The sequence below is a fragment of the Microtus oregoni genome, unplaced genomic scaffold (genome assembly GCF_018167655.1).
Source record: "Microtus oregoni isolate MIOR12 unplaced genomic scaffold, Mior012 000136F_ref0000326, whole genome shotgun sequence".
Taxonomy (NCBI): Eukaryota; Metazoa; Chordata; class Mammalia; order Rodentia; family Cricetidae; genus Microtus; species Microtus oregoni.
Window position 1 is genome coordinate 543715 of NW_024544786.1, and position 144179 is coordinate 687893.

Sequence of the window (144179 nt, forward strand, 5' to 3'; positions counted from 1 at the left end):
TGTATCATGTCAAGTGCATGTGTATCATGTCAGGTGCATGTGTATAATGTCAAGTGCATGTGTATCTTGCTGGTACATGTGTATCATGCTGGTGCGTGTATATCATGTCGGGTGCGTGTGTATCATGTCAGGTGCGTGTGTATCATGTCAGGTGCGTGTGTATCATGCTGGTGCATACGTATCATGTCAAGTGCATGTGTATGATGTGAGGTGCATGTCTATCATGTCAAGTGCATGTGTATCATGTCAGGTGCATGTGTATCATGCTGCTGCATGTGTATCATGTCAAGTGCATGTGTATCATGTCAGGTGCATGTGTATCATGTCAAGTGCATGTGTATCATGTCAGGGGCAGGTGTATCATGCTGGTGCGTGTATATCATGTCAGGTGCGTGTGTATCATGTCAGGTGCGTGTGTATCATGTCAGGTGCTTGTGTATCATGTCAGGTGCATGTGTATCATGCTGGTGCGTGTATATCATGTCAGGTGCGTGTGTATCATGTCAGGTGCGTGTGTATCATGCTGGTGCATGTGTATCATGTCAGGTGCGTGTGTATCATGTCAGGTGCGTGTGTATCATGCTGGTGCATGTGTATCATGTCAAGTGCATGTGTATCATGTCAGGTGCATGTGTATCATGTCAAGTGCATGTGTATCATGTCAGGTGCATGTGTATCATGCTGGTGCGTGTATATCATGTCAGGTGCGTGTGTATCATGTCAGGTGCGTGTGTATCATGCTGGTGCGTGTGTATCATGTCAGGTGCGTGTGTTCCATGTCAGGTGCATGTGTATCATGCTGCTGCATGTGTATAATGTCAAGTGCATGTGTATCATATCAGGTGCATGTGTATCATGTCAAGTGCATGTGTATCATGTCAGGTGCATGTGTATCATGCTGGTGCGTGTATATCATGTCAGGTGCGTGTGTATCATGTCAGGTGCGTGTGTATCATGCTGGTGCGTGTGTATCATGTCAGGTGCATGTGTATCATGTCAGGTGCATGTGTATCATGTCAGGTGCGTGTGTATCATGTCAGGTGCGTGTGTATCATGTCAGGTGCATGTGTATCATGTCAGGTTCATGTGTATCATGTCAGGTGCATGTGTATCATGCTGCTGCATGTGTATCATGCTGCTGCATGTGTATCATGTCAAGTGCATGTGTATCATGTCAGGTGCATGTGTATCATGTCAGGTGCATGTGTACCATGCTGTTGCATGTGTATCATGTCAAATGCATGTGTATCGTGCCAGGTGCATGTGTATCATGTCAAGTGCATGTGTATCATGTCAGGTGCATGGGTATCATGCTGGTGCGTGTATATCATGTCAGGTGCGTGTGTATCATGTCAAGTGCATGTGTATCATGTCAGGTGCATGTGTATCATGCTGCTGCATGTGTATCATGCTGCTGCATGTGTATCATGTCAAGTGCATGTGTATCATGTCAGGTGCATGTGTATCATGCTGGTGCGTGTATATCATGTCAGGTGCGTGTGTATCATGTCAGGTGCGTGTGTATCATGCTGGTGCGTGTGTATCATGTCAGGTGCGTGTGTATCATGTCAAGTGCATGTGTATCTTGCTGTTACATGTGTATCATGCTGGTGCGTGTATATCATGTCAGGTGCGTGTGTATCATGTCATTTGCGTGTGTATCATGTCAGGTGCGTGTGTATCATGTCAGGTGCATGTGTATCATGCTGCTGCATGTGTATAATGTCAAGTGCATGTGTATCATGTCAGGTGCATGTGTATCATGTCAAGTGCATGTGTATCATGTCAGTTGCATGTGTATCATGCTGCTGCATGTGTATCATGTCAAGTGCATGTGTATCATGTCAGGTGCATGTGTATCATGTCAAGTTCATGTGTATCATGTCAGGTGCATGTGTATCATGCTGCTGCATGTGTATCATGCTGCTGCATGTGTATCATGTCAAGTGCATGTGTATCATGTCAGGTGCATGTGTATCATGCTGCTGCATGTGTATCATGTCAAGTGCATGTGTATCATGTCAGGTGCATGTGTATCATGTCAGGTGCATGTGTATCATGTCAGGGGCAGGTGTATCATGCTGGTGCGTGTATATCATGTCAGGTGCGTGTGTATCATGTCAGGTGCGTGTGTATCATGCTGGTGCGTGTGTATCATGTCAGGTGCGTGTGTTCCATGTCAGGTGCATGTGTATCATGCTGCTGCATGTGTATAATGTCAAGTGCATGTGTATCATGTCAGGTGCATGTGTATCATGTCAAGTGCATGTGTATCATGTCAGGTGCATGTGTATCATGCTGGTGCGTGTATATCATGTCAGGTGCGTGTGTATCATGTCAGGTGCGTGTGTATCATGCTGGTGCGTGTGTATCATGTCAGGTGCGTGTGTATCATGTCAGGTGCGTGTGTATCATGCTGGTGCGTGTGTATCATGTCAGGTGCGTGTGTATCATGTCAAGTGCATGTGTATCTTGCTGTTACATGTGTATCATGCTGGTGCGTGTATATCATGTCAGGTGCGTGTGTATCATGTCAGGTGCGTGTGTATCATGTCATTTGCGTGTGTATCATGTCAGGTGCGTGTGTATCATGTCAGGTGCATGTGTATCATGCTGCTGCATGTGTATAATGTCAAGTGCATGTGTATCATGTCAGGTGCATGTGTATCATGTCAAGTGCATGTGTATCATGTCAGGTGCATGTGTATCATGCTGGTGCGTGTATATCATGTCAGGTGCGTGTGTATCATGTCAGGTGCGTGTGTATCATGCTGGTGCGTGTGTATCATGTCAGGTGTGTGTGTATCATGTCAGGTGCATGTGTATCATGCTGGTGCATATGTATCATGTCAAGTGCATGTGTATCATGTCAAGTGCATGTGTATCATGTCAGGTGCATGTGTATCATGTCAAGTTCATGTGTGTCATGTCAGGTGCATGTGTATCATGCTGCTGCATGTGTATCATGCTGCTGCATGTGTATCATGCTGCTGCATGTGTATCATGTCAAGTGCATGTGTATCATGTCAGGTGCATGTGTATCATGTCAAGTGCATGTGTATCTTGCTGGTACATGTGTATCATGCTGGTGCGTGTATATCATGTCAGGTGCGTGTGTATCATGTCAGGTGTGTGTGTATCATGTCAGGTGCGTGTGTATCATGTCAAGTGCATGTGTATCATGTCAGGTGCATGTGTACCATGCTGTTGCATGTGTATCATGTCAAATGCATGTGTATCATGCCAGGTGCATCTGTATCATGTCAAGTGCATGTGTATCATGTCAGGTGCATGGGTATCATGCTGGTGCGTGTATATCATGTCAGGTGCGTGTGTATCATGTCAGGTGCGTGTGTATCATGCTGGTGCGCGTGTATCATTTCAGGTCCGTGTGTATCATGTCAGGTGCGTGTGTATCATGCTGGTGCGTGTATATCATGTCAGGTGCGTGTGTATCATGTCAGGTGCATTTGTATCATGCTGGTGCGTGTGTATCATGTCAGGTGCGTGTGTATCATGTCAGGTGCGTGTGTATCATGCTGGTGGGTGTGTATCATGTCAAGTGCATGTGTATCATGTCAGGTGCATGTGTATAATGTCAAGTGCATGTGTATCTTGCTGGTACATGTGTATCATGCTGGTGCGTGTATATCATGTCGGGTGCGTGTGTATCATGTCAGGTGCGTGTGTATCATGTCAGGTGCGTGTGTATCATGCTGGTGCATACGTATCATGTCAAGTGCATGTGTATGATGTGAGGTGCATGTCTATCATGTCAAGTGCATGTGTATCATGTCAGGTGCATGTGTATCATGCTGCTGCATGTGTATCATGTCAAGTGCATGTGTATCATGTCAGGTGCATGTGTATCATGTCAAGTGCATGTGTATCATGTCAGGGGCAGGTGTATCATGCTGGTGCGTGTATATCATGTCAGGTGCGTGTGTATCATGTCAGGTGCGTGTGTATCATGTCAGGTGCTTGTGTATCATGTCAGGTGCATGTGTATCATGCTGGTGCGTGTATATCATGTCAGGTGCGTGTGTATCATGTCAGGTGCGTGTGTATCATGCTGGTGCATGTGTATCATGTCAGGTGCGTGTGTATCATGTCAGGTGCGTGTGTATCATGCTGGTGCATGTGTATCATGTCAAGTGCATGTGTATCATGTCAGGTGCATGTGTATCATGTCAAGTGCATGTGTATCATGTCAGGTGCATGTGTATCATGCTGGTGCGTGTATATCATGTCAGGTGCGTGTGTATCATGTCAGGTGCGTGTGTATCATGCTGGTGCGTGTGTATCATGTCAGGTGCGTGTGTTCCATGTCAGGTGCATGTGTATCATGCTGCTGCATGTGTATAATGTCAAGTGCATGTGTATCATATCAGGTGCATGTGTATCATGTCAAGTGCATGTGTATCATGTCAGGTGCATGTGTATCATGCTGGTGCGTGTATATCATGTCAGGTGCGTGTGTATCATGTCAGGTGCGTGTGTATCATGCTGGTGCGTGTGTATCATGTCAGGTGCATGTGTATCATGTCAGGTGCATGTGTATCATGTCAGGTGCGTGTGTATCATGTCAGGTGCGTGTGTATCATGTCAGGTGCATGTGTATCATGTCAGGTTCATGTGTATCATGTCAGGTGCATGTGTATCATGCTGCTGCATGTGTATCATGCTGCTGCATGTGTATCATGTCAAGTGCATGTGTATCATGTCAGGTGCATGTGTATCATGTCAGGTGCATGTGTACCATGCTGTTGCATGTGTATCATGTCAAATGCATGTGTATCGTGCCAGGTGCATGTGTATCATGTCAAGTGCATGTGTATCATGTCAGGTGCATGGGTATCATGCTGGTGCGTGTATATCATGTCAGGTGCGTGTGTATCATGTCAAGTGCATGTGTATCATGTCAGGTGCATGTGTATCATGCTGCTGCATGTGTATCATGCTGCTGCATGTGTATCATGTCAAGTGCATGTGTATCATGTCAGGTGCATGTGTATCATGCTGGTGCGTGTATATCATGTCAGGTGCGTGTGTATCATGTCAGGTGCGTGTGTATCATGCTGGTGCATGTGTATCATGTCAGGTGCGTGTGTATCATGTCAGGTGCGTGTGTATCATGCTGGTGCATGTGTATCATGTCAGGTGCGTGTGTATCATGTCAGGTGCGTGTGTATCATGCTGGTGCATGTGTATCATGTCAAGTGCATGTGTATGATGTGAGGTGCATGTGTATCATGTCAAGTGCATGTGTATCATGTCAGGTGCATGTGTATCATGCTGCTGCATGTGTATCATGTCAAGTGCATGTGTATCATGTCAGGTGCATGTGTATCATGCTGCTGCATGTGTATCATGTCAAGTGCATGTGTATCATGTCAGGTGCATGTGTATCATGTCAAGTGCATGTGTATCATGTCAGGGGCAGGTGTATCATGCTGGTGCGTGTATATCATGTCAGGTGCGTGTGTATCATGTCAGGTGCGTGTGTATCATGCTGGTGCGTGTGTATCATGTCAGGTGCGTGTGTTCCATGTCAGGTGCATGTGTATCATGCTGGTGCGTGTGTATCATGTCAGGTGCGTGTGTATCATGTCAGGTGCGTGTGTATCATGCTGGTGCGTGTGTATCATGTCAGGTGCGTGTGTATCATGTCAAGTGCATGTGTATCTTGCTGTTACATGTGTATCATGCTGGTGCGTGTATATCATGTCAGGTGCGTGTGTATCATGTCAGGTGCGTGTGTATCATGTCATTTGCGTGTGTATCATGTCAGGTGCATGTGTATCATGTCAGGTGCATGTGTATCATGCTGCTGCATGTGTATAATGTCAAGTGCATGTGTATCATGTCAGGTGCATGTGTATCATGTCAAGTGCATGTGTATCATGTCAGGTGCATGTGTATCATGCTGGTGCGTGTATATCATGTCAGGTGCGTGTGTATCATGTCAGGTGCGTGTGTATCATGCTGGTGCGTGTGTATCATGTCAGGTGCGTGTGTATCATGTCAGGTGCATGTGTATCATGCTGGTGCATATGTATCATGTCAAGTGCATGTGTATCATGTCAAGTGCATGTGTATCATGTCAGGTGCATGTGTATCATGTCAAGTTCATGTGTGTCATGTCAGGTGCATGTGTATCATGCTGCTGCATGTGTATCATGCTGCTGCATGTGTATCATGCTGCTGCATGTGTATCATGTCAAGTGCATGTGTATCATGTCAGGTGCATGTGTATCATGTCAAGTGCATGTGTATCTTGCTGGTACATGTGTATCATGCTGGTGCGTGTATATCATGTCAGGTGCGTGTGTATCATGTCAGGTGTGTGTGTATCATGTCAGGTGCGTGTGTATCATGTCAAGTGCATGTGTATCATGTCAGGTGCATGTGTACCATGCTGTTGCATGTGTATCATGTCAAATGCATGTGTATCATGCCAGGTGCATCTGTATCATGTCAAGTGCATGTGTATCATGTCAGGTGCATGGGTATCATGCTGGTGCGTGTATATCATGTCAGGTGCGTGTGTATCATGTCAGGTGCGTGTGTATCATGCTGGTGCGCGTGTATCATTTCAGGTCCGTGTGTATCATGTCAGGTGCGTGTATATCATGTCAGGTGCGTGTGTATCATGTCAGGTGCATTTGTATCATGCTGGTGCGTGTGTATCATGTCAGGTGCGTGTGTATCATGTCAGGTGCGTGTGTATCATGCTGGTGGGTGTGTATCATGTCAAGTGCATGTGTATCATGTCAGGTGCATGTGTATAATGTCAAGTGCATGTGTATCTTGCTGGTACATGTGTATCATGCTGGTGCGTGTATATCATGTCGGGTGCGTGTGTATCATGTCAGGTGCGTGTGTATCATGTCAGGTGCGTGTGTATCATGCTGGTGCATACGTATCATGTCAAGTGCATGTGTATGATGTGAGGTGCATGTCTATCATGTCAAGTGCATGTGTATCATGTCAGGTGCATGTGTATCATGCTGCTGCATGTGTATCATGTCAAGTGCATGTGTATCATGTCAGGTGCATGTGTATCATGTCAAGTGCATGTGTATCATGTCAGGGGCAGGTGTATCATGCTGGTGCGTGTATATCATGTCAGGTGCGTGTGTATCATGTCAGGTGCGTGTGTATCATGTCAGGTGCTTGTGTATCATGTCAGGTGCATGTGTATCATGCTGGTGCGTGTATATCATGTCAGGTGCGTGTGTATCATGTCAGGTGCGTGTGTATCATGCTGGTGCATGTGTATCATGTCAGGTGCGTGTGTATCATGTCAGGTGCGTGTGTATCATGCTGGTGCATGTGTATCATGTCAAGTGCATGTGTATCATGTCAGGTGCATGTGTATCATGTCAAGTGCATGTGTATCATGTCAGGTGCATGTGTATCATGCTGGTGCGTGTATATCATGTCAGGTGCGTGTGTATCATGTCAGGTGCGTGTGTATCATGCTGGTGCGTGTGTATCATGTCAGGTGCGTGTGTTCCATGTCAGGTGCATGTGTATCATGCTGCTGCATGTGTATAATGTCAAGTGCATGTGTATCATATCAGGTGCATGTGTATCATGTCAAGTGCATGTGTATCATGTCAGGTGCATGTGTATCATGCTGGTGCGTGTATATCATGTCAGGTGCGTGTGTATCATGTCAGGTGCGTGTGTATCATGCTGGTGCGTGTGTATCATGTCAGGTGCATGTGTATCATGTCAGGTGCATGTGTATCATGTCAGGTGCGTGTGTATCATGTCAGGTGCGTGTGTATCATGTCAGGTGCATGTGTATCATGTCAGGTTCATGTGTATCATGTCAGGTGCATGTGTATCATGCTGCTGCATGTGTATCATGCTGCTGCATGTGTATCATGTCAAGTGCATGTGTATCATGTCAGGTGCATGTGTATCATGTCAGGTGCATGTGTACCATGCTGTTGCATGTGTATCATGTCAAATGCATGTGTATCGTGCCAGGTGCATGTGTATCATGTCAAGTGCATGTGTATCATGTCAGGTGCATGGGTATCATGCTGGTGCGTGTATATCATGTCAGGTGCGTGTGTATCATGTCAAGTGCATGTGTATCATGTCAGGTGCATGTGTATCATGCTGCTGCATGTGTATCATGCTGCTGCATGTGTATCATGTCAAGTGCATGTGTATCATGTCAGGTGCATGTGTATCATGCTGGTGCGTGTATATCATGTCAGGTGCGTGTGTATCATGTCAGGTGCGTGTGTATCATGCTGGTGCGTGTGTATCATGTCAGGTGCGTGTGTATCATGTCAAGTGCATGTGTATCTTGCTGTTACATGTGTATCATGCTGGTGCGTGTATATCATGTCAGGTGCGTGTGTATCATGTCATTTGCGTGTGTATCATGTCAGGTGCGTGTGTATCATGTCAGGTGCATGTGTATCATGCTGCTGCATGTGTATAATGTCAAGTGCATGTGTATCATGTCAGGTGCATGTGTATCATGTCAAGTGCATGTGTATCATGTCAGTTGCATGTGTATCATGCTGCTGCATGTGTATCATGTCAAGTGCATGTGTATCATGTCAGGTGCATGTGTATCATGTCAAGTTCATGTGTATCATGTCAGGTGCATGTGTATCATGCTGCTGCATGTGTATCATGCTGCTGCATGTGTATCATGTCAAGTGCATGTGTATCATGTCAAGTGCATGTGTATCATGTCAGGTGCATGTGTATCATGTCAAGTGCATGTGTATCTTGCTGGTACATGTGTATCATGCTGGTGCGTGTATATCATGTCAGGTGCGTGTGTATCATGTCAGTTGGGTGTGTATCATGTCAGGTGCGTGTGTATCATGTCAGGTGCGTGTGTATCATGTCAAGTGCATGTGTATCATGTCAGGTGCATGTGTACCATGCTGTTGCATGTGTATCATGTCAAATGCATGTGTATCATGCCAGGTGCATGTGTATCATGTCAAGTGCATGTGTATCATGTCAGGTGCATGGGTATCATGCTGGTGCGCGTGTATCATTTCAGGTCCGTGTGTATCATGTCAGGTGCGTGTGTATCATGCTGGTGCGTGTATATCATGTCAGGTGCGTGTGTATCATGTCAGGTGCATTTGTATCATGCTGGTGCGTGTGTATCATGTCAGGTGCATGTGTATCATGTCAGGTGCGTGTGTATCATGCTGGTGGGTGTGTATCATGTCAAGTGCATGTGTATCATGTCAGGTGCATGTATATCATGTCAAGTGCATGTGTATCATGTCAGGTGCATGTGTATCATGCTGCTGCATGTGTATCATGCTGCTGCGTGTGTATCATGCTGCTGCATGTGTATCATGTCAACTGCATGTGTATCATGTCAGGTGCATGTGTATAATGTCAAGTGCATGTGTATCTTGCTGGTACATGTGTATCATGCTGGTGCGTGTATATCATGTCGGGTGCGTGTGTATCATGTCAGGTGCGTGTGAATCATGTCAGGTGCATGTGTATCATGTCAGGTGCGTGTGTATCATGTCAGGTGCGTGTGTATCATGCTGGTGCATACGTATCATGTCAAGTGCATGTGTATGATGTGAGGTGCATGTGTATCATGTCAAGTGCATGTGTATCATGTCAGGTGCATGTGTATCATGCTGCTGCATGTGTATCATGTCAAGTGCATGTGTATCATGTCAGGTGCATGTTTATCATGTCAAGTGCATGTGTATCATGTCAGGGGCAGGTGTATCATGCTGGTGCGTGTATATCATGTCAGGTGCGTGTGTATCATGTCAGGTGCGTGTGTATCATGTCAGGTGCGTGTGTATCATGTCAGGTGCATGTGTATCATGCTGGTGCATGTGTATCATGTCAGGTGCGTGTGTATCATGTCAGGTGCGTGTGTATCATGCTGGTGCATGTGTATCATGTCAGGTGCGTGTGTATGATGTGAGGTGCATGTGTATCATGTCAAGTGCATGTGTATCATGTCAGGTGCATGTGTATCATGCTGCTGCATGTGTATCATGTCAAGTGCATGTGTATCATGTCAGGTGCATGTGTATCATGCTGCTGCATGTGTATCATGTCAAGTGCATGTGTATCATGTCAGGTGCATGTGTATCATGTCAAGTGCATGTGTATCATGTCAGGGGCAGGTGTATCATGCTGGTGCGTGTATATCATGTCAGGTGCGTGTGTATCATGTCAGGTGCGTGTGTATCATGCTGGTGCGTGTGTATCATGTCAGGTGCGTGTGTTCCATGTCAGGTGCATGTGTATCATGCTGCTGCATGTGTATAATGTCAAGTGCATGTGTATCATGTCAGGTGCATGTGTATCATGTCAAGTGCATGTGTATCATGTCAGGTGCATGTGTATCATGCTGGTGCGTGTATATCATGTCAGGTGCGTGTGTATCATGTCAGGTGTGTGTGTATCATGCTGATGCGTGTGTATCATGTCAGGTGCATGTGTATCATGTCAGGTGCATGTGTATCATGCTGGTGCATATGTATCATGTCAAGTGCATGTGTATCATGTCAGGTGCATGTGTATCATGTCAAGTTCATGTGTATCATGTCAGGTGCATGTGTATCATGCTGCTGCATGTGTATCATGCTGCTGCATGTGTATCATGTCAAGTGCATGTGTATCATGTCAGGTGCATGTGTATCATGTCAGGTGCATGTGTATCAAGTCAAGTGCACGTGTATCATGTCAGGTGCATGTGTACCATGCTGCTGCATGTGTATCATGTCAAATGCATGTGTATCATGCCAGGTGCATGTGTATCATGTCAAGTGCATGTGTATCATGTCAGGTGCATGTGTATCATGTCAAGTGCATGTGTATCTTGCTGTAACATGTGTATCATGCTGGTGCGTGTATATCATGTCAGGTGCGTGTGTATCATGTCAGGTGCGTGTGTATCATGTCAGGTGCGTGTGTATCATGTAAGGTGCGTGTGTATCATGCCGGGTGCATGTGTATCATGCTGCTGCATGTGTATAATGTCAAGTGCATGTGTATCATGTCAGGTGCATGTGTATCATGTCAAGTGCATGTGTATCATGTCAGGTGCATGTGTATCATGCTGGTGCGTGTATATCATGACAGGTGCGTGTGTATCATGTCAGGTGCGTGTGTATCATGTCAGGTGCTTGTGTATCATGTCAGGTGCATGTGTATCATGCTGGTGCGTGTATATCATGTCAGGTGCGTGTGTATCATGTCAGGTGCGTGTGTATCATGCTGGTGCATGTGTATCATGTCAGGTGCGTGTGTATCATGTCAGGTGCGTGTGTATCATGCTGGTGCATGTGTATCATGTCAAGTGCATGTGTATCATGTCAGGTGCATGTGTATCATGTCAAGTGCATGTGTATCATGTCAGGTGCATGTGTATCATGCTGGTGCGTGTATATCATGTCAGGTGCGTGTGTATCATGTCAGGTGCGTGTGTATCATGCTGGTGCGTGTGTATCATGTCAGGTGCGTGTGTTCCATGTCAGGTGCATGTGTATCATGCTGCTGCATGTGTATAATGTCAAGTGCATGTGTATCATATCAGGTGCATGTGTATCATGTCAAGTGCATGTGTATCATATCAGGTGCATGTGTATCATGCTGGTGCGTGTATATCATGTCAGGTGCGTGTGTATCATGTCAGGTGCGTGTGTATCATGCTGGTGCGTGTGTATCATGTCAGGTGCATGTGTATCATGTCAGGTGCATGTGTATCATGTCAGGTGCGTGTGTATCATGTCAGGTGCGTGTGTATCATGTCAGGTGCATGTGTATCATGTCAGGTTCATGTGTATCATGTCAGGTGCATGTGTATCATGCTGCTGCATGTGTATCATGCTGCTGCATGTGTATCATGTCAAGTGCATGTGTATCATGTCAGGTGCATGTGTATCATGTCAGGTGCATGTGTACCATGCTGTTGCATGTGTATCATGTCAAATGCATGTGTATCGTGCCAGGTGCATGTGTATCATGTCAAGTGCATGTGTATCATGTCAGGTGCATGGGTATCATGCTGGTGCGTGTATATCATGTCAGGTGCGTGTGTATCATGTCAAGTGCATGTGTATCATGTCAGGTGCATGTGTATCATGCTGCTGCATGTGTATCATGCTGCTGCATGTGTATCATGTCTAGTGCATGTGTATCATGTCAGGTGCATGTGTATCATGCTGGTGCGTGTATATCATGTCAGGTGCGTGTGTATCATGTCAGGTGCGTGTGTATCATGCTGGTGCGTGTGTATCATGTCAGGTGCGTGTGTATCATGTCAAGTGCATGTGTATCTTGCTGTTACATGTGTATCATGCTGGTGCGTGTATATCATGTCAGGTGCGTGTGTATCATGTCATTTGCGTGTGTATCATGTCAGGTGCGTGTGTATCATGTCAGGTGCATGTGTATCATGCTGCTGCATGTGTATAATGTCAAGTGCATGTGTATCATGTCAGGTGCATGTGTATCATGTCAAGTGCATGTGTATCATGTCAGTTGCATGTGTATCATGCTGCTGCATGTGTATCATGTCAAGTGCATGTGTATCATGTCAGGTGCATGTGTATCATGTCAAGTTCATGTGTATCATGTCAGGTGCATGTGTATCATGCTGCTGCATGTGTATCATGCTGCTGCATGTGTATCATGTCAAGTGCATGTGTATCATGTCAGGTGCATGTGTATCATGTCAAGTGCATGTGTATCTTGCTGGTACATGTGTATCATGCTGGTGCGTGTATATCATGTCAGGTGCGTGTGTATCATGTCAGTTGTGTGTGTATCATGTCAGGTGCGTGTGTATCATGTCAGGTGCGTGTGTATCATGTCAAGTGCATGTGTATCATGTCAGGTGCATGTGTACCATGCTGTTGCATGTGTATCATGTCAAATGCATGTGTATCATGCCAGGTGCATGTGTATCATGTCAAGTGCATGTGTATCATGTCAGGTGCATGGGTATCATGCTGGTGCGCGTGTATCATTTCAGGTCCGTGTGTATCATGTCAGGTGCGTGTGTATCATGCTGGTGCGTGTATATCATGTCAGGTGCGTGTGTATCATGTCAGGTGCATTTGTATCATGCTGGTGCGTGTGTATCATGTCAGGTGCATGTGTATCATGTCAGGTGCGTGTGTATCATGCTGGTGGGTGTGTATCATGTCAAGTGCATGTGTATCATGTCAGGTGCATGTATATCATGTCAAGTGCATGTGTATCATGTCAGATGCATGTGTATCATGCTGCTGCATGTGTATCATGCTGCTGCGTGTGTATCATGCTGCTGCATGTGTATCATGTCAACTGCATGTGTATCATGTCAGGTGCATGTGTATAATGTCAAGTGCATGTGTATCTTGCTGGTACATGTGTATCAAGCTGGTGCGTGTATATCATGTCGGGTGCGTGTGTATCATGTCAGGTGCGTGTGAATCATGTCAGGTGCATGTGTATCATGTCAGGTGCGTGTGTATCATGTCAGGTGCGTGTGTATCATGCTGGTGCATACGTATCATGTCAAGTGCATGTGTATGATGTGAGGTGCATGTGTATCATGTCAAGTGCATGTGTATCATGTCAGGTGCATGTGTATCATGCTGCTGCATGTGTATCATGTCAAGTGCATGTGTATCATGTCAGGTGCATGTTTATCATGTCAAGTGCATGTGTATCATGTCAGGGGCAGGTGTATCATGCTGGTGCGTGTATATCATGTCAGGTGCGTGTGTATCATGTCAGGTGCGTGTGTATCATGTCAGGTGCGTGTGTATCATGTCAGGTGCATGTGTATCATGCTGGTGCATGTGTATCATGTCAGGTGCGTGTGTATCATGTCAGGTGCGTGTGTATCATGCTGGTGCATGTGTATCATGTCAAGTGCATGTGTATGATGTGAGGTGCATGTGTATCATGTCAAGTGCATGTGTATCATGTCAGGTGCATGTGTATCATGCTGCTGCATGTGTATCATGTCAAGTGCATGTGTATCATGTCAGGTGCATGTGTATCATGCTGCTGCATGTGTATCATGTCAAGTGCATGTGTATCATGTCAGGTGCATGTGTATCATGTCAAGTGCATGTGTATCATGTCAGGGGCAGGTGTATCATGCTGGTGCGTGTATATCATGTCAGGTGCGTGTGTATCATGTCAGGTGCGTGTGTATCATGCTGGTGCGTGTGTATCATGTCAGGTGCGTGTGTTCCATGTCAGGTGCATGTGTATCATGCTGCTGCATGTGTATAATGTCAAGTGCATGTGTATCATGTCAGGTGCATGTGTATCATGTCAAGTGCATGTGTATCATGTCAGGTGCATGTGTATCATGCTGGTGCGTGTATATCATGTCAGGTGCGTGTGTATCATGTCAGGTGTGTGTGTATCATGCTGGTGCGTGTGTATCATGTCAGGTGCATGTGTATCATGTCAGGTGCATGTGTATCATGCTGGTGCATATGTATCATGTCAAGTGCATGTGTATCATGTCAGGTGCATGTGTATCATGTCAAGTTCATGTGTATCATGTCAGGTGCATGTGTATCATGCTGCTGCATGTGTATCATGCTGCTGCATGTGTATCATGTCAAGTGCATGTGTATCATGTCAGGTGCATGTGTATCATGTCAGGTGCATGTGTATCAAGTCAAGTGCACGTGTATCATGTCAGGTGCATGTGTACCATGCTGCTGCATGTGTATCATGTCAAATGCATGTGTATCATGCCAGGTGCATGTGTATCATGTCAAGTGCATGTGTATCATGTCAGGTGCATGTGTATCATGTCAAGTGCATGTGTATCTTGCTGTAACATGTGTATCATGCTGGTGCGTGTATATCATGTCAGGTGCGTGTGTATCATGTCAGGTGCGTGTGTATCATGTCAGGTGCGTGTGTATCATGTAAGGTGCGTGTGTATCATGCCGGGTGCATGTGTATCATGCTGCTGCATGTGTATAATGTCAAGTGCATGTGTATCATGTCAGGTGCATGTGTATCATGTCAAGTGCATGTGTATCATGTCAGGTGCATGTGTATCATGCTGGTGCGTGTATATCATGTCAGGTGCGTGTGTATCATGTCAGGTGCGTGTGTATCATGCTGGTGCGTGTGTATCATGTCAGGTGCGTGTGTATCATGTCAGGTGCATGTGTATCATGCTGGTGCATATGTATCATGTCAAGTGCATGTGTATCATGTCAGGTGCATGTGTATCATGTCAAGTTCATGTGTATCATGTCAGGTGCATGTGTATCATGCTGCTGCATGTGTATCATGCTGCTGCATGTGTATCATGCTGCTGCATGTGTATCATGTCAAGTGCATGTGTATCATGTCAGGTGCATGTGTATCATGTCAGGTGCATGTGTATCAAGTCAAGTGCACGTGTATCATGTCAGGTGCATGTGTACCATGCTGCTGCATGTGTATCATGTCAAATGCATGTGTATCATGCCAGGTGCATGTGTATCATGTCAAGTGCATGTGTATCATGTCAGGTGCATGTGTATCATGTCAAGTGCATGTGTATCTTGCTGTAACATGTGTATCATGCTGTGGCCTCCTTTGCTGGCCTCTGTGCATGCACGGGCTTGCAAAAACCCCTGCATTTGTGCCCATACAGCCCCCCATAAATAAACACTTTTTACATTTGACTTCTCATTTTTTTTGAGACACTCTTATAGAGCCCAGTCTGGTGTAGAACTTGTTGTGTAGCCTAGGCTAGCCTCACACTCATGATTCTCCTGCCTCTCAAGTGCTATGATTACAGACATTTGCCACCATATCTAACATATTACCTTTTTCTGCAGCGTTTGGCACCAACCGTAGGGCCTTGCCCATGACAGGCAGATGTTGTATAACTGCTCTGCATCCCCCGTCCAGTTTCCCACCTTTTTACTCTAATATTAATGCTAGTTGTCCATGAAGTTTTGTATATGTTATTTCATCTCCACATAAGTCCACTAAACTGACCCATTTTACAGATGAGAAAGCTGAGGTATAGAACAGTCAACTCACCTGAAGTTAACAGAACTAGTAAGTACGGAGTTAGGAAAGGAATTCAGTTCTCTGGCTTCAAATTCTGCTTGATAACCCAGCTGCCTATTCAAATAGTCACAGAGGGATGCGGGGTGGGGGAGAGGGGACAAGGCTCAGCACCAAAACTAAAGCAAGAGACTACACTGAAAGAATTGCCTGGTCCAAGCAGAAACTGATTCAAACGTGACTAGCTTTCCTGCTTTCTCATGAGATGTAACTTACGGAGTAAAGCTTATATTTCAGCCTTCTAGACATATAGTTTTATGATTACTTATTTTATGTGTATGAGTGCTTGGCGTGTGTGTGTGTGTGTGTGTGTGTGTGTGTGTGTGTGTGTGTGCGCGCGCGCCTGGTACCTATGGAGGTCAGATCTCGAACTGGAGTTCCACGTGGTTGTAAGTCACCATGTGGGAGATGGAAACTGAACCCCAGTCCTCTGCAAAAGCAACAAATTCTTTTAACCCCTGAGCCATCTCTCCAGCTCCAGAGCTCTTTTAATTTTTTTAAAAATGATACGTATTTCTTTAGGGGGATGTGTGTACCAGAGAGCACACATGGAGGTCAGAGGGCAACTTGCCAGGGCAGTTGGTTCTCTCCTCCACAATGTGGGTCCCAGGGATTAAACTCAGGTTGGCAGGCTTAATGGCAGATGCCTTTACCCCCTGAGCCATCCTTCTGGCCCCGGGTTAATGCGTTCTATGTGGCTAAACCAGGGACCTTGACCCAAGATTATCTGTTTGAGTTAAATATGGTTTTTCAGTTATCGTTTCCTACCTAAAAACCCAAAAGAAAAAAATCTGTCTTCTTGTCTCTTATTAGTGGGGTCAGTATCATAGATGGAGGAAGTGAAGGCTGGGCAGTGCAGCAGAGCGACAGTGTGTTTATGACTTCGGCTCACTGGAACCAGAAGCTGGGAGTTGTCTTTTCTGTTCAGATATTGACTGCTATTTCCAGCTCTTTGCATACTCTGAGTCTCATGTACTTCTGTATGTCCACGCTGTTATTATTAGGATAGTGAAGCCCAAAGTGGCCTCCATGGAGGATATGGCCACCTTCCACACTGATGCCTATCTGCAACATCTCCAAAAGGTCAGCCAAGAAGGTGATGAGGACCATCCGGACTCTATAGAATACGGACTAGGTAAGAGTCCCTCGGGCAACAGTGGGACCCCAGCTTGTAGATTATGGTACTTAATTTGTCTCTCTGTGTTTATGTAGAAGGATGTGTGTATGTGCAGTAGTGTGCTTGTGTCTGCTGGTACACACGTGGAACCAAAAGTCAGCACTGGGTGTCTTTTGTTTTGTTTCGTTTGAGACAAGGCTTCTCTGTGTAGCCCTGACTGTCCTGGACCTCCCTCTGTAGACTAGGCTGGGCTTGAACTCACAGAGATCCACCTGCCTCTGCCCCTGAGTGCTGGGATTAAAGGCATGTGCCACCACCACCTGGCTCTGGGTGTCTTCTTTAATCACTCACCACCTTACATTTTGAGGCTCTCACTGAACTTGAACTTCACCATTTTGACCAGGTTGGACGGCCAGTGGTCTCCAAGCATCTACTTGTCTCCACCCCTCCAGTGCTGGGGTTACACATTCATGCCTCGTGTGCCGGCTTTTACATGGATGCCAGGAATCTGAACTCAGGCCCTCATCCTTGTGTGCCAGGCATCTTACTGACTGAGCTACTTCCCTAACCCTTAATACTTGTTTCTTTTTTATCTTTAAGTTTTATGTGTACGCCTGTGTGCCTGAGTGTATGTGTGTACCACGTGCATGCAGTGCCAGTGGAGGTCAGAAGAGGCCGTAGAGCCCTTGGACCTGAAGTTAGAGATGTTTGGAAACTGCCATGTGGATTCTGAGAATTGAACCCAGGTCCCCTGGAAGAGTAAAAAAATGCTCTTAACTGCTAGCCACCTCTGTGGCCCGATACTTTTAAATTAAGAAATAATATAACTGATGCATGTGTGCACATGTGTCTGTATGTGTGTGTGTCTGTCTGTCTGTCTGTGCCTGTGTGTGTTATTGAGGGTGGAACCCAGGTCCTGGGATATGCTAATGAGGCACTCTGCCTTAGCTACATCTCAAGCCCCAACTGTTCATTTTAATCCCTCAGTCTGGTCATATTGTGAACACTCTATGAGTCGAACACAAGAGAACCATGAGACTGATGGAGAAGAATCGCTCAGTGCTAAGATTCTAAGGGCAGCACTTGGGGCTGCACTAGCTGTAGTGATCATATATTTTAAGTATTGACTTATTTGGTTTGAGGTTTTTTTTTTTAATTTTTCCAAGACAGGGTCTCACTGTAAAGCCCAGGCTGGCATGGAACTCACCTGCCTCTGCCTTCCAAGTGCTGGGATTAAAGGTATGCGTCACCATGCATGGCATTAGGTAAATGTTTAAATTCTGGCTAATTTTCCTACCTTATCCTTCATCAACAGATGCCTTAAAAAAATCACAGTGAATTGTCAACAGCATGGTCTAGTGCAGGTGTGTCCAGCTTGCAGCTCGTGGGCCACATGCCTCCCACGATAGCTATGAATAGGGCCCAACACATTTGTAGGCGACAGCAGCATACTGCGATGTCAAAGGCACCACTCTTCTAGAGAAACTGTGTGGCTTAAAGAAAGATACTAGGTGGGGCTATCAAAAGACCCGGTCCCAGGCCTGGCTCTGTGTGACCACTGGCAAAATACATCACCTCTCGGGCCTTGATGGACTGCTGGTGGGATATGAGAAGTTCATCTTGAAGGTTTTACCCTTTCTATTTCTAACCTTTGAAAGCCTTCCCTGTCTAACATTGGAGATGCTTATCTGTCCCCAGTGGAGCTGGTTTTAGCCCAGAACCTTCTTTAGGCTGTGCTGTTGACACAGCTTAACCTATTCTTCCTTCCCCAGATCTTCTTTAACAGATTTTTCTGGGTTCTGCCCCCAGGTTATGACTGCCCAGCCACAGAAGGAATATTTGACTATGCGGCTGCTGTGGGAGGAGCTACAATCACTGCTGCCCAGTGCCTGATTGACGGGAAGTGTAAAATAGCGATTAACTGGTCTGGAGGGTGGCATCACGCAAAGAAGTAAGGAAATGCCTTTCTGCCTTCTTACTCTTTCCCTGGTCAATCTCTCAGTTAGATAAACCTGTACACTTGTTATACTGATACTCAAGGGAACCACGAATATGTCTAGCGTTTTATAAGGAGTTCTGAAAAGATGCAAGTAAGATAAATGACCTAATGCAGTGGAAAACACTGAACTGAAAGTCAAGGCATCTGCGCGGTATGCCTAGTTTTCCTGCAAACTTGTCCAGACCTCCCTAGACCCCAGGTTCTTCATCAGGGACAGGGAAAAGGAAGTAGCTAGACAACCTACGCATTCCTTGGAAATTCCCTGTCTCAGGGACCTGGCTCTAGGAACAGGAACAGAATTCGAATAGTTAGAAGATAATATAAATTATGGTACTAAGGGAATATGTGTAGTATATAAGATAGATTGGCAGTCGGGAGAAGTTGATCATGGAGGTGTTGGGAGAGGAGCATGTCAGAGCCATTACTTGACAGAAGTAAGAAATGGGTGTTTGAATAAGTAGCTAATTGATGAGACTAGACATAGAACAAAAGGCTTCAAAAGAATCGAGGAAAGTGACAAGAACGACAAGGTCTTCTTCCGCATCTGCCATCTCATTTGCTCTGTTACTTAATACTTGCGAGGGAAGGGGGATTTTGAACTTATCAGTGTGCCTGCCGTCTGAGTGAAAGAAAGCGGCTGTCTTTCACAAATGGGGTGCAGCCAACCAAGACCTTGGTCTTCAGTAAAAAGGACCCAGCATTTGATTCCTTCAGACTGAAAGGCACTACAATTGTAGCGTGTGCAAATCTGCATAGTAGTATGCAATACTATTCTTTTCCAAATGGACAGATTTCTTGGCCAAAGAAGTCCTTGTAAAACTAAATAACTACAGTCTACTACCTAGACAATAGAAAACTGACGTCTTAGTAATGATTCCACATGGTCTTAAACAAAGAGAATAGCCCGCTTTTGTTAGCTTTTTTTTTTTTAAGTTCAAAATTAAAACAGGATCTTTTCTTATTAAAGCCAAAGAATAAAAAAGAAGAACAAGATTTTCTACATCCAGGACTTCTCTGTCCTTTGGGCACAGGGAGTAAGGGAGCCCTGTGGCTTCACGAGCGTGCTTGCTCTGGCAAGTGCGCTGTCATTTCCCGTTTCCCTTTGCTGCAGAAGACCTGCTAGGAGTTGGGGCACTTTCATACCTTGCCACTTCTTACCGCTGTGTTTCTGCCAGAGGCTGTACTTGGAGTGGAGTCAGTCTGGCTGCAGGTGTGAAGGTGCTCGCTTCATTAAGTGCTGAAGACAGCTTTCTGCTGATCCTGTCTGGAAACAGACAGACTGTAGTGATCGTAAATTAGTTTCTGGGCATTGACTTAAGTCAAGTCCGAATTCCAAGGTGTTCTTGACACCCCTAGAACAGGCTTATTAGTTTAGAAGCTAGGCGCTACCTATTATTGTTACTAGGAAATTTTGGGGAGCCCAACCTGGAGTGTCACATGTTACTGGGCAAATTGGGGTTTCCTCTTGAGTTTTAGTCCCACTAATTAAAGAATTTAAGAAGAGACTCAGGCCCCTGTGCTCAGGAGACAAAACAGGCAGACCTCTTAGTTCTGGTCTTGCTAGAGTTGCTTAGTGAGACTCTGTCTTTAAAAAAAGACTCAGTAGGAAGCCCGAGGACAATGACAATTTAATTAGTCTTTAAAAGAAAACCCTTAGGGCTGGAAAGCTGTAAATCTTGGTAGCTGCTAGGTAGCAGGAAAAAAAAAAGAAGAGAGAAAAATCATGCCTTTTGTAAACCACCACATGGAAGAAATCAGTGCTTAGGAGTCAGGGGTAGTAATAACTTCAGAGAAAAAGAGTGAGAAAGCCCAGAGTATCAGGAGAAGCATGTCTAGATTATGGCCAGCATCTGGGTGTATATGTGTATGTGTGTATACATATTCTCTCTCTCTTCTCTTCTCTTCTCTTCTCTTCTCTTCTCTTCTCTTCTCTTCTCTTCTCTTCTCTTCTCTTCTCTTCTCTTCTCTTCTCTCTCTCTCTCTCTCTCTCTCTCTCTCTCTCTCTGTGTGTGTGTGTGTGTGTGTGTGTGTGTGTGTATGTGTGTGTGTGTAGGGGGAGGGGAGGGGAGAAAAAGGAACAGTTATACTTATCTAAGTAATTCAGAAAAGCAAGCAGGCTTAACCCAGGGAAGGCTCCAGGAGCAACCATACCCAAGTGAGGTGGGAGGGTGGGATTTCTGGGATGGAAAGGAAAAGTACATCTTCTCATTGAGGGTGTGAATTGTTCCTCCCATTTGTTCAGCATGCCTAAGGTGGGCTCTAGGCCTTACTTTAATTACCTCTTTCATTTTAGTAGCTTGGACTGTTAAGTCTCCTGCCAGAGCCAGAACTTCTGGTTTCTTATCTCCACCAGATATCCCAACAGTCTCTGCTCTGAAGATGAAACCCTGACGTCATTTAGGAGATAGGCTGAAATTAAGGACTGGGTAGATCCAATATTTCCATCCTGAAAATCCAGAGCTCCAGTTCCAGAGCTGTCTGCCAGAAGCCCTTTAGAGTTGCGGAGTTCTGCTCACACCCACAGGGAAGCAAGGACACTCACTAAGAGGAGATAAGAAAGCAGAGCTCCCTGCCAGCATCTGGGCATTCCTGGAACTGCTGCTCGAGGGTCCCTGCCCTAAGCTGCCCGTCAGGTTTCCACGTGCTCTTCTCTCCATTGCAGTCACATTGTTTAAACGTCCCAGGTACACGCAGCACAGATTCCTAGATCCCATTCCTTAAACCAGCATTGACTAAACTGTATGTGGCAAGCACATGGTTTTTCTCTTTAGTAATGGGAGGTAGGGAAATTGAAGCAAAGTCTACGCCCCCCCCCCCCCGCACCCAACTGAAAAAACAATCTTTGATTTGAAACTGTTCAGGTGCTGACAGGGTTCTTTTGTAACTGGCTTCGTGAAAACTTTACTAGTGTTGAGAGTGGGAAATATGTTCATACAAAATTCTTAGAAGTCTATTCTAAGGAAATAACCCAATACTGCCATCAAAAAATTGATATCTTGGGGATGATATAAGAAATCACTGCATTTGAAATTTATATAAGGGTTCTTTTAGAAAATCCTGCAAAAAGACTAGTGCTACCGAATATTCAGTGTACAAAGCCAGAATAATGGAAACACTGGCATAAGATAGTGTGCTCCTCGGAGAGACCAAGTCTGACTAAGTTTAATGGGTCGTAAGAGATGCCTTGGGAAAGTCCAGGTTAGCTGCCTGGTTAGGCTGAGCTGCTGCTAAACTCCTCTTTCCTGTTTCTCATTTTCTCTCATTGTCGACCTAGGGCAGCTGACCAAGTCCAGTGAGTCAGTTGGTACACAAATCCAGGCCCTTCGGCCACAGGGTAGAGCACACAGCAACAGTATCTAGGAGGAAGAGAGGGGTTCGAGGCATTTTCGCTATTTGCCATGTGTTTTCTCCCCTCAGTCCCCGTCACATGTCTCCGCCATTTCCCCAGAAACTCCTTATTCAGTAGCTCTGGATGCTATGTCATCGTCCGTCATCTGGGCTTCTCAGTCTCGTTAATAATAAGGCTCCAATGTATATATGAAAATGAATAAAATGATTTTTCTCTGGTTAATTAATTATTATGCTAACTCGTAGCCCGACCACAACACTAGAAGGGATGGGAGAAGGGGCCTTATTCCTTGCCCAACACAGACAGCTGAACAGACTGTCGCTGTTACAGACTACTGCCCTCTTCCTTAAATATCTGCAGTCCCAGCTTTCTGTGTGAAAGACTCATCTACCGACGGTGTCCTGGGAACTTGGTAGCATTCTTTGATTTCAGAATTTGTTTTTCCTCCATACTTTGCTGTGGGTCAAGTGCCACCTGCTGGCAGTCAACTGTTATGGCACTTCCCCCCCCCCCCCTTTTTCTGAGTAGCCCTGGCTGTCCTGGAACTCATTCTGTAGACCAGGCAGACCTCGAAGTTGGAGATCCACCTGCCTCAACACCTCCCAAGTGCTGGGCTTAAAGGCACGCGCCGCCACTGCCCAGCTGCATATATTTTTGATTGATTGATTGATTGATTGATTGATTGCCTCAAGCTCTCTTTGTAGGCAAGAATGACCTTGAACTACTGATCCTCAGGCCTCTACCTCAAGTGCTGGTGTTACAGCAGGTCTGGTTTGTGCAGTACGGAGGGTTGAACCCAGGGCTTCCTTCATGCTATGCAAGCACTCTACCTACTGAACTCTGAAAGTTTCCTTGCTGGGAACTGAACCTAGCACCTCAAGCATGTCAGGCAAGTGCTCTGCCACCGAGATACATCCCTGACCTGCTATTTCATCTTTATATGTCTGAAGTCTGTATGTCCATTTAAGGTGCTCAGTCTTGTCTAAACAGTTTAGTATTTTATCTGTGCCTTTGATGATGTGCTTTACTTTGTTTTCAAAGAGGCATTTCTACTGGAATCTCTATACTAGTTAATAAATCTGTACTGATATTTCCCTCACCTAATGACCACTGTCAAATTATAGTCTGTAAAGTATGCCTCCATACATTTTTTCAAAGGTCATTTCAAAGGTCACTTGTTCTGTCTCCTCGCAATCTAATGTGTACATAGTTTCTCCAGGATCTGGAGGACAGGGGAGCTTTAAGAACTTTGAGATTGTGTTCTGTCTTGAATAAAGCCTGAACAGGGTAGGAATGTATAGCTAAGAAGCAGTATGGAGATCACAGGTGGGAACCTAATGTTGCAAAGGGGTCTAAAGAGGTAGGTCTGCGGATAAAGAGCTTGCTGTGCAAGCATGAGAACCGGAGTTCTGATCCACAGATCTCAGTCAAAAGCTGGGCAATTATGGTGGCTTCCAATAATCCCCACACTAAAGAGGCCGGCCAAGACACGGGACTGCATTCCCAGGGCAAGTTGGCTAGCTTAGACTAGCCAGAATCGATGAGCTCTGGGTTTAAGAAACCTTGCCTCAAAAAATGAAGATAGAGAGTGATCAAAGCAGTGCAGGATCCAGCTGTTTCCACTTTCACCTTGCGCTCATGAGCAACGCTTAATCATGTGTGGAAGAATGAAGAATGTTAAGACCAAAAATTTACTTGTCCTTGACGCAGGACCGGAGTTTTAATGGGGATCAATGTGTATTGATAAACATACTTATCTTGTTGGTGTGACACAAATGATTCTTTCCTTTTGTTTTTTGAGATGGAATCCCACTGCATAGCCAAAGCTGCCCTAAAACTTATGGTCCTCCTGCCTCAGCCTCCTGAGAGCCAAGATTAGAAATGAACATCACGATTGGAGCCATAATTTCTTGATCTACTCTGCATTGGAGGATGCATAGTAAGGATAGAAGGGCTGTTCATCGGATCACGCTGAGACAGCTCGTGGCACTTCCATGCTCATCTCCTGTCGTAAACTAAAATAGGTGGCAGTTGGACTGAAGAGTTAAATAGAAAAAAGCAAGTTACAAAACTATGATGATGAATATGAAGCTTCTAACAAGAACTAAGTTTCTAAGTTTAGGAGGTAACAGGAAATATTTTCAAGGGAAAAGATCAAAATGTTATAATTTAAAATTTAAAAACCAATATAACAGAAATGTTTTTTAAGCCACAGTAAAAATGAAAGATAAACACAAACGGACAAGGGCCATGTGGCCTAAAGATGACAAAGTGCGATGGGCTTGTGTCATTGAAGGCACACATGCCTCGCGATGTAGAAGCAGAGATATGGAAAAGAGCACCGACAGACAGTTTACACAACAGTTTGAGTGCAATCAGAAGATACGAGAAGATGTTTGTTACTAACCAAAAATGCAAATTTAAACAAGCTGATGCCGGGGTACAGGTCAGTGGCGAGCATGGAAGCGCAGAGCCTGCCTTCTGTCCCCAGGACTACAGACAAGCAACCCCAGTGCAGAAAGCCACTTTGAACCTGTATGTAAAAATGTAAAAAAATAGAGCATCTAGCAAGACAGAATAAAGGAATGGTGAATTTACTCGGTGAAATATTATGTATGGTATGCTTTTTTGCTTTGTTTCTGTGTGTGTGTTCTTTTGTAAGGACTGTACCGAAGGCCTACATGTGTCGCACGTGCTCTGCCGCTGAGTTACATATATCCCAGGCCCTCGTGCTATTATTTTTAATGGCGGTTATGAAAATGATAGGGTATTTCAAAACTGATTATACATACATATATATATATATGCAGTATTTAAAATTGTATGTATATTGTAATTAGCTCGCTCACTGCACATATGAGGAAAGCAGTGGGGATGAGTTCACTGGTCATCTTACAGTGGCAGAGGTACTCCTAAGTTTTGTTGGTTTTGAGACATCATCTCCCTTTGTGGCTCTGGCTGGCACAGGACTAACTCTGAAACCCAGGCTAGCTTCAATTTGGCAGAATTCCTCCTGTGCTTGCTTTTCAAGCAGTACAACTACAGGCATGCACCGGGACGCCTAGCTCATGATTTAAATGTGTGTGTCTGTGTGCGTGCATGTGTGTGTGTGTGTGTGTGTTTCTCTACTTTACAAAGTTTCGTAGCTATAACTGCTCTGAAAGCTGAGATTTACCAAAATAAAAAGAGGCAAAAGTACACTTTAAACCTGTATTTAAAAATGTAAAAAAAAATCGAGCACATAATGAGGAGTTAAACTCATTATTCTAGTTAGTTTAACACTGGTACTCTCATAGATAGACAAAAAGACACAAATATACAAGTGGTAGAAAAAAGAATACTTAGCACCACATAGAGAGATTGAAATATGTATTTTTCCTTCCTGCCAAATTTCAGATGACTCTTGATAATCTATTCTAAAAATAGATATTCTAAAATAGATAATCCAAAATACGGTATTTTGTGTATGACTGTGTATGACAGTGATACTTTCTCACTTATTTAAACCACCCCAAGTCAATAGTAAGGCTAGCTAAACATTCAACAATAGCAGAATGGTCAGGTAGCATTCTCTCTGGAATATTATATAGCCATTAAAAATGCTGATTAGAGCTGGGTGTGGTGGCAATTCCAGTACAGGGTAGGTGGAACTCTGTTAGTTTGAGGCTAGCCTAGTCTACATAATGAGTTCTAGAACAACCAGGACTACATAGTGAGACCCTGTCTCAAAAAAGCAGAAAAAAATGGTGGGTTGATGACTGCATAAGTAGGGAAAATAATGCCTTTCATATAATGTCAGTTTTGTTTTTAAAGGGCAAGTAGTTATAGCATACATTCATTTAGATTAGACTCATAAAAATTTTGTACACCTGGAAAAATCTTAAAATATAACAAAATAGCTGACTTCACAAGTATAATATGGGTGTATATTTTATATGTATATGTATGAGATCAATTTTATTTTTTTCTTTTAATATTTTTTTATTTTATTGATTTTTATTGAGCACTACATTTTTCTCTGCTCCCCTCCCCTTCAACCCTCTCCCAAGGTCTCCATGCTCCCAATTTACTCAGGAGATCTTGTCTTTTTCTACTTCCCATGTAGATTAGATCCATGTATGTCTCTCTTAGGGTCCTCACTGTTGTCTAGGTTCTCTGGGATTGTGAATTGTGGGCTGATTTTCTTTGCTTTATGTTTAAAAGCCACTTATGAGTAAGTACATGTGATAATTGTCTTTCTGTGTCTCGGTGACCTCACTCAAAATGATGTTTTCTAGCTCAATCCATTTTCCTGCAAAATTCAAGCTGTTGTTATTTTTTTCTGCTGTACTCCCTTGTGTAAATGTATGAGATCAATTTTAAAACCAATACAAAATACAAGTTTTCAAGGCACTTTAAAGTTTGTGTGCATATACACTTATCCCCACCTCTGTTTCGGTCTCCTCTCTTTTCTCTGCTGTACGACGTTATTTTTATGAATGGGAGGCAGTGCTGATGTGGGGTAGTGAGTGTGTGTGCTTGTAATCAGGTATAAGGTGGTATGTAACGAGAAGGGAGTCAGTTTCTCTCTCATTTGGTAGGGAAGGAATTGCCAGGCAGAAGGATTGATGGCAGCCTAGCAGCAGTATGCTGCAGCTGGCGAGCCACAGTAGTGAGACGGCCAGAGGATGAGGACAAGTCAGGCCAGCATCACTAAGTTTTGTGTTTTGTGCTAAGGAGTAGGGCTTTTTTCCTGGTGTTGGCGAGGACTTATTGAAGAATTTTGGTATATTTCAGTATGCTATTGAGTCAGGGGCAGAAGATACAATTGCAGTCATTCATTTAGCAAACAGTAAGCCCTTGCTGTATGTCATACGCTAAGGAAACAAGCATATGGGAGGTTCTTATTTTTCAAGTGAGACTAGACAAGTGGTCACCTAGTGAAGCCATTTTCAAGGGGTACTAACGTGACAATGCAGTGCATACCTGTACCCTCAGAATTTTGGAGGCAGAGGCAAGAGGATTGCGAGTTTGAGACCAGCCTGAGCTACATAGTGAGACTGTAGCTGTAGAAAGGGGGAGGTGGGTGTGGAAAGATGGCTCAACGGAGCAACTGCTGTTCTTGCACAGGACCTGGGTTCAGTTCCTAGCACCCACGTGGTGGCTCAAAACTGTCCATAATTCCAGTTATAAGGGATATGGTGTCCTTTTCTGACCTTCAATGGCACCGGGCACACACGTATACACATGCGGGAAAAACACCCTTACACATAAAATGGACACAAACCTTTTTAAAGGAGGGGTGTTTGGAGCCTGATTAGGATGCGAGGCCGAGTAAGGAGAAAGCCCCGTTAGTTTGGTTTCCTTGTTTCGTACAAATGAGCGTGTATAAAACTATGCACTTCCCCCAGTAAACAAACAACATGCCAAGGGTTGGTGGATTTTGTTTAAGGTCTATTTTTTTAAACAAAATTGCATGGTATTTCAAGGTGATGTGTTGGATCCTGTGAGATTCTTGCAGCATGGTTATTAAGGGCTGATTTGGGCCAGGATATTCAAGGATTTCACCTGTTTTCCTGCAAGCTTCTCCTTAATCTTCTTAGTATTCACCACAGCCTCTTCCAAACTACATTTAACAATCATGATCCTTATTTATTTTCTTCTTTTTCAGTTATGAATTAGTTTACCATACTGATGTTTTCAATTTTGTGTGCTCAGTCCCTGATATCCTGTATTTTATACAAGATTTATAGCTTTACTTGGTGATAAATTAGTGTTGATTTGCTAGGTGATGGTTTTGATGACCTAGGAGACTGGAAATGAACAGCTGGAGGGGCTGGATGTTAGTGCACAGTTGAGAGGGTTGCTTGAGTCGAAGCTGATAGTAAGTGGTCAGTGCACTAGCAAACACATTCATAGCTTTTGCATTCCTAGGAAGTCCCGAAACCTTGCAAATGCTAGGACTAAAATAATAGCTGCGCAGAAATGAGAACTCCCTGTATCAGCAAAAGACTAGTGCGGCATTTTTAATACTGATTGTGATAACTCATTAATGGGGCATTATAACTTAGTGAACTGCAACACTGGTATACATTGTCGTACCTAGGATATCTATGATATATGAGATCTACACATGAGAATTGCAGGAAACTTGTTTTGGGTGGAAATCTGGTGTACTTGTGAGTACTAAGAATGCGAAATGTCATGGCACTGTAGAATTGACTGTGAGCTCTGAAGTAAGACCTGGATGCACATCCGGGCTCTACTACTTAGAAGGATGTGCAACTACAGGGTTGTTTCAGAAAGGGAGTGCAGAAGCAGAGAGATGGAAAAGTCATAGGGACTGCTGTGTCTGTCCTTAAGCCTGGAAGCGTGGGCTCCTGCAGACAGGTGGAGAGAGATGAGGGAGGGAGGGAAGGAGGGAGGGAGGGAGGGAAGGAGGGAGGGAGGGAGGGAGGGTCGGGTCTTTATATGCCAAACTAAATAGTTTGGATTTTGTCAACTTGGTCCTTTCTTTAGTCGTTCTTAACTGACTTTGTCCTAGAACACCTCAGAAAATCTAATGAAAACTGTTTCTTTGTCCCTTGAAAATGAAAACAACACAAATTTTCCTTATAGTTTCAGATTTCCTAAACCCTGTTCTGGATGCCAGAACCCTCACTTCCACATTGAAGAGTCACTGAAAGGAATTTAGCCACGAGTTCCATCTCTTTCAGGCTTGTAGCTTAGAAATACATCTCTAACTGTAGTTGGCCGACAAATTCGGGGGAGAGAGGCTGTGACTCAGGAAATCGGCTAGGCCTTCAATGGTAATCTACCTCAGAGTAGATGAAAGCAATAGTGATTAGCATAGAAGAGGAAATAGAGTCAAGAGCCATCTACTAGTAGAACAGCTAGGAATGTGACCAGGTAGATAGAAATGACATAGAAGAGGTGGGCAGCGTGGACTCTGTGTGTAGATGACTCTTCTGTTGAGGTACATCAGGATTAATGTGCTTACATCTTATTAACAGTATCCGTTAGAGAGCTGGTAATAGGACACAGCCCTGGGCCTTCTTTATCTTTAGTATGCATACAGAATATCTTAGGAGCTTGTTAAAATGCAAACTCTGGTTCAAGAGGTCTGGGACAAAACCTGGGAATCTCCATTGACAGAAACCCTCAGTGAGGCTGCCCACCACTAGCCTATAGACTATGCTAATAACAGCAAGAGACTGTAGCTAAGGGCAAGCACTTTAGTGAAATGATAGGCTCATATTTAATAGCATCATAGGTAGTTAATAAAACTACGGAAATAAACCACATCTCCTGGAAAGAATGTATAAAATAGAGGAGATAAAACAAATATTGAGCCTTGCGGAATGGCAGTTATTAAAGGAAACTAAGGTTTATCTCAGTGTAGAGCGCATAGTTACCATGTGTGAAGCTTTGGACTCCATCCCCAGAGGACACACACATGGGCAGCTCATAAAAGACTATGGTGAGATTTTGAGGAGGGATGGTCAGCTGGGCATGGTGGCACACACCTTGAATCCCAGCACTTGGGAGGCAGAGGCAGGTGGATCTCTGTGAATTTGAGGCCAGCCTGGTCTACAGAGGGAGTTCCAAGACAGACCGGACAACAAAAAGAAACCCTATCTGGGGGTTGGGGGTCAAAGAATTAGGAAGTCTCAAGAATGACTTTCCCCGCAGAAAGACACATTCGAATAGCAGTGTTTGACCCTGTTTTGCATACATTCACCACATGGGTGATGGTGTCCCGGAGGAGCAAAAATTCATTACTGAAGGTGAACTAACTTTAGTGTTATAGTAATTTATAGTCGTCCAGAGGGACTCAGTACATAAACAGATGTACAGTGTATCTACCATATTAAAATTTCATGGCAGGAGGAGGTGATTAAGGAAAGCTGTCTTAAAGGGATCCTGGAGTGGGAGCCAGGCACAGTAATGAGAAAATCGTTGAGAAGCAGTACTATAGAGAAGATCTGTACGGGGGTAGATGAAGCTTCAGAGGGTGAAAAGGACCGGGCCGGGAATCTAAAGAGGTAGAGGAAGGGTACGTCAGTAAGCCTCAATAGCATTTGCAGAGGCAAAGCAGCATAAAATAAGACGTGAAATCAACATCAATTGAATGTGAAGCAGCACCCCAAAAAGCAGGGAGGCCTCAGGTCCAGCTTAGAGCTCATATTGCCGGAGGTGGGGGCGGGCTATAGTGTAAACTGGACAGTGACAGAAGATGAGTTAGGCTTCGTGGAAAACAGAATCACACAGTTAAATGGTGCTAATTTTGCCAGGGAGAGTCACCCCTGGTGACACAAACCAGTAATCTCAGCTATTTGGGAAGCCAAAGCAGGAAGTCTGCAAGTTCAAGGCCTGCCTGGGCTGTCGTCATAGATGACTGTGGCAGGAATGTGGGGGTTACCTATGAGCAAGGGGAGAAGCCTGTCAGGCTGCCTGCTTCCGTGTGAAATGACTCACTTTCCTATTTCATTTGCCCATGAACCTCTTTGAGTCATCGGATTCTTCTGAGGCCAGTCTATTAGGAACTCACTTTGTTCCATCCAGATTTTCTTAAAATGGAGCTCACCCTACCGTTGTAAACAGCGCTAGAGGATTATTAGAACCTGCCACAGGACAGTGACTCAACTTCCTCAATTTGTCTAGATGACATTGGGCTGTTCCCTTTAGCTAGTCCTCAGCCCTTCACCTGCCTGGTATGTCTGTCTCCATTTGGTTCTAAATCTTAGCTCCCAACATCTCTCTTCATCCTGTTCTGACAGCACACATAAGACCTGCATCTTCAGCTCAGCTACACTTTTCTCCAGCCCTCAGTTCTGTCTTCTTCCCTCTCACTGCATGGCATTGCAGCCTTCCACCTGACCACATAGAGCATCTTTGCCTCCGCCCCTGTAGGAAAGAGATCATTGTCCAGACGATTGTTCCAGATGTTGTTTCCCGTGTGTTCCACCAGGGGGCAGTGAATGATAGACAGAAGGCTTTGTTGTGTGCGGCCTGGCAGAGCCGGGCTTCTAACTTGTACTTACTGTCTAGTTAAGGTCAGTCTGCAAGAGTTGGAGTCCCAGGAGCCCCCATCTTTTTATATATCAGATGGAGAAAATCAAAGTGACTGTACTAGAGGCCCAGTTCTCCGAAGAGCTCTGTACATAGCAGAACGTGTTACCGTGGCAGCCAAACGTTCTCCTCCACCCACCTGTCCTCAGCTCCAGCCTTACCAACATGTAGATAACTACATGAAAAGGAGATCTGGATCCCAAGACAGCCACGTCATCTCACCACGAAGACAGACACCTCATTTCATCCGTGGGTCCTTGTCTCTTGCTGCTCAGACCTTTCCCACGCTGGCACCTACAAAACAAGCACAGTACCAGGGAAATCAGTGGGCAGCCCAAACTGTTCTCTTGATACATATTAACTGATCAGGGGCCAGTTTCTCCATAATAAAACTGTCACCTGGCCACTAGAGCAGTAACCAACTAAGTCCCTATGGCACTCTCCCCTACCCTCCAGTGGATGAGGTATGTTCCTATGGTCCCTGTAGAGCTGGGACAGACACTATCATAGTGGATCCAAGTGCCATTAATTCTGAACACAGAGCCTAAGAATTCTCAGCCATTCTGAGCCTCAGTAATTTTTAGATCCATCAGTTACTACCTCTCTGGGCCTCCACGTCCACATAAATTACAGGTAGTAATAATATCCACTTCATGGGATTATAAGGATTAAATGCGATAATCACATTAAAGATCATGGTATTTAGTAAGTATTGGTTAAAAAGTCATTTACCATACCCACACTGGATTCTACCCTGGCATCTCAGGCAACCTCTCAGACAAAGCCCTTGGTTCAGTAGCTCTAGCTGCTTGTGCAGCTGAGACCAGGCCTGGTACACTGGCATTTCCCTTTCTGATTATACCACTTTGGTCTGAAATTTGACTATTGTACTACCCATATCAGAGTTTTATTTCAGGGTATGGCTACCAGCAAGCCTCCACCCTCCTACACCATGCCTACTCTTGCAGAGAGTCCCCTTTTAACCAACCGCTCACTCTGCTACAGTCCAGCTCACTCCTTTGAAGCAAATAAACTGACAGCAGTGATGATTTAGAAACCTTGATGTTCAAGATTTACCAGCAAAGGCGCTCGCTCTCTCAGCTTCATATCAAGGCGTTCTATAAAACCAAAGTCTGGTCAGTACCTTGGAGCAGGTTTTATCAGATCCTCTATCTCTTCATCTTGGTCTTGAGCTGCTTTCTGAAAAAAAAAGGGGGGGGGGGAATCTTTCTGTTGGTATAATCCTGTCAGTGTAATTACTATCCAGAAAATCCTTTCCATGATCTGAAACCTTCTAATCAGTTCCTGAGTTTAAGGTCTTCACAGACCTTACGTAGATCAGGAACGGTAATGAACAGCAAGTTCCTGTACAGCACTCCCGCCTCCCTGCAGCAGATGAGATGTTGAGCCCCTCGTAGAGTAGGTGTGATTCTCTTGGCAGTGTTTTTATAAATTCACCTAATACGATGCTAGGCTCTCTGGGCGAGGTGCTAATGCAATGATTACAGCGGTACTTTTCCCAGGCTCATTCCGCAGAAATGAACATAGCGCCTCCCTCCAAACTACATTTTTGTGTGTGTGCCAGAGTTTGCATGAGCTGGATGTGAACCTTTGTGAAATGAAGTTTCCTAGGTGACTGAAAACGGCAGCAGCTCCATGGTCCCTCTGCATCTTTAGCACCCCAGTATCCATCCCCTTAAGATAACGTTATTTAGTTCTCAAGCACGCACACGTACACACACACAAGACCTTCCAGTAACTTAAGGTCTCCATTTACTTCTCAACTTTGGGCTGTGTGGTGGTCTGAATGAGAAAGACCCCCGTAGGCTCATATATTTGAATGCTTGGTAGAACTGTTTATGAAAGATTAAAAGGTGTGGCCTTGTTGGAAGAGATGGGTGACTGGGGGCAGGTTTTGAGATTTCAAAAGCCCGTGCCATTCTTCGTTTTTGTCCAATGCTTGTATATCAGATATAAGCTCTCAGTCTCTGCTTCAATGCCATGCCTGATTACTGCCATGCTCCCTGACACGATGGTCATAGACTAACCTTCTAGAACTGTGTGCCCACATTAAATGCTTTATAAGTTGCCTTGGTAATGGTGTCTTACCATGGCAATTGAAAAGTAGCCAAGACAACCTGCAGTCTCCACTGTCATCAGCTTGCAGAGGTAGGGGTACTGTCCCCTCTTAGAAGGATCAGGATATTCTGATCCCCTTCCTTGTACCAATTCTTTAGGAAGCTGTACCCAAACAAGGTCTATTGCCCCAAGTAATAACCAGAGCTCTTAGTGATCAAGGCCACTTGGAAGATAGGGAGGTGCTTCCTTAAAGGAAAAGAGGCAGCATGTTATTAGGAGCCCAAACCATTACCTTCTGGAGCGGCCAGAGCAGACTTGGAGACTAGATTATCAGGAAGCAATGGAACTGGTTCCAGCCCAACATTGTAATCATTCACCTCTAGCAATAGCATAGACAGCAGGCAGATGTTATCGTACACAAAGATTCAAGTTGATCATGGTACAGCCCAAAGGTTTATGTTCCTAGATGCACCATGCCCAACCATGGTTCCTCTTCCAACAGGCCCGTACAGCCTATTCACACTTTGCATATAAACTGTTGGAGAATCAGCAAGCTACCTGTGCGTTCATCCTAAAGTGACTATTCTTAAATCAGACCTGCTAGGGCTGTAGCACAAACGCATTCAGTTGGAACTAGTTTCTCTCTGGGTTCTTTTGAGGGTCAATACTATTTGAGAACTCTGGCTCCAAAGGATCTTTTATCTGCCTTGTACCCGGCCTACCTCTCGTGTGCCTCTGTTATCCTTCCAGTTGAAATAAAGCAGACTAAGGGTAGCCTCCAGGCACTTGGACCGCTGTTAGAATGAACTTCAGTGAGGATTTTCCTCTCCCCACATCTATAACATCTTTAAACTACTGGTAGACCCCTCTTACTGTTCGCCCAGAACAAACTAGGTGCTGCTACCTTCTTCCCCTGAGAGTTCCTTCCCATTCGGCAGTACCAGAGCACTGCTCTGTAGTTGTAGCTGGATGAGTCAGCAGGCCCACCACGATCAGACTCCAGTGTTCACCCCTAACCACTCCCTCCAGCACACTTCCCCAGCAAACTTCCTTCATGCCAGCTCTAAGCATCAGTAACCAGGGTTTGTTAAGTTCCTAGACAACTCATACATGCAGTCCGCAAGGACACGTTCAGTTGGTCTTTACCAACAATGCATAAGGCTTAGGGGACTCTGAAGCCACACTGTCTAGGTTTAAATCCCAGCACTGTCGCCTCCTACATTGACCTTGAATAGCTTAGAAGTTCTCTCCTCAGTTTCTTCACATCTAAGCGGTGATGATGATAATAGTACCTATCTCGTGAAGCCATTGTATTATAAGGAATACTAACCATGCACTATAAAGAACAGCAGCTCCTGATACACACTAACCCCCAGAGAGTGCGTGCTGTTAAGTTCTATATGAATTCTGCCGACTGGAGTCTCTAGCTGGGTGACACCAGATACATTGCCTTTCAGCACAGATCCACTTCCACAAGCCCAAACTTGAAGGACTCTTGCCCAGAAATCTTTGAAATGAATTTTAGTCATCTACCCACTGCCCTCCTACAGCAGAACATCTCCTTTACCTTTGTGTCCTTCCTCCGCCATGGTCGCTCCTCCCGGCTCTCACTAGCCCATGGTGTAGTGCGGCTACATTGTACCCTGCCGCGTGCTCCCATAGACCTGAAATCTGAGAGAGAGCAGTTCTCTTATTTTTCCTATTCATTTGTTTGTTTATTTTAGTAGGATATTAAGGGAACAGTTGTATCGTCACAGAGAGCCAGATTTCTAGCAGGTTCACAATTGGCCTACTGCCTGATTGACTGGCAGAGCTGTTGACGAGGAAAGGTTGGTGCACCCAGGGGACACTGTTCTGATAATCCTGTTATAGCTATGCTCACCCCAATCAACGTTAGTACTCTCTCAAGTGTGAGTCTGGTAGTCCCTTTATTTAAGGCCCAAGTACCAGGACTGGGAGTGAATTATACTCTTACTTGGGCCCTGCCCCTTCCTCCACCCCTACTTCCTGACCCTGGAAGAACTGAACTCCTCTATTCATTCCTACTGATGAAGGCAAAAAAATCACAGTGTTCTGCTCAGTGGCCAGCTCAGGGGTCATGAAAGCAGAACAAGGATAGCAACAACAGATGTGCAAAGGAGAGAGAGTCCTGGAGCGGTCTTGTCGGTGTCACCAGCAGAACTCAGTGACAGAGCCAGTCTCCTTGGCACATGCTTATCCTCCCAGTATGTGGGGAATGAGGCAGGAAGATTGCCATAAGGGTGACACGAGCCTGCATTATTTAGCAAATAAATAAACAACCCTTGGTGATTAATTGGCTGCTGAGCATAAAAAAAGGGGAATGGCAAAAATATCGAGTTCCTTGCCCAAGTAGGTGGAAAATGTTGTTTTCAGCTGAATCTGGAAACAGTGATCTAAAAGCACATTGAAGCTAATGGCTCAGTGGATAAAGCACTTGGTGTCAAAACATGAAGATACTGAGGATCAAGGTTTAGATCCTCAGTATCCATGGAAATAAATTGTGGAGGTGGCAGCCTGCTTGTAATTCTAGGGCTCAGAAGGTAGAGACAGGATCCGCAGAGCAAGCTGGCTAGCTTGTATCAGTGAGCTCCTGGGTTCAATTTAGAAACCATGCTTCAGTGAGTAAGGCGGAGGAGAATGAGGAAAACTTCAGATATCAACCTTGGACCTCCATACGTGTTGTCCACACACATGCATGCATACATACTTACCATCAAAATAAAGAGGTGCTGTAATGGTTAACGTTGTAACACCTTATCAGTTTGACAGGAAGTAGACTCGTCTGGGAGATAGATGGGCTTCTGACATGCCTGTGTGAGGTTATCTTGGTTACATTAATTGACGTAGAAAGACCTCTCTTACCTGTGAACAGAACATTCCCAGAGGATCTTGGACTGTTACCTGGAGAACAGGAACTAGGAAGCAGCCATGTGTTCATCCCTCTTCTGATAGGATGTAAGGAGACTAGATGCTTCAAGCTCCTGATGCCATGATGGTCTGTGACCTGGAATTAAGCTAAAATAACCACCTCCTTCCCTTTTTGTTGCTTTTGTCAGAGGATTTTATCACAGCATCGGGAAAAGGAACTAAGGCAGAAATTGGTACCAGGACATGCTTCGTGGCTGGGATAAACCTGACTGCTTGGTCCTTGGGCCTTTGCAACTGTTTGTGGCTGGAATGTGGACACGTCCGGTGCTTTGGGTTTAGAAAGGCTGTTCAATGCCGGAAGTAGAACTTAATGGGCTGTTCCGGTAACTTGGAACACAAGCATGCTAAGAGAAATGTGTTCTGTGAAGGGCTGGTTCATGAAGTTTCCGAGGGGAACAAAGACTATCTGTAACCCAGATAGAGTGCATTTGTGTGATACTCTGGCCAAGTATCTGCCTTCATTCTGCCCGAATCCCGAAAGCTGTAGAGAAGCTGAGTTGAAAGATAATGTCCTAGTTAGTTAGTTTGACAGGTTGGTGCTGCGAAGGCAGCAGGAATGAGTAATATGACTAGATCAGAACTACTGAAGAGAAACCCCCTGTACTGTGCTGAGATAACCGGCAAAGTGCTCCAAGGGGAACCCTAAGCTAAGGGAGTCCCCTGCCCCTCAAAAGTGACTGCCTAGGATAGAGAATGGTCAAGTGTAAGTTGATTGTTGGGTATCGAGTTGACATCCTGAACTCAGTATGTTCAAAATAAAACTACGCCATTCTTGAGGCCATAGAAGCCAAATATGTTGGAGTCATTCTTGACTCTTTCTATTCATGATTCACATCCAATCTCTTAGATGATTTTTCAAAGGAAAGTAATTCTGTCTTCAGATGTCCAGAATCTGTCATGTCCTTCTACCTCCTGCCTGACATCCCTCATGCCAGCTACTAACATTTCTCTTGGTTTATTGCAGCAGCTCCCCAGCTAGTGTTCTTGCTTCTAGCTTTGTCCCTTTTGTCTGTTCTCAGGACGGCCACAGTGACCCTTTTACAAAATAAGTTAGATTCCATCATTCCTCTGCTGCATTGGCTGGCTGCCTCCCTGTTTGATGTAGAGTAAAAGCAAAAAAAAAGCCCATCATGCTGTGGTCTGTTCATCCCTACCAAATACTCCTGTCTCCGTTCCTTGGTAAAACTATTAATCTCTTCCTTCCTTCAGTGTTGTCTAGCCACTGGACTCCTTGTGCTAGCCCCAGGCCTTTCCCATTGCTGTCCCCACTTCCTCCTCATTCAAAGAATGCCACCTCATTCCCTTAAGGTCCTCTCATAGCATTTTCTCTGTGTGGCCTTTCTATTCGTGCCTGTAGCTCCACTGCCTAGAACTGTATCTAGCATATAGCAAATCCCCAGTGAAAATGTTTGCAGAGACAAATGAGCGTGAAAGTTGGAATAGACGGCAGAAAGAAAAGGAGGAAATACGAATTTCCAGCCATGGGTGCGAGTGCTACCAGTCAAGTTATTGATTGTCAATGTTTAGGAAATAGAAAATAAAGTGATTAAACTGGTAAGATTAGCAAATGCTTTATCATCGTAGGCTCTCAGTATATGTTGACTGAATCAATGGTAATCTCTTAACAGACTGAATGAAATTATCAGAACAGAAAGAGTGGGGAGGGGAGGAAAGGGAGGTTGAGGTTGGGGAGAGGGGCAGGGGTGAGAGAGAGATTAGAGAGATTATCCCAAAGTTAGATAAGCAGTCGGAGTGTAGTTGATTTCATGAAACATTAACCCGCTGAGCTGTTATGTGAGTGTTGCATTTGAATGAAGGAACCACTAGAGGGAGGGCAAGGTTCAGCAAGAGAGTTCTTGATGAACTCATCCTCCAGGCATTGGCTTTTCTATGTGTCCATCCCATCTTCATCTGCGTTCTTTCATCAGTTTAGTCTTCTCCTGAACTGATTTCTTTCATGTGTCTTTAATAAATAGTTATAATTTTAATGGAAGTATGACTGTTTGGAATCAACACATTGTCACCTTGAAATCTGTTTTACTAATTACTAATTTACTAATTACTGTGGCCAGAATGTCCCTTGAGGATTCATGCATCAGTTCCTAAGCTACCGGTAGATATGCTATTTGTGGAACTTTGTTCTTAAAGAATCATTAGGCAAGAAGAGCAATGGTCATGGAGTTTGTTTACTTGCAAAAATGCTAGTGTCAGACCATTGGGTAAATTGGGTACTTGGGCCGAGAGTCTTTAAAGCTGGGCTGACCTGTGCACGCCCTCCCCCTGCAAGGGCAGACAGCTGATAAAGGCCCTGACTCCCTGAGCTTGTTTGAGTCCGTGGAAATTATTAGCTCTACTTCTGCACACAGAGATTGCATTGCTTGAGAAGCCTGCTGTCTACGGTGCGCTTTAGGGCTAGAGAGTTGTTTGGGATGAGCAAAGTTTAACAGCCTGCTTTATTGTCTTTATAATCATTGATCCCATTGAAATTTGCGGAAAGGATTTCAGTTTCTGGATTTGTGGCCGAGCTGGATTCCTGAGGAATGTAGAGTCCGTGAGCTGTTGGCAACTCATGGTTGAAGTCTTTTACTGCCCTTAATCTAGGCCTATGAGTTAAGCCCTCAGTATTGTGGATTTTTTTATTAATAGAATAATTTCAATTGGGCTAAGAAATAGAACTTTTTAATAAACTTGACTTACTAGAAAAAATATTATTTTAAAAATGAACAGCTACTACAGACTTCCTGAACACGCCACAGTTTCCTTTGCTTGTCACATGCTTGACACAAGCATGACAGCACACTTGGTCCAGCAAAGGAACCACACTAATGCATCTGTGTGAGCTGCGATCAGGCGCTGATTCAGATCGCAGCTCGTCTTCCCTCGTGCCCTTTTCTTTCCTGCTAGGAGCGCACCCAGGACCCCTGGGCGTCATCAGGACTGCCCAGGCTCTTCTTGGCTGCCAATGCATCGCATACTTTGTTTTCATGATTTTCAGTTTTCAGAAGTACAAATATTTTTATCTATGACATAGTCTATTTAATGGAATATTTTCAAGGAGAACAAGAAATACAACTATTCTTTTCTTTTTTTTTCTCTTAGCACCTCTTTTTATTTTAATTCGGAGCAGTTCCTGAAACTGCTCCTTGCAAAAGGAGGGTGAATATCCTTCAGTCTGTGATTTGTAAATCCGGTGTTCTCTCTAGAGAAAGCCTTTCCGTTATCCACAGTCTGCAGACTCATGCTACCGCCTTGTCTCAGGAAAGTTAAATGGAAACTGTAGATGCATATTCAAAATATATATTTCTAATTTGTTGATCGTTTACTTTCTATATTTTCTAATGTCAGAATAGTAAGAACCCTTGTTTTCTTTTCTATTTTTTTGGTGGTGAGAGGGGTTTGAGATAGGGTTTCTATGTATAACAGCCCTGGCTGTCCTGGAACTCCCTCTGTAGACCAGGCTGGCCTCAAACTCAGAGATCCACTTGCCTCTGCTTCCTGAGCACTTAGATTAAAGACATACTTCTTTGCTATTGGGCTGTCAGACTGCTATTTTATAAAATGAAATCCAACACTTCCCCATACCTGCATGGTGTTAGAGTTGTAGAAATACAAATATATTGAAAGTAAAAGGAAGAGGAAAATGATGAGCTTTGTAAGCAACAACTCTAAAAAACCACATTGAATACACAAAGTAAAAAATAGACTTTATAAGAGAAGTATTGCTAGGAATATAAATAAACATTTTACGATGATAGAAAGGGTAAAGCCAGCCAAACCTGGTGGTGCAAGTCTTGTTATCCCAACTATTTCAGAAACTGAGGCAGGAGGATTGCAAATTCTGGGCTCCACAGTGAGTTTAAGGCCAGCCTGTCTTACATTTGAAGATGAGAAAAGAGTGCTAGGGCTGTAACTATGGTAGAGAGCTTGTCTAGCATGTATGAGGACTTAGGTGCAATCCTTGGTACCGCAAAGAGAAAAGGTCAGCTCATCATGAGCACACAGTCAGTACACACCTGGAATCCAAGCACTGTGGAAGCTGAGCCAGAAGCACCATAATTCAAGGCTGACCTGGGCTACATAGCAAGACTATCTCAAAAAAAAAAAAAACAAGCATACAAAAACCAGCAGCAACAACAACAACAAAAAAAATGTATGTACCTGACAGTGAACCATCACAACAACCTAATAAAATAACTGACAGAATGGATAGAGAAGAAAGAAGAAAGATACAAACAATAATGTGAGGATTCAGTACCCTATTAATGGTTATCAAGTAAATATATATATGTATATTTATATATGTAGATAGAGGAAATAAAAGACTGAGCAACACTGCCAACTAATGAGACCTGGAACATCTGTGGACACTCTACTAGAAAACAAAATAGACAGTCTTAAGTGTACGTGGAACATTCTCTAGAATGCACCATAGGGCTAAACCATAATAATATAGCACAGAAGAATGAAAGAGCCACTGAGATGCCTTAGCAAGTATCTTGCTGCCAACCTCTTTGAAATTTCTTTTTACTTTAACTTATTCATATGTTATACATTATGCATGTTTTGTCTGCATATATGTCTATATACCACTTGGATGCTTGGTACCCAAGGAAGCCGGAAAAAGGTGCTGGAACTTCTAGACCTCTAATACAAAGTGCTAAAGACTGAACCCAGGTCCTCTGGAGGAGCAACAGATTGCTCTTAGCCTCTGAGCCATCTCTCTAGCCTTACTTGATGCCAAGTTTAATTCCCCATACCTACATGGTGTTAGATTACAGCAAGTTGTTCCCTGACCTCCACATGTGAGCCATAGTATGGAAGTGCACAAATACACATAAATAAATAGATAAATATTGACAATTTTTAAAATTAAACCAATGAAATTATACAAACTATGTTCTCTGCTCCAACTGAATGAAGGTTGGAATCAGTAGCAGAAAAAAATATGAGGAATTTACAAATATTTGAAAATTAAACTACAAATTTCTACATAATGTGTCAAAGAACAAATCATAAAAAAATTAAACTATTTTCAGGGAAATGGAAATGAAAACATATCATATTTATGGGATGCAGCTAAAGCAGAGTCAGATATTTGTATCTACAAATACGTATGTTAAATGGGGAAATGGAGTGTTGGCTCAGCAGTTAAGAGCAATGATTGCTCTTGCAAAGGACCTGGGTTTGATCTCCAGCATTCAAATGGTGGCTCACAACCATCGTAACTATAGTCCCGGAGAATCTAGTGCCCTCTTCTGGATTCCACAAGCACTGAATATACATGATACACAGAAATACATAGCACCCCTCCAAAAAATTATAAAATAATTTTTAAAGTTTAGTATGTATATATTTAAAGAAGACAGGGCTGGAGAGATAGCCTAAAAGTAAGTGTGATTATAGCTCTTTCAAAGAAGCCAGAATCTGTTCCGAGGATCCATATGGTGGTGTACAACTATCCATAACTCCAGTTCCAAGGGATCTGATGCCCTCTTCTTTCTTCTTCTATGTAGTATACATAGTGCAGTCAGGGTTCCCTGCCCTGTGGAAAGTAACTTTTTTTTTTTTTGGCACAGTATGAAAGCTTCTTTTAGTCACAGCAATATTTTAAAAAAGCACATTATCAGGAACAGGTGTTAGACACAAAGCATCCTTAGAAGAGGAAATCTTGTCCTTGGGACTGTAAACCTCAGACAAGTGGTTTCATCTTATGAATAGAAAGTTTCTGTCTCATTATCGCTATCATGGCCCTTAATCTTCCTTTATTTCATCTAGTGACCAAATATATTAGGTCTCTGCACCTGCTGAACTATACTTTTTAGTACCTTCTTATGCAGCAGACATCATGGGGGTTGGGATCTAGCAAGCCTATCCATAAAGTTCAAAGTATAATATAACAGTCTTTGTCCATCAACATTAACCCATCTATTCCCTTGCTCATCATACACCCTGTGTATGACAAAGGTTCTGCTGTAGTCTTATACATTTCCATACTGTGCTTCCTTATCCCAGAGCTGTTCCTGAAGAGAATGATCCTTGTCTTGTGTGTGTGTGTGTGTGTGTGTGTGTGTATACATTATCATTATTATAAAAGAGATTGTGCAAAGCCCATATCCCACATAGCCAGCTACTTGAGAATCCTGTCTGTGCCCCAAGGGCAGCCAATACCAGGCTATCTGCCATTGACCTCCAGGAAGCCTAGTTCCATGGGACACGTAGCTCCCGTCTGGCATAATGACATATGTCATGTCACACAGACGACACTGGAGTTGGTGTGGCATTTCCCGGTTTTTTGTTTTTAAGACATAGCTCAAGGATATCTCGTTTCATAGTATGTAAGGACTTGAGCAGCAACCTGAAGAGACAAGGAAACAGCAGAACTACTAGGAGGAGGAGAAAAATGAGAATCTCAATAAAGATAAAATATTGTAACCAATCTAATGGATTAAGGGATATCATATCAGCTTCTAAAGCCACAGCCGAGGAGTCAAGGGACCCTTTAGAGGGTTGACTCTTGAAAGTAACTTTTTAAGCACAAACTTAATACACATAATCATCAAAATAATACACTATTTCACCAGACTGCTTTTCATAAAATGGTTAGGAAACTACCTTGTTCATATTAAGAAATACATGTAGCTATTAAAGTAAATTAAATTGATTTATATACAAACTGATATTACTACTGTAAAAGTCTTTTGATAAAGTCCACTGAATTTATATGTATTTATTTGGAAGTAATAATGTCTTCATAGTTAATCTAGTCTTTGAACCCATTTACTTATATAGTCTTAAATTTTTAATTTTAGTTTAAACTACAATAGACAGGCCTTCAACAAATTTTGTTAAATTTACTCTTAAGTCATTTCATGGTACTGATTTTTTGTACATAGCATATCCTAAATAATTTCTAAGTGTTGCCAGAATATAGATCTTAAGTAGAATATTGATATTGAACAATATAACCTTGATCTTTGTTTCTTTTTTGTAATTAAATAGCATGTTCCTTGTACCTGAGCATGGCATCTATGAATTTAGAATTTTAAGTCCATTATACAATCTTTATACATTTTCTTTCTTTTTTCTTGTCTTACTGCACTGCTTGGAACTGTGGGTTAAGACCATCAGTACAGTGCTGAGTGGCAAAACAAAGTGAACATCCTATTCAAAGAGAGGAAGCACTTAATTTTCTCCTGTAAAGTGTGATGTTAACGAAAGTGCTTTTTTTCCAAGCATGTACTTTATTAGGAAAAGGAAGTTCTTCTCCATTTCTAATTAAAGATGCTTTTCTCACTAATGAACATAGAATTTTGTTAAATGTTTTTTCTTCGTCTGCTAAAATGATCATCTAGCATCCATTATTCTGTTTTAGTGACTTGCACTGACTTTTCTCTTGCAAAATAACTGCATTCCTGGGATAAGACCTACATGGTCATGATGCATTTGTTATCTTGTTGTTTATTCAGCTTGCTGAAACTTGGTCAAGGGTTATCGTGTCTTTTTTTTTTTTTTGAGGTGGGAAGATACATGCCTTTAATCTAGATCTTGAAACAGGAAGACATGCCTAGGCCACACACTGTTGGAAGCCTATATACGAATATTGTTGCATAAATTCTTTTTTGTTATTTTTATTGATTTTATTGTATTTCCAATTTACTCGGGAGATCTTGCCTTTTTCTACTTCCCATGTAGATTAGATCCATATATGTCTCTTAGGGTCCTCATTGTTGTCTAGGTTCTCTGGGATTGTGATTTGTAGCCTGGTTTTCTTTGCTTTATGCTTTAAAACCACTTATGAGTGAGTACATATGATAATTGTCTTTCTGGGTCTCGGTTACCTCACTCAATATGATGTTTTCTAGCTACATCCATTTACCTGCAAATTTCAAAATGTCATTTTTTCCCTGCTGTGTAGTACTCCATTGTGTAAATGTACCACATTTTCCTAATTCATTCCTTGGTCGAGGGGCATTTAGGTTGTTTCCAGGCTCTGGCTATGACAAATAATGTCATATGTCCTTGTGTTATGATTGAATATCCTTTGGGTATATATCCAAAAGTGGTATTGTTGGGTGTTGAGGAAGGTTGTTTCCTAATTTTCTGAGAAATCTCCACACTGACATCCAAAGGGGTCATACCAGCTTGTATTCCCACCAGCAATGCAGAAGTGTTCCCTTTACCCCACATCCTCTCCAGCATAAGTTGTCATCAGTGTTTTTGATCTTGGTCATTCTTACAGATGGAAAATGGAATCTCAGAGCTGTTTTGATTTGCATTTCTCTGATGACTAAGGATGTTGAACATTTCCTTAAGTGTCTTTCAGCCATTTTAGATTCCTCTGTTGATAGTTCTGTTTAGGTCTGTACTCTATTCTTTTATTGGGTTATTTGTTCTTTTGATGACCAATTTCTTGAGTTCTTTGTATATTTTGGAGATCAGACCTCTATCTGATGTGGGGTTGGTGAAGATCTTTTCCCATTCTGTAGGCTGCCGTTTTGTCTCATTGACCATGTCCTTTGCTTTACAGAATCTTTTCAGTTTCAGTAGGTCCCATTTATTAATTGTATCTGTAAGTGTCTATACTACTAGGGTTGTATTTAGGAAGTAGTCTCCTGTGTCAATGCATTCAAGTGTACTTCCTACTTTCTCTTCTGTGAGGTTCAGTGTGGCTGGCTTTATGTTGAGGTCTTTGATCCATTTGCACTTGAGTTTTGTGCATGGTGATAGATATGGTTCTATTTTCATTCTTCCTACATGTTGATATCCAGTTATACCAGCACCATTTGTTAAATATGCTTTCTTTTTTCCATTTGATATTTATTGTTTCTTTGTCAAAAATCAGCTGTTCGAAGGTGTGTGGATTAATATCCGGGTCTTCGATTCAGTTCCATTGGTCCCCCTGTCTATTTTTATGCCAATAGCAGGCCGTTTCTTGCTTTGGCTTCCCCCCTCAGTCACTCAACTCCTGAGAGGCACTCTCCCAGAGCACCCACTTCCTCAGCTCCTGGGCACCAACCTGATAGTTTTTTTTCTCCTCATTTCCTGATTCATTAGTTCAACCAACAATCATTCATTAAATGATTGCAATGTGTCAGGTTTCTTCCAGGCACTATAAAACACCGGGAATATTCAGAATGGGGGAAGGGAGACATAGAACTATAGTTTCAATCTTAACATAGAGGCAGTGACAGACCTGAGTTTTGGCAGCCTGAATTTATGAAGTTGTACAGCTAGAGACAGGGTAATATATTAAAAATTTTTTAAATGTGAACATAAAATTAGGTACAAGTGGGTATTTAGGATGATAATATGAAAGCTCTAAAAAAAAGCTCTTAAAAAGCTGAAAGTTACTATAAATACCACAAAATCCAAAACAATTCTAACATTTTATTAACGACATGTATGGTTCATCTATGCTACTTTTTCCTCCTGTTTTGTCTGTATATGCTCTAATCACCTCTACAACTGACAATAATTTTGTGATCTTGTATATATAAAGAGTAGCATCCCAGCACTTGGGAGGTGGGGCAGGGGGATTAGGAGTTCAAGGCTAGCCTTGGCTACATAGTGAGTTTGAGAGCGGCCTGGACCACATGGGAATGATCACAAAACAAATCATGAATGGCTTAATTGAATGGAGCCCTACATCAGATGGCTTTTCTGCTGCCGTAACAGAATATCATAAATGAGGTCACTTATAAATAATATAATTTGGCTTACAGTTTGAAGGCTGAAGAGTCCAGCACCATGATCCCATCATCTGGCAAGATTCTTTGCTTTGTGATTCATGATAACGTGGCAGAAGGACAAGTGGACTAAAGACAAAAGTTAGGCTAAATTCATCCTTTTTTATCATGAACCCACTCCAATTCTAACTAGCACACTGACACAGTTATGTTACAATCCTTTAACAATGAACCCCCTCTCAATACTGTTAAAATTAAAGTACAGGATATTTAAACCATAGCAACTCCCCACCATGTGTGTGCTAGTCAGTTTTGTATTGTTTTGACAAAACACCTGGGTGGGGTAAGCAACTTAAAGGGGGAAAGATACATTTGGCTCATCATTTTAAAGGGTTCAATTAAAGAGCTAAAGAATAATTATAATTCTATATCTAACAAAGACATAAAAACAATTATAAATCTGTTATTGTGCATACAGTGTATAGACTGTGAACAGCATTATCTTGCAGAAGTGGATGGAAGTAAGCAAGAACAAAGTTGGTCTCAAAGCTAGATTATAACACATTGGGGATATTAAGTGTAATACTCATGGTACATGCTAAAATGTACAAAATTTACCAAAATGATTTTCTGTGAATAATCAACTATTAAAACTGTAATGGAAAAGATGAGAGCTAAAACTAGGTAGAAGATACAGAAAAAACAAGTCCTTCCTAATCAGCAAACAAAATTAATATAAGTAGAATAAAGTCTCCAATCAAAAGACAGAAATTTGAAGAATAAATTTTTGTTTAAAAGTTAAATAATAATGGGTGTGATGGTATACACATTTAATCCCAGCAGACAGGAGGCACAGGCAGTTGGAGCTCTGTGAGTTCAAGGCCAGCCTGATCTTATAGCAACTTCAAGGCCAGCCAGGCATTTATAGTGAGACCCACTCTCAAAAAGAAAAAAGAAGTCTAAATATATGTTGCTTATGAAACAACCACTTCTAGATTCAATGATGAATTTAGTTTAAAGTGACAAAGAAGAGAAAGGTATTTCATACAAATGGTAACCTAGAAGAGCTAATGTCAGACAAATAGACTTCTACATCAAAAATTGTTAGGAAAAAGACATTACATACTAATAAAGAGGTCAATTCATTGAGAAGATGTAACAGTTATATATACCAAACAAGAGCGCCCTAATATATATATATATATATATATATATATATATATATATATAGTAAACGGTGGTACAATTGGAGAGAAGTAGTTCTATAATGCTTGAAAACTTCAATCCATGAGTTCAATAATGGAGAAATCATAAAGATAGCAGAGAACTGTAACATTCTCCACAATAGACCATGTGTTAGGTCAAACCAAGTACTAATACATTTTAAAAGATTTCAGCTCAGGAACAGAGGGTGTGGCTTAGTGACAGAGTGCCTGTCAAGCATGTATGAAGCCTTGGCTGTGGGAAGGAAGGATCAGGAGTTGCCACCACGTACAGAATACCATGGAATTAAGCTGTTAAAGGCCTTTTAAAATCAACAACAGAAGGAAAAGAGAAAAATCTTACAAATTTCTTTAAATTACACACTACATTTTTTAAACAACCAATGGGTGCATCTTATTGATTTGAGCATTGTTCTTGCAGAATTTCAAAACTGATGGTACATTATGCTTGTGTTTTTATTTGTCCCAGGATATTTTCCAATTTCCAAATAGGAATGTACCAGCAGTTTTGAAATTCTGCAAGAACAATGTTCAAATCAATAATCTGCCTGATTTTGCACTAGAAAAACTAGAAAAGGAAAACTAAATCCAAAGTTAACCAAAGGGAAAAAAGATTAGAATAAAGGTAAATGCAATAGAGACTAAAGAAAAAAATAGTAAAACAAAAATTTGTGTCTTTGAAAAAAAGATCTCCTGGCTAGTATGACATAATAAATATGCAAATAGCTATAATCAGAAGCTGTTGCTCTGGGGTGGAAGAGCTGACTCATTGGTAAAGAACCTTTGCAGCTCTTAGGGGACCGGAGTTCAGGTCTTAGCACCCACATCAGGAGCCCCACAGCCACCTGGAAATGCAGTTTCAGGGGATATGGTGTCCTCCTTCAGCCTCCATTCATGTGTACATACCCATATTCAGACACACAGATACATCCAAACAAATAAATAACTAAAGCTATCTTTTTGATAGTTATTGATCTCACCCAAATGGACAGTATTAAGATAAAATACTGTTAACAGTTGTAAGCTAACAAATTGGATACCTCGAATGAAATGGGCAAATATCTAGACAAACAAATTACCTCATGAGATATATAAATTTTATTTTACGCAAGAATAAAATGCACTCCTAGAGTGTATGTTTATTACCTTTCTCATAACTGTGAGCGGAAATCTGACAGAGACCAGCTTACAGAAGGGAGGATTTATTGTGCTTCACAGTCTGTAACAGGGAAGTTGTGCCAGGTTGGAGCAGATCATGACTGGCAGCAAGAGGGTGGGATGACTGTTTAAATGTGAGCAGTCAGGAAACAGTGCTCTGACAGGCACCAAGCCATAACACACACCCTCTGGTGACCCATTTTTTTCTAACTAGGGACTACCTCCTAAATGTTCCAGGCAGGTGGATCTCTATGAGTTCAAGGCCAGCCTGATTAAATAGTGATTTTCAGGAAACCAGGGCTACATAGAGAGACCATATCTGGAATAAATCATAACACAAATACTTAAACACCAATTTTATAGATCATTATTCACAATCGTCAAAACCTAGAAACAAACAACTATCAAGAGATGAGCAGATAAAGGAAATGTGATAGTAGCATGGAATTAAATATTATCTCAACACTAAAAGGAAATACAGTTTGATGTACTATAACACAGATAAACCTTAAATACATTACATTAAATAAAGCAAAGCAGCAAGCCCAAAACTCCAAATAATGTATGGCTCCACCTGTATGTCTTATCTGCAGCAGACAAATTCATGAAAATAAAATGGAGATTGGAGATTGGCAGCAGCCAGGGAATGGGTGCATTATACAGGATAGTTCTTAATGGATACAACACTCCCTTGGGAAGTGGTGGGCGAACCCAATAAATAAATAGGGATGATGTTTGCACAGCATTAGAAATGTGAAACATACACTTCCGATGGTTACAGTGACATACTTTATGCTTTATGTATTTTAGCAAAATAATAGAAAAATGACCAAATCTTTTCAAATGAAGTATATCATGATTCATCAAACAAAACCCGCCAATTATAAAGAACAAAATCAAATAGGGTGTATTCTCTAGGCAAAATGAAATCAATCAGAAAATCAATGAGGAAAAGGAATGGTCTTTAAATACTAACAAACCAAAGAATATACTGCTAAATAGTCCGTGGGGCAAAGAGATTTTTGAAGTAGATTAAACTGAATTAAAATAAAAATACCCTATGTCAAAATTCGTAAAATACAGCTGAAGCGATGCTGAGCAATTTATAAAATTAGATCTTTTATTAAAAAGAGGATAGTCTGGTCAATAATTTTAAGCAGCGTCCTTAACAAACTGGAAAAGAAGATCAAATAAACCTGACACAAATAGGAGGAATTAAATCATATGAAGAAGAAATAAATGAAACTGAAAACAATAAGAATAATAAGGAGAATAAACTTGGTGAAATCAAAATGCTTCCCTGGAAAAAATCCATTAAATTGATAAATCTGGAGTGAGGCTGATGAAGAAAAAGCAGAAGACACAAATTAGCCACATCAGGAATGAAAAAGGTTACCACCCTGCAGACACCAGAACACTGTTAACATGGCCAGCTACTCTGCATGCACGCACCTGGCAACTTAGATGAAATGGACTACATCTTCACAAAACATAAACTACCATAATTCACCGAATTGGAAACAATTTCAACATCTCTATTGCTTAAAGACAGAACTTATAACTTTCTCAACCCCCAAGGAAGCAAGCCTTCAAGCCTAGATGTTCTCACTGGAGAATGCTACCAAACATTTAAAGAAGAATTCACACCAATTCTACCCAGTCTTCCAAGAAATAGAGGAAACACCTTCCAACTTTATTAAGACACTATTATCCTGACACCTAGACCAGACAAAGATAGCATAGAGAAAGGAAAAGAGACCCCATCCCTGCTCTCAGCCCTGCAGATCTGAAAGACACAGCAGGCTGCATCTCGGGAGCACACCAAACAGAAAGGAAAATAACTCTCTGTTTGTAACTGACAGGATTGTGTACATAGAACATTTCAAGTAATCTACGAAAACCTCCTGGAACTAATAAATGAGTTCATCAACGTTGCGGCTTACTTCAGTATACAAAAATCAATTCTGACTCTGCACGATAGCGCTCGCCTGTAGACCCAGCACCTGTGAAACGGGAACAAGAGAATTGCTTGAGCCCACCAAGTTTATAGGCAGTGTGGATAACGCAGTAGAGCCTGTCTAGAGAAATGCTCTTAATTAGCTTTATGTATGAAGATGGTTTTATGTCCTATCCGAAATTTTAAAGAGTTTTCATTTTACAGTCAGTTTGGGGAGTTTTTTTTTTTTTTATTTTGTATTTAGGGTTCTATGTTTATTTGTTTTGAGACAGGGTATCACAAGGTGGGCCACACTGGCTTAGAACTCACTATATAGCCCCAAGCTGGTCATGAACTCCCAATTCTCCTGCCTCCTCCTCAGTGCTGGGATTGCAGCCCTGTGCTACTGGATCTGTTAGCAGTAGGCATGACCCTCAGCGAACAGGTACTAGATTTGTCTGCTGAAAGCCCAACCGGGATGATTTAGAAGAATCAATGACTCTAGCTCCATGGAGAGATGTGGTGTTCATAAATTGGAACTCAGTGTACGAAAGAAGCCCAGTCTCCAATTTTCTGTATGGATTTAGCACAGCTGCTGACAAAATTCTCACATGACTGTTTGAAGATATAGACAAAATTATAGTAAAACTCATTTGGAAAAACAAAGGAGCTGGAGTAGCTGAAACATTTTCTTAAATAAGGATAAAGTGGGAGAAATCACTTTACCAATTTTGAGACAATAGGTAACTACAGTAATGAAGGATGTATGGCATTCAAGGAAATAGACACATTAAAGGAACCGAATAAAGATCCCAGAAATAGACCCACAATAAATATAACTAAACTGGATTTTGACAAAGGTCCAAAAGCAGTTCAGTGAAGGAAACCTTTTTAGTTGAGAGCACTGGAGCAGTTAGCTATCTATCCACAAATTCGTAAAAGAAACAAACAGATGTTTGTAATGCTGCTGCTTCTGCTTTTCTATAGATTTGAAGGTCTTCCAAATTAAAAAAATGAGGGAAAGAAACATAAATATATTTTAATTGCATTAATTTGCGGGAGAGGATATACTTGGCAAGTAATCAATCAAATAATAGTCTTATCTCTTCTTGGGGCATTTCTTTCCCAGGCTCAAGAAAGCCAGGCAACTTAAGTTATCGGATGGTCATGGACTTAGAATTGAAGGAAGCAGAATGACAAAGTGCACGCACAAAAGCAGACTTCTGCTTCTTACCTGAGTCTGCTTGCTTAGGGAGCACCATATGCATGGTTACCTGGTCCGCCTGGCTCTGTTTACTGTCGAGCCACTGCTATGATGGAGAGAGAGAGAGAGAAGTGGACTTCCCTCCCTCATCCTTGCCTGCCCTTCTGTCCAGTTGTGGATAGGAGGGCCTGAACAAACAGTGACATATGTTAGCTATCTGTTTTTCAAATAATTTGCCCCCCATCCCCTCCCCGTGACATGCTTTCCTTTAGCAGTTTCCAGTGAGCCAATTGAATTACAGCTTCTCCAAGTCTAGGCTGGTCCTGCAGGCCCACCTTGATCGCTGGGATTACCTATGGGCATTTCCTAAGGCTCTGTCAGCAACATATTTACAGCCAAAGCTTGGTGGGTTTTTTCACACCCACAGTCATTCTAGGGCTAGCTCCAGATTCTGAAGTCCCCCTGCAGCACCATCCACTCTGACTACCTTTGTTTTCTTAGTTTGTTCTATTTTGCCATGACCCTGTCATAGACGGTCGTTTTGTTCCTAACATACTCAGAATATCACTGCTTCTTTGTGTCATTGGCACTGCTCTGCAAATGTATTTTGCAAGCAGTGTGAGCTAAAGACGGTATAATAGATAAAATGATAAAATTAGATAATTTATATAAATGTACTTTGAAAGTTAAAAGCACCGAACAAATGTAAGGGACTAGTTTTGCTGTGATGTAGTAGGTAAAGCCAGCAACTGCTCCCGGCCGGTCTTTGTAGGAGACCAGCACCAGAAGATCCTCAGGCTCATCGTTTTTATTAGGTTTAGGGTTTTCTGTTTTGTTTTGTGTGTGTTTGTAGTGTGTGTATATGTATGTGTACGAGTGTGTGTGTTCACGTGCACTCATGTGCATGAGTGCAAGTATCCACAGAGACTAGAACCTCCATTTCCTCTGGAGCTGGAGTTACAGGTAGTTGTGAGCCACGCTATGTGGCTTCTGGGAACCAAACTCAGGTCCTCCATAAGACCGGAATGAGCTCCATAGCACTGAGCTATCTGTCTCTCGAGCTCCCTGCTCTGTGGTTTTGCTGCCACGCATTTCTCTCCCATTCTCTGTCTTAATATGAGATGAGGAGTCTCTGGGGAGCAAATACTCCCACATACTGCCACAACCTATTTAAAGCAGACCTCAAAGTGGCTATTTATAGTTGGTGATATATGCAAGACCAGACCCTTATCACTTGCATAAGGCCTTTCTAGATGATAGGAGGTCTTCCCATTCAAGAAACCAGTTACAGACTCAGAAGCTGTTTGGTGAACACGTAATTCAAGCAAAGAAATTGGATAGTCACAATAGATTTTCTTAAAAAAAAATCAAATGTAGGTACCTGATACATCGTCCTCCTTAGTGTTTGGAACAGTCCTACCTAGAGATGTGCAGAGTCATCATCTGGAAATACACATGGCTTTCCATGGTCATCCTAGAAACATGCTGACATGTATCCTCTCCTGCGCCTAGCTCACTTTACTGCTCGTCTTAAGCATTACGTCATGTTGTCCTTTCCTATGCTGTAGTATGTCTTCTGCTCAGTAACAATTTTCTGGTGTCATTTCTGGACACCTTCACATCTCCACTTCCCAGTAGACATGCAGGATGCTGTTCCCTGCTTCCAAGTCCACCCACACCTCAGTCGGTCAGCATTTTCACTCACCTTCCCCATCACATGAGTAGTTCAGGGATCTCCATCACCAAAGGCTGCTCTGTTGTTCTCACGCAGAAGTGTGGCTACTGCCCAGAGGCAGAAAGAAATAGCTGCAAATCTGAACCCAGGCAGCGTCAGTTGTTTTTGAGAACCAGAAATCTAAGCCAGTAATTTTCAAAGACGGAACACTAAAGCTTAGGAAAATAAATGATTCAATAGGATCGCATTTGTAAAGTACTTGGCACATAGTAGGCCTGCAGCAACCATTTGTAAAAAGAAGAAACCAATTGTCCAAGGTCTCCCAAATGGTAAATGGCAAAGCCAAAACCCCCAAGCCCATTTGTCTCCCCTTAAACACAGTGCCTCCAAGGTCATCTCAGATATTTTGCTTTAGTCCTTTGCTTTATGAAGTATTTTGTGAGGAAGAACAGCAGGGACTGTCTGTGCTCTTCTTTCATTGTGGACTGGAACTTGTTGACTTCAAGGTCAGAGTAAATTTCCTTGAAGCTTTTCCTAAACCCCTGCCTGGGAGGCCTTTGTTTGATTAAATTCTGCCTTTTATTTTCATCTGTGCATCCTTATCTCCTTTTTCTGACTTCTTGAATGCAAACTGTTGAAGTGTGAACTTGTTCATCTTTCTGTCGGCCACAGTCAGCGCCAGCATAGAGCCTAGCACACAGTAATGCTTGGCGAATTTCTGGGGACCGAAGCTGAATTCCTCAGTCCCTAACTACTGCAGTGTTTGCACATCGTCTGGCGACTGGCTGCAATCCTGTATGAATTTCTTATACCACAAGCCAAGGGAAACTAGGCTTGCTAGTCTCAAAATGCAATGGAACTAACTCTTCCAACAACTCCATCTTCCTCTTCCTTCACTACCCCCTACTTCCATTACTGCTTTCATTTATTTATTCATCCAGACTCATTTGGTGACATCTGGATACTAAAAATGCCACAGTCAAAACGCTGTCACTGCCTTACAGAATTCGTCAATCTCTGGTTGGAGATGGCCCCCCAAAACAGCCTTAAAATCAGTGTGGCACACATACCTATAACCCCAGCACTCAGGGAGATCAGAAGTTCAAGGTCATCTCAGCTACAAAGTAAGTTATAGCCCAATGTGTACTAGATGAGACCCTGTTTAAAACAACAAAAAGGAACTTGTGCCGGGTGGTGTTTGCACACGCCTATAATCCCAGCAGATTAAAGTCAGAGGCGGGCAGATCTCTGAGTTCGAGGCCAGCCTGGTCTACAAGAGCTAGTTCCAGAATAGGCTCCAAAGCTACAGAGAAACCCTGTCTCGGAAAAAAAAAAAAGAAAAAAAAAGAAACTTGTAAATCTACTAGAAATTTTACAGTCAACACACAATTAACTAGTTCCACATTGCGATACGTGCTAATAAGGAAATTAACAGATGATACAGAGGTTAAGAAGGATCTCTGGGACAGTCAAGGAGAGGCCTGAAGTATGAAAGATGGGAAGGATCCCAGCAAAGCTAAATTCCAGTCAGTGTGTGAAAAGAGCTGGCACGCTCCCGGAAAGGGAAAGATGCTCATGCGCATCTTTAAGGAGAATGGGTGGGATGAGCTCAAGAAGACAAGAGCCTCACTTTGGATGGACAGATGAGCAGCAATCTGACTTCAACTACACTGGAAACCAAGGACTTTTTTAGCGGAGTAGTCAGATTGCAACAATGTGGATACATTCTGAACAGTGTGCCATTAGGTGAGTTGATGGCTGAAAACACTTTATAGAAGATGCTTATACAAATACATGGTTAGTTTAAGTCAAACACTCCATATGGCCTCCTAATGCAATTGACAGGTTCAATAGATATGAGACAGATAAAGCTTCTGCTGCCTCTGCTTTTGTTGTCCTTTTGTTTTGCTTTGATTTTGCTCATGTGTTTTTGAAACAAGGACTTGCTGTATAACCATAGCTTGCCTGGTACTCACGATGTAGCCCAGCCTGGCCTCAAACTTCCAGTTATCGTCCTATCTGAGCCACTGAATGCCACCACACCCTGCTAGCATACTGTTTTACAGGGCTTTTAAAAACTAATTAAGTCAATTTTATTCCAAAATATAGTCACAGTGAGGGTGCTTGCTGTCAAGCCTGATGATGCCTTGAGTTCAGTCTCCGGGACCCACATAGTGGAAAGAGAGATCTGACTCCCAAAGGTTGTCCTCTGACTGCTAGGTGCACCCTGTGGCACATTATGCACACACAGAAATGAATAAATGTAAAAAAAACAAATACATTATTATCATTTAAATATAGGTAGCATTTGTAATTGTGTGCGCTATGCTTTTATATGACTGGTAGCTCAGGGCGATGTGTTTTCCACAACGTGACAGCTACAGGGTCACTGGTCAATAGGAAGTTTCCAGTTCCATTTTTTGTCTGTGTTCATGTGTGTGTTTGTGTGTGCAGGTATGTGCACATGCGTACTCATGCATGTGGAGGGCAGAGGTCATTGTTAGGCGTCTTCATCTATCACTATCTACCTTATTTTTTGAGACCAGGTCTCTGATTTGAACCTGGAGATCAATGATTCTGCCAGGCCAGCTGTCTAGTGAGCTGCAGGGGTCTGCCTCTCCTCATTTCCCCACGGCTGGAACTCCAGGCCTGTGCTAGCCACCACATCCTGCCTTAACATGGATGTGGAGATGCAAATTCACATTGTTGTGCTTATGCAAGCTCTTTAACAATTGAGTCAGCCCCAGTTGCCCTTAATTTTCTTTCTTTTTTATTCTGGAGTTGAACCCAGGACCCTGTGCGTGCCTAGCAAATGACTTACACTTGACTATATATCTCCAGCCCAGTTCCACTGTAACCTTACAGTACAATGACTGTTATTCAGAGAGAGAGAGAGAGAGAGAGAGAGAGAGAGAGAGAGAGAGAGAGAGAGAGAGACAGAGAGAGAGAGAGAGAGAGAGAGAGAGAGAGAGAGAGAGAGAGAGAGAGAGGAGAGGAGAGGAGAGGAGAGGAGAGGAGAGGAGAGGGGAGGGGAGGGGAGGGGAGGGGAGGGGAGGGGAGGGGAGGGGAGGGGAGGGGAGGAGAGGAGAGGAGAGGAGAGGAGAGGAGAGGAGAGGAGAGGAGAGGAGAGGAGAGGAGAGGAGAGGAGAGAGATAGGGGAGACAGGGAGGCAGAGAAACTATAACAGACCAAAGAAGCATTATGCAGCACAGGGGTATACTCATATTGACATTTTTAAGATGATACCAATTGTCATTCAGATTGTATGGAATAAAAGTGATGCAAAATTCAGTACAGTGACCCAGGTGACAAGCCATGAGGGGCTAGGCTAGGGTGATAGAAATAGAGGCAGGGAAGGCAGCTCAGGAGGCATTGGGAAAATGGACAGATTTCTTGATCATTTGCATGGGTGGCCTCTTTGTATTCTTGCTTAGGAAATTTGACCCTGTGCAGCAAGAATGACAAAAAAATCATTTTGGTTTGGTTTACTTGGTTTTTTTATTTATGTTTTTGAGATTAGGCTCTCACTATGAACCTCTGGTAAGCTTTGAACACACTATGTAGACTAGGGCTAGTTTGTAGCAGTTCCGACCCTGCCTCCCAAGAGATGGGATTGCAAGTGTGCATCAGCATTCCCGCTGACAAAAGATAACATGTGTGCTACAACTGACCCTTGATTTCCCAGCCAGTGGTCTCCTTCTTCTCCACATCTACTCTACTTTTGGCAACTTTGTTGCCTCTGTGGCTTCTTCCATACAGAATCACTCACCAGGTCCAACCCCTTCATTTCTCTCCTATACTGCTTTGTTCTGCCATGTCCAGCATGCTTTAGGTTATTGCAGCTCTCTGCTAGCCTGCCTGGTCTCTCCTTGTAGCCTCGCAGCACAGGCCGTCTGTAATGGCATTTCCACTGTGCCTCCACTAACTCCAGCAACTCCCTGCCCATTTGAATGGGAACCCAAACTTGCTGCAGCGGCTTCACAGTGCTTCCTCTGCTCAGTTTGCCTAGCCCTTCTTGTCCGCTCTTGTCTCCCACTTTAGTAGAGTCCACACCTTTAGTTCCAAGCTTCTCCGCAGCTCTCTACCCACTAGACTAGCCATCCTGAGCACGAAATTCTGTCTTTTGCTTCGTAAAACTTGTTAAATAACGAAAAACTTAACAAATCCCAGAAATATTGATCAAGAAAAATAGAAAACATAGATACTGGCACAACCACCAAAATTCAATCAGAAGCAGCACATGGTGCCATGCACCCAGAGTCCCAGTGCTTAGGAGATGGAGACTGGAGGATCAAGGTGTGCAAGGTCAGCTTTAGCTATTAGCAATTTTGAGACCTGGGCTTTTTTCCCCCTCAAAAATAGAAAGAAGTTCAGTCAGTAATTTAAACTATTTTACAAGGAAAGAAGAGTATGTGTAGATAGTTTAACCAAACAGTCAAAGATGAATTAATTCCAGTCTTAGAAAAGTTCTTGCAAATAGAAAGAAATGGAGCCCCACCCAGCTCACTCGATGGAATTACTATACTCCTCAGACCCAAACCACACAAAGGCATCATTGGAGTGTGCCCTCCTTGAGGGACAGAGAAGGAGGCGAGTGTCTGAGCAGAATGAATAACAGAAAGAATAGCAGGTGATGAGGTTTTACCAAGTCAGAACTATAGGGCTGTTAAGGAACCTGTGAATGAATTTGACGGGACTGAAGAGAAAACCATGCTCTCTCTGCTACTGCTGAAGAATAGTCATTGGAAGGACAAAAGCAAAAGCAGAGAGACTGGTGAAGAGGCTCTTTCAAGCTCTGTTCACCACATCTACTGTGAAAATGAAGCCGTTCTCAGCAGTCAGACTGCCGACGTTCCAGGAAATGTTGAGAGAGCTCAAACGGGAGGTGCAATTATTATGAAGGGCCCCAAAGGAACCCTCTAGAGGGACTAGAGTCATAGCAATGCAAATCTGCATTTCCTTGTAAAGAAAAAAAGAGACTGTTGGTTGACAAATGGTGAGGAAACAAAGAGATTGGCTTCTACATGGATTATCTGCGGTCATATTTAGAACGTGATCAAGGGTGTTACCCTGGGCTTCTGTTACATGATGAAGCCTCTGTATGCTCACTTCCCCCATCAGTGGCATTATTTAGGAGAAGGTTTTTCTCATTGCAATTGAAAATCTCTTGGCTGGCCAAATTCAATGGAAGACTGGAGAAATGACTCAAAGCACTTATTTCTCTTCCAGAGGACCCAGGTTCAACTCCCAGCACCCATGTGGTGGCTTACAATCATCCATAACTCCAGTTCCAGGAGATCTGGCATTCGAGGGCACCAGGAACACATGTAGTGTACATACATACACGTAAGCAAAATATTTATGGGCATTAAATAGAATAAATATAAAAATTAATTTTAAGAAATGAATAAAACTGCTAAGCTATAGGGAAAAATGCATCTGCAGTATTCAGACAAGGACGGGTGTTGCTTGTTCTGTCTCTCAAGGACGGAAGGACAAGGTAATCTTCGAAGGAAATGATAGTGAATGTGTTTCAAATTCAACAAGCCACAATCGTTAAGAAGAAACAATCAGAAAGTTTTGGGGTGGTATCTATGTGTCTGAAAATTAACAGTGCAGATAAATGAGACCTAAGTCACCCACCTCCAGAATCAGGATCCTGAACTATAACTGTGATTTGGGATTTCTTTAGAGACAATGAAAGACTAATAGTGAAAAACGGGGAAGCTGTCTCCAAGTCCATATTTAAAAAAACAAAAAACAAAAAAAAAAAAAACCGTAAGTCCAGGTTAGAGACTTTCAGAGTGGAAGAGTTAGAAAGAATCTCTGAAGAACCACTCCAAACCAACAATAAAAATTAGTGATGACTGCCAAAACAACAAAGACTAGATAGATAGATAGATAGATAGATAGATAGATAGATAGATAGATAGATAAAATAAAGCCCAGTCATTCAAAGTCTCCAGAAATTGTTCCTAGGGCATTTAGCAATCGGCAAGAAAAATCTACTGACTCAAAAAGGACAATGATAGCCTGTGCTATCTGATCTAGGACCCGTTCCCCCAGCACGGCTTCCCGGTTCCGCTTTACACAAGTGCTCTACACTCCTCTGAGCAGTAACAGCCAAGAAACTGAAGCTCTTTCTTTCCCTAGTTCCCAGGCTACATATGATTTCGCTCAAAGAAGAGCAGGTAGCTGTATTTCTTAGCTTTCCCAATCCTTTTGAAGAAGTTCTAAGGCAAGAAATCATCTGGTCAAGAGGACCAGGTCTCTCTCCCTCTACCCACTTTCCCCTTGAAGGACGCAGCTCTGCTCTAGGCATGGCAGACTGAGAATGTAAAGGCCCTGACATTTCTAACCTCAGCTCACTCACACACAGAGATTGCACACAAAGAAGGGTGTGCCGAGAAGGCAAGGTGCTGATAGCCTTCAGAGCCCCGTGGATGTAGGATGTCACTGGTAGAACAATGAGCTGCCATCCCTAGCTCTGGGGCAGTAACATAGGTGCTCTGCCCATGGGAGATAGGATAGCCATCAAGACAATGAACTGCTAGACCTGTTTGAAGGGCTAGACATTTGGACTGGGAAACCCCATGCCTAAGGACAGTATTTTTAAAATCACAAAGTATAGTGGAGAAAATTTAAGAGAAGACAGACTGGTAGCTCTATGATGCAAATAAAATAGCCCAACAGCCATTTTAGTGGAGATAACCAGGGAAAAGACAACAAAGAGGCCTCCTGGTATCGCAGTCCTCTCTAGGAGTTGAGAATTGTGCTTGCGTCTTAGGCTACACCCACTCAGCAGCAATCAGCTCAGGCCTTAGGGCAGTCTTGAGCAGTCCCTGAACGGCACACTGACCCATCAACACAGGGGAAATGTATCATGGGCACAAGAGGCTTGATGATGCACTTCTGGCTAAACATTGACTGAATAATAACCTGCTCTAGCCCAAGGGCACTCCTGGGAAACCAAGCTTAAAATAAAAACCAAGCCCAACCCCGGACAGTCTGGAGGACTGCACTCGAGCCCCAAGGCTTTTCGTCCTCCAAACCTATCAAAGAGGAAACTGCCAAACTGCTAATCTCTGGATGAATAGGGAGAAAGAATATAAACTCCTGAACCCTGTTAGTAAACACCAAACCAAAACCATCAGTGGGAAAACTTTTAAAACTTAAAACTGGCTTCTGTGGCTTAAAGACAGCCTCTGTCAGTGGCTTGTACAACCCAAAAGTTAAAAGAAGACTAAACAAAGGGGCGGACCTCAGCAATGACATCAGTAGCTTCACAGTGCAGGGGAGGAAGACTTCACAGAACAAATTCATTCAAATCAGTAAGCAAATAAATGTCCAAGAAGTTAACAGCACAATGATCTCTGGTGGAAAGCGGGTAAAATCACTAACCAAAGATCCAATACCATCTTTTATTTATTTATTTTTTGTTTGAGCTCTTTTTTATTAATTTTTTTCATGTATTTTACCTCCTGACCAGTTTCCCCTCCCTCCTCTCCTCCGGTTCCCTCCTTCCACCTCCCTTCCACCTCCCTTCCACTCCTCTCCATCCAATCCTCCGTCTCCATTCAGAAAGGGGCATGGGAGTCAACACAGCATGGCACATCAAGTTGAAGCAGGACCAAGCTCTGCTTCCTGCATCAAAGTCGAGTAAAGCAACCCAACTTGGGGATTGGGATCCCAAAAGCCATCTCAAACGCCAGGGACAGGTCATGATTCCATTCCTGGAAACCCCACAAACAGACCAAGCTACACAACTGTTATACACATGCAGAGGGCCTAGGTCCCAATATCATATTTTAAATAATATGTTTCAACAAAAAAATATGGCATATCAAAAAAAATAGCAAAGTATTCCTCATAGAAAAAAGGGCATTCAGTGGAATCTTGGAAGGGGCTCAGACGGTGAGTTAACGTTTCATCGCAATTACTATAACTACACTCAAAGAACAAAAGGTAGAAATACTTAAGGAAATGAGGCAAGAGACAGGCTTTTCTCACAGATGTGATGTTACATGCTAATAATCCCTGCATTCTGTAGGCCGAGGCAGGAGGGATCACGAGTTCAAGGTTAACCTTCATTACATGGCAAGACCTTTTGTGGAAAAAATAGAAATTCCGGAAGATAGGATGCCAGTAGAAACTGTAAAGGAAAAAGGAACCACATACATTATGTTTTTTGTTTGGGGGGGGGGGGATGGTTTGTTTGTTTGTTTGTTTTCCTTCCTTTCTTTTTTGGGGGGAGGGAACAGGATCTGTCTATGTAGCCTCAGGTAGCCTGGAAAGCCTGTGTGGCAGTCTTCTTTGCTCGGCTTCCCAAGTACTGTGATGGCAGGTGTATGTTACCTAGCTCCAAACAAATACTCTGGAATTGAAAGTTCAATAATTAAAATGCAAAATTTGCTAGATAGGGGTTGACAATAGACTAGAGTTGGCAAAGGAATAAATCAAACGATGTGAAGATACATGAATAGCGATTATGCAATCTGCAGACAGTGAAAAGAATGAAGCTAAGCAAGCTCCAAGAAACGTAGGATGTAATTAAGTACATCAGTGTACACGAGTGGAGGACTGGAAAGAACGCAGGAAGGACACAGAAAGATAGTCAGAGAGATAATTGCTGAAGCCCTTTCGCATTTGCTGAAGATATTATCTACATGCCCAGGTTCGGTTAATTCCAAGTAAGGTAAACAAAGGTCATAACAGGTAGTGAAATGCTGGAAAGCAAAAGACGCTCAAACACAAGAAGAGACAAAAGACTCATCACATACGGGTACCCAAAAAAGATTAGCAATTGACTTCTCATGAGGCATAATGCAAGCTTTTTTTCTTAAGGCACCAGGGGTTAGAGAGTTGGCCCAGCAGTTAAGATCACGCACTGCTGATGGAGAGGATCCAGGTTCTGTTCCCAGCACCTACAACCTATTATAACTCCAGTTCCATGGGTGGATCTGACATACTTTTCTGACTTTTGGTGGCTCCTGCATGCATGTGGCACACACACACTTAGGTATATACACACATACACATAAAATAAATATTTTAAAATTTTAAAGGCACTAAGAATTATCTAGTAAAAATATCTTTACAAAATAAAAGTAAGCATTAGCCATACCAGTTATGCAAGGAAAAAGACATGCAAATAAAAAATCTTCAAAGCCAGATGTGGAACTGCACACCTTTAATGCCAGCACTGGGGAGGCAGAGGCAGCTGGATGGATCTCTGAGATGAAGGCTAGCCTGGTCTTCCAGGATGGCAGGGCTACACAAAGAAACCCTGTCTTGAAAAAATAATCTGTTTTCAGATGGCATAATTCCATATAAATGAAAACCTGAAGATTCCACAAAAAAAAGACATTTAGAACTGATCAACAAATTGGTAATCTTAAAAACTATTTGAAAAAAAGTTTTTTTAAGAAAAAAGCAGTAGCACTTTAGTGTACCAGTAACAAACTTGCTAAGAAAGAAATCATAGGGGCAATCCCATTAATAATAGTTACAAAAAATAAAATACCTAAGGAATAAATTTCACCAAGGAAGTAAAAGACTTGTAAATTGACATTAGAAATATTGATTAAAAAGACAAAGTGAGCAGTGGTGGCAGCACATGCCTTTAATCCCAGCACTCAGGAGGCAGAGGCAGACAGATCTCTGTGAGCTTGAGGCCAGCTTGGTCTACAGAGCCAGTTCTAGGACAGAGAAAGCTACAGAGAAACCCTGTCTCAAAAGAAAAATAAAAAGACAAAGTGATAGAAGAAGATATGAAAAATGAAAAACTTCACTGCTCATGGATTAAAAGAATCAGTATTATTAAAAATGCCCTTAAGCAGGTGAGATGGCACTTGCCACCAAGTCTGACAACTTGAGTTCAGTGCTTGGAACCCAAAAGGCAGAGCAAACTGACTCCTGCATGTTGTTCCCTGACCGCCACACATGCGCCACTGCATACCTGTGCCCACACATATAAAATACAATTAAAATGGAACACAGTTTAATACCGGAACAATTTACAGAGTCTGTGCATTCCCCATCAAATACTGACACCATGCTTTATAGAAGTAGCCCCCCAAGACCATGAGAGAAGGTAGAAGGGGAGGGGAGAGGGAGGGAAGGGAACAGAGAAAAATATATAGCTCAATAAAAACAAAAAACTTAAAAAAAAAGTAGCCCCCCCAAAAAACCCTTCTGCCTCTGCCTTGTCAACATTTGCCTGCCGTCATTCAACAAGTAGAAGGACAAGTACTGGGGGCAAAAGTATAAGAGGAGTGGGGGGAGGATGGGGGTAGGCAGAACGAGAGGAGGGGAATCAATCGAAATGAAGTATGAATGAAAATCCAATATCAAACCTGGTATGTTGTAACATAATTTTAAAAAATTAAAATATTAGGGATGGGGACAGGTGAGAGGGCTGGGGACAGGATTAGAGAGATAGGGCCAGGGTGAAGATGTTTTGTTAGCATGTGTGCCTGCAGCGTGTGTGTGTGTGTGTGTGTGTGTGTGTGTGTGTGTGTGTGTGTGTGTGTGCGTGTGTGTGTGTTGCCCTAAGAGGCTGGAAGAGTGAAACGTAGCTCCTAGAACTGGAGTCACAGATGGACGTGAGCCACCATATGGGTGCTCGGAATTGAACCAGGGTCGTCTGCAAAAGCTGCCATGCCACATCCATGGCTGTCTTGCCTGTGTGACAAAATGCCTCTCAGGTAGTAGCCATCTCAAAATGAGGGGCTCATGCTTCTTGGAGCTTGGCCCCCGGCAGTTCCCGGGCAGTCTGCTCGAGTTGAGGTGACTGATTAGCCTCAAAGACCTCTTTCACTTTGTTTCTGGGGATGGTTTCTTGCATTGACTCTGCTATCTTCTTCTTCTGTTCTATTTTTCTCTTGACAAAAACTTAATCTGTTCAAGGAACCAGGAGACATTCCCAATGGCTCCTTGAATACGGAGGAACTGATGCGTCAGTTCCCTCCCTTGATTCAGGCCGAACTCAGGACCACGAGGGGTGCACCCACACACTAAGACAATGGGGATGTTCTATTGGGATCTCACCAAGGCCAGCTGGCCTAGGTCTGAAAAAGCATGGGATAAATCCGGACTAGCTGAACATAGCGGACAATGAGGAATACTGAGAATTCAAGAACAATTGCAGTGGGTTTTTGATCCTACTGCACGTACTGGCTTTGTGGGAGCCTAGGCAGTTTAGATGCTCACCTTAGGAGACCTGGATAGAGGTGGGCAGTCCTTGGGCTTCCCACAGGTCAGGGAACCCTGATTGCTCTTCGAGCAGATGAGGGAGGGGGACTTGATCGGGGGAGGGGGAGGGAAATGGGAAGCGGTTGTGGGGACGAGGCAGAAATCCTTAATAAATAAATAAATTAAAAAAAAAAAAAAAAGACTCTGGCTCGCTCTCTGGGGGAATTTACAGATACCCTAGAACAGAAAGAGCTCATGATAGGAGATTTGGTCGAAGATTGGCAAATTATGAAGGAAAATGTATGGAATGGCATGAGTTACCATTTATGGAGAGGCTAGCCAGAATGAGAAACCCCTGGTACATATCAGATAGGAAAGAAAGGCAAGATATTCTTCATAACATGAAGCCAGCCATTCAATATTGGAACAAACCCTGGGGGTGGAATCCTGAAGAATGGTGTTTGGGTTACCTTGGTTACCTTGAGGGCAGATATGATTTAGGGCCGTGAGAAAGCACAGTTAGTTGGTGGTGTGAGACGAATTTCAAAGAAAAGCTCTACCCACCTGGCCCTGACCACAAGACTTGCTGAGAATAATCAATTGTCTGTAATCATTTTTCTATGGAAACTTTTATGTCTGCCAACTTCCTTCTGTAATCTCTTAAAAGTGGATGCTTGAATTTTAGTAAAGTTGCAGCAGATTCAAATCACAAAAAAAAAAAAATTCCTGAAATTTATAGATAGTGCTTTTTTAAAAAGTGGTCCTTTTATACCATAAAAGACTCTATAAATATGAAATTGCATTTGACAGAGAACAGAATCTGGAGTTATAAATTATACATGCCTATAAGACGATCTAAGATCAGCTCTTGGAATTTATTCCTTGCAATGCTCACTTCGCAAGATGGTGAAAATCATGTCTCAGTCAAGATCCATGTTCCTCAGCCTTGGGATGGTGTGAGGGGGACTACCCAGGGAGCTTCAAAAGCTGCTGACAGTCGTGCCACTTCCGGACATTCTGGGTTTGACTTCCCGACCGTGTAATTTATTTGTTTGTTTGTTATTATTTATTATCACCACCATCACCATCATTATTATATGAGTCACATTAGGCTGTTTTGTACAAGTATATAAGTTACTTTGAGCATCTTCCTTTATACCTTGCTACCCTCTCCTTGCCACGCCCGCCATTAGTCTCCTGTGCTCCTAGGACAGCTGCACTTCTAGTATCCTAAGATGCTGTAAAGCTCACAGTGTGACTCGAAGGTATTGTCAGAGCTGAGGACCAGTTCTTGCAGTGTGGAGTCCTATCCCTGCCGTTGGCATCTTATTTGCTCCCCGGGGAAAGCCTTGTGGCTTTTAGTCACTGAGTTTATGTTTGATTGGGGAACTTTGAAAGTTTCTGACTCGTACATTTTCACTAATTAAAGATGGAACTGAATTTCATGATATCCTAAAATTAAAAATAGATGAGACAGAGTAGCTCTCATTATGCAGCCCTGGCTGTCCAGGAACTCGATGAGTAGACCAGGCTGGCCTTGAACTTCCAGAGATCTTCCTGTCTCTGCCTCCCACGTGCTGGGGTTAAAGGTGTGTGCCACCATGCCAGGGTCTAAAAAACAAAATTAAGCATATAGAACTAAGAAGTGTTTCTGAATATGGAAGAACGTGGAAACAGGAGGTTCACTTTAAAGCAAATAAATAGACCAGGAGGCAAAAAAATGTTCAATGAATACTTTTTCAGACACCTCAGAAGGAGCTTTGAAAGACCAAATGTATGGTCTTGGAAGCTAAGCAGGGTTGGCCTTGGTTAGCACTTGGATGGGAGACAGAGGATCTAATACAAATGCACTGCCAAAAGCGTACTTGTTTTCAGTGAATTTGTTCCTCAAGATCAGAAAAGAAAATTGCTCATCTGCTTGACAGTCTATAATACTTCCTCCGGCACTCTTTCGGTATCAAATGTTAGGGTCTTCTTCCATGCACCACAAACCTCAAGCTGACCAAAGAATGTATATTTGTCATCTTAATGTGTTAGGATCTCTTGCTATAGAAAACTAGCTGGTCACAGAGTGATGACAGGCCCGTGTGTCCTCAACTTAGAGGGAACATGTGGCCACACTGAGGTATGGGATACTTTAGCATTCATGGATTCACTTGGACCTTGTTCTTCCTCCCTGCAACCGGGAGCCAGTCCTCCTCTCCCTGATTGTCTCATGGTAGGAGCATCTACTGCTGCCTCGCACAGGGACTCAGACTTTTCCAAACACCAGAACTACATGGTGAGTCTATCCTATCTCAAAATAGAAATTTAAGAAAAATGGGGGGGGGGGGGGCTAAGGAGATGGCTTGATGATGCAGAAAACCTGAGTGCAGGTGTCTGCATCTAGAAGAGGCTGTCATATCCCCTGGGGCTGGAGTTACAGGTGGTTGGGCAGCTCACCGTGCACATGCACCCACGCAGAAACACACACATATATAGGTAGTTTTGAAAAAATGAAAATGAAAAATAAAAAATTGGAACACCAGATCAGAAGAAAGTACATCTGAAAATTTCTCACTGAAGTAAACCATAGGAAATGACTCCCAATCAAAGGGATTTCAAATGTCCATCACGATTGTGAAGAGCTATTTGCTAAATTTCTCTCCTTTTTTGCAACTCTCTGCCTTTATAGGCTCCCTCTCGATGCTCTTTTCTATTCTGTCTAACAGTTGGTAATTAAAAGGTATATACTTTTCCCGTAGCTAGATTGAGCACCACCATAACATGATCTAAATAAAACAAATTCTATGTGTTTCTGAAATAAAAAAAAAAAATTAAAATATTAAAAAATTCTAAAAATAGAATGGTAATTACTAGAGGCTAGGAAATATAAGAGATAGGAAGATAGAGGGAGGTTAGGTAATGGGCACCTTCAGAACATAGATGAGAATAAGTTTCCATGTTCTACAGTACTGTGAGGTGATCACAGTTAACAATAACTTATTGTATATTTTATTAAGAACTAACAGACAGCAAGGTGACAGTGTCAAATGTAAAAAAATAAACAGCTGGAGATGCTAGTTACTTCAATCTTATCAGTGCAGGTGGTGTATGTGTTTTGAAATATTGCACCGTATCCCCCATAAACAAGTGTAATTTTTACATGCTGATGCCCAACTGTAAGTCCTGCCTGGAGAAATAGAGACGGGGGGGGGGGGGTCCAAAGTTCAAGGTCATCCTTGGCTACATAGTATTTCACTTTGTCTCAAAAGAAAAGAAGGGAATTTACTCACAAAAATACTCACAAAATGAAACACTCAAGCAAAAGGACCTGTGTACCAAAACTATAAAATGATGCTGTCTTTCAAGAAATTCAAGTGGAGAGACATCCGGTGTATAACTCAAACTCATAGAAAAAACGATTGGAAAGGTGCCAATAGCATTAAGAGTAAAGCCAATCTCTATTTTAAAAATCTCTGTTATATGTTAAATGACTGTTTTGCATAATTCCATCCTTGAGTTCATATGTAATCTCAATGGACCTTGAATAGTCAAAATTATCTTGAAAAGAAAAAATAAAATTGGAGGACTCATACTCGCCAGTAAAAAACAAACAAAAAACTTGGTACACTTAGGCGTGGTGGTGCACGCCTTTAATTCCAGCGCTCAGGAGGCAAAAACAGGCAGATCACTGTAAACTGGAGGCCAGCCTGATCCACATGGACAGCTCTAAGCTAGACAAGACTACATAATGAGAACTTATTTTTTTAATGCTTTAATTATTAAGAAACTGTAGCAACCAGAATACTATGATACTAGCATAAGCCCAGGTATAGAGGTACAATGAGACAAAACAGATAACATAGAAATAATGTAACACAATATAACCAACTGATTCTGAATAGATTTACTAAGTCCATTCAAACAAGCTCTTCAACAAATGGTACTGAGACAACTATGTTTCCACACGCAAAACAATGAAGTTGAACCCCTATCTCACAGGAGAAGAACAAATAAATTTGAAAGAGATCACAGTTTTGTAAGAATCCAAGCTATAAAACTCAGAAGAAAACATGGGAGTAAAATCTTCAGGACCTTGGATGTGGCAATGTACTCTTAGATATGACACTAAAAGCATAAGCAACAAAGGAAAAATAAATTGGACCTCATCAAAACTCACAGTTTTTTCCTTGCAAAGGACATTACCAGGAAACCAACACTAGAGAAAACACTTGAAGATCTAAGCACAGGCAATGACTTTCTGAACAGGACTCTGATAGCTCAGGAAATAATAGCAGAGCTGACAAATGGAATCACATCAAATTAAAAAGCTTCTGCATAGCAAAGGGAACAATTATCAGAGAGGAGAGACAGCCTACAAAGTGGGAGGAAATCTTTTCCAGCTATTCATCTGACAGGGGATTAATAGCCAGAATGTATAAACAACTCACAAAATTTAACATAAAAAACAAGCGATCCAATCAATAAATGGACAAATGAACTAAACCGACATTTTTGCAAAAGATGAAGTATAAATGGCCAGTAAGTATTTTTTGTAAAGTGTTCCACATCCTTAGCCATCATAGAATGCAGATCAAAACTACCCTGAGAGGCCATCTCACTCCAGTCAGAAAGGCTATCATCAAGAAAACACGTAAGCCTGGCATGGTAGCAAGCAGCTTTAAGCCCAGAACTTGAGAGGCAGGATCACGTGTAGCCTCTGTGAGTTCCAGGACAGCCAGAGCTACCTAGTGAGACCCTGTCTCCAAAAACAAAAATAAACAAAAAGCACAAACCAACGAAGGCTGGTGAAGATGCCGGGTAAAGAACCCCTTAGACACTGATGGTAAGAATGTAAATGACTTCAACCATTGTGAAATCAGTACAAAGGTCTCTCCAAAAACCTAAAACTAGAACTGCTCTATGGGCAAGCCTGCTGACCACAGTTTCATGCCCCAAGGCTACATAAAGGTAGAAGGAGAGAATCAACTTCCCAAAGTTGTCCTCTGACCTCCAGACACACTTCATGGCATTGACGCCCATGAATACATGTTATGCACACACAAATACTTAATATTTTTAAAATATCTACCATATGATCCATGAATACCACTCCTGAGTATTCACTCGAAGGAATTTAAAGGCAGCATGCCATAGAGATACCTGGACCTCCCTGTTTTTTGCAGCATATTCATAATAGCCAGCATCAGCCTAAGTATGCATCAACAGATGAATAAAGAAAATATGCCCAGAGAGTATTAGTTAAACATAAGGAAAAATAAAATCCTGTGATTTGAAGAAAAATGAATGAAACTGAGGATTATGATGATGAGTAACAGATGCCAAACTCAGAAAGAAATATCTAATTTGAGAATCTGGATTGAAGGTCTAAAGATAGAAGGGGACTATTAGGGAAGAGTGGGGGGATGAGCGGGGAGGGAAAGTAAGCCAGGGTAATGGAGCAGCGAATGTGATCGAAGCACAATAGATATGCATGTACACAAAATTCCAAATGACCCAGGTATGGTGGCACGTGTCTGTAATTTCAGCACTTGGGAGAAAAGGGTAGACGAAACAGGAGTCGAAACCAGCTCAGACTGCATAGACCCTGTCTCAAAAGAAGTCCCCAGGAATATTGTTATTCTGAATAATTTCTATATGCTAATGAAAATTGTGAGAAGAAAAATAAAATGAGGGCCTGGGGTGTAGTGCAATGGCAGAGTGCTTACCTACTGTGTAGGTCCCCTTGGGGTCAACTCCCACGGCAGGGGGAGAAGGAGTAGGGAAGGAGGAGAAAATGTAAAAACACAGCACATAAAAGACAACTCCATTTTAAACATGGGCAAAGAACTTAGAGATTTCTCCAAGGAGGACATACAAATGACCAACAAATGCATGAAAAGATGCTGAACATCATTAGTCATTTGGGAATGCAAATCAAAGCCATAATGAGATGTCATTTCACACACACAAGGATGGCTATAATTAAAAAGTGAAAAAAATTGCAAGAGTTGAGTATGTGGAGAAGTAGAATCCCTCGTGCATTGCTCGGGGAAATGTAAAAATCCCACAACTGCTGTGGGAACAGTTCGGTGATTCCTCAACAAGCTAAACATAGAATTACCTTCGCTCCCAGCAACTCCACTTCTAACTACATGCCCTAAAGAACTAAAAAGAGGCGCCCAAACAAATGGCAATAGTTAAAAGGTAGCCAAATAAATATTGTAACAGCCAAATAAACACTCATAAACTAGTGAATGGAAAAACTGTGGTATCTGCACACAACAGAATACTATTGAGCCATAAAAAGCACTAAGTTCTGAAACGTGCTACGGTATTAAAACCATGCTCAGTGAGAGAAACCAAATAGAAAAGCCCACACATATTGTATGGTTCCACTTACATAAACTATTCAGAATAAACTGGACCCAGTGGAGCAAACCTGTAATATACGCACTTAGGAGACAGAAGAAGAGAGTTACATGGGTGACAGAGTAAGACCCTGGCTCAAAAAATAAACCTCAAGTGATGGCAATAATAAGTAAAATAATATATTTTAAATAATAAATAAGCAAATGCAGAGACACCAGTTTGACTCTTCCCAGAGCCCGACTGGAGTGTTAGCAACTATTGAATGGGAAGTGGCTTTAGTTTGGAGTAATGACAATGTTTAGGAACTAGATAGCACAATTTTGTGAACATGCCAAATGTCACTGGATTGTCCACTATAAAAATGGCCGACTGAGCCGGGCGGTGGTGGTGCACGCCTTTAATCCCAGCACTCGGGAGGCAGAGGCAGGCGGATCTCTGTGAGTTCGAGACCAGCCTGGTCTACAAGAGCTAGTTCCAGGACAGGCTCCAAAACCACAGAGAAACCCTGTCTCGAAAAACCAAAAAATAAATAAATAAATAAATAAAAATGGCCGACTGTCCTGTGAATGTCACCTCACAAAACCCACTGCAGTGGAGATGCTCCCTGTTGATCCCCTTGCTCATTTGTAGTGTCACTTCCTCAAGACAAATCTGGGGCTAGGCACTAGCTGGATCAAAGAGCATGTGCATTAAAAACAAACACAACAACGACAGGCTGGCATTCTCTGAACCTTTGTCGTGGTTCCCACTGAAGTCTGTGTATGAAGGTGGCTTGCTAAAGGCACCTTCCCCTCAACTTGGTCTTCACCCATCTAAGAGGTTAAGGTAGCCATTGTTTGAATGTTCACTTTTCTTTAATGATATTGAGCATGTTCGACGTGTTTGTTGCTAAATCCTTTTTTAAAGGAAGCTTATTTATTGTCGCTGTTCCAAATAAACAAAATAATTAGATAACCCCCAACTCAATTTTCCTCACGCCCACATTCTTCTCAACATAAATAGCTCTCCCCAAACCACAAGCATAAGCTGGTTCTGGTATTTCCATAAACAGTGTGGCTAGAAAATAGTTCCGAGAAAATTTAACAGGATTCTGTCCTCTCTCGGCCTCTGGTACAGAAATCCTTTTTACAGAATGGCGCATTTAGCTATTGCTTTAGAGATCCTCTTGGGCCACGTTCCTCTGGGTTTTCTTTTCTTGAATATAGGGGAGTTTGTAGCTCACTGACGATAGCTAATAAAATCACTTAATTTGAGACTGTCTCCGCACTTCTTTGGTTATTTAACTATCAGTGTCTCCCACTGTGATGCAGCTCGTTCCCACCTTCTCAGGCTCAGTACTCATGACTGCCACATGACTTAGGGACCTAAGTCACTGCTGGGAGGACTCAAGGGGAAGAACAGTTACTCTAAGCTTCTGCTGGTTCTCTCTAGCTTCCCCTAAAAGGCACCCAAATACCTTTGGCAGCCCTGTTGGGATTTGCTGTGGGTACCAAGAGACATTGGCTAGCATTTTTGGTAGTGATGATGAACACCTCGTGAGGACCGTTGTGCTGGGTTGTGAGGATTATATGCATGTTTGTAAGCAAAATCAGGCAGAAAACAAATTGTCAAAATTGGAAATCAGTTGGGTATTGGCAAAGGTGGGAAGTGCCATTCTCACAGTCAGCTAAGTACCATGCACTTTTTTTTGTCTGCCCCTGTCCTGCCCTGGCCAATCACCTCCAGCCCTCTCCTCTGCCTGGATGATGGAAACTAGCATTGTCTTGCAGTTTTCTTTTTAGAAAGTCCAGGCTATCTTCTCCTGAAGGTGCCTGTCCCCTGCTTATTGGTCCCAGGATAGGATCCTGGTATTACTAATAGCATGGGAAGCTGGAAGCAAGGAAAGCTGTCATCCCTCCATCCCTGTTCCTTCTACATGAAGTACGAGCCTTCTCTGTCAGTCACCATGCAGCTCGCCTCCTCTTTGCATCTTTGTGTCCTCTTCAGAGAGCCCTTCATCTTCTCCAGAGCACGTTTGGCCTGGTTGATCTCTGCACCCTCCCCTCTGATTCTCCTACAGCTTCTCTTAGGGTGCTGAAGATGGAACCCAATGAACAGACAACTACTGACACCCAGACAATGTACTAATCAGTGGAGGAAATAAACAAGAATCAAGCACAAAAATCCCTGCTCTCCTAAAGGTCTCTTTTTCTTTCTTTTTTCACAGCCTTGTCTCTTGAGACAGACACACACACCCTTTTAGAGACAGGGTCTCATTGTGTAGCCTGGACCTTGCTCTGTAGACCAGGCTGGCCTCAAGCACTGAGATCCACCTGCCTCAAGCTCAGACTGCTGGGATTAAAGGTGTGTGCCATCCTGCCCAGCTGGGGGTTTCTCTCTCATTGGAGGTAAAGATATGACCTGGTGGAGCTATGCTCTGGGGGGGGGGGGGGGGTGAAGCAAGGGAATAGAGCTGCTCTTTTAAAAATATCTTATTTTTTAAAAAAAGATTTCAGAACACTCAGGCCTTCATGAGAGACAATGTCTCAAAAAAACAAAAAGAAAACATACCTGAATAAGTGCTGTTGGAGAGATCCGTGCTGACCAGAGACCTGACTCCAGATGTGTGAGCAGAGGGACAATAGATGTAAAGAATCTAAGATAAAGGGGCTGGGAAGATAGCTGTAACTCCAGCTCCAAGACCTCTGGCCTCAGTGGGCACCCGCATCCGTGTACACATACCCGCATGCATACACACACATACACATGCTTTAAAAATAATAAAAAGAAATCTTAAAAGAAAAGAGCCTACGCACAGCTTTGAGCCTAACCTATGTATCTTTCTAAATATTTACTACACATTTTTGAAGATGTAAATAGATCATTCATTAATTTTTAAATATTTACCTTCACAGTGATTTCTTCTGGAATGTCATACTTTTTTTTTCCCCCTTAACTTGATTTTGTTGAAATTTAGGCTTAAACGCCTGGAATGCACTAGATTTGTTAAGGCCTTTCATTATTGAGCCAGGTATTTTCGAGAAACCTGTTTGTCTGAGAAAGAAAAAACCAGCCTTGAGGCCAGGCTTGATAGGGCATGCCTTTAATTCCAGCACTCAGAAAGCAGAAGCAGGTGGATCTCTGATTTTCAGGCCAGACTGATCTACAAAGAGAGTTCCAGGGCAGCCAGGAATGCCTAATGAGACCCTGTCTCAAAAAGAGAAAGATGGATAGATAGATAGCGAAGAAAGAAACGCCTTAAGCTGGTCAGAGGGCTGCAAACCTATAATTCCAGTACCAGAGGGGTTGAGGCAGGCCTGGGCTTCATAAAGAGACCATGTTCGGCTGAGGTGGGGGGGAGGGGGGACGAAGATAAGCAGTAAAAGGCAAGTGCCATACCATATCCAAGACACAGCCAGACCAGTGTGCCCAGAGCTAACGAAAACAAAGGGGAGAGCAGGAGAGGGAAGTATGGAGAAGCACGAGGAAGAAGCTCGTGTGCAGACTTTGCCTTTCCCTCTGGGGAGGATGAGGAGCTATTATTGCAGATGCCAGAACTAAGGAGAGGATTCTTTGGTCCACGGTTTGGAGAACACACTGAAAGGGGGCAGGAGCTGGAGAGCTGAAATGAATCAGCAGGCTACCGCAGTGAAACAGGTAATAGACAGGAGGATGGGGGAGGGGTGAATGTGGCGCCAACACCTGTGAGCTAATCAATGACAGAAGCAGAATGAGAAGGGGAAACACACAGCTCAGGCAGGGAGAGAGAGATAGAGAGAGAGGGAGGGAGGAAGGGAGGGTGGGAGGAAAGAAAGAGAGAAAGAACGCACGCAAGAAAGAAAGAAAGAAAGAAAGAAAGAAAGAAAGAAAGAAAGAAAGAAAGAAAGAAAGAAAGAAAGAAAGCGCAAACTCCAAAGCACCTGCCATGCAAATCTGATGACCTGAGTTCAAGCCCTAGAACCCACAGAGTGAACCAATTCCTCTGACCTTCACATATACCACCATGGCATGTGCATCCCACATTTACACACACGCACACACGCAAGCACGCACATGCACACACACAAATAAAAATTAAAGCCGGGCCTGGTGGCACACGCCTTTAATCCCAGCACTTGAGAGGCAGAGACAGGTGAATCTCTAAGTTTGAGGACAGACTGATCTACAGAGCAAGTTTCAGGAGTACACCTGAAACCCTGTATTGAGAAACAAATTAAAATAGCAATAATTAATAATAAATTAAAAAGAAGAGGGGCGGCAACAAGGGCTGGGCTAGTGGAAATGGAAGTGGTAAGAAGAGCCCCGGCACCAGGCTGCACTGGAAGGGCTCTTATATGAAGAGCATGTGCTCATCAGGCAAATACTGGCCAAGAGCATGGTGGGATTTAGGACTGAAAAGTAGGATGAACAGAAGTGCTTGTTTGCTGAACTTGGGGGGATCAGAGAGGCAACAAGCCTTACATGCTCACATTCAGGGCAGAAGCCTGGAAGAATTGCAGGAAGCCTGGAGCTCACCCACTAGGGGTATAAGGCGGAGGAAGAAGGTCACGGCAATGAACGCTTTTCTGAGTAACCAACCGTCCCCATCTCCATGGTTATCTGCCCACATTACCTTCAATGACCACAACATCAAGGCTGGATTTCTTAATGTGGTGTCCAAGTCTGGTTCCTAGCTCCCATCAAGGCCTCTGACTGTGCTGTCCCTGGTGCCTTGGCTCAGATGTCGCCTGCCTATCTTCTACTCCATTCCATTAACATCTGCTCTCCTATCTCCTCAGTATAGTTATCAGGAATTCTTTGAGAACCAAGGTGATGCCTTGGTCCCCTCGAGGTCTTAGTGAGGGAAGCAGGGGTTCACTTCACATTAGTAGCCTGAATAAAAACTGCACAACGAATCGTGGCTGACCCTAAGTCCATTGCAGTGGGTCAATAGGCCTGACTTCCCCATACAGTCCTATGTGACAAGAGGAAAACAGGGCCAAAGAGGTGAAGTCAGGCTTGGAACTGGACTCAGATTGGAAGGCTGACTCCATCCCCCAAGCAGCAGGGAACAGAGGTCAGGGGAGAATAATTACTCACATGTGTACAGCACTGGAGTTTCTAGCCACAGACATTATCTCATCCAACCCTGGCACAGCCTCACGATGCAGATATTCTTACTTTTCCTCACCTTCCACCTAAGGAAACTGAGACCCAAAGGGCCAGTTGCTTGCCAAAAGTCAACCAGCCAGGAGTGGAAGCCTAGAGACTCGAACCAGGGTCAGACTGTCACTACGAGACTAAGCCACACACACGGAGCTAAATGGGAGGTTATCCAATGACTCTGGCAACCATTCCACTCTCTATCTAGCCCGTTATCCCTTTGAGCTTTCCAGCTAATGGTAGCATGAAATGGCATTTCCTAATCCTTCAGGCCATTCCAGGACTCATCCATATTCCAGAGAACAAAGAATCATCCATATTCCAGGCCCCAAAGGCAACAGTTGGAAAAGGCTTGAAGACAATGCAAATCCAAAGAGTGGTCAAGGTCCCTTCTCTCTAGGAGCTGGCCAGAGGCAAGCCCCACCAGGCTGTGAGAGAGGGCGGCTTCCTCCCATGGTCCCCCAGCCAAAATACCCCTGGAGAAGTCTCTCTCAGTTATGCTCCTTTCCGGCTGGGCACTGGGCCCGGACAGTTCTTGGCTGGCAGCAGCTGGGCCCTTGCACCTGTCGATCTAGCTCCCATGCTTCACAAACACCCCCCCCCCCCCCGCAGCTCTGTGCTGGTTCCAGATGGCCAGTCACTTATGCTTTCACCTCACTTTAAGCCTTTTCCTTAAGAATTTGATTTCTTTTCCTTACCCTGTTTTCTCCCCCAAATGCCTATTCTCCACTGCTCCCCCTGTCCCCATCATTATCTTTCTCTTCCTCTCACTGAATTTTGGATTTCTCCACTGAATATATACTTCTTGTTCAGTCTGTCCTTTTGGCCTTAACTCTAACCAGGTGGAGTGCTAGCTTCCTCCTCTGTCACACAACGAGGTTTAGACACAGTCATCCCTCCAGTCCCCATCTGCTGTATTGGGGTTTTCATTATTTTGTATGCATGTGTGTTTGTGCGTAGATGTATGTATATGTGCACCCATGTGGAGATCAGGGGTCAACACCGGGCATCTTCCTCAATTTCTCTGCATCTTACTTTTGGAGACAGGGTCTCTCACTGAACCTGGAGCTCACTGATTTAGTTAGACTGATGGTCGACAAGTCCCAGGGATCCTCCTGTCTCCACCTCCCCAGCAATAGGATTATATGAGGGCTGGAATTATAGGCCTCAAACGCACAGAGTCGCCTGCCTCTGCTTCCTGAGTGCTGGGATTAAAGGTGTGCACCACTACAACGGTGCTCCTGGCTTTTTTTACACAAGTGCTGGGGAATTGAACTCAGGTTCTCGTGTCTGCACTGCAAGCACTTTACTGACTGAGCCATCTCCCCATAGTATTATTATTATTACTTGTTTATTAGCTTGCATTCATTGTGTAAATGATGGGTTTCATTATGGCATTTGCATATAACCCATCATATACTTTGCTCATGTCCTCCATTATTTTCTCTGGCTCCCTTCCCACTAGTTCCTTTCCTCACCCAAATACTCTCCCTTCTAGCATCATCTCACGTGCCCTTTGCAGAAAGGTGAGAACTGCCGTGGGGGAGGGGAGAAAAGAGAAGGTGAGGCAGGCAGAAGTGGCTTCCAGCACCAGTGTTCTCACTTGCTAGCTGGGCCGTCCAGTCACTTCCCTTCTCTGAGCTTTCCTCCTTTGATTAGAAGATAGGATGGATGATAATGATGATGATCACTGAACATGGAGTAAAGAAAACGTATGACAATTGACCTTGTACTAAGGGGCAGGTGGCAATGGGTGTTCTTAAGGAGGCAGAAAGGTCCCGGGGTCAGTAGCAGAGACACTGTGGCTGGTCAGCCTGGCTTGACTCCTCAACCTCAAACACACAGGCTGTACAGCCTCAGTAAGATGTACCATGTCTATTCTTCTCTTCTCTGTCAGGAACACAGGGACAACATAATAACAATGCTCCACTAACACCTTAGACTGTTGTAGGACTTGGTGAACAGTAAGGGCCTGTCACCTAGTAAGTGTTCAGTGAACATGACCCCGATGCTAAATTCAGACCCAGTAGGAATAATGCTTCCCTGAGCTCATGTACTTGGTGGTACTAGAAACCTAATCTGTGTAGGATCCACAGTTAAGGCTGCTGGACCTCAAAGTCAGCTTCATGGAGGTTGTACACTGCAATTCAGTTTGGGTTCTTCTCTCCAAGCCATTGGTCCTAGGATGAGACATGAACAAAGCCGGGAAGAACCAGCATACAATTCCAGCTACTCTTGCCAAAGGGGACACCGTAATACATAAGGGACCTTGAGCAACCAGGCCTGTGATCCTGTATGCTTAGGTGACGACAGAGCCTGCACCCTGACCTTCTGAAATACGTGCCCTAAGATCCTGTTCACCTCTAGCTTCAATAGCTGATCCCCAGAGGGATAAATCTCTGAGGCAGTAGGAACCAGTGGAAATATTTATAATTCCCCAGGTTATGGACGTGAACTGAATCACACATCCATGTTAACCTCCAAAGTCAAAGGCCAAGAGCAACAACAGGGGCTAGTATCTCAACCTGGAACACTTAGCCATGGCAACAAAGGTTCTGGCAGAGGAGGACAAATATGAAACCTCAACTAGGATAGAACTGGGAGGTTGAGCAGGAAAAGGCACAGACCCGAAAAGGGGCCATGCAGGTAAATGCCCCAGGCACAAAGATGAAAAAGAGAGGAAGGGCCATTATATGTCAGGTCTTAAGCACAAGGAAGTTTCATCGTTGCAGGGAGCCAGATGAAAATGGCTTCAGCTAGGGCTCAGATGTACTTCATGGTCGAGCATTTCCACAACATGGGGTTCAGAGTTCGAACTCTAGCACTATGAGAGAGAGAAAAAAAAATCCCTGCCTTTTTAAACCAGTGAAGTAAGCTGCTGGGTGATTATGGCACACACCTTTAATCCCAACATTCAAGAGGCAGAGGCAAGCGGATCTCTGCGAGTTCAAGGCCAGCCTGGTCTACAGAGTGAGTTCCAGGACAGCCAGCTACACAGAGAAATCCTGTCTCAAAAACAAACAAAAAAACGGAAAGAAAAAACCAAGTGGGCCGGGCGGTGGTGGCGCACGCCTTTAATCCCAGCACTCTGGTCTACAAGAGCTAGTTCCGGGACAGGCACCAAAGCTACAGAGAAACCCTGTCTCGAAAAACAAAACAAAAAACAAACAAAAAAAAAACAAAACCAAAAACAAACAAACAAAAAAAAACAAGTGGACTGAGAGATACTGTGTTATGCTGAGAATGGCAGGTGGCAAAAAGAAGAGAACACACAAGACCCCAAAGGCTTGTGTTCCAGAAGCTGAAGAGAAACCAGGGAGGATCCGGCACCCTGAAGGCCTAGCCTACATATATTCAGAAAAGCGTGATGAGGCCCCTGTCAGTCCTTGGCGTGGAAAAATTTACAGACTGAGATCCCCTCACTCTACCCTTCAGGGATTTGAAGCATGTGTCTATGATTGTGCTAGGCTAGAGGAGCCAGAGATGGAGGGGGGGTGCAGTAAAGACAGTGTCTCTAGGGTCCTCAGGAGAAAGCTCCTCTCTGTGTCAATAGATGGAGGCAGGGGAAAGTTCTCCACAGTTTGGCCCAAAGTCATCCCGAGGATTGCTCTTTTTGACACAACCTCACACTTTCTTTCCAGTCCTATATTCCTGGCTGTGTGCAAGCTATTTCCACTTGGATGTTCTGCCAACAGCTTAAACTAAACATGCTTAAAGCAGAGTTTTGCTTCCCCCACAAAGCCTCACACCTTCCCGAGGCCTCCAGCTTCACTGCTGAAACCCAACAGCTCAGGGCCAGGCTGCCTAGCTGCTACTCTCTTCCCTTCTCTGGCACCTCACACTCTCTTCCTTTGAACCCTACGCCTTTCCCTGGATGATATTTCTTCCAGAATCCTCTTTGCCATCCACCAGGCTGCAGCCCTCTCCCACCCTGTACATGGTCTCAAGAGATGGCTATGACTGTCCCTGACTGGGACTGCCTTTAACTGGGCTCTTGCCTCAACCGGAACCACTTAGACTTTCAGGCCACATGTGTTCACCATTTACCATGAATGGATGCGGTGAAGCAACCATTCTAGAAGAAGGAAGGAAGGTACAGATGCAGACGACAGACCAGTCAGTAGCCTAGGGGAGTTTGACCTCAATGGTGAGTCAGTCAGAGTTTGCTGTGAATTCCAGCTCTGCTCCTTACTAGCTGTGGGATCTAGGGCTTGGTTCACCTCCGAGCCTTGATCCTTCCTTCCAAATTGCGGCTGGGGGTGAGGGACGGGGTCCTTGTAGCTGTAGCATGTGGAAGGCTCTGGTTTCATCTCTAGCATAGTAAAACATAATAATAAGTCAACGACATGGAGATGATGGTTGGTTTCCTAGGGTTCTTGGGAGGTTGGATGCTAGAAGGGACACAGAGGAGGGGCCTATACTGGTTGAGCATTCTCAAAGAACAGAGTGGGCAGAACCATCCAGAAAGATGAAAGAACCCCAATGGCTGGAATTGTTTGTGTATCTTTATTTTTTCTGTTATGTATAAATGTCAGGAATTCAAGCAGGGAATCTGCTTAACTGGGTCCAGTTGCTGGCCCTCTCCAAACATTCCCCCGCCCCTTTGTCAATAAGAAAGCACCGCTAGAATCTACAGCCTGACTAGGGCACCAAGGGGTGTTCGGTTATCTGTTGATTTCTATTTTTCTGGGCCTTTTCCTCCTAGTAACTGATATTGTTCCATTTCTTCTTCTCCATCTTTTTTTTGAAAAACTCAGCAGCAAAAGCAGGCCTGTCCAAGCCTGCTGGGCTGGCCTGGGTCAGAGGAATGCAGCCGCTCCCTCCATTGAATGGCCAGGCCAGGCCAGGCACTCGATCAGGCTGGTAGCAGCAGGCGCAGGCCAAGCCTGGGAAGCTCCAGCACCTTGCTCAGAGGGGCTGGAAAGCGCTACAGACGTTAGCTCATCACTCCCTGGCAGGGGCCTACTGGTCTGCTAGTCTCACTAGTATCTCCCAGATGGGGAAATGGAGGCACAGGCCCACTTGGAGCATTGCAAATGCCCAGGTTCTAAGATGGCTTCTGGGCAGAGTCCCCAGGTTGGTGAGGGAAGAAGGGTCACCTGAACTTCCACTAATGGGCTTCATTTGTTTGGATTGTTGGGGTGGAGGTGATTGTTAAAAGGGGACCCAGACTACAGCCTCTGAAGGGGACAACGAGAGAGCTGGGATGGGTAAACCTTAAACAGCTGCAGATGCACTCAGAGATGGCTAACTACTCTCCCTAAGAGGTTTACCGCTAGCAGTACCTCTGCAAGAAGAGGCATGGAGACAGTCCACAGAACCAACAGCCAAGGGTTAACAACACTGCTTGGGGGTGGATTAGTATGTCTTCCTCTAGTACATTCCTGTTCACTCAAAAGTCGGTTCCGTGAACAATTACATTTATAATCAGATAAAATGTTATTTTTAATTACTAAAAGAAGAGAGAGAGAAAACAGAGCTGAGGATTCAGTTCACTGGTACAGTACGCATGAAGCCCTAGATTTGATCCCCAGCAGTGCAAAAGCAAAACAGAAACAAACAAAAAAAGAAAGGCTGGAGAGATAGCCCAGGGGTTAAGAGCACATACTGCTCTTCCAGAGGACCCAGGTTGAGTTTCCAGCATCTTCAAGGCAGCTTACAACCATCCAAAGCTCCAATACGAGGGAATCCAGCACCCTCTTCTGGCTCTGTGGCCACCAGGCACCATGGACAAGGTACACATACATAAATGCAGGCAAAACATCCATACTCATAAAATACAAATAAATAAACCTTTTTAAAAACTTTTAAAACAATAAAGAAAAAGAAGATGCCCAGCAACAGCACCTGGGATGTGGACAGAGCCCTGGACTTGGAGTGAGAAGACCCGGGACAAATAACTCCGACTCTGAGTCACAGCTGTCTGGGAAATGGAGGGAATCACATACAGTTGGCAAAAATGAAAAGAAATGGTCTTTGTGAAAGAGGCTTTTTAAGAAAAATATTCATTATAAAAATTTCAAGCATTCCCAAAAGAAAACAAAAGCCTCATACACCCATCCTCAACAATTTTCTCATTTAATCTATAGCCCCATCCGGTCTCCTCTGGCCCACACTGAACTATTTTAAAGCAAATCTCAGAAAGGCACCCTTTTCCCATAAGTACTCCACTATTAACTGCTTTATGAATGTTTACATTTTTCATAATTAAAAATAATAGATGATAGCTGTAGAAAATTTGGAAAATGAAGAAACAATTTATTTATAAAGAAAAGAATAAAAAATCACTCATACCCCACCACACAGAGACAAGCACATTTCAGAATAATCAATTATTTTTCTATGCATATATTAATTTTTAGCAAAAATTGGATCATATTGTATACGCTATTTTTAGGTATCATTTTATTTTAATTATAAAAATAATAAGACCATATTACAGAAAAATGAGAAGAAATTACCCACAATCCCTTAGCAGCTAATATAAAAACTGTTAATAGTTCAATATACTTCCTTCCCATTTTTTTCAATTTGCATTCATAATTTTACCACTAGTAGAATACTACTGATTATGCACTTTTCAAGTTATGAATCTATTCTAATTGTGAAAAAACAATGTAATCATACTGCAAAAAAATTTCGAAAAGGAAAAAGAAAAATATTACTCATAATTCCACTACTCAATTATAATCACTGTTAACATTTTAGTATATTTGCACCCAATATTTTTTCTATGTATACTTATAATTTCAACAAAAATAGGTCCAAGTACTTAAGAGGCTGAGGCCAAATGATTGAAAGTTCAAGGCCTTCCTAGGCTACAGAATAACATCCTGCCTCAAAAAAAGAAACAAAATATACTTTCAAGGAGCTTAATAACTATAAATGTACATTTAATTAAAAGAAAAATAAGCTAGATGAGGTGGCACACACCTTTCATCTCAGCATCTGGGAGATAGGGGCAAGGGGATCTCTGTGAGTCTGGGGCCAGCCTGGTCTACACATTGAGTTCCTGGACAGCCAAGTCTACATAGAGAGACCCTATCTCAAAAAAAGGAGACATTGGGTTGCTGAGATGATTGCGCAGGTAATGAGCCTGATGGCCTGAGTTACATCTCCAGGACACACATTTGAAGCTACCCTCTGACCTCCACACATACACGGCGGCAGGTGCACACGGGGCACGCGTGCACACATCTCCCACACACACCAAATACGTAAATACAATTACATACTAGAGAAAATAGAAAAGGATAATTCAGAATCGTATCCCTTACTGGCACTGCCTCTCGGGTGTTTCTCCGGCCAATGCTTTATTCCCATAGTCCTATGGGGTTGGAAGCAAAGAAACCTTCATTTTGGAGCCTTTGTACCCTCCGCACCTTGGCCTCATATTTATGCAACTTTGTACCCAGGGCTTTTATTCAATATTTTGTCATGAATAAAAGTTCTTAAAATCTTAAAATGAATTTGGGAGGTAGTGGTTAAGGTACCAAGGGAAACTCCCTGGCCATAGACCTTTATGGTTGGTTTCTATTATAAACAATTCTCCTTCATATATGTATATGTATGGAATGTGTGTATATGTATATGACAGAGAATTGTTTATATATGTGTGTATGTATGTATGCTTATTTATATGTAGCCCAGGCTGCTCCAGAACTTGCTGTGTAGCCCAGGTTGGCCTGGGATTTGCTGTGTAACCCAGGCTGTCCTGGAACTAATGATCCTCCTGAGTACTGGAGTAACAGGTGTGTGCTACCACATTGGCTTTTCTAAATATACTCAAATAAATGTGTGTTGGGGGGTGAAGAGATGGTTCAGGAGTCAAGAGCATTTACTGCTCTTGCAGAGGTCCTGGGTTCAGTTCCAAGCACTCACATAGCAGCTCACAAACCACCTGTAACTCCAATTCCAGGGAATCTAATTCCCTCTTCTGACCTCCTGCATGCATATGGTGCAAATGAAATCACGAAAGCACACACACACACACACACACACACACACACACACACACACACACACACACACACAATTTTTTAATTTAAATTTGTACCTTTTAACTTTTCTGTGCACATATTGACTATATTTTTGGGGTCCATTTCTACATTTACAGACTGACCTATAAGCATGATTATCTTTTACCAACCCCATTTTTATCCCAGTCACATGGTCCAGGCAGCTTTGGCAGTGGCGAGTGGAGTTTTGAAAACAAACCTGCATTCTCATCTTTTCCTTCCTGAGTTTAGAGAGCTCATTCATCCCCCTCCCAGTCTGATATTTCAATTACTCAGTCAGCAAGTGTTATTGAACCTGAAGGGTGTGAGCTGTGGCAGGGATGGGGTCAAAGGAAAAGAATCAGAAGGCACATTACAGCACCAACACCAATCCCAGCATGTACTAACCATTTTACCACCCAGCATCAATCACTCGAGCTGAAGATTCCTTCCTAACCTTACAGTTTCTGTTAATTTCTTACAATATACACTTAATAGGAAAACTGAGCACACATACATCACCAGCACAGCCTCTTACCCTAAGACCACACAGCTAGCAAATGGCAGAGAAGGGATTTAGTTCAGGCGACTGACCCCTGAACTTGCACTCTGGACCTCTTCTTTGCCCTCCAGGCAGCAGGGTGTAGGGCTGTAGGGTAGAGACTGCAGCCAGCCTCGCCAGAATAAAAACTCCCTTCCTCTTGACTGTGCCAACTTGGGCACTTCTCTGAGGCTAATTCACCTTTGGTAATCCAACCTCACAGGGGTGTCCTAGGAGTTGGATGAGATGATGCGAGAGAGAGGATGCTCGTTGTCCGGCTCATGATGGACATTTAGAAGGCTATTGCTGGGTGAGCATCACTTCTCTCTTGGCTTCACAAGCTTGTGGTCTACTTGCTAAGTTGGAGAAAAGAGTTTAGCGGAGCTCCGAGCTAACCCTGGAGTCGGCTGGGAAGTCAGTGATCTAAGGCATATTTGCCTAGAAATGCAAATGTCTTCTTAGCCCCCACTCAGTCTCTGCCACTAACCTCAACTCCCATTCCCCCAAAAGGAAATGGGTGACTTTTCTGCTTCAAAGCTGAGTGCTTATAGCCCTCTCATTCCTACTCTCTGGGAGGTGGGCAGTGGAGATGACAGGAAGTCACCCGTGGGGTGGGGATCTTTCTGGAACTTGGGCATATAGAAGTGTGGTGGAGGGCGCTCCTTTTTCTGGCCTTCAATGGTCCGGATGGGGGAGGGGGCTAGCTGTTGAGCAACTGCTCCGGAGACACTCCAGAAGCTGAGATGAACATATGCCTCTTTCTAACAATTGGCCTGGGAGCCATCCAATAGATGGAGGGCGGATCCACGGGTCTGGGAACGGGAGCCTGCAGCCCAGCTGTGTCCTGTAGTTTACAACCAGCCCGAGTCCAAACAGAGGTGGAGGGGGCAGGTCAGGGGTCCAAATTAGCAACCGTGATTCAAACGCCAAGCCTAAATCCGCTCCTTCTCCACCCTTGCTTTCACAGAAACTTTTCTCACCCCAGGCAAATACCGAGAGACTTTGGAGGTGTACCTCTCCTGCTACCCCAGTAGAACTTTAGGGTCCCACAGACCGCGCCTCTTCTCTGCAGGAAAGAATCAGAGTCTTCGAGCCAAGTGAGGAAGTGTAGCAATGGCAAGTGGAGTGTGCTTGTTACCCCGGTTGGACTTGCAGCAGAGTGACTGGGGGGGGCAGCAATGAGCAGCGCAAGAAAGGCTGCTTTCTAGCCCAACGGGGGTAAAATGGGTTTCCCTAGTTATCCATCCAGGGTACTCACCCTAGCTTCTTCGAAATGCCAAAGAAGGGCCTAGATCTGTCTCTCCATTGATGCCCCTCTTTGTCAGCAAGCCGGTCATTTCATCAACAAACAGGTCTGACTCTGTTAGAAGAGCAAATTCAGGGCACTTGCCATCCTAAAAGAAGAAGAAGAAAAAAGATCTTCAGGTCTTTAAAGCCAGTTATGACACAAGGCACACACAGTGAAAAGGCCTTTGTAACATTCCTCCCTCGTTTCCTAAACATCGTACTTTTTCAAAAGGCCATGTTTTACAAACGGCGTAAAAACTGAGTTGTTGAAAGGAGAGGGTGGGAGGGGGTGGGGGGCTTGATTACATAGGGTAATCTTGGTGGCCTTCCTGAAAGGGGTGCGGTGGGAGTTTCCAGCCGCAGGGAACATGCCTTGAAATGAGAAGCCCCAGATCTCTTTTAGTAAGGATTTGTAAGAAAACGTACCAACACAAGAGAGATGTGCTCCAAGTGCAAAATGTTGTTCTTGCTAGATGTGAATAATTATATAATCAAAATAAAATAACCTGGCATCGTGGGAAGGCAAGAGGAATCTCTGCGAACTCTGTGGCAAGCTTTTCGAACCCGCTGCCTGTTCTTGGCTTTTCCATGAACCATGTGAACTGCATGCGTGCACCTAGCCCCATGGTCCCGTCCCGTAGAACAGCATTTCTCAGCGTCGTCGCATCCTGCCTCTTTCTGCCCTGGATGACCACAGGACAGAAAGCCTTGACATCAACCCTGGGCCTTGAAGGAAGCCACGGAGGCTGCCATATGATCCCTCTAAGTAGCTCTGAACAAAATGTAGGTCTCATCGCCTGTCTGCTTCAGAGCACCTGAGGTAACGGAAGCTTGGAGCCCTCAGGCATTGCTGCTTGCTCCTGGCGGACAGAGCTGCGTCCGGCCAAGCCCCGCGCAGGTGGCCCTCACCGGGGCGCATCGAGGAGGCCTGGGGAGCTGTCGGTAAACAACGGGCTGCTTGGAGGCGTGCAAGCCAAGCCGCAGTGCTGTTTGGATTTGTTTTTAGATTTCTCAGTAGCAATGGAGATGGAGATTACCGGTTGGTGTCATTTTTTAACTTTTGCTCCCTGGACAGGTTCATGACCCCCCCCCCCCCCACCTGCCTCTCCCTTTTCTCCATCCCCGCTTCTCATACCCCCCTTTGGGCGCGGGGGAGGATCGATGCGGGGGGCGGCCAGGCGGGGCTGGGGAGGGGAGGCGCAAGCCGCGGAGCCGGCACTTGTTGCGCGGCTTTTTCCGCGGCGGCTCCCGGCGGCTTCGCAGTGGTCACTTCGTGGCTCGTCCAGACATTCGTGAATCAAGTTGTTCCCCTCCAATGGCCGACGGATCGGGTAGGGGATAGAAAATGGGATCGCGGGGGGCAGGAAATAAGATCACCCCAGAGATGGGCTCTGCGCTTTCCGAGCGGGCTGGAGCGCCTCGAGGGGAATGTTACAAGGGCCTGCCCTGAGAGACGACACTAGAACACACGCACTTTTCTCATATTTTCTAACCCCTGTTAGTGTTGCTCTTGGGGAGGGGGGGCTTTTTTTTTCCTTTGAACATTTGGGTACGGGTGCCATACGGGAGGGATAAGATGGAGACGAAGGTGAAGCGATGAGGAACTTGCTATAGTGGCGGTGCTGGCTCTCCTGACGACGAGACGCTTAGCGCCCTTGTCTTGAGATAGATGGCTGAAATATAGATGGCTTGCATCAGCTCTGTTTGTACTTCAGTCAAGCAGTGGTGCGGGACCCAGCAAGTGCCCCCTCTATGTTTTCTCCTTTTTTTTCCCCTGCCTTCCTTTCTCCCAGTAGGCGGTTGCTGAAGAGGAAAAAGGATAGTGGTACCTTTAGAAGCCAACGCATTCTTAACAACCGCTGGGGGTAACAAGGAGGGTAGAGTCCCAGCAAAATTCTAGTCTCTTTGGGGAAATGACTCTTGGGTTCCTTAAGATGACAATGCTAGAATATATGAGGGTTTTAAACATATGCTTCCAGAAAAATAAGAAATTTTAATTTTCTGAGTTCGAAGTGGTTTTTTGTTTGTTTGTTTGTTTGGTTGGTTGGTTGGTTTTGATTTTTTTCCCCTTTATTCTCTTATCTCTTTGGCACATGGGCAAGAGAATCATTTCTTTAGAAGCCATCTGAGTATTTCGGGTATGAGGACTTGACCTGTGGTCAGGAGAGCTATGTGGCAAAGGACTGCAAGATGCTGCTTTACAAACTGCTGCCGCTGCTTCCAGGCTGAAAACCATTGGATTCATCGGATTTTCCCTCCAGGAAGAATCCTTTCTTCTCTCGTGCCCACATGGGTGTGGCCTGGCTATGGGCTCTGGGACAGTTGTCCTAGCAAAGCCCAATCTAGGGACTGTCTCGTAGGTGCTTGAGACATGGAGGAACTGAGCTACTTCCAGCTGTTCTGTGGCTCCTGCTGCCTCGGAGCCTCCAAAACCCCCTGGTCTGCTGTCTTCTTGTAGGCATACCCCAAGACAGGGCTTTGGAGACTCTAGGGCATCCTTCTCCCGAATTCTCTCTTTCCCCCAGTCCCATCGGAGACCTAGACCTGGCGGCTAGTGGTCCATTGACGTGGTGCGCTGCTTTCTCAGGGACATGCCTGCTCTGGGAATCAGGAACAGCGCCACCCCTAGCTTTGGACTCTGTAATAACCTGTATGAGTAAATGTTCATGTGTTCTCTCTCGGCATTGGGGGTCGTTGTTAGAGCCTGGCTGAATAGAGCATATTCCTGGCCTCGGGTCAGAGTTCACCTCAGTCTCTGCTCCCTGCCCAGATTCTCTCTGTTTTTTTGTTTGTTTGGTTGGTTGGTTTTTTGGTTTTTTGTTTTGTTTTGGTTTTTTATTTTTGTTTAGTTTAATCTGATCAGCGTCCTTGTGTAGCTGAATGGATCCTGACTTGGAATTTTCTAGTGCTTCCTTTGTCAAGAAAGCCTTTCACCTTTATTCATTTTTTCTCTTTTACTTACAGACGAACAGCTCCAGCTGGAGGCCTCAACTCCCACCGATTTATCTGACTTCTGCCCAGACTCTGAAATGCCAACTATGTCAAGGCCTGCACTTGATGTCAAGGGTGGTGCCAACTCTGTGAAGGAGGTAAGTTTTGCCACTTTACCGATGGAGATACTGCGGCATGGAAAGATGGACTTTAGGGGACATGCTCCTAGCCTTCCTAGGTGTGCATGTAGCCAGTGTGATTGACCAGAGAAGATACAGCAGGGCTTTGTCGGGAAAAATGAGAGTAGCTTTTGTCTAAAAGCAATTGAATTGAACTCACTAGGGGTATTGAAAGACAGACAGCAGGAAGGGAGCAAAGAAGCAGAATTGAAACAAGACCACTGTAGCAAAGAGATTATAGTGGGGCTGAGGAGAGGGACAAAGGGGTGCCCTTTTTAGATGGGGGCCACATTGAGTAGCAGGGGAGGGAGGCCCACTTTGGATAACTTAGGAATCAGAACCATAGTAGCCAAAGAAAGCTCACTGTCCAGGGGCTCTTCCTCTCACCTTCCCACTATTAGCAGTAAATGCAGGGCATGCAGGAGCAGTCCAGATCCAGTGAATGCCAAAAAGAAAACCAGGAGGGCTACTATGGTATACCTTTCTGTCTTCTAGAATGGCGACCAGGAGATGACCTCTCTGGACTACTCCAACCTCGGGGTGAAGGAACACAAAGCAGTGGCCATCCTGCACTACCCTGCGGTCAACTCAAATGGAGCCAAAGCCAATGGAGCTCCTGCGAGCTCCTCTGGATCAGCATCTCCAGGAGGCTCTCCTACTGCCAGCCCTTCTACCAAGCCCCCACCCTTCAACCTGCTCCCTGCCCCTCATCTGCTGGCCAGTATGCAGCTGCAGAAGCTTAATAGCCAGTATCATGGGGCCGCTGCCGCTGCGGCAGCAGCTGCTGCTGCCACTCCAGACCAACCAGGGGAGGCAGGGCCCCTGCAAAACTGGGGCTTCGGGGTGGAAGAGGTGGAAGGGGTGGAAGGTTTGGAAGGGGCAGAAGGGGGAGAATCAGCCACTCCTTCTGGTTCCCAGAGCCCTACTATCATTGATTCTGACCCAGTGGATGAGGAAGTGCTGATGTCTCTGGTGGTAGAGCTGGGGCTAGACCGAGCCAATGAGCTTCCTGAGCTATGGCTGGGGTAGAATGAGTTTGATTTCACTGCAGATTTTCCCTCTGGCTGCCGATTCCAAGTGTCCCTAAAAATTGAGGAACAAAGCCACCAATTCAGTTGTAAATAAAAGTTACTTGCAAAGAGATAACTGACTATGTTCTTTATCAATGTCTAAAGTTGTGGTGTGCACTCTCATAGTCTTGTTAATTCTGGGTTGCAAGAGTCTGAGGATTTTGGGGAGGGTTAGCAAAGGTGGTCTCGGAACTCTTGCTGCTGCTACCACTGCCCTTATCTCCTCAAGAGTCCAGGTACTTAGCTTCAATTCCCTAACACCCCACAAACACTGTCCTCTTGAAGGTTGAGCACAGGAGCTGGTGGTCAAGGCATTCTTGGAAGACAAGCTGCTTCAAATTTGTCTGCAGCTTCCTTGCCATTGGCACACCCTTGGCTACATGGCATATGTTCCCAACACTAGAAGCCGCCAATCCAGGTTTGAAATGATGGCTCAAGAATTAAAAGCATGTATTGCTTTTGCAGAGGACTGGGATTCAGTTCCCAGCACCCACAGGGGCAACTCACAGCCAGCCATAATTCCCATTCCAGGGTATCTGACATCCTTTTCTGACCTCCAGCATCAAGCATATATGCGGTACACATATATACAGGCAAAATGCATACACATAAACTTTTTTGTCATTAAAGCAAGATTCCAGGTGCCTTCTTCAAGCCCCTCTGACACCTCCTTGTTCCTCTCCTCCAAGCCTAGATGACTCTAAGCTAGCCTGTGTGTCCCCTCATTCCTACCTCCTTGGCCACCCTGTGTGAGGATGTCCTGTTTAGACTGGCCCTCTCCAACCTAAAAAGTACAAACAAGGTCCAGGCTTGACAACTTCAATGTTTAGAGACCTCTTGAGGCAGTGAGTTCAAAAGAAAGCCAAGCGACAAGATAATGACTCTGCCTCAGATCCGAGGTCTTAATGCAGCCCTGGCCTCATGTAAGGGCTGGAAACTGCTGCCCACATTTCGGACTCCTGAGGATGTTCTTCTTTGACCACTGAACATTATTAATTAGCCTTTGGGGAGCAACATGAGACTTGTCCCATGGTGAGCACATTCAAGACGCCTACTACTAAAAGGCCTTCCCTGAGGACCTGTTCAGAGTCAGGCACTTTGCTGAACACTGGGATCAAGAATTAGATGAAGTTTGTACCTTTGAGGGTGTTTCCCATCTCAGAGAAAGAAGGACACAAACATTGCAATAAACCTGTATTCTCCAGAGCACAAGGAACAGTATTATTTGATCCCAGAAAAAGGAATAACTCCATCTACCTGTGATGTTTGGGGAAGGCATTCTAGGATTGAACCGGTCCCTTTATTTATTTTCACATCTTACAAGTAATAAATACATGGTATAATCTAGGATATGTGGCTTGGTGGTAGAGCACTTGCTTAGCATGCATGAGTTCTGGGTTCTATCCCCAGCACTGCAAAACTCAAAGCACCAATTATGAAGTAAAAACTTAGGTTGGACAGAAGCAATCAAATCTCTGTGAATTTGAGGCCAGCCTGATAGACATAGCAAGTTCCAGGCCACCCAGAGCTACAAAATAAGACCAAAAAGAAAGAGAAGAAGGGAGAGAGGGAGGGAGGAAGAGAGAGAGAGAGTCCAGATACAGTTAAAGAAGCCTTTGTCCAGCTCTCTCCCTTAATCCTGACCACCTCTGGTCCTCCAGAGAAATAGCTCTTTACCTGTTCCGAGTGTATCCTTGCCAACCCTGCTTTGCGTCTTGGTATGAAGATGTATCTATCCCTAGGGGAAAAAACTCTGTGTGTGTGTGTGTGTGTGTGTGTGTGTGTGTGTGTGTGAGAGAGAGAGAGAGAGAGAGAGAGAGAGAGAGAGAGAGAGAGAGAGAGAGAGAGAGAAATTATATATATACATGTAATTTCTAGTATATATGATACGTATAATAACGTAGTGCACACAAATACGAGGTTGTAGAGACCAAGGAGTCCCTCAATCTGCTGTCCGCAATCAAAGATACAGGAAAGTCAGTGGTGTGACTCAGTGTGGATGTGAAGGCCTACGGGGGTCAGAGGGCAGTCATAGCACCAAGATCTGAAGACCAAAGTTTCAGGAGTGCTGAGTAACATCCAAGGGCAGATGAGCAAGATGAGTGTTCCAGCTCTAATTCACCTTTCCTCTTCCTGTTAGTTCTAGTCAAGCTCTCAACAGATTAGATGATGCTTAGTCACACATCCATTACTCCATCTACTGATTATTTAAATGCCAGTCTCTCATCGCCACATCCGGAGATGGAAATTTTGCTGGCTGTATGGGCATATGGGCATCCTTAGCTCCCCCTGAAGTTACCATCGCACCTAGAGAAGGTGTTTCTGTGAGGAAGAGAGCAACCCTGCCTCCTGGTGTCCGGACCCAAGAAGTGTGGTCACCTAAGCCAGCTCTCCGTGAAGCTAAAGGGGGAAGGGAGGCAGGACGTATCTTCCAGAGAGGGCCAGGTCTACTAGGGAAGGATAGGGACAGCGCAGACAGAAACAGACACAGTGGAAGACGGTTGTGCAAATCTCCATTCCTGCCGCCACTGTTTTATACTCAGCCCTCTTCACAGCTGGATACCTTCATTAGTTCCAGAAGGCAAATCCCGGGGTCTCCTTGCTTAGGCCCTAGATCACACAGGTAAGGAGCAAGGCGTGCTGGCAAGGACCCCACAGCCTGGAGCAAATGAGGACAGGTAGCAATGTCTCTAAGAGCCAAGTGTCCATCTTGTTCCCTAGGGATAAGCTAGAGAGACCCTGTCCCTGATTAAAAGGAACTCACAGTTCCAAGGCAGTCATGGCCTTGAAGGATGAATTGAACTTGCACAGGGCAGCAAAACTAGTGAGGGTGGGAGCACAGCCTCCAATCAGAGGAACAAATGGAACATTACCAAGAAGATAGAACAAGGCCTGCTGGAAACCAGAACAAAGCATCAGAAAAAACCAATCTCGAAACGAGAAGGCTTTCTCAAGGACACAAAGCCCAGAAGCTAGGAAAACATTGATATATTTAACTACATTATTTAGCTGCATTTTTGTTGGAGGTTGGTTTTGGTTTGCTGAGGCAGGGTCTCACTCTACAGCCCCATCTGGCCTTGAGCTCACTAGGCAGCCCAGACTGGCCTTGGATTCCTAGCAAACCTCCTGCCTCACCCTCCCAAGGGTTGGAATTGCAGGCGTGCACTACCACTCCAAAGCTGAACTGCACTCCAAAGACCACACAGCCTCTGCACCCTTGTCTTGAATCCTGGCACTGCAGAGGTAGAAACAGGAGGATCACAAGTTCAAGTCCACCTTGAGCTACATAAAAATACAAAGTATTGAAAAAATATTTACAATAAGCCACACACACACACCAAAAAGTCAGGCATGGTGGTGCACACCTTTAAATTTTAGTACTCCTGACACAGAGGTAGGCAGATCTCTGTGGCTTCAAGGTCAGCCTGGTATACATATTGAGATCCAGGCCTGACAGAGCTACACGGGAGACCCTGTTTAAAAAACAACAAAATAAAAATAATGTCACACAGGTATGGTGGTGTACACCTTTAATCCCATTGGGATTGATAGAGGCAGTCAGATCTCTGTGGTCTACAGGCCAGGCTGGTCTACAGAGCAGGTTCTAGGCCAGCCAGGGTTACACACTGAGACCCTGTATCAAAAAATACATATCATAAACAAAGCCAAAACCAAAAAGTAACCAACATGGAGCTGGGGAAATGGCTCATTGGTTAAGAGCAGTTACTGTTCTTGCAGATTACCAGGCTTCATTTCCTAGTACCCACATCAGGCAGCTCACAACCACCTGGAATTCTAATTTTAGGGGCTCTAGCACCCTCTGGCTTCCAAAGGAACCTGCACACAAGTGGTGCACATAAAATCATGCAAGCACACACACATACACATAAATACAAATAGTAAACATTTTTAAAAGATAATCAATACACTAGACAGTATCTACAGTTTACAGACACTCTGATGATGAGGGGTGAGCACTGCATTGCTCTGCGCTCCCAGAAAATATGGTGGTTGTGGAGTTCCTGGAAGGGAATGGGAAGTCACAAAGGAATCTATGTTTGAGACAGGGGCGCTAGCTCTCCCAGAACTTGCAATGTAGACCAGGCTGGCCTCAAACTCACAGAGATCCTTCTGTCTCTGCCTCCCAAGTGCTGGGATTAAAGGCGTGTGCCACCACCATACCCAGCTCTAAAACATTTTTTGTTTGCTTGGTTGGTTGAGACAGGGTCTCACTATGTAGCCCTGGCTGGCCTGGAACTAAGTAGAAGAGGAAAGCCTTAAACTCAATGATCCTCCTGCATCTGCCTCTCGAGTGCTGAGATTAAAGGTGTGCACCACCACCACACCTGAATAGAATAGTTTTATTTTTATTTATTTTTTTTTAATAAACCAGGCTGGCCTCGAACTCAGAGATCTGCCTGGCTCTGCCTCCTGAATGCTGGGTAAATTAAAGGTGTGCACCACCACCACCTGGCTAGGATTCTTTTTATTTTATTATATATAAATATTGGCGTTTTGCTTTCATGTCTGTATGTGCACCATGTGCTTATCCAGTACCTCTGGGGATCAGAAAAGGAACCCTTTGAACTGGAGTTAGTGTTGAGAACTAAATGTAGGTCCTCTGCAAGAGCAGCTAGTGCTTCTAGCCAATAAGCCATCTCTCCGGCCCCTCTAAAAGTTTTAATACTTGACAAGAGTTGCTCACTCATGTTAAGTGCAAATTTAAACCATGCCAGAACTTCTGGCTCTAGAAAAAGATTATATAGACTCACTTTACATCGCTTCTCTCCATGAAGTGCAATTACATGCCTTAGAAAGAAAACAAGACAAAAAAAATAGACTGGCTAGGAACCCCAAGACTTGGGAAGCAACAATATTTATCTCCCACATACTGGCAGATAACCCGAGACTGAGTGACAAGGAAGAGAGAAAGACTGAGGGATGCTGGGAAGTGGGTATGTTTTCTCTAAGCAAGAGACTGGGGAAAAGAGCAGCCCACTGGGTGACTAGCAGGAAGACCTAAGCCTTACTCCACAGCTGAAGCTCCAGACAGCCATCTTGGGCTTTGCTGCATCTAAGTTCTGAGCTGGGGCTCCATTGGGGAGCCACATTTTCCTGTAGCAGTCAGAGGCCTTGTGTTTCCCAACCTTGTGCTCAGCAGCATAAGAAGACCCTAGTTCAGCTGCTTGCTCACCCCAGAGTATCTATGGCCCAGCAGAATCAGGCATCGCACAACTTGGAAGGCCTTCCGTTCCTGTCAATAGGACCACCAACGTCTAGAAGAGGAACCCCAGGAAGAGCAGAAGAATGAAGCCAAATAAAATAACATTGCAAGGCTCAGAAAATGAAACCGTTTGGGGGACCACAACCTAAACTGCTGTACTGTCTCTCTAGCCCTGAAATAAAAGATTTAAATGGGATCAAGAGTCACCAAACATGGGCTGGAGAGATGGCTCAGTGGTTAAGAGCACTGACTGCTTTTCCAGAGGACCCAGGTTCATTTTCCAGCAGTCACAAACTATGACTCACAAACATCTGTTACTCCAGCTCCAAGGAGATCTGCTACCTCTGGCCCCTGAGGACACCTGCACTCACATGAGCATACCTCCCCGCTGCCACGTGCATACACATAATTAAAAGCAATGTTTTAAAAGTTTGCGAAAGAGTCACCTAACATACCTGAAATGTCCAGGATGCTAACTGAAAAAAAATCCGTCACCTTAATGAGCCAGGCAAACCACACCTGGGACGAGATAAACCAGTCACCTGACTCCAACATGAAGACACGTTCAAAAATGCAGCTATATGACAAAGACGTCTCAATTAATTGCAAAGTCACTAACACGTGAATGTGCCTGGAACGTGGCTCAGTGGTCCAGTGCTTGCCTTGCATGCAGGAGGCCCAGGGTTCAATCTCCAAGACTGACATTTAAAAAAGAAACAAATCTCCCTGGTAATATGGAGTGTTATTGCAGCTCCTGGAGTTGGTGGAGGTTAGATGGGAAGACTGGAAGTTCAAGGTCTGCTAAGCTATGGAGTAACTTCAAGCCTGGACGTTTCAACGAGACATTATTTAAAAATAAAAAGGGTTGTTTTAAAGGTCAAGGCTGCAGCTTGGTGGTAAAGCACTTGCCTCCAATTCCCAATACTGCAAACACAGGCTAATAAATAAATAGATGGAAAAGGCTCAGCAAAGAAATATGTTATAAAAAATAACTAAACAGAAATCATCGTATTTTTAAAAGCTGAAACTTCAAAGACCTTTGGACAGACTCAGTAGTAGCTGTGTGATGGCCTGCTTCTTTAATCAAAGTACTCAGGAGGTAGAGTCAGGCAGATCTCTGCAAGTTCAAGGCCAGTTAGGTCTACACAGTGACTTCCAGACCAGCGAGAGCTACAACAGTGAAGTTCTGTTTCAAAAAAAGAGATGACAGAGAATAAAATCAGTGAACTTGGAGACATACAAATAAAACTGATTCAATATGAACCCAGTTGAAGGTAAGGTGTGAGAAATTATATGATAATAGTTATGACAACCACTAAGAACACTACACATAATAATATAGTCAAAATCATTATCAATAAATATGTGTGGATAAAAAACTCTTCAGCACAGCAAAGGAAGGAGTCAACAGAATAAAGCGACAGCCTATAGAAAGGAGAAAGGCACTGCCACATGCTCAGCCAACATGGGATTAACATTCAGAATAGAAAGAGTTAAAAAAAATAAACACCAAGCTAGGTGTGCTGGTAAACACTGTAATCCTAGCACTTGGGAGGCATAGGCAGTAGGATCAGGAGTTGAAGGCTTAATGACTTAGTTCTAGGCCAGCCTGGGCTACAGAGTAGGACCCTGTCTCAAAACAAACATACAAACAAAGAATACACAGGGGTTGGAGAGATGGCTCAGTTGCTCTGGCTGGTCTTTCAGAGGATCCTGGTTTGATTCCCAGAACCCACAGGGCACCTCACAACCACCTGTAACTCCAGTGGATCTAATATCCTCTTCCAAGCTCCTTCTACACAAGGCACACACATGATGCACAGACTTACAGGCAGACAAAATACACATAATTGAAAAACACATAAAGTACATAAAATTTTAAAAATGCATTAAAAATAAATAAAATAAAGAACACCTAGAGCAACAAATGTTTGTAAATATAAATTAGTGCAGCTACTGTGGAACTCAGTATTGGAATTCTTCAGAAAACCGAAACTCCAGCTCACAGTGTAGTTCAGGCGGTAGACTGATCGCCTAGCATCCCCAAGATGCTGGCTCAGTCTTCACTGCTGCAGAAAACTACATGTGGTCACATGCTCCTGTCTTCCCAGAACTCAGTACAGGCAAATCAGAAGTTCAAGGTCATTCTTGCCTGCACCTCAACTTCAAGGCCAGCCTGGGCTACAAAAGTCTCTTCCACAAAAGAAACAGACAAAAGAACCAAAAAGAGCTGGGAGTGTATGTTACTTACTAGTAGTGTGTTTGCCTAACATGCACAAAGTCCTGGAAGTGGAGCCCTAACACCGCACACACACACATACACACACGCGTGCGCCAAGCAAAAAGAAGGAACTACAAGCAAATACAGAAATCAATAACATTGAAAGCAAGAAAACAATAGAGAAAAATCAATGAAACAAAAGTTACTTCTTAAAAAAAGGATCAATAAGATTGACTAAACTCTAGCAAGAGTGATAGCGGTAAAAGAGAAGAGAAATAAGTTAACGGCATCAGGCATGACCAAGAGAATCATTACCGATCCTACAGCCACCAACGGAAAAAGGAAAAAATAGTGTGACATTGTGCTCACGTGGGCCACCACTTAGAAATGCGGCACCGCCTCAAAAGCCACAAGCCACAAGCCACTGCAATTCTCTGCCAAGAAGAAAAGAAGATCTGAGTAATCCCATAACCATTAGAGAAATAGGATTAAAGAATTTCTGGAAAAGATTCCTCTCCAGAGAATTCTAGAAAAGTTCATTAAGTATTCAAAGAAGGATTAATGACATTAACATTGGCTTTACTCCAAAATCTGGGATTACCATCATGGGCCACCAAGCTTGATATTTTTTCTATGTGTGTATGTATATGTGTTTTTGGTTTGGTTTTTAGAGGACTTTTTAAATTTTTTGATTTATTATTTTATGTGAATGCCTGTATATAAGTTTGTGCGTTACTTGCATGCCTGGTACCCAAAGAGTCCTGAAGAGATTGCCAGAGCCTCTGGGACTGGAATTACACAAGATTTTGAGTCTCCATATGGATGCTAGGAATAGAACCAAGGTCCTCTGGAAGAGGGGCCAGTGCATTTAACTGCTGAGCCGTCTCTTTAACACCACCCCCTTACTTGATGCTTGAGGTAGAAATTTAGATCACTGATTTGATCCTCCCTCCCTCCCTCCCTTCTTCCCTCCCTCCCTTTCCCTCCCTCCCTTTTGTGGTATTCAGGATTGAAAAACCAAGGGGATAAAGTTACTTTCCAAGCATTACCCTGATCCTGATATCCAGTTTAGACAAAGACAACAGACAAAACAAAACATCAGATCAAAACATTTCCAGAACCAGGTGTGGTGACACACAACTTCAATTCATGCACTTAAGAGACAGGGGCAAGCAGATCCCGATAAGTTTGAAGCCAGTTGGTCCATGTATTAATTGAGTTCCAGGCCACTCAGAGCTATTCTGTCAGACCCTGTCTCAAGAATGTTTCTTGAACTTAAATGCAAACATTCTAAACAAAAAATTAAGAAGACCGGGCTGGAGAGATGGCTCAGCGGTTAAGGGCATTGCCTGCTATTCCAAAGGTCCTGAGTTCAGTTCCCAACAGCCACAGGGTGGCTCACAACCATCTGTAATGAGGTCTGGCGCCCTCTTCTGACATGCAGGCATACACGCAGACAGAATATTGTATACATAATAAATAAATAAATAAATAAATAAATAAATAAATAAATAAATAAATAAATATTTTTTAAAAATTAAGAAGACCGGGGCTGGAGAGATGGCTCAGAGGTTAAGAGCACTGACTGCTCTTCCAGAGGTCCTGAGTTCAATTCCCAGAGACCACATGGTGGCTCACAGCCATCTATAATGAGATCTGGTGCCCTCTTCTGGCATGCAAGCATACATGGAAGAAATGTTGTATACATAATAAATAAATAAGTCTTAAAAAAATTAAGAAGACCAATCCAACAGCACATATAAAGAACCCTAACTATGACCAAGTGGCATTTATTTTGGTATGTGAAGTGGGCTCAACATTCAATGTTCAATAACGTGCTGTGAATGGCAGTACAGTCTGGATTCTCAGCAGCCAAAGGACTGAGGCATCTAAGGTTCTAGGCCAGCCTGGGCTACATACCAGCAGCTTCTTTCTCAAAAAACAAAATAAAAGAACACTACAAAAAAAAAAAACTCCAGGGGGCTGGAGAGATGGCTCAGTGGTTAAGAGCATTGCCTGCTCTTCCAAAGGTCCTGAGTTCAATTCCCAGCAACCACATGGTGGCTCACAACCATCTGTAATGAGGTCTGGTGCCCCCTTCTGGCCTTCAAGCATACACACAGACAGAATATTGTCTACATAATAAATAAATAAATAAATATTAAAAAAAAAACCTCCAGCAACATGGGAAGCAGGAGAATCACTTGACTAAACCTTGGCAACATAGTGAGGCCTTACCTCAAAAATAACAACTCAAAGTAACATTTTAAAAATTCAAGATATGTGTGCATGGTATCATATGCCTTTAATCCCAGCACTAGAAAGGCAGAGGCAAGTGGTTCTCTGTGAGATTGAGGCCAGCCTGATCTACATAGAAAGTTCCAGGACAGCCAGGGCTAAGACGCTGTCTCAGGATGAATCACTGTCTTAAAATAAATATATAAGCCAGGTGGGTGGTGGTGCATGCCTTTAATCTCAGCACTTGGGACATAGTGGCAGGCAGATTTCAGTGAGTTCGAGGCCACACTAGTCTACAAAGCAAGTTTCAGGACAGCCAGGGATATTATACAGAGAAACCCTATTTCAAAACACACATACACACACGTTTTATATATAGTATATATAAAATAAAAGTATATATATATAATTTAAAAAACGGACCAGGCATGAAGGTACAGGTCTTTAATCCCACACTAAGTAGGCAGAGGCAGGTGGATCTCTGTGAGTTCAAGGCCAGCCTACTCTACAATAAAGAGTTTTAAACCGGTTAGGACTACATGGTGAGATCCTGTCTCAGAAGCAAAAAGGAAAGGAAAGAAAGGGGCTGGAGAGTTGGCTCTGTGGTTAAGAGCACTTAATGTTCTTGCAGAAGGTTTGGTTCCCAGCACCCACATGTTGGTTAATAGCCATTTGTAACTTTAGTTCCAGGGGATCTGACACCTTCTTCTGGCCTCCAAGGCACCAGGCACATACATAGCATAGGGGGAAAGAGCCAGCCAAAGAAACCCACCCTGGCCCTGGAACTAGAGCCGGTGAAAGAAACACTTTATTTATTTATTTATTTATTTATTTATTTATTTTTGTTTGTTTTGTTTTTCGAGATAGGGTTTCTCTGTGGGTTTGGAGCCTGTCCTGGAACTAGCTCTTGTAGACCAGGCTGGTCTCGAACTCACAGAGATCCGCCTGCCTCTGCCTCCCAAGTGCTGGGATTAAAGGAGTGGGCCACCACCGCCCGGCGGAAAGAAACACTTTAGCCCTGAACCCAGAACCAAAGAAACACATCCTGGCTCTGAAACCAGAGCCAAAGAAACACACTTTGGTCCTAGAATCAGCGTCAGTGAAAGAAACATGCCCTGGCTCTGAAATTAGAGCCAAAAGGCTACAAAGGGCCAGTGAAAGAAACACACGTTGGCCCTGAAACCAGACCCAAATCTGCCCTGACCAACTAAGCAGAAAACAAAAACCAATCTCTGTGCAGGGAAATAAGCCAAACCCTAAGCAGAAGCCAATCAATCCCTGAGCACAAGATCTAGCCAATCCGAGTTCAAGGGCTTGAAATTTGACCAATTCCCACCCTGAAAATCTTCCTGGAAAAACTCCGCTCCTAAGAAGCCCTGTACCTGTTCAGTTTGCGGCTGCCCTTTTGCCACCCTGGCAGAGGCAGTCACTCTCCTGGATTCCTTCCTCCCAATAAATCTCTCGAATGAAGTTTGGGTGAGACCTTCTTTCACCAGAGCTGGAGCAGAGCAAGGCTACAACACTTTTAGTGGGGAAACCTTCCCCTAGCAGAGCGGAGCTGTTATACTCCCAGGTTTGTGAGCCAAACAGTAACAACTTCGCTCCGGAAGCCCTCCCCTGCCAGAGCAGAGCTGTTACACTGGGGAAACCTCTCCCTAGAGCAAGGCTGTAACCTGTTGTATTCCTTGCCCCCCACCGATTGCCAGAATACTTTTGCATTTGAGCTGTAGCTGGTCCCCATTGTAGGGTAAAAGGGCCAGCCAAAGAAACCCACCCTGGCCCTGCAATCAGAGCCGGTGAAAGAAACACACCCTGGCTCAGAGACCTGAGCCAATGAAAGAAATACTTTAGCCCCAAACCCAGAACCAAAGAAATACACCCTGACTCTGAAACCGGTACCAAAGAAATACATTTTGGTCCTAGTATCAGAGCCAGTGAAAGAAATATGTCCTGGCCCCAAAACTAGAACAACAACAAAAAAAGGCCAGCAATTTGGCCCTGAAACCAGACATCTTTGCCTCTGACCAACTAAACTAACCCATCCTTGAGCAGGGAAAACCAACCAGTCCCTCTTCTCCCTGGGAAAACTCCACCCCTGAGAAGCCCTGCACGCACCTGTTCAGATAATGGTTGCTCTTCTTCCACCCTGGTAGTGGCAGCCACTCATGGATTCTTCCCTCCCACTAAATCTCTTGAATGAGATTTGGGTGAAGACCTTCTTCCACCCCACCCCCAGCAGAGACAGAGCAGAGCTAGACTGTAACACTTTCGCCCAGGGAGCCTTCCCCTAGCAGAGCAGAGTTGTTACACTCGGAGCACAGGAGTTACACTGTAACAACCTCGCTGCGGAAGCCGTTTCCTGGAGCAGTTACATTGTGGAAGCCTTTCCTTAGAGCAGGGCTGTAAACTGCTAGGCTTACTGTGACCTGTGCTATTTTCTGGCTCCCAACTGCCAGAATAGTCCTCCATCCAAGCTGTAACACTCAGTATTCCCTGGCTCCCGACTGCCAGAACACTCTCCCATCTGAGCTGCAGCACTTAGTATTCCTTGGCTTCTGACTGCTGGGATCCCTGTCCATACCAGCTGCAATGCTTACACACACTGCACATACATATGTCCAGGCAAACACCTATGTGCATAAAATAAAAATAAATAAGTACATTTCTTAAAAGAAAGGAAGGAAGGTCTAGAGAGATGGCTCAGTGGTTAAGAGCACTGGCTATTTTTCCAAAGGACCAGGGTTCAGTTCCCAGCAACCATATGGTGATTCACAACCATCTGTAATGAGACCCTTTCTGGCCTGCAGGCATACATGCAGACAGAACACTGTATACATAATAAACTAAACAAATAAATAGAAGAAAGGAGATGGGTGATAGTGGTGCACACCTTTAATCACAGCACTTGGGAGGCAGAGGCAGGTGGATCTTTGTGAGTTCAAAACCAGCCTGGTCTACAGAGTGAGTTCCAGAATAACCAGAGCTACACAGAAAAACCCTGTCTCAAAAAAAAAAAAAACAAAAAAAAGGAAGGAAGGAAGAAAAAAAGGAGGAAGAAGAGAAGAGGAGAGAAAAAAGACAGGAAGGGAGGGAAAATAGTAGGGCTGGACATGTAGCCTCAGCAGTAGAGCACTTGTCTAGGATTGGCATAGCCCTGGATCCCATCCCTATTATGTCAGATAAACAAACAAACCCTAAGAGCATCATCCTTAATGAACACAAACTAAATGCTTTCCCTCAAGGCCGAGAAAAAGACAAGGAAGTAAGTTCTTGCTGTGCTTGTTTGTTTATGTGTCTGTCAGTTTGAGGCATGTTGTAGGAGGCTGCTTATTCATTTCCTGGCTGCCTAGACTCCCAAAATAATCACACAGAAACTATATTATTCAAATCACTGCTTAGCCTATTAGCTCTAACTTTTTATTGGCTAGCTCTTACATCTTAATTTAACCCATTTCTATTAATCTGTGTATTGTCACATAGCTGTGGCTTACTGGGTGGCATCTGTCTCTGGTGGGCTACATGGCTTCTCCTGGCTCCACCTTCTTTCTCCCAGCATTCAGTTTAGTTTTCTCCACCTAGTTCTGTTCTGCCCTGTTATAGGCTCAAAGCAGTTTCTTTTTTTCTTTTCGTTTTGGTTTGTTGAGGCAGGGTTTCTCTGTAGCTTTGGAGCCTGTCCTGGAACTAGCTCTTGTAGACCAGGCTGGCCTCGAACTCACAAAGATCCACCTGTCTCTGCCTCCCGAGTGCTAGGATTAAAGGCGTGCACCACCACCGCCCGGCTCAAAGCAGTTTCTTTATTCATTAATGGTAATTGCAGCATACAGAGGGGAATCCCCATCATCTCCCCTTTTCTGATTAAATGAGAAGAAAGGTTTTAATTTTAAAATAGTAAAATTACATACAACAAGACAGGTATCAAGCAAGAATTATAGCTACAATATTTATATCTATTTTATCTTTTATAATAACTAAAGAAAAGTATAACTATAATTATCTATTCTTCAACTCCATCAAAGACTCCAGAAGAATATAATATTACCTAAGTAAACAGAAAGTGCATTGTAAGCAACTTCCAAAACTCTAGAATTGACAGAGACATCTCACTGTCTGGATGGTCACCCAAAGTTCTTCTGTATTATTGGAGCATCCATCTTCAGTCCATAGTACTCAGCTGACTTTTCCAAGAAGCAGGAAATTTGAAGATCTGTTCTGCCTTGTAATGGCAAAGTCCATCAGTTGCTTTCTTCTGTGTCCTGCAGAATGTCTGGCAATCTCTTTCATGAAGCAGGATCCTTGAAGGACTGTCTCACCTTTTTTAGGCAACTTCAGCAGTCATTTTTCTGTGGGTCCTGTACGTCCAGTTCATCAAGCAGTACAGGCAAGAACAGTTTCTTGCCCAAATGGCTAACAAACTCCATGAGGAGCCTCTTTGATGTCCACCTTCCTCAAGTAGATTGGTACTGCCAGGAGCAGACGTGTCTCATTGTCATGAAAAGTCCTAAGTTCTTAAAACATTTTAAATGCCATATTCTATAGTCTTTTAAAGGTTTGAAGATCATCTATCTAACTGAAATCTCTCTCTCTCTCTCTCTATATATATATATATATAAAACCTAACTAACATGACTACAAGCTTGACTATTATAGATGACTATCTATTAACCTGTATTTCTTAATTATACATTATATTTTTAAATGAGCTACACAAACACAATACCCTAATCAAAAGCAGAAACACATATACATAGTATAATAAAATTGACCTTAAATTTGTATCAATAAACCAAGATCCATACCAATGCAAATCTCTATAGCAGAGGCAGAGGTTTGCTTTGTAGCACTGGCTGGCCTGGAACACACTGTGTAAACCAGGCTGCTGCCAACTTGTAGCAACCCTGCCTCAATAACCCAAGTGCTGGGATTATAGGTATGCGTCAACACACTCAGCTTTTTGTTGTTTGTGTGTGTTTGTTTGAGACAGGGTCTTGCTATGTAACTTAGGCTAACCTGGAATTCATAGCAATCCTCCTGCCTCAGCATCTCAAGTATAGGTTTACAGGAATGAGCCACTCACTTTTACTTTTTTTTAAAAAAATTATTTATAATCTGCTGAAGTAGCTTCAAAAATCTCTAACTGGTATAGGATGTTGATAATAGAGGCAGCTATATATGCTAGGCAACAGTGGTAGAAAGAGAAAAAAGTCTTTTTGTGCATTGTGTTTTCTGTATAGATTAGCTCACAGCAAATTTGGTTTCTTTTGTCTCTTCTGATTACTACTATTCATTTCTTTCCTCCTTCATTTTAATACGGTAAAAAAAACTTCTGGATATTTCTAATTTAAAAACTGTGTTAACCACAAGAACACAGCCTACAGAATCAACTGCCAAGGACCCGTGGGAGCTCGTGGAGATCTGGAAGCCTGTAGGGGTCTGACCTAGGTAGGTCCTCTGCATATATGTTATTTGTGGCTGAGCAGCTTGGCATTCTTGTGTGGTTATTTTTTTAAAAAAACAGATAAGCTTCTTTTTTTCTTAAGATTTATTTTTATTTTATGTGCATTGGTGTTGTGCCTGTATGTATGTCTGAAGGTGCCAGATCCCTTGGAACTGGAGTTACAGATAGTTGTGAGCAGCCATGTGGGTGCTGGGAATTGAACCCAGGTCCCCTAGAAGAGCAGTCAGTGCTCTTAATCACTGAGCCACCTCTCCGGCCCCTCTTGTGGGCTTTTTAACACTGGGAGTGGGGGCAATTGTTGACTCTTTTGCCTACTTATGGGACCCTTTTCCTCCTACTGGGTTGCCTTATCCAGTCTTGATTTGATAGCTTGTGCCTGGTCTTACAGGAGCATATTTTGCTGTGTTTGGTTGATGTCCCTGGGAGGCTTTACTCTTTTTTGAGGGAAGACTGGGGCAGAGGAGGGAGGGGAAACTGTGGTTGGGAGCTAATATATGAGAGAAGAATAGCAAATACTGAACATCGAAAAAATATTATTTACTTATAGGTACGCATGTGTGTACACGTGTGTAAGCACCTGCACAGGCTAGCAGAAGGCTTATGATCCCCAGAAGTGGAAATTCCAGGTGGGCGTGAGGCGCTTGACTTGGGGGATGGGGATCAAACTCCAGCTCTCTGCAAAAGCAGTACAGGCTTTTAACAGCTGAGCCTGTCTCCCACTCCATCACTCGCCGTTCTTACGCAAGGCAGCAGTGTAAGTCACAGGCTCTGGAGTATAGCAAGAAAGAAAAAAAGCATGCCAGTCTGGAAAAGAATGCTCTCTAAAAGTTCTCAGTGTGTGGTCTATGTAGAAAACCCCAAGGAACCTACAAAAACACCCACAAAACCAACACCCCAAAGCAATCACATTTCCATATACGATCAAGGAACGCACAGGCACCAAAATTGAAAACATGATACCATTCATCACTACTACATTCATTTATTTTAAAAACCTGATCAGAGGAGCTTAGAGGTATAGCTCAGTCAGTAGAGTGGTCACATAACATTCATGAAGCCTCCCTGGGGAAGTCAACTAAGTCTGTCCCATCACATCACTGAGACAGGGTCAAGGCCGCCTCCCACCCCATGCCTAGGCTAAACAAGGTCTCTCTCCATAGAGAACTGGCTCCACACAGCCAGTTCATGCATTAGAGCTAGATCCTGAGTAAGACCCCTATCTTAAAACAATATTACATGGACCTGGCATTGGTGCCACAGGCCTGTAATCCCTGCAGTTGGGGGGCAGAGGTAGAGGGATCTCTGTGAGTTCCAGAATAGCCTGCCATACAGAGTCAGTTCCAGGACAGCCAGAGCTATACAGAGAAACCCTGTCTTTAAAAAAAATGAGAGAGAGAGAAAATATTATATGGGTAAAGAAAAAAATAAAAATTGTGTGGCTAGATAAAGGAATCACAGAGGCTCAAAGAATGTTGTTAAGGAAGAATGAAATGGCAGGAATCGCTGTGACGGAGAGCAAAGCTCCTACAGTAATTAAAGCAACGAGATGCTGGAGGAAAGAGGCACAGGGATCAACAGACAAAATGAAGAAACCAGAAATAGACTCACACAGTACAACCAAATGATTTTGACAAAGGTGCAGAAGCGACTTAAAGGAAGAACTGGAGGAGAGCAGTAACACAGGCCTGAAAAAGCTGGGTGTGGCAATGGTGCCCGGTAACCCCAGACCTCAGGAATGTGAGGCAGGAGGATCTCTAGGTTGAGGTTAGCCTAAGCTAAAAACAAAAACAAAAACAAAAACAAAAACAAAATATCTAATGCTAAGAAAAGAATTCTTAGACTTCACACCAAAATACAATTCCTAAATAAAAATTAATAAAAAATGATTTTGCCAATATTGAGACCTTTTGCTTTGTGAAAGCCCATATGAAGAGGTGAAGAAAAACAACACACCAGAAAAAGATATCTGCATTCTCCCCTTCTCTCTGTCCCCCTACTCCTCCCTCTCCCACCCTCCTCTCCTTTCTCTCTTCCTCTCTCTCTCTCCCCACTTCTCCCTCTCTTCTCCCTCTCTTTCTCTCTTCTCTCCCCCGCTCTCCTCATGTCCCTCTTCCCCCACTATCTCTCTCCTTCCCCTTCCTTCCATTCCCTCATCTAAAATAAGAATAAGTTCTCCAGGACCAACGGAAGGGTCTGTGGTGGGCAGATGACGCACATGCTCAAGGTCTGTGCATGTGCACCCACAGTGCTATGGTGTAGCGCTCCCATGCTAGTCAGGGGATGAATAACTTGCAAGGAGCCCGGGTCCTTTATCGCTCTCGTCTATTATTAATATCCCGGGACTCAAACTCAGGTTCTAAGACCTGGTGACAGCTGCCTTTATCCACCATCTTAAAGGCCTATTGATACATGTTGTGAGTCAATCTGTCTTCCTTCAAACCCCCCAGACTGCTCTGGAAATCCCAGGGGAGGCCAGACTACACTGGAATGGCACAGCAGAACTTCAGGCAGCCTGAGGCCCCGCCCCTAAACTCAGATTAGTATTAGACTTTACATTCCTGGTGGACTGCGCTAATGTCCTGGAATTGTTCACCAGCCAATCTGGGCTGCCCTCCTTCCCATGGAATGAATTACATATAGGAGCTCCACAAAGAGGAACTCATCATCCAACATCCAAACATAAGAAGACATCTTGCCACTTTTCCTCTCGAGGCCCCTTGATGTAGCCTGCAGGTGCTACTACACCTACAGTCCTGCCCATTTGGTCTCTTGCAGTAGATGCAATTTTTACAAGTTTCCACTTAAAAAACATTGCAAACCATCTCTTTGCCAAAGGACTGGAGTCTAAGCTTAACAATAAAAGCCAAACCATCCAATTAGAAAATGGGCAAAATGGGGGGCTGGAGAGATGGCTCAGAGGTTAAGAGCATTGCCTGCTCTTCCAAAGGTCCTGAGTTCAATTCCCAGCAACCACATGGTGGCTCACAACCATCTGTAATGGGGTCTGGTGCCCTCTTCTGGCCTGCAGGCATATACACAGACAGAATATTGTATACATAATAAATAAATAAATATTTAAAAAAATAAAAAAAATAAATTAAAAAAAAAGAAAATGGGCAAAATGCATGCACAGAAGTATCAGTGAAGACAGAAGTATCAGTGAAGAGGCTATACAGATGGCATGTCAGTACCTGAGGTCATCAGTGCCACTAGCACCGACATTAGGGAAATGTCAACCAAAACTACAACTTGCTATACATGTATCACAATCGCGCGCGCATGCGCGCGTGCGCACACACACACACACACACACACACATATGCACTTACACAGCAAAAGCATACAGGAAGCAGAGGCAGAAGGATTGCAGCAAGTTTAAAGCCAGCCTAGCTTACATAGTAAGAAAATGTCTTAACTAAACAAAATAAAGTAGTGAGAACATCGGGTGCTGACAAGGATGCAAAGAAACCGAACGACCATCTTGAACAGCTAGTTCTGAAAAGAATGGAGAGGCAAGAAGGGTCATGAATGCAATTCCAGCACCTGGGAGGTGAAGGCAGCAAGGTCAGGAATTCAAAGTCATCCGTGGCTTGTCTTAGTCACTGATCTATTACTGTGAAGGGACACCGTGACCAAGGCAACTCTTTTGTTTTGTTTTGTTGTTTTTTGAGACAGAGTCTTTCTACATATCCCTGGCTGTTCTGGAACTCATTACAGGAGACCAGGATGACCTCAAACTCACAGAGATCTACCTGCCTCTCTTGAGTGCTGAGATTAAAGGTATGTGCCACGACACTAGGCTGACGGAGGCAATTATTATAAAAAGAAATTAATTGGAGGCTGGCTTATTGTCTCATGACGGCAGGGAGCAATGTAGCATGCAGGAAGGTGCTAGAGCAGTAACTGAGAGCTCCATCTTGATCTGGAGGCACAGAGAGACAGACAGACTGACTGACTGACTCTGGGACTGACACTTCTTTGAAACTTCACCTGCAGTCAAACACTTCCTCCAAAAAGGCCACACCTCTTAATCTTTCTAATCCTTCCAAATGGTGCCGCTTCCTGGTGACCAAACATTCAAAAATCTGAGCCGACAAGGGTCATTCTTATTCAGACCACCACATCCAACTCCCTGTCCCCCATAGGCTTATAGCTATATCATAATGCAAAAATGCATTTAGGGCAACTTTAAAAGTCCCCCATACCTAAAACAGTCTAAAGCCTGTTTAGAAGTCCAAAGACTCTTAGGAGATTTATGGCGATCTCTTAACTGTAACCCTTGTAAAATCAAGTTAAAGAGCAGATCACATACTTCCAATGTACGATTGCATAGAATATACATTACATTCCAAAAGGGAGGAAAGGGCGCATAGTGAGAAAATACTGGATTAAAGCAAGATCAAAAACCAGCTGGGCAAACTCCCAACTCTGCATCTCCATGCCATCAGACAAAGAAACCCTCTTCAGATCCCAACTCCTTTCAGCTTCGGTGACTACAACGCACTTCTCTCTTGGACTGGTTCCACCCCCTGTTAGCAGGTTTCCCACGGCTCTGGCATCTCTAACATCTTGGGGTCTCCAAGGCAATCCAGGCTTCACCTTCACAGCTTCACACAATGGCCTCTCTGGGGATCCAAGCAGGGACACTCCTGACACACACTTGACCTAAATGGTTTTTCTTAGTAGTAGAGAGATCCCATAACCCTGTTCTTCTATTCTTGACTCTAAAGCCGAAGCGGCCAAGAAGCTGCTACTTGCTGGGGCTAGAACATGACCCCCTCGTTCAATTGCGTCTGAATCAGCTTTCTGGTGCTGAGGGTTTCCTTCACTGTTTGAATTTTCTTTAATTCCTTTTCACAAGTTGGAAGGTTAGCTAGGTGGAGGTCTTGCCCTGAGGTTACCACTCCCTTTGTTCCATTTAGCAACGGCTTTTTTTTTTTTTAAGCTTTTTATCTCCTTGAGCTCTGGACTTGGCTCCTTTTCTCTTCCAACTGTACATACTGTATTTTTACTTGCCTAACTTGTTCCCTTTCATTAAAAATCTCCATAACTTTGACCACTAATAACCATACCACAGTCACTACTAGGCTGTCGTGACATCTCCTTTGCCAATGCCGTTAATCCCCAAACTCTTCAATTTAGCCTCAGGTAGATATTTAGGACAAGGGCAAAACAGCAACACATCATTTACCAAAATAACACAAACAACAGTCTCTAGACCACTTACTCTCCTAAAACTTCTTGAGTTGAGCCCCCCCCCCCATTCAAACTGCCCTCAGCACTGTTTTTTATGTTTCAACTAGGATGACCCGTTAAGCCCCATTTAAAGAATCCAACCACTTTTCCAATCCAAAGCCCCCGAATCTTCCATATTCTCCTAACAAATGGCATGGTGGGACCTGTCATAGCAATACCCCAGTCTCTGGTATATATGACCTCCGGTCTTAGTCACTGTTCTCTTGCTATACGGTAAGCTTTGAGGCAACCTAGGCCACACAAAATCTTGTCTCAAAAAGAGAAACTTTTTAAACATAAAACAAAGAAAATCAGCCCACAAACCACAGTCCCAGAGAACCTAGACAACAATGAGGACCCTAAGAGAGACATACATAGATCTAATCTACATGGGAAGTAGAAAAAGACAAGATCTCTTGAGTAAATTGGGAGCATGGGGACCTTAGGGGAGGGTTGAAGAAGAGGGGAGAGGTAGGGAGGGGAGCAGAGAAAAATGTAGAGCTCAATAAAATCAATTTTAAAAAGTTAAAAAAAAACAGAGAGATAGAGGAAAGGGGCAATATATATATGAAAAAAAATGTTGCAAATCAATTAGCCATCATCAGGGAAATGCAAGCCAGCGATCTTAGCCATAGGCTCAGCCTTGGAAAGATGGTGAGCAGGTGACATGTGTATGCAGTGGAGATCCATTCAGCCTTAAATAAAAAAGAAATCATATTGTTTTCAGAGAAACGGATAGATGGAAAGCATCACATTCAGCAAAATAAACCAAACTAATAAACCAGACTCAAGAAAGACAATGTTCAATGTTTTCTCCCATATGTGGATTCTAGAGTTTTAAAAAAGACATGGTTTAGGGCTACTGCTCAGTACTGGAGAGCTTGTCTAGCATATGCAACACCATAACACCCTGTGTTTGTTCACTAGTGCCCCCCACACACAACACAGCAAGCACACCTAGAAGCACCTGGAAAGAGAGCCCCAATGAGTGACTGGGGTGACTATTCTTGACTACATCTGGAATCAACTAAAACACAACTGACTGGGCACTTCTGTGAAGGTTTTTTTTTTTCTTACTTAAACCATTTGAAGTGGAAAGACCCATATATATATATTTTTTTCGTTTTTTTGAGACAGGATTTCTCTTTGTAGCTTTGGAGCCTATCCTGGAACCAGCTCTTGTAGCTGGGCTCGAACTCACGGAGATTCTCCTGTCTCTGCCTCCCAAGTGCTGAGATTAAAGGCACGCACCACCACCACCCAGCGGTAGACCCATTTTTAATCAGGATCTTTTGAGGTGGAGAGATACATCTTTCATCCAGATCTTCTGAGGTGGGAAGATCCCTATTCACTCTAGACCACACCTTCTGCTGGCGGTCTATATAAAGGACATGGAAAAAGAAAGCCTTCTCTCTCTTCGCCTGTTTTGTCTTGCTCTTGCTTGCAAGTCTGTTCCTTCACTGGCAAGCATTAGAACCTACTTCTCCTGGATTCGCTTTCTGGGCTAAGTAGGTGTGTGTGTGTGTGTGTGTGTGTGTGTGTGTGTGTGTGTGTGTGTGTGTGTCTGTGTGTCTGTGTTGTATCTCCCCAGGAAGTTTGTTACATAACACCAGGTGACACTGCTTCCACTCCTTTAACGGCAAGTTTTTCTACAGAGAGAGAGAGAGAGAGAGAGAGAGAGAGAGAGAGAGAGAGAGAGAGAGAGAGAGAATGCTAATATACTAGAGATGCCCTTAAAAGCACCCCCAGAACCCTGATTGCTCTTCGGCTGATGAGGGAGGGGGAGGGAAATGGGAGGCGGTGGCGGGGAGGAGGCAGAAATCTTTAATAAATAAATAAATAACTGTGCCCAAATTCCCCCAAAAAAAGCACCCCCAGAAATACGTCTCCTTTTAACAATGTCTACACAGATTCTCAGTCAATTTTCAAACAGGGATAGCTGTAGGTTTCCTTTGCTATTGAGTTCTGTGCCTTTCTTATATTTTAGGATATTTATTGCTCCTTTATGTCTACATGAAGTCCTGATGTAATTCACAGAAATGAGAGGGCAGAGAGGAGGAATGTGTGCTGAGAGTCAGACACTTCTGAGGGTGTGGGGACAGTAGATCAGGCTGCCTCTAACAGTGAGTTAGTGGTAGCAATGCTTGGGGAGCTTCAATAGCTTGGGCTTCCCTTGGTTGTCTTGAGAATTGGGAGTGTTTTTTAGATACATTCTCACTATGCCCAGCGCTGTAGATGTGATGTTGTGAATGCCTATGACCTCCACAGGCTCATGTGTTTGAATATTTGGTTTCAGTTGGTGGGACTGTTTGGAAAGGATTAGGAGATATGGGCTTGGTGGAGTAGCTGTGTCCCTAGGAGTGGGCTTGCAGGTTTCAAAAGTCCACACCACACCATAGGGCCAGCTCTGGTCTCTCACCATTCTGGGTGTTGTCTCAACATGTAAGTTTGCAGCTACTGCTCCAGCACCATGGCCGCCTGTGTGTTATCTGCTCAGAACCATGTCTACCTGCCTGTGACCAGGATCCCTGCCATGATGCTGAGGACTTTACCTATGGAACTGAAAACAAACACCCAACAAAATGTTTCTTTCTCTCATCAGTTGCTTTGGCTATGATGTCGCCTCACAAAAATAGAGAAGTGACTAAGATCTGAAACTCAGTATGTATCCCATGTTGTCTTCAAACTTACAAAACTCCAGATCCAGTCTCCCGTAACAGGGTGGCAGGTATGTGCCCAAACACCAGTTTATGCCAATCTATAATTCTGTGTGATTTCTTCCTTCTACACCAGAGAGCAAGTGGGTATGTGGCAGAATTGCTGATGGGGAACAGTCTGTCATGGCCCCAGGTATTTGTATAGCATTAGGGCCAGCATACACACATTGACATACCTGTTAGATTCTGGAGGGAAAATCCCTGAAGCCTCATGGATACTTTATTTCCAGCAGAACATCCAGGTAAATCTTGCCAGCCTTGTGTGGTTATTATGAGCATGAAGAAACTGACACTATGCCAGTGAATTGAAAATCATCCAATGAATCAAAAGACACGGATAGCAAACAGAAGAATGAGCCTGAGAACAACACAGTCTTCATTTCAATCATGCAGAAGAAACACATTGGAGCACACTGAGAACTCTGATGGCAAAAGTAGAAAAAATGAACAAACAAATGAACAAAGAGGAACAAGCTACAATGGAAGAGAACACCACTGATTTGAGAATGGCAGATATAGAAATGAAATGGCCATCTCAAAAGGAGTAAGAGTACCATGTCACGAGTCATAATGGAAACAGAATAGAAATCAGCTGCCTGTATCCTGTTGTAAACTGGGAAACACTACAAACTGTAAGAATTCCAGCCTGTAACATACACTGCAGGCAGGTACTAGTTCAGACGCTCTTGGAAACAGCAGCCAGCAAGGACACCTCTATTTGGAAATGTTTGCACATGGTGCACCTTCAAATTCTTTCTCCTCCTACTGCAGATCAGAACCATACATTACATTGGTTGTGTGGGTGTATGCCTCTATCCTCAGCATAGGGAGGCTGAGACAGAAGGATTCTGAGTTCAAGGTCAGCCTGGGTTAGATAGAGTGGTACTCCTCACAAGAGTGACAGCAAAACAAACAGCTGCTTCTGACAGACATCATTGTTCTGGGTCTGAGATGTCATGGTCTCAAGGCCAATCATGTTCTAGCAAGCTCTTCTCCAGCTCTGCTACATGCTAGGCCAGAGCATCCTCAAGATCAGGACCATGGAGAGATCCTCAGGCATACTGCCTTTTTCAATACTCAACAGCTAGGTAGCTCTCTTCTACCGGGTGTCTGGTTAGTGAAGATTTTTCCTCCATTGTGAATGATGTCTCTTCAGTGGATTAACTGCTCCCTTTGCTGCTGGCCTCATTTGCTAAACAAGCACAGGTCTTTTCAGGAAATCCTTGTCTGCCTCTATCATTATCAGGGTTTCAGGTCTTACAGTAAACCTAGTCATTCACTTGCCATGGGTTTCTCCACAGAGAAGTGGGGAATCTAGCCTTATTCTTCTGCATTTGGAGTGTAGCATTTTAAGTTAAGTAAGTCATACAGATAAATTTTACATGTTTTCTCACACTTGAGAATCCTAAGCTTTATATATATATATACATACATACATACATACATAAAATCATGGATGTCTAAGTGACATCAAAGAAGAAGTGAAACAGATTAGAAGAAATTGAGGCACTTGCCATAAATTGGAGGAGAACAGAAGGAAGAGTAGGGGTTGTGGAGAAAAGCTTCCTCCAATACTTGAATGACACTGTCGGCATAAAACTCAGTTCTATGTACAACCAATAAACACCAGTTACTAAGCAAAAGGTGTGACAGCATGTTGAGTACATCAAAGAGAAAAAGATTTTCTGCTCCAAGCTTCAGGGTCGCGTGAGACACTTCCTGCCACTTTGCTTCCCTCTGGAGCCTCTTGGCTGCCACCAATTCATGGAAGAGACACCTGGAGTCTGATTACAGATCCTTGGTGGGCCTTGGGCTTTAGTCATGGAGAGCTTATGGGACATTTAAGATACAGGAAGAGTCTCCCTGTCTGTTTGCTGAAATTGTCAACATGTGGATGGAGCTGGAAACTAGAAAGATGTGAGTGACAAGTGACTGTGTTTTTCTTTTGGAAAATGTGATGTTAACAATCCGAAACTCAACCTTCTGCCAAGTCTTAAGCCTTAGATAATCATTGCTAGCGGATTCTAAACGGTAGGGAAAACCACTTTCAATAAGTCATTTCACCACTGGCCTTGGTGTAGTATGCTTGATTAGAATGGACTTGGGGGAGAAAGGAGGACAGGACGAGAAACAGATATACAAGTTAGTGAGGCATCCCAAGGTCCAAAGGAGTGAGGAAAATGTATCAAGTGCTTGGCCAGCATGTACTTATCTCCAGAAGGGGTGGTGGGAAACTGGGACAGGGACACAGGGATGGAATTCTCAGAAAGGACTGGCTCTCAGTCTTCACAAGCACAACAGGATTAAGGGGATTGCACACCTCTGACACTAACTCCTTTCCTACACCAAATGCACAGCACACTTCTGGAATAATCTGAATGTCTCTACCTGCTGTGGCTGAGACAGGACCTTCCTGTATGAGGAAAACTGTGGCTGTCTGGAGACCTTCCCCTGCAGGGAAAAGCCTGGAGTCCTAGGTTAACAGTGAAGGTGGCTGGATCGCCCTTTCTTCCCCATGATAAGCAAACTCAAAAACATGTGAGTCTGTTTTCCCGGCAAGGTGATTGATCACTGTCCACAAAAGGCTAGTGACCCAGGTCTCTGGATGGCACTGCTCTGTGAAATGAATATAGATATGGGCTGGCTATGATGGCCCATATCAGTAGGATATGTTGAAGTCACTGAGTCCCGGGGATCATGAATACAGCCCTGGACCCACTGTATCCACATAAACCTCCCAATAAGCACTTGGTAAAAGGCAGCAAATGTCAGAGCAGGCTTTGATGGCTTTCCTGAAGAGGACTGACTCTCATTAAAACACTGGATTTTCTATTAACCATTGTAGTCTCCCTTATCAGAGGAATTCCTTTCCTCTCCTTACCTTTGTTTCAAGACAAGGCCTTGAGCCCAGCTGGCATAGACATCACTATCATGTCCTTGAGTTTCTGAACCTCTACCACCACCTTCTGAGTTCTAGAATTATAGATATTTGTGACCGCAGTCTCTGCCTCTCTCATAGCAGCAAGCCTAACTGTCTCCATTTATGTACCAAGAGAACCATAGCCCATGTGTCAATTCCTCAAGGTGCTCAACGACCAACTGTCCCTCTTTTCTCCTTCCCAACAGACATACCCAGAATCTCAAAGATCAACAGTGCCACAGACATGACTCCCAGATGATGACCAAGTTCTGTCTGTTGCTCCCAGTCCTTACTATCCAAGCTGCCCAACTGCTAAGCACACTTCTGTTATCTGGCTTTATAATATTTTTTGGTCCTCCTCTCATCTCCTCAGTATATGGTTTGTGTGTTTTGGTGAAGGTGACAGTATGTGACTCTGAGACATAAAGGAAACCAAGTATCAAATATTTTATCAAGAGTGGTCGTCTCCATAAGGGACTGAGTGACATCTCTAGTGCTGAACAAGAAGGCTGTGGGCCGAAGGCCGTGGAGCTGGGTCAAAAGGAGCCACAATGTCCCAGAAACCACAAACCACATGTAGGGCTTAGAGGGGAGTGATAACTTATATTCTGACAACAATGAACTCACCCAACAGAGTTCCATCATTCATCGTCTGGTTGTTTATGTCACAATGTGTCACCCCATCTATTTCTGCTTTGGAAGAGAATTCAGTAAAATTACAACACAGCGTGATCTCCCTCTGCATCTCGGTGTGAAAAAAATCCACACTACTGGCACAAAAACTGGTTGGATCTTGGCGAAGGCTCTGATTTGGATTCTGGCTCACTGGGTACTGGGAATCATGCCAAATGAATCTGTTGGGCTGATGGGATTGCCCTCGCCATGATGCACTAGGCTCTATAATGAAGTGTGCAGTGGCCATGGGACCTCCACTTGGTCTTATGGTTTCCATTTTTAGAATACTTTTCACGACAACACCTCAACTCCTCAAAAAGAAACACAGAAAATGACATGGGAACCTCACAAGTTACCTAATTTTGTGTTGCTCTCAATGCTGCTTGCTTTCCCTGGAATTGCCCCTTACATATTAGGAATGCATTCAGTGTTCTCAGATCTACATTTAATCCCTTCCTTCCTTCTTTGAACAGGTCCCCCTACCACCTTTCATTACTGCATATTCCATGTAGTGCAGAAACGTGTGGTAAGCACACTTCTAGCACAGCCCTCAGTGACAACCTCCTTCCAGGAACGTTGGTCCTAATGAAATGGGCCCAACCCAACGCCATGCTTGTATCCAGCAGCATTTGGAAACTATAGTAGTAAGTCATTGCTGCCCAAGGGCAGGCTGTCACAAGACTAAGCCTCCCCTAGCAGGCAAACTTCCTCCCTCCAGTACTAACTGCACATGTCCCTGTGGAGATGAACAGCTTACAATGAGTTGGTGGCAATCATACCTCTATCAGACAGAAACAGGCTAAGGCCCTCATGCTGCAGAGCATTAGGAACTGGATCCTGTCAACACCTGGCTCACCTTCAGTCCACCTATGAGATCACAGTTCGTGGGCATCTGACACCTTGATTACAAGTAGGTGTCAGAAAGGGTGAAAAGTGGAGGACCTAGACAAGTCATGCAGATTCCCCAACCAAAGAAAAGCTGGGAGAATAACTATTCTGTAATGCTGGTATATTTGGTTAGATGGACTACATGTCAGTCACTAATGCTGAAGATAACAGGACTACCCGAGTGCTGGGACTGTGGGCAAGTTGCAGAGGGCCTGAGTCAGACTGGGAGAGTTTCATGTGGCTCAGTGGACACAGGATGTGCACACCTCTCAGTCAGACTCAGGGTCAAGTCCCAGGTTTGGTCTGAGTCATCTCTGTGACTTTGAAGAGGTCATGTGATGCTCTGGACTGGGTCAGTTCTTCCATGAACTTGACTGACACCACCTGGCAAGACCGGTTGAAATCCACACAATTGAACTATCTAAGGATGTATTTGGCATCTTCTTGACCTGAACCCACAACTCTGCTTCTTGTCGTGGTTTCCATATGAGCTGGGAACTCTGTCCTTTTCTGAGGCCAGGCCGGTGAATGGATTAAGTACTATCAATGTCATGACTATATGACTCCTTCTGGCTCCACCAGGTCACAGAGGATATGATCTGTGCACTGCCACTTGGGCAGCCACTCAGGTGTGCATTGATTTAGCCTTTCTGTCATGACCCTCAGATGGTTCATTAAGAAAGCCCAACATCTACATGGCTGGATACATTCCTTACCAGCCTGTGGAGGCTTCTCTTCCATCAGGCATTTCCAAATGAAAGGATTCTATAAGAGACTTTACCTCTCACTCCACACACCATCAATCTACCCTTGGGAATCTACACAAGGGTCTCTAGTTTGCCTTCAGTGGACACAGAGATCTTCCAATTCTCCTCCCCCTGGGGGCCTCGGACTTATAGTTCCCTCTAGACACACCCTTTCCCTACAAGGACTTTCATTTGCTTTCTGGGTCTGCAATGCTCACAAGTAGCTGCAGGCTAATCTTCCCAGCACATAGCACAAAAGCAATTGTTCTCTGGACAGGGGGCAGATCAGAGTGGATACATTTGCAAGCAATTCCGGGTGGTTGGAGGAGCCTTATCAAAAGCAGAATGAGCCCATGATGCTGATGCAGAGAGCAAATGTTTCTCTATCTCCCCCTGGACGCCTGTCTTCTGCTCTCCCTTTCCATTCCTGTCTGTTTTCCTAGTCCTTCCCAATTCCCCTCCCACCCCCTTCTTTCTTCCCACAGCACTCCAGATATGCAGACGTTTACTGCTTCTGCTCTGCTTGTGAGTGCATGCAGGAGCGCACATGCCCAATCACACATAACCATACTCTTTGTACAGCTGTAGCTGTTGCCCACTGATGTGTGGCTTCTGTTAGGAACACTGCCATAATTGCCATATTCAGACTCCACTCTAGGGAAGAGCTTTGTCTTGCTGATTTCGGAACACGCAGTCCCTGTCTTAGGGCACCTTGTACTGACCAAATGAGATGGTAATTATGTATCCACTAAATTGTGCAGCTCCTAGATTCTGCTCTGGAACATTAACGCATACTCTCCCATTTGCTGCCCCCAACTCGAAGCCCAGACACCCACAGAGTAGATGTTGGACAGTGTGTGCAGGTGGAGAGCCAATTTCTATGCGGATATTGGGCATTCGAGAAATGAATCTGGGATAACCAAATTAATACAGGCCAATGAGATGAGGTTCTAATGCTCCCGCTCCTTTCAGGCCTCAGGACACTGCAGGAAAGAGGACCTTTAAATGGAGGAGTCCACCCCCTACCCATAACATGGCTAAGGAGGAGGTGTCACTGGACAAACCAAAATTCCAGTAGGCAACAATGGTCTTAATGGAGTAGAGCTTCATAATAAGCAGTCCTCATCACTTTATCCCAGCCCAGCACACAGAAAGAGTTCCAGAATCCCCATTCCACATTCCCCAGAGCCAGATGTCCCACCTATACTAGCACAGTCCTGGCTGACTTGACAGAAAGCCGCTGATTTTGGTGCCATACCATGCTAAAAACACCCTCCTGAACTCTCCTTTTCATGAGGGACCTTTCACAGTCCCTTGGTTTCTGGACCCTGTGAGTTGCTAGGAGGCATGATTCATGTGTCACCACTATTCACACTCATGGTGTTCTCATTTGACTCTCTTGCCTGTGATACCACATCTCTCTGTGACCTTCAACAAGGTGGTACAGTTTCCAGAGCTGACATTCAGTATCACACCTACAGTGAAACCTTTCATTGAGAGCTCTCTGAAATCCTGAATACCTGCACATTCTCTGATCCCAAAGCCCAGGGGACTCGGACACTGCAGCCCAGCTGCAAGGTTCCTAAGGTTATTGCTCTCATGAAGGTCTGTCTCTGATGATCCCTCCTGCATGAGTCCATAGGCTAAGATGCTATTTATCTTCCTGACCTGCTCCTCCCATCATAACCAAGATGGTCAATTTTCAAAGCTCAGAGCTACAGTGTGGGTGGACTGAGTAGTATCTGACAGACCAGGTCCTTAGAAATCATCACCCCTGAAGTCACAAGACAGACCCCACAGACTACAGACCATTCCTGATATGCCCTGCAAGTATCTCAAGGGCTGAACAATGGGTCAGTACAATTGTTGATCAAGCTCTATCATTTTGAGCATCCATAGTACCAGAGTCTGTATGAGACATGAAGATGTACCCTGCTGCCTCCTGGTAGCCCTGTTTAAATCCTGCAAACATACCATGGAGGAAAAGGCAGCTGCCTATCTTCAGGGTCAAACTCACTGCAACTGCCTGGTCTTGTCCCTCCAGAGCTGTTCTTCCTCCTCCCTCCCCACTGAAGCCAAGTCTTCACACATACCAGGGAGCTACTCCTCTAGAAAACATCCCTGACTCAATAACAAACACCAAGCCTGAAGAGTTTCCTGACAGCCAGCAACCTCATGGTCCCAGATCTTCTTCCATTCCTGTCTGCTGTCCTTGTGAGTGCGGCTTTTTTCCTGCTATGGCTTAATCATGAAAATCTCTCTCATGGGAGGTGCCAGCAAACACATGGAAGGTGGCTTACCAGCAATGTTTTGGCATGTCTCACTTTGGCGGTTCCATGGTGTCTCTCTGACTTCGTCCTTCTTCCTCTCAGCATACAGCCTAGCTTTCCCTGCCTACCTACAGTCTGCCTGGCTATAGTTCCAAAGCAGTCTCTTTATTAATTAATGTTGATCACAGCACACAGAGGGGACTCCCATATCACCCAAGCTGCTCCTTGATCCAGAATGTCTCATTTCTCCCTCTCTAAGACCTGCCCTTTCAGAGAATTTACAACAAAGAAAAGCCACCAAAAGCCAGTTCCACATTCTTGTAGGATTCATTGGCTCTTCCCCTGAAGTTGCCAGCTGTCCAATCCCCTCCTAATTCATTCTAATTGGGCACAAACTCAGCTTGTGGCAGACACAACAACACCCCATGACTACAGGGTACATAAGTGTCAAGCTTTATTTTGGCCATGTGATTTTTCCAGCCCCTTCTCCTGCCTTGATCTCTGGGGGCCTGGAGAGCTCACCAGAGAGTTATTTTGCTCAAAAAGAACCTGGTCTTTTCCTTTTTCAATACAGATTCATCTGGCCTACTGCATTGATAAAGAAACCTATTATTGGGGTACAGAAAACTTATTAGGTCCCTGGCCAGAGTTAGCATAAAAGGCCATATGCATGTCCTTGGTCTGGGCTGCCATATGCGGCCATGATGATATCTGGGCTGTTGCTGAGGGTCATGTCTTTGTCTGTTGCCCTGTTGCAACTCAGATCCGTGTTGATGTCCATGGCTCTTGTTACCTCTGAAGACCACTCAGATATCCATGGTCTGCACTGCAGCCTGACCACATTGATTTCCATGGTCCATGTGATTTCCAGGGGCCACACTGTGGTGTGTGGCCTGAGCTGAAACTAAGGCCATAGCAGGGAAAAGTTCATGGCTGTTACTGGGGTCATGTCTAGGTCTGTGGTCCTACTGTAGCTGGGATCTCTGTTGATGTTTTAGAGTGGAAGGAGAGGGGGAACAGAAACTTATAGAGAGAATGCCAGCATGAGACCAACAACAAACAACTAGAGAAGCAAGGAGGGAGGTTGGAGAGGGGGAGCAGGAGCATAGCAACCAGAAATCTTGGGCCTATGGGGGCTTGTTTGTTTTGCACAGGGAAAATATATTTTAGGCCTTAAGGTACATAAGGTGTCAGATATCCCCAACTGAAAAATATTTTGTACAAAGCAGCACAAGGGCATTTGGAGATCAGGCATCAAATTGTTAGCGTTCCTTTTCTAAGTCATCCCTAGACTTGGGTCTCTAAGTTTAGTAAAACGAATACACCGTGATATACTTTGGGGAACAAAAAACAGATGGATGTGAGAAATTCCTTAACAGAGTGTCTCATGATAAAGGAACCCCAGAAAGACAAGGGAGGCCCTTGTGTCCTGGAATAAGGCAGGTCCTTTTCCTGGTCTGATTGGGACCCAGGCAAGGCTGCATCTTTAGTAGGACAGCCAGAATTGTATGACTCCCTGGGCCTCTAAAGGCAATGACTTGGAACTCAGAACTTACCCAGACAAAGCCAATCTTAGTCTGGCAGGTGCGGGGCGGGGGAGGTATTTACCCAACATGTGAACCTGGGTAGGTGAGAAAAACAATCCCGTAAGTGGGACATCCAGATGTAAAGATTTGGCAGCCCAACTAATCTCATCACCAACACAATAATCCAAATCAAACAAACAAAAATAATTAATTAGAAAAAGTCCAGGTTTAATGGATAGCAAAGGTCCCAGAGAGTTAGAAGAAGGAAGACCAGGCCTGCGGCGCCAGCCCGGGAAGGGGAGTTCAGAGGTTCCTTGGCCCCCTGTCCTTCTTGAGCTCTCGGCAGGGCCCCCACTCCCTGCATACCTCCTCTTTCTTCCTAGCCCACCCAGCTCCCATCCAGAACCCTCCCCAATTTGCCCCACCGCCCTCTTTCTGCACATAACATCACCCAGCCCAGCCTGTCTGGGCACTGGGTCCGAATCCTCGGGGCACCCAAGTGGGCACGGGAGTCTCTTTGTTTCTATGCCCTGCCTGCACCAAACAGGGTAGGCGCTTTGTTTGCGACCTGCCCACCAGCACGGAGGCCTGATCTCTAGGCGCCAGGAGACCCAGCCTTGGGGTGAGTTTCTGACCCTGCGGCGCCAGCCCGGGAAGGGGAGTTCAGAGCTTCCTTGGCCCCCTGTCCTTCTTGAGCTCTCGGCAGGGCCCCCACTCCCTGCATACCTCCTCTTTCTTCCTAGCCCACCCAGCTTCCATCCAGAACCCTCCCCACTTTGCCCCACCGCCTTCTTTCTGCACATAACATCACCCAGCCCAGCCAGTCTGGGCACTGGGTCCGAATCATCGGGGCACCCAAGCGGGCGGGAGTCTCTTTGTTTATATGGCCTGCCTGCACCAAGCAGGGTAGGCGCTTTGTTTGCGACCTGCCCACCAGCACGGAGGCCTGATCTCTCAGCGCCAGGAGACCCAGCCTTGGGGAGACCCAGCGTTGGGGAGAGACAATGTTGGGGAGATCCAGCATTGGGTACGCAAGGAGACCTGATCTGGTAAAGAAGATCCGTAAGGGAGCATTTGGAAGATGAGATGGGTAGACGCCAAGGCAAGAATTCGCCCAACAAGCTGAAAAGCAACATGAAGCCACCAGAAACCAGCGACCTCACAACGGGAGGACATGAACACCTTAATCAAGAAGAAGTAGAAAAGGTTGACTTCATGAAAGTGATTGACGCCCTTAAACAGCATGTAAAAAATGCCCTTATAGAAATGGATGAGAAATATAACAGAAAGTTTGAAGATCTGAATAAATCAGTGAATGATACCCTAGAAAACCAAGGAAAAACAATCAAACAGATAATGGAAACGGTGGAAGACTTGAAAACTGAAATGGAGGCAAAGAAGAAAACACAAACAGAGGGCCGGCTGGACATGGAAAATTTAAGTAAACAAACAGAGTCTACAGAAACAAGCATAACCAACAGAATACAAGAGATAGAAGAAAGAATCTCAGATTCTGAAGATACCATAGAGAAAATAAACACTCTGATCAAAGAAAACAGCAACTCCAGCAAACTCTCATCACAAAATATTCAGGAAATATGGGACACAATAAAAAGACCAAACCTAAGAATAATAGGAGTAGAAGAAGGAGAAGAAGTGCAGCTCAATGGTCCAGAAAATATATTTAATAAAATTATAGAAGAAAACTTTCCCAACCTAAAGAAAGATATACCTATGAAGGTTCAAGAAGCATACAGAACACCGAATAGGCTGGATCAAAAAAGAACATCCCCTCGCCATATAATTATTAAAACACAAAGCATACAGAATAAGGAAAGAATATTAAGAGCTGCAAAGGAAAAAGGCCAAATTACTTATAAAGGTAAACCTATCAGACTTACACCTGACTTCTCCATGGAAACCATGAAAGCCAGAAGGTCCTGGATAGATGTACTTCAGAAACTAAGAGACCATGGATGCAAGCCCAGATTACTATACCCAGCCAAGCTTTCGTTCACTATAAATGGAGAAAATAAAATTTTCCAGGATAAAAACAAATTTAAACAATACGCAGCCACAAATCCAGCCTTACAGAAAGAAACAGAAGGAAAATCACTAACCAAGGAGTCCAACAATGACCACAATAACTCAGACATCTAGAGACCCTTCACCAACACAAATCAAAGAAGGGAAACACACAAACTCTACGACTAAAAAAATGACCGGAGTTAACATCCACTGGTCATTAATATCACTTAATGTCAATGGACTCAACTCACCTATTAAAAGGCACAGGCTAAGAGATTGGATACGAAAACAGGATCCAACATTCTGCTGTTTACAAGAAACACACCTCAGCCACAAAAACAGGCACCTACTCAGAGTAAAGGGCTGGGAAAAGGCTTATCAAGCAAATGGACCTAAGAAACAAGCAGGTGTGGCCATACTGATCTCTAACAAAGTTGACTTCAAACTTAAATCAATCAGAAGAGATGGAGAGGGGCATTTTATACTCAGAACAGGAACAGTTCAGCAGGATGAAGTCTCAATTCTGAACATCTATGCCCCTAATTTGAAAGCACCCACGTACATAAAAGAAACATTGCTAAAACTCAAGGCAGCCATCAAACCGCACACACTAATCGTAGGAGACTTCAACACTCCTCTCTCACCAATGGACAGGTCAATCAGACAGAAACCTAACAGAGAAATAAGAGAATTAATGGAGGTAATGAATCAAATGGACTTAACAGACATCTATAGAACATTCCACCCAAATAGGAAAGAATATACCTTCTTCTCTGCAGCTCATGGAACCTTCTCAAAAATCGACCACATAGTCGGTAACAAAGCAAACATCCACAGTTACAAAAAAATATTAGTAACCACCTGTGTCTTATCAGATCACCATGGATTAAAGTTAGAATTCAACAACAATGCTACCCCCAAAAAGCCTACAAACTCATGGAAACTGAACAGTCAACTACTGAACCATACCTGGATTAAGGAAGAAATTAAGAAAGAAATTAATGTCTTCCTGGAATTCAATGAAAATAAAGAAACAACATACTTAAACTTATGGGACACTATGAAAGCAGTCCTAAGAGGAAAGTTCATAGCACTAAGTGCCCACTTAAAGAAAACAGAGAAAGCTCACATTGGAGACTTAACAGCCCAACTGAAAGTTCTAGAAAAAAAAAGAAGCAGACTCACCTAGCAGGAGTAGAAGACTGGAAATAATCAAACTGAGGGCTGAAATCAACAAAATAGAAACACAGAAAACAATCCAAAGAATCAATGAAACAAAAAGCTGGTTTCTGGAGAAAATCAACAAGATTGACAAACCCCTATCCAAACTAATCAAATGGCAGAGAGAGAATTTGCAAATGAATAAGATCAGAAATGAAAAGGGGGACATAACCACAGACACAGAGGAAATTCAGAGAATCATTAGATCTTACTACAAAAGCCTATATGCCACAAAACTGGAAAATGTAAAGGAAATGGACACTTTCTTAGATAAATACCATATACCAAAGTTAAACCAGGACCAGGTGAACAATCTAAATAGACCTGTTAGTTGCGAAGAATTAGAAGAGGTTATCAAAAACCTCCCTACCAAAAAAAGCCCAGGACCAGATGGTTTCAATGCGGAATTCTACCAGATCTTCCAAGAAGACCTAATACCTATACTCCTTAATGTATTTCACAATATAGAAACAGAAGAGTCATTGCCAAATTCCTTTTATGAAGCTACAGTTACTCTGATACCAAAACCGCACAAAGACTCAACCAAGAAAGAAAATTTTAGACCAATCTCACTCATGAACATCGATGCAAAAATCCTCAACAAAATAGTGGCAAACCGAATCCAAGAACACATTAGGAAAATTATCCATTATGATCAAGTAGGCTTCATCCCAGGGATGCAGGGCTGGTTCAACATACGAAAATCTATCAATGTAATCCAGCATATAAATAAACTGAAAGAAAAAAACCATATGATCATTTCATTAGATGCTGAAAAAGCATTTGACAAAATTCAACACCCCTTTATGATAAAAGTATTGGAGAGATTAGGGATACAAGGGTCATACCTAAATATAATAAAAGCTATATACAGCAAGCCGACAGCTAACATTAAATTAAATGGAGAGAAACTTAAAGCCATCCCACTAAACTCAGGAACACGACAAGGCTGTCCACTCTCGCCATACCTCTTCAATATAGTACTTGAAGTTCTAGCAATAGCAATAAGACAACATAAGGGGATCAAAGGGATTCGAATTGGAAAGGAAGAAGTTAAACTTTCGTTATTTGCAGATGATATGATAGTGTACATAAGCGACCCCAAAAACTCCACCAAAGAACTTTTACAGCTGATAAACACCTTTAGTAATGTGGCAGGATACAAGATCAACTCCAAAAAAATCAGTCACCCTCTTATACACAAAGGATATGGAAACAGAGAGGGAAATCAGAGAAGCTTCACCTTTCACAATAGCCACAAACAGCATAAAATATCTTGGGGTAACTCTAACCAAGGAAGTGAAAGATCTATTTGACAAGAACTTTAAGGCATTGAAGAAAGAAATTGAGGAGTATACCAGAAAATGGAAGGACCTTCCTTGCTCTTGGATTGGGAGGATCAACATAGTAAAAATGGCAATTCTACCAAAGGCAATTTATAGATTCAATGCAATCCCCATCAGGGTCCCATCAAAATTCTTCACAGATCTGGAGAGGACAATAATCAACTTTATATGGAAAAACAAAAAACCCAGGGTAGCCAAAACAATCCTATACAATAAAGGATTGTCTGGAGGCATTACCATCCCTGACTTCAAACTCTATTACAGAGCTACAGTGATGAAAACAGTGTGGTACTGGCATAAAAACAGAGAAGTTGACCAATGGAATCGTATAGAAGACCCGAATTTTAAATCACAAACCTATGAACACCTCATTTTTGATAAAGGAGCCAAAAGTATACAATGGAAGAAAGAAAGCATTTTTAACAAATGGTGCTGGCATAACTGGATGTCAACCTGTAGAAGAATGAAAATAGACCCATATCTATCACCATGCACAAAACTCAAGTCCAAATGGATTAAAGACCTCACTATCAGTCAGAACACAGTGAACCTGATAGAAGAGAAAGTGGGAAGTACCCTACAGGAGATGGGCACAGGAGATCGCTTCCTATGTGTAACCCCAACAGCACAGACTTTAAGGGCAACATTGAATAAATGGGACCTACTAAAACTGAGAAGCTTCTGTAAAGCAAAGGACACTGTCACCAAGACAAATAGGCAACCTACTGACTGGGAGAAGATCTTCACCAACCCTGCAACAGACAAAGGTCTGATCTCCAAAATATATAGAGAACTCAGGAAACTAGACTTTAAAATGCTAATTAACCCAATTAAAAAATGGGGCACTGAACTGAACAGAGAATTCTCAGCAGAGGAAGTTCAGATGGCCAAAAGACACTTAAGGTCATGCTCAACCTCCTTAGCAGTCAGGGAAATGCAAATCTAAACAACTTTGAGATATCATCTTACACCTGTCAGAATGGCTAAAATAAAAAACTCCAATGATAGCCTTTGCTGGAGAGGCTGTGGAGGAAGGGGAACACTCATCCATTGCTGGTGGGAATGCAATCTTGTGCAACCACTTTGGAAATCGGTGTTTCGGTTTCTCAGGAAATTCGGGATCAACTTACCCCTGGACCCAGCAATACCACTCCTGGGAATATACCCAAGAGATGCCCTATCACATGACAAGAGCATTTGTTCAACTATGTTCATAGCAGTATTATTTGTAATAGCCAGAACCTGGAAACAACCTAGATGCCCTTCAATGGAAGAATGGATGAAGAAAGTGTGGAATATCTACACATTAGAGTACTATGCTGCGTTAAAAAACAATGACTTCTCAAATTTTGCATGCAAATGGATGGAAATAGAAAACACTATCCTGAGTGAGGTATCCCAGACCCAAAAAGATGAACATGGGATGTACTCACTCATAATTGGTTTCTAGCCATAAACAAGGGTCACGGAGTCTACACTTGGTGATCCCAAAGAAGCTAAGTAAGAAGGTGAACCAAAGGAAAAGCATATAGTTGCCCTCTTGGCTATGGGAAGTAGACAAAATTGCCGGGGAGAAAATTGAGATCTTGGGGGTGGGGTGGGATGGGGGTAAGGGGAGATGGGGAGAGAGGGGGGAGAGGGGGAGAATGGGGGGAGCTTGGGGAAGGGGGAGGATTGGGATGAAGGAAGGTTGGATGGGGGAGCATGGAAGCACGGTTCTTCGTTAAGGGAGCCACCTTAGGGTTGGCAAGAGACTTGAACCTTGAGTGGCTCCCAGATACCCAAGCCGAGGTCCCCAGTTAGTTCCTTGGGCAGCTGAGGATGGGGAACCTGAAATGACCCTATCCTAGAGCAATAATGACGAATATCTTGCATATCATCATAGAACCTTCATCTGGTGATGGATGGAGACAGAGACAGAGACCCACACTGGAGCACTGGACTGAGCTCCCAAGGTCCCAATGAGGAGCAGAAGGAGGGAGAACATGAGCAAAGAAGTCGGGACCACGAGGGGAGCACCCACCCACTGAGACAGTGGAGCTGATCTATTGGGAGCTCACCAAGGCCAGCTGAACTGTGACTGAAAAAGCATGGGATAAAACTGAACTCTCTGAGCATGGCGAACAATGAGGGCTGATGAGAACCCAAGGACAATGGCATGGGGTTTTGAACCTACGTAATGTGCTGGCTTTGTGGGAGCCTAGCCAGTTTGGATGTTCACCTTCCTAGAAATGCACGGAGGGGGGAGGACCTAGGACTTACCGCAGGGCAGGGAAATCTGACTGCTCTTTGGGCTGGAGAGGGAGGGGGAGAGGAGTGGGGGGAGGGGGAGAAGGGTGGGAGGAGGGGGGGAATGGGAGGCTGGGAGGAGGAGGAAATTTGTTTTTTTTTTCTTTTCTCAATAAAAAAAAGTTAAAAAATAAATAAATAAATAATAAAAAAAGAAGGACGACCAGAAAACGACTTGTTTGTTCTGGGTTACTGTTTCTATACCATTCGGGAGTGGTTTGGAGCATCTCTGAGGAGGGTTTACCATTTGATGGGCTTTTTTGGACGTGGAGTCAGGACTGAGGCAACACCCAAGGCAGGTGATTGAAAAGGAAATTTTGCTTAAACGTTTCAGATTCTTTGGATATATGGATGTCAGGGGCTGGGTTGAAGCCTTAACCCAAAGAATCAGAGAGAACCAAGGCAAATTGCATGCTACAGCCCTTCTTGGTGAAGTGTGAGGGTCTCTATTTGGTGCGGCACAGCTTTTGAAGACATTAACAGGCATGCAGAGTGGCTAAGGTTTCAAACAAGTGGTAGGGTCAGAGTCCCAGAAGAAAGACCATTGGGGAAAATGTAGCCAGTTACAGTGAAGACCTGAGTAGTGCTTCCCAACAATGTTTTATTATTTATTCACATACACAGGCCTAGACACAAACTGAAACATCTCATGTATCCACAATGCAGATATAAAGTACAGGAGCGCCCAGGCACATACACCATCACAAAACAAATACAAACACTGGCATACCAACTCACGTAGAACCCCAACAATGGAAAGGCCGTATTATCATTTTACCTACAGAACATACACTAAAAAGTGCTAGCCTCCAAAGGAACAAGGGATGGAGGTACAAAAACACACTATGTAAGTCAAGGATCCACATTATGAAAAGAGTCTGAAAGCTTATGAAACGCCTGAACGTTGACAAAACACATTTAAGCATTTGAGACAGCTATCGTTAATCTATCAACTACTCAGTCCTTGAACAAACCTGCACCCCCTCCTCTGGGCCCTTAAGCTCAAGAGGGAGGTGCAGTCCAGATGCTCAGTAGATAGCAAGAGGTCGCCTGCCTTGGATCCCAGTCACAAGGATGGGCTGGGAGGTTTCACTGCTCCAACTCATGCAAGACCTGAAGGGAGAAAGGATGGGATGAGGACCACCTAAGGATCACAAATCCCCGAATCCCTTTCCTGACTCGAGCCCTTTCTTCTTTGTCTCTCACAGTTGAAGAGTTGTCACTGACACAAGGGAGAGACATATTCCCGCCTGGATTCCCCACCTCCAGCCTCACATTCCCTGATTCCTCCATCACAGGCCAAAACCTACTCCAGTCAAGCCCATGGTCTCTAAATAAAACCTTCCTGATGTCAGGAAAGCTCTTTGGATTTTCATTACCCAGTCCTCCTGGCCTAGATGTGCATGCACGTGCGTGCATGCGTGCGTGCGTGCGTGCGTGCATGCGTGCGTGCGTGTGTGTGTGTGTGTGTGTGTGTGTGTGTGTGTGTGTGTGTAAGACAGAGAGAGGGGGAGAGAGAGAAATAGAGTAGAGGAGGGGAACACACACACTGGTGTTTCTTAGTAAGTGCTGGTATGGAAAGTCAGAGGATGGCCTGGGGAATCCGTCTTTCCCTTCCTGTTTAAAGGTTGCTTTGAGACCTGTTGGAGGGCTCTAATGGAAACATGGTGGTTTAAACGAGGCAAACAATAGCCTCTAAATATTTTCCTTCTGTGGTTCCTCACCATGTTTTAGGATGCTTGACTTTAAAACTGCTGTTTGAGGTGCTGACTTGAAGCCTGTGAAAAACTGTCAGATGAGTTTTAGCTTGGGATTAGGGCGGTACTCCTGACACTTGAGAAGAGGCCCTAGACATACTTCTGCCAGTTTTTTGCTCCCTATCTTTGTGAAGAGCATCCTCGGCTGTGACGATTATAAATTAAAAGTACCAATCCACTCTGAAAAATGTTGAAAATACTTTGTGCCCCACAGTGTCCAATGTGGGGTTAAGATTTATCTCTTTGGGAAAAATTAAACAAGCACATCCACTTCCTTGGCATTCACATTTATCTTTAGTAAATGGGAAATTACATGTACTCCAAGGATTAGTATTGAATTAAATTTCTTTGTAGTTTATTGTCTGTGAATGTTTGGTTTGTATGTCTATCCTTCGTGCCTATATATGTGTGTCCAGTAAACATTTCTTCAGTTGGAACAGGGTTTCCAGACAGGAAGTTTCAAGAAGCCCTGGCCTAGGATTCCTCTCCCACCCTTGCCATGGCCCTGTGATCAGTCAGCCACCTCTCCAGCTTCATCCTGACCCTTCCAATCCAGCAGGTCTGTCCAGCGTGGCTTCTGCCTACACTCCATAGGCCCCATTTGCCTCTGTACTCGACAGTGTCCAGCCTTGCTTTCCAGAGACACTAGAGGTTTAGTTGGCTTCTCAGCTTATGAGGCCCTTGCCCTCTGGGTGGGCCACTTGAGATTTGGTGGCAAAATACACCTTGAGCAGGAACCCAGGCTGCACATCTGGACTGAGATTCCCCCTGAGACCAGAGACTATATCTCCTTCCATGTATGTCTTCTACAGACCACTACGGTGTGCAGTAGAATGGGGACATGGGGCCTGAGTGAGGAAGCAGGATCCTGGCTCCTTCTATGTCTTCCATGTAACATGCGACCTGCCCTGGGGCAAGTGCCTGCAACCCCCAAGAGCCTCGGTCTCCTTCTCTCTCTGGACATCAGGACACCAGCCACTTGCTGCTGAGCACAAACTAGAGGAGCTGAGCATTCTCTGAGCAATCCTCAAGTGCCCTCTCTGAAGTCTGCTCCAGAAGTCAGGGGTACCCAGCCCCAAGTCATTCAAACTACCAACTTACCCCCACGTGCCCAGCTATGACCAACTTGCCACAGAGCCTCCCATTTCCCACCCATTTCCACCCCATGGTCCTGTTTAAGAAGCCAGCTACCTGGTTAACTGTGGGTCTGGCGCCAGGTCCAAGAAGAGTTCTTCAGAGTCATCAGGGCCGCAGCAGCCTGCAGTATCTCCTCACACTCGAAGGGGGCAGAAACCGAGGCCTGGTCAGAGGTAACGGGCCCCTGTAAAGAAACGGGTGTGAGGAGAACAGGAGCTGCGCACCCACCACCTCTTCTCAGAAGTACAAATGCCCTTCCAGTGGCCAGCTGCTCCCAACCCCAAGGCGGTCTCCTCGACACATCCACTTAGCTCCTCCTGCCCAACATTCGGGAGCCCAAACTTCTCTGCAGGGACCTGTGTCTCTGGTGGATGATACTCCATGGAGGAACACGGCAGGGGGGTCTGATCCGTGCATCTGGAAAGAAGAGGTGAGGGGATTAAACACTTGGATGGGTGGGCAACACTGATCCATTGAGACTGACAAGGTTTCTGCAGTACCAGAAGGTAGGAGTCCAAAGGACTGTGGAGAACTTAGACCCATGGCTTGGGCACGTCCTTTGTCCTGCACAGCCTGTTTTCCTTTGCACACCCCGTCTGACACGTTTTTTCTGAGACATTAATTGTCACAAGCCCCTTTTAATTCTCTCCCAGATACACATTGAGGAAGACATCAGGGATCCACCAGTTTTTGCATTATAATCTACAAAGTCCCTGCAGAGATATGATGGCCTCCTGTTTTCAGGGACTGGTTCTTGCCAGCATTTTGCCCATCCACCACAGCACTTCCAGGAGGCTTACTTGCTGGCCTCTGGACTTTCCCCTGGGCCTCTATGGCCCTCGCCACCATGACCCTAGTTTTTACCAGGACCTTCTGTCTCACCCATCTGTAGCCATGTGGAAAAACAGTGCCCACGTGTTGAAGGCCCACTGTGTGGCAGGCCTTGTGCTGGTGCTTTCTTCAGTGCGAGAGGTGTAGGATCCTTTTGACAAAATGTCCACTAGGAAATGGATGCTTGGAAAATAAAGCCACTCTGGAGTAGGAGCTGTCAAATCAGGAGAGGACCCTGTCCTTGCCCGCACAGCCTGACACACAGCCTTCTCCTTCCCACAATCATCCCTTTCCTGTTTCTCCTACTGCAACAATTCAGACACAGCCGGCTCCATGGACCCTCTCCACTCACGGGTTGGACAAGGCAAAAGCCTCATGGAGCACCATGGAAGGCAAAGCAATCAATTGCGGGCCCAAGGTCGTTGTCATGTAGGGTGCAGGTGAAAATGCTGGGGGCCAGCAGAGGGATGGAGGCCCTTGGGAGCTCTGCAGAGACACGGACTACATGGATTGGGTTCCAGGCCAGCCAGGAAAAAAAGGGGCTGGGCAAATTTTAGGCTGAGGGCAGGAACCCAGAATGTCAGGGCTCTGAAGAGCCTGTTGAACCCCCTCCAATCTCAGCATGGTCTACTGGCACTGAGGAGACTGAGGCCCAAGGGGAAGTGCCCTTTCCCAGGGTCACACAAGGCTGTGTGCTGACCAAGTGGTAGAGGTGGAAGCCCTGACTTCAAGACACAGCTGAAAGGGACTTGACAGTGAAAGGCAGGAGCCGCCCACTCTAGCAACAGATTCTCCTTACCTCCTGGGGGCTTATGAGGGGCAAGACTTCAGGCTGGCAAGCAGTGTTCTCATTGTCAGCTGTAAAAAGACCACCAATTCCTCCCTGCTGGGTGTCCGCCAGGCTCTCCTGCAGATACTCACCCCCATTCTGAGAGCTCCTCACAATGGACCTGCTCAAAGAGCCCACCCCAAATTTCTGCTTCCTGCCAACTAGTGCTGTTCTCATTGACACTATGTCTTCTACCTGGGGCACTGAGGTCTAGGGTGCACTAGCTCATGGTCACACTGCAGTTCTCTGACAGACAGGCCTGGCTACAGTTGCTCATGCTGCACTTCCCTCCAATCAAACCCGGGCTCCCTCCCCAGCCAAGGACACTCACTGTGACCTCTTGCTTTGGCAGAGGACTTCTTGCCCTGACAGAGGGGTTTGCCGGCTACAGCCTTAGTCGTCCTTGGTGGTTGAATCTGTCTTCTCTTTAGCAGTGCACCATGCACCCTTTTCTCAGAACCCAGAGCAGGCAGAGCCTCGCTGTGCTCCCTACAGTAGGGGTATGGAGGACTCCTATTAGTTTTGTGCAAAGGGGCCTGACCGCCTCTCAACTCACACAGGATACCCAAAAGGAGGCAGCACACCTGAGATGTCAAAGACCTGAGAGTGTGAGGGGTGGAATTCTCACCCGGTCTGAGTCCTGGTGCCACCATTAGCACCTCTGCCTCGTCCAGGGCGGCTTGCACGTCCTCTGAGGCCAGGTCCAATTCCCAGTGGGGCTCCCGTCTCATTCCCCGTGTTACATTCCAAGTTGGTGGGCCAGAAGCAGACATCCACTTGGTGGCTTTGATCCATGGTTCTGGAGTGAAGAGCAGAAATGCCACTGTATTCCCACGGCCAATGCATCTCCATGAGTATCCCCCCATGACGCTGTATCCCCGTGTGCAGAGTGAACCTGACCCTTTCCCCAGTCTAGACACCATACTCACGAGGAGGCGGGTTTCTCACCTGGTCTGGGTCCTGGTGCCACCATTGGCACCTCTGCCTCGGCGTCTTGCACGTCCTCTGAGGCCACGTTTGATTCCCAGTGGGGCTCCAGTCTTGTTCTCCATGCTACATTCCAAGTTGGAGGGCCAGAAGCAGACACCCACTTTGGGTTTTGGTTCCGTGGTTCTGGGGTGGAGAGCAGAAACCTCACTATACCTCGATGGCCCCTGTATGCCCATGAGTATCCCCCCATGACGCTGTATCCCCGTGTGCAGGGTGAACCTGACCCTCTCCCCAGTCTAGACACCATACTCACGAGGAGGCAGGTTACTTGCCTGGTCTGCGTCCTGGAGCCACCATTGGCACCTCTGCCTCGGTGGCTTGCACGTCCTCTGAGGCCACGTTTGATTTCCAGTGGGGCTCCAGTCTTGTTCTCCATGCTACATCCCGAGTTGCGGGGCCAGAAGCAGACACCCACTTTGTCTTTTTGTTCCAAGGGTCTGGGGTGGAGAGCCGAAAAGCCACTGTACCACCATGGCCACTGTATTGTCCTGTGTATTCCCCAGACCAGGGTATCTCCATTTGCAAAGCAAGCTGTACCCTCTCCCCTACCTAGACGCCATACTCACAGGAAGGCGGGTTTCTCACCTGGCCTGGATTCTGGTGGTACAACTGTGGCCTCTGCCTCGGCGGCTCGCACGTCCTCTGAGGCCAGGACCAACGACCAGTGGGGCTCCAGTCTCGTTCCCCATGTTACATTCCAAGTCGGAGGGACCACAGGCAGCATCCACTTTGTCTTGCTGCTCCATGGTTCTGGGGTGGAGAGCAGAAATACCACTGTATCACCATGGCCTAAGAGTATCTGCTTCTTCCAATGAAAACGGTAGCATTATGATGTTAGGGAGAAGTCTGGTGCCAGGAAACCTTCCAGGAATCTACAAGGAACACCATAGATAAGACTCCTAGCAATAGTGGAGAGGGTGCCTGAACTGGCCTCCCCTCATAACCAGATTGATAGCCGCCCTAATTGCTGTCATAGAACCTTCATCCAGTAACTGATGGACGCAGATGCAGAGATCCACAGCCAAGCACTGGGCTGAGCTGTGGGAGTCCAGTTGATGAGAGGAGGAGGGGATTATATTAGCAAGGTGTGTGTGTGAGGGGTCAAGATCATGATGGGAAAACCCACACAGACTGTGATCCTCGCTTGTGGGAGCCCACAGACACCAGACCAACAGCTAGGGGTCTGGCACGAGACTGACCTAGACCCTCTGCATGTGGGTGACAGTTGTGTAATTTGGTGTGTACATAGGGCCCATTACCATGGGACCAGGATCTGTCACGGGCACATAAGCTGGCTCTTGGGAAACAATTCCCTAAAATGGGCTACCTCACTCAGCCTTGATAAAAAGGGGCAGAGACTTGGTCCTGCCTCAACTTGTTGGACCATGTTTTGTTGACTCCCATGGGAGGATTTACACTTTCTGAGGAGTGGATTGGTGTGGGTAGAAAGGAGGTGATGGTGGAGAGTGGGAGGAGAGGAGGAAGGGGACACTATGGTTGGTATGTAAAATATATTTTAAAATGTAATAAAAATTTTGGAAAGAAAAATAGTAACTGCTCTTATCTTAGCAAAAAGAAAATAAGACAAAGCAAAGCAAACAAATAAACAAACAAAAATAATGCCTCTCTGGTGGCTAGAATGTTCTCTAACAGGCCCTCCACTACTACTACTACCAATCTGTCCTGCCATGGTTTCCCCTGGCCCTTGTCTCCCTTTTGTGCTGACAGAGTCTCCACCCTCACCGGGTTGTCCACTCCCCCAGCACCTGACCTCACCATCACCCCCAAGAATTTCCTGGCATTGGCTCCTTTACAGGGTCGATCGCCTCAGACTCACAACACCTTCACACACAGGAAGCCCCAGGCCTCCCTCGACGATCACACCAAAGCCCAGAAGCTGACAGCTGTCTTCCCAGGTGCCCTCTATCCCTTCACTCCACACATGGGAAAATATTCACCAATTACTCAGTAGTCTCATGGATGCCCAGTATTCCATTTCCTTTCATTCTCCCTTCGAGTTTCCATCACAACACACTTTAATAGTTAGCACCACCTTGCTCTCCCTTTCAAAAGATTATCCTTTTGTCCCACAGACCAATCCATCCCACACCTGCTCATGAAATCATTCTGTCTTTCTGAAGACAGGGGACACGGAAGTCATCCCTACCCATCAACCTGGGGTAGCTGGGATCACGACTGAGGGCAACTCGAGCTAACCAGTGACATGCTGGCTTTCAAACAAACAGTAGTCTCGCGAATTCCATCCAGATCTCTCTCGGTTACATTCTTTTACCCTTTCTTCCTTCCCAGCATTCTACAGGGGACAGACGTTTTCTGAAGCCCATGCAGAGTACCTGTCCCTGACCTAGCCCAAAGACAAAGTATCTGGCAAACTCAGCTTTCTGTCGACTCGACACAGGCCCTCTTCTTCCGCCAAACGCACATTCTCTCCCCAGTTGTACACCAGTCTTGCAGACGCACCTCAACACTTCGAAGGTTGGGACCCTGTTACAGCTGCTTCTCTTCCCTCACACCCTCTCCCCACCTCAATGGTTCTGGGGCGATTGCCAGACCGCCAGGTGACCCGGAGAATGGTGCTCTCTGAAGGGGTCGGGCCAGGGCCTGTGGGGCCTGTGCATAGCCTGTGTGGTTAGAGGGGCCGGGTTGAGGTGAGGCGCGGTCTTCTGGGATGTTGCCCTTCTCCAGCAGGCTTCGCCTAAAGAGGCCTAAAGCTGAGATAAATAGGCACCTTAGCATAAGGAAGAGAAGAAGAAAAAGACACAGAAGAATACGCAGGTCATACTTAGAGAGACTCCGCTGGCCCTTCAGAAAAAGGGGCTTGAGCCCTCGAGAGAAACCTCAGCTCTGGTCCTCGATCCTCTCTCCTCAGTCCTAGGTGGCTACTGGGCGGTATTTGGCTCCACCTCCTGCCTTGCCACAGAGGCCAATGAGCTTCCAGCACGTCCCTTGAAACCCGCCCACTGGTGGCAGCTCTGAGACCCACTTCCGCCTACAGGGAGGTGGGGCCTGTAGGCTCTAGTGGATAGGGGTGCTCACTTAACTGATCCCACCTTTAGCCTGGGAGGAACAAATTAAGGTTTGCACTCTCTAGTGGTGGCTGCGAAAATTGCTTCCATTTGGCGATGGGTGTCTCTGCATGTGCCTGCCTGAGGTGTGCATGCAGTTTGAGTAGTAGGTCTCCTTGTTAAACTGTAATTTGCCCTTTCAAGGTTCAGCATGCTTGCTTGTCGTGGACATCCGTCTGTCCTCCCATCATGTTTTCTCTTTCAGCAGTAGCCATGGTAAATCCCTCAGAGAACACTTGCATGTCTGGGAACGCTGTTCCCTCTGCCTTGTTTGAGACTGTCTCTGAGCTCTCCTTTCTGTGCCAGAGTTAAATCCCACGGTTTCTCTGCTAGTTCTACACTGACATGAGTTTTTTGTTTGTTTGTTTGCTTGTTCCTTTGTCTGTTGTCAGTCCATTGTAGGACACGATGTCTGCTAGGAAACATTCCTAATTCTTGTTCCACAGACCCAAATGTAACTTTCCTCTTCCCTTCCTTCTGTTCTTCCATGTGTATGTGAGTCTCCGAACTCCAGATCCCCAGTACACTCTCGGCTGCGAAGACTTCAGACCGCATTTCCTTTGATTCTGGGGACGAATTAAGAGGGAGCAGGTTATCCACAGAATACCTGGCCTTCCTAGTCATCAGGTCAGGACGCCTCTCCCTGTGGCTCTGTCGTATTTTGTATGCTAAAAACTTTATGTTTTTAGTTTTCTCTTTTGCACATTCTATCTGGTACACCTGTGTCATTCTTATCCCAGAACACTTTAGAGTAGTGCCATTCTCCTGTCTGATATCTGCTTGGCAAGAAAACCTTCACTTGATTTTAACTGACAGTCCTACACTGGACCTTTCTAACTGGTGCACTGTTCCAAAAGTCAGCCACCACATAAAATCCATTATATTACAGCACACACACACACACACACACACACACACACACACACACACACACACACAGGTTCTGAGTCTTTTCTGTGCATCTCGCTCAATTAAAACCAGTTCTGTTTTGTGGCTCTTGTTGTTGCTGTTTTCAGGGTTGGTGTGGCTCCACAGAAGGCAGTCTAATAAGGATTAAGGATGGGGATGGAGGGCCTTGTTTGAGTTGTTGCCGCTGCTAGTAAAATGTCACCAACATTTTCAGATGAAAATACTTTATTCCAGCTCTCCCTTTCTGTAGTCACTTTCAAAGCCTCTCTTCATCCATGCAGCCTCCCAGTCTACCTTCTTCCTTTCCTGCCCATCTCCCTCTCTTCTTTCTCCCTACACTCGTTCATTCCTTCCTTTCTTGCTTTTTCCTTGCCCGTTTCTTTAAAAGATTAATAAACATCCCTTGTGCAGTTATCAAAGGTCTGTTACATAACCACAGCTGCACTGTGCCTGCATGGAGGCACCTGTGACTCTACTTGCTCTTTTGTGAACACAGCATATGGCATTTATAGATTCTTCTCAATATTGTTAGCTAAGGCTCAGCTCACTTTTAATTGAAAAGAAGTGTGTACTACCAGGGATAGCATATACTTGGCATATTCTAAAATTACACACACACTGTTGTTTACACTCTAGAGGAAGCAACTGCATGACTTAGCAGCGCACACCACCTTCTCAAGTCCCTTTCCATCCCCAGAAGTCTCATCTGAACTGAGCTTTGTTCTCCTGGCCAAGAATTTTTAAAAATGCAATAAAATTGAACAGCTATGGCAGATTATTTTCTATACACCAGGAATTTTTGTCGCAACCATGCTTGCCTGGCATTTTAGTGTATTTCCGTCCTGGGGGACCTGCCATGATGTTTCTTTCCCCTACACTAACTTCCACAGACTCTAAAGGACTGTGATGTGGGAGTGTCATATATCAATCTGTTGATTTCATTGGTTAAGTAATAAACAAACTGCTTGGCCTCATAGCTTAGAACATAGGTGGGTGGAGTAAACAGAACAGAATGCTGGGAGGAAGAGGAACTGAGCTCAGAGGCCATACTCCCCTCTCCCGGGCAGACGCGATCAATGAAGCTCAGACCCAGGATTGACGTAGGCTAGAACCTTCCCGGTAAGCGCACCTAGGGGTGCTACAAACGTTATTAGAAATGGGTTAACAGGCTGAAACTAATGGGCCAAGCAGTGTTTAAATGAATAGAGTTTGTGTGTTGTTATTTCTGGTGTAAAGCTAGCTGTGCGGGAGCCGGGCGGGACGAAAAGCAGGCCCGCAGCTCCCACAACAGGACTGAACCCAAAAGTCTCTGCTACTCATGGGCAGCTTCAATTTTTGGGAACTGTGCTTCAGTTCATCAGTCACTTTAAGCTCCTCTATTGTGTGTGGCAGGAGGCTAAGGCAGTGGGGACAGCAATACTGGCCAGATGCCCTCATAGACCCCACGATCTAGACACGAGTTACTGTTGGGGGATGAGCCAACAATGCTAAGACCCCACGAGTATTCTAATACTATGTCATTGTGCCTGACATCACACAGGCCCTAAAAATGTGTTAGTTAATTTCTGGAGTGAAATGTTATTACGTCTCTATTTACTGATGAGAAATTTGAGGACTGGGCATCAGATATTACTTGCTTGTTGCTGCACGGTATACACATGGGCACCAAAATCTTAGAACCATGCCTGTCCATAGTGTTCCTCTCATTGACATTTCCCACCATTTTTGATAATTTTTTGCCTAAATGCTGTTGGAAGTCCTTTCATATATGTGTTGCTTTTATTACTTAATGAATAAAGAAACTAAATAAATAATGAATAAATAAAGGCAATCGGGCATATGACAGGGCAGAATAGAGCTAGGCAGGAAAAGTAAACTGAATGCTGGGAGAAAGAAGACAGAGTCAGAGAGAAGCCATGCAGCTGCCGCCACAGACAGATACACCAGAAACTTGCTGGTAAGCCACAGCCATGTGGCGATACACAAAATAATGGAAATGGGTTAATTTAAGAAGTAAGAGCTAGACAATAAGAAGCTAGAGCTAATAGGCCAAGCAGTGATTTAATTAACATAGATTGTGTGTGGTTATTTCAAATCTAGGGAGCCAGGAAGGAACAAGCCAACAGCAAATTGGCAATGGGTTCTGATTGCTGGTAGTGAGTAGAGCACTGAGGTTCCTTTAAGAGAGGTCTTCCTGATTTAGCAGCAGCAGCAGCAGCAAAAAATAAAATAAAATAAAATAAAATAAAGCGTTTTGAAATGGCAGCTTCCTGCTTCCTGCTGCCAGTGAGTACTCTGGCTCTTTCAGGAGGTGGGGTTTGTGGGAGACATGTTCTAAGTTACATGGTGGCAGCTTGGGCCAACTGGTTACCAGAGTTGAGGTGGTGAGGACAGCTCCCACCCGACAGTCTCAGAGGCAGTGAACAGGCCTCTACCATGTTAGACTGGGCAGAGCCAAAAGGCAAAGCAACCTTAGTCCCAGGCAAACCACTTAGCATTTTAAGAAGCAGTCCTGGTCAGAAAAGAATTACACATGCACAACAGGACAGTTTCAGACATAAATGACCTCTAAATGAGACACAGCATATTTTAAAAATAACTTTGGTTTGAAAAAGAGAGGAAAAAGTGTATAGAGAGTTATAAAAGGAAGTAAATGGTTTCAAAAAAAATAAAACAAAATCTTTAAAAGACAGAACACAGACACTCATGGGTCAATGGAGTACAGAAACATAAGCCACATAAAGATGGAAAATACACAGAGAGTCTGGATTATGTATATTATTGTGTTTACTTTGAATTTTTCACTGTGAATCAACTAAGTACAGAGAGACATATCATTGTATGGGCTGCTAAGCTAAACCACCATATATATTTTACAAGTATCTTGACTTCAATATTTGGGTGTAAGGTTCTTTGATTTGGAAAAGAGGTTCTCTTTTGTTTTAACAGAAGATGATAACATGTGGATTCCTTTTAGACTAATGTAGTTTGATGGACTAAGACCCCCTCAAAACATTGCTGTGAACACCCCCTAATGTTTCTTTGTCCAATAAAGAAAGGAAGCAGTTTGAGGAGAACAGCACCCAACTTCCCAAATATTGTTTATAAATGTTTGCGTACATTTAAAGGGGATGATATGGAGAGCAATACTTTGCATTGGTATGGATTTTGTTTCATTGACAAAAAAAATTGTGATCAATTTTGTTATATTTATTTATATTTATATATATATATTAATTTATATATATATGTGTATGTATTTCTGCTCTTGATTAAGGTATTGTGTTTGTGAAGCTCATTTAAAAATATAAAGGGGGTTGGAGAGTTGGCTCAGAGGTTAAGAGCACTGACTGCTCTTCCACAGGTCCTGAGGTCAATTCCTAGCAACCACATGGTGGCTCACAACCATCCCTAATGAGATCTGGTGCTCTCTACTGGCCTATAGGATACATGTAGGCAGAATACTGTATACATAATAAATAAATAAATTTATAAAAATAAATAAAAATATAATGGACAATTAAGAAATAAAGGCTAATAGATAATCGTTTATAATAGTCAAGTTTGTAGTCATTAGTTTTATTTAGTAGATATACAGAGATATATTTCAGATGTACAGATATTCTTCAGATCTTCAAAGACTACAGAATGATTTAAGAACTTAGGGCTTTTCATGACAATGAGACACATCTGTTCCTGGCAGCACCAATGTACTTCAAGAGGAAGAGAGGCATCGAAGAATCTTCTTATGAAGTTTGCTAGACATTTGTGCATGAAACTCCTCTTTCATGGACTTCTTGATGTTATGCTGTATGAACTGGACATTCGGGACCCACAGAAAAATGACTGCTGAACTTGCCTAAAGGTGAGACGGTCCTTCGGGATTTCTGCTTCATGAAAGAGCCTTCCAGACATTCTGTAGGACAGAGAAGGAAGTGACTGACAAACTACCAATATAGGTGGAACTGTGTTTGAAATTTCCTGTTCCATGGAAAAGTCTGCTGGATACTATGGCCCTGAATATCTGTGCCCTCAATGTTACAGGAGAACTTTGGGTGACTGTCCAGGCAGCGAGATGTCTCTGTCAATTCTAGAGTTTTGGAAGTTGCTTACAATGCACTTCTGGAGTCTTTGGTGGAGTTAAAGAATAGATAGTTACAATTATACTTTTCCTTAGTTATGATAAAAGATAAAATAGATGTAAGTATTGTAACTGTGATTCTTGCTTGATGGCTGTTTTGTTTTATGTAATCTTACTATGTTACAGTTAAAGCCTTTTTATTCAAACAGAAAGGGGAAATGGTGTGGGTACTCCTATATAAGTGCTGCTTTTATTGGTTAATGAATAAAGAAGCTGATGGAGCCTATGGCAGGGCAAAAGAGAACAATGCGGGAAAACGAAACTAATGCTGGGAGAAAGAAGGCAGAGTCAGAGAGAAGCCATGGAGCTGCTGCCAGAGACAGATGCACTGGAACATTGCCAGTAAAACACAGCCACATGGTGATATACAAAATAATGGAAATGGGTGATGTTAAGATGTAAGAGCCAGCTAATAAGAAGCTAGAGGTAATAGACCAAGCCGTGATTTAATTAATATAGTTTCTGTGTGGTTATTTTGAATGTGGGTGGCTGGGAACTAACAAGATGACTCTAACAACTCCTAATGTCATAATCAACTAAAATATACAAAAGAGTAGAACCGTGAACTCAACAGGAAAGCCAATGTTCTGGATAACATGCCAAAGTTCATGTCCAATATGAGGCAGTGTAAGAACTTGTTGTGGTTTGAAAGAAAATGGCCCCCAAAGGGAGTGGCACTATTAGGAACTATGGTCTTGTTGGAGGAAACGTGTCACTGTGGGGGGTGGGCTTGAGGTCTCATTTGGTGTAGCATACCTCAGTGTGACAAACAGTCAACTTCCTCGTGTCTCTGAGTCAAGATGTAAGCACTCTCAGCTCCAGCAACTTGTCTGCCTGAATGCTCCTATGCGCCCTGCCTTGATGCTAATGAACTGAACCTCTGAAGTGTAAGCAAGCCATCTCAACTAAATGTTTCCTTTTTAAAAGTTGCTTTGCTCATGATGTTCCTTCACAGCAATAGAAAACTAAGACAAGGTTCAACAGTATAAAGTGTTGACTTAGAAGACCAAAGACCCAAGTTTACTCCCCAGTATCCACAAAATGGATGGAAAGAACCAATAGTGACATGATTTTCCCTGACCTCCACACTGGCATACTTGGGAACACATGCAGGCATGCATACACACATGCACACCCTCTAGCACACCCACATGCACACACACAACACCTGCCCCACCACAAACTCAGAGAGAGAATGAGAGCAAGAAATGTAATTAAAGTTAACAGCATCATACCCAACTCAAACTCTACTTTGCTTCCATTATTTTATAACAGTCAAATAGCAATAGCAAAATATTGATTACAAATACTTCCAGAACTACTATGGAGAGAGGGG

At 44.2% G+C, this 144179-nt stretch overlaps 2 protein-coding genes and 1 long non-coding RNA gene across 6 annotated transcripts; 2 read left to right on the forward strand and 1 right to left on the reverse strand.

Annotated features, from left to right (window-relative positions):
• Positions 1 to 16613: 16613 nt before the first annotated feature.
• Positions 16614 to 22136, forward strand: LOC121444665 (histone deacetylase 8-like). Its single transcript, XM_041646571.1, has 4 exons — positions 16614 to 16619; positions 17014 to 17200; positions 18992 to 19133; positions 21535 to 22136. The coding sequence occupies exons 1-4, from the start codon at positions 16614 to 16616 to the stop codon at positions 21587 to 21589; spliced, it is 390 nt and encodes a 129-aa protein (XP_041502505.1). The 3' UTR covers positions 21590 to 22136.
• LOC121444659 (cbp/p300-interacting transactivator 1-like) lies at positions 19006 to 90230 on the forward strand. Of its 3 annotated transcripts, none has more exons than XM_041646563.1 (3): positions 19006 to 19133; positions 88949 to 89073; positions 89590 to 90230. In XM_041646563.1, the coding sequence occupies exons 2-3, from the start codon at positions 89014 to 89016 to the stop codon at positions 90121 to 90123; spliced, it is 594 nt and encodes a 197-aa protein (XP_041502497.1). In that variant the 5' UTR covers positions 19006 to 19133; positions 88949 to 89013; the 3' UTR covers positions 90124 to 90230. The 3 variants fall into 3 exon arrangements, with proteins under 3 accessions (XP_041502497.1, XP_041502495.1, XP_041502496.1); XM_041646561.1 differs by lacking the exon at positions 19006 to 19133 and adding an exon at positions 86639 to 87023; XM_041646562.1 differs by lacking the exon at positions 19006 to 19133 and adding an exon at positions 87206 to 87315.
• Positions 28974 to 86067, reverse strand: LOC121444662. 2 transcript variants are annotated; one of them, XR_005973812.1, is made up of 5 exons: positions 85956 to 86067; positions 36583 to 36685; positions 35228 to 35331; positions 32726 to 32781; positions 28974 to 31875 (listed from the first exon to the last, which is right to left on the reverse strand). It is a non-coding gene; the product is annotated as an uncharacterized LOC121444662 (long non-coding RNA). The 2 variants fall into 2 exon arrangements; XR_005973811.1 differs by having other exon boundaries at positions 32659 to 32781.
• Positions 90231 to 144179: the final 53949 nt, after the last annotated feature.

Coding starts and splice junctions, on each gene's coding strand:
- LOC121444659 (XM_041646561.1), top strand. Junction 89,074..89,589: donor GTGCCAACTCTGTGAAGGAG/GTAAGTTTTGCC, acceptor TCTGTCTTCTAG/AATGGCGACCAGGAGATGAC.
- LOC121444665 (XM_041646571.1), top strand. Junction 17,201..18,991: donor CTCTATAGAATACGGACTAG/GTAAGAGTCCCT, acceptor TTCTGCCCCCAG/GTTATGACTGCCCAGCCACA. Junction 19,134..21,534: donor GGGTGGCATCACGCAAAGAA/GTAAGGAAATGC, acceptor TATCTCCACCAG/ATATCCCAACAGTCTCTGCT.